Source organism: Vicugna pacos, chromosome 6, assembly GCF_048564905.1.
Source record: "Vicugna pacos chromosome 6, VicPac4, whole genome shotgun sequence".
In the NCBI taxonomy this organism is placed as follows: Eukaryota; Metazoa; Chordata; class Mammalia; order Artiodactyla; family Camelidae; genus Vicugna; species Vicugna pacos.
Window position 1 is genome coordinate 87,801,462 of NC_132992.1, and position 140,749 is coordinate 87,942,210.

Here is a 140,749-nt window from a genome sequence, read left to right on the forward strand (position 1 = left end):
TGAGGATTCAATATATGAATCTCAGGGAGACACAAACATTCCATCTATATCAGTGATGGTGGTGATGATGGTGATGATGATGGTGTTGGTGGTATACAAGTCAGAGAGAGTAACATAGAACTGATTTTAAAGGTCAGAGTGTGGAAAAATGACCTCCAGTTCTAGTTACAACAGAACTGATTCTTGAAAGCCAAGTTTCTCTTGGACCAAGGGCACCCCAGGTAAAAAGAGCAACAATGGGAAAGGCCCAAAAGTGGAATAGGCAGAATCATACAGAAAACAGAGAAACTGAATTCCCAAAGTATTTGGTAAGTGGAGAAAGTAGTGCAAAGTAAGGAAAGTTGGAGCCAAATGTTGGCAAGTGTTGACTGCTGTCTCAGTGAGCCTGGACTCAGCTCAGCTGGCAAGGAGGAGACATTGACAGATTTTGAACTGGATAGTGGCTTGGTCTGAGCTGTGCCCTAGGAACATAATTCTGGCTGGAGTGTAGAGAGTGGATTCAAGTGATGGAAATCAGGCCCAGGGAGGTAAACCAGTTCAGGACTCAGGTTGAGATAAAAGGCTTTAGGGTCATAGACCAGCATCGATGCAATGAGAAGGGCAAACACTAAGACAAGTGTGAGAAACAAGTAGCCTGTTGGCTAGTGCTCTGGTAATCTGCTATGCGTTGTCTGAGCAATGATACGTGTGGAGTCCTACACGTGATGATTGTGATTTTAGGAAAAGCAGCCTAAAGAGGGATTGAGGAATCATCGTTCATTGTTGAACATGTGCCCAACCATTTGCATATATCATCTCACTTAAAACTTACAGTAGCCCAAAGGGTTAGGTATGATTATCCTCATGTTATAGGCAAGGAAACTGAGGGGCATAGAGGGTAAGTCATTTACCAAGTGAGTGACGATGCTGGGACTTGAACCAGGATTGTCTGACACCAAAAGCTTTGGACTTAGGCTTCATGATGCTGAAGAATTCCACTAGTTCCTCCCTGAGTTGAAAATTACAGGTAAACTGGTCTCATGGGACTGGAACCACACACATTCTGGGAACAAACCCAGTATCCCAGTGCACACAGCTCTTGCACATTCCAGCTGATGCTCCCTACTATACCCACAGAACAGACACAGGAATTCTCAGTGAAATTTCTTATAGAATTCCAGTGAGCTCTTCCTCCAATACAGCTCATAGCTTCTTCTGAAACTGTAGGCTACACTAACTCATTTATCCATATGTTCAAAATGTATGGAGCACCTACTATGTTCCAGGCATCGTGCTAGACTAGAGATGGTTGTGTCTTGGTCTCTGGCCATGAGGAGAAGCTAAATCACAGCCCGTGGGTGAGATGGACAGATGGCTATCCCAGGAAGCTCCACTCTGCCTGGGGTGAAGTGGAAAACCATGGAAGGCTTCCTAGAAAAGGTGGTACTTGAAGAATGAGTAAGATTTGGTCATTTGATTAGAGGTGGGGGATTTTTTGAGGCAGAAGAAACACCAAATGCAAAAGTATCAAAGGGAGAGAGAGAATGGGGTCATTTCCAGCCCCTGGGCAGACCTACTGGCACATAAGAAGAGAACATAATCTCATCTCTTTCTGCCACTGTCTAGTAACACTGGATTGTCCCAAAACTTGATGTCTTGTGTTTTTTATTTCAAAATGTTCTCAAAGCATGGGCTTTTAATTTCCAGGATCATATGCTTCTTCCCAGAGAAGATATTTTGCGGTCTGAGGGAGCTTCTTTAAATTGGTTGGATGCCATCAGTGTTCATAAATGTACCATCGTCTCGCTAGCCAGCCTCAACTTTTAAAATGATTATGAAACATGGCATGGGCCCTTTTCCACTCTCTAAAATATTTTACTGCCAAAGGTGAACCAGACTTACAAAGAGTGGGTTGCAGTCCTGGGCTCATATTGGCTCCATTCTGCACCAAGGCACACTTAAAGCCAGCTATTTTGTTAGAGATCAAATATTAATATGAAAGATGAATAATTCATTGGTGAGGCCTAGTGCCTGAGCAGCTCAGTGGAAATCCCCGAGAGGAGCTTTTGGTGTGCCAGTGACTCTGTAAATGCAGCTCTTCCACCAAGTTCAGAGTGACAGGTGCTAGTTCCAAGCATGGGCCCTGGAATCAGGCTGCTCACCAGCTCCATCACTTATTAGCAATGCTTAATGTCTTCCATTTATTTCTCTAAATCACTCTTTACCCTTCTCTGCTCTGCTCTGTGCTCCAAATGACTGAACTCTATGAACTGCAGCAGCAGGCACCCTTGCCTCTGGCTTCCAGTTAAGTTCAGGCAGTGGGGAGGCCCAGTGGGGAATGCAGGATTTGAGAAGAGGCCGATTGAGGAATTTACTCCCCCAGCTCCCTCCCTGATGGCTCATTATGGGCTTCTCCAACAGCTACATCTCCTCTTGGGTGGCCTCTCCATACATCCCTCCCTCTCTCTGGGCTCTGGGAACCACTCCCTCTTCTCACTTCTTCAGACCTAGTGGTGGCCACAGCTCCATGAGTTACCATCTTCAGAGTACAGCACCATCACTTATTGCCAGCCCTAAACTCTGCCTTTACATTTATGTTAGGTTTAACTTTATGAAATTGCCATTTTGAAGATCAATTGAAAGATTATCAAATATTGTGATCTCACATTTCAACCAAATAAATTATTCTTTTATTAAACCTTCCTCAGTTTACCAGTTTGTGTGTGTTGTCTATTTCCTACCATAACCTCAACTGATGCTGAATACGTGTGATATTGTACTAGTTACTTAAATTTTCTATGCTTTAGTTTCTTCATCTGTAAGATAGAGGTAATGCTAACAATAGTACCAACTTCAGAGAGTTGTTCTAAGGATCAAATAAACTAATGTACACAAGGGGATAAACTTGTACTTAGCTAGTAATATGTGCTCAGGAGATATTAGGGAGAGCAATATCCATTCATTTGAGATAGAGGAGTCAGGAAAATGGACTCATGACTTGAAGGTTGACTATCTGAGCAGGAAGGAAATGAGGTCCTCTGCAGTCCTCAGTGGAGAAGAATGAAAATAATGTATGTTTATGTAATTGTCTATTGCTTAGAAAGTTCACTTGTATGTTCTACTTTAGCTATTCAATGAAAAAAAGTCTGTAGCATGCTTACTAGATGACTTCCCAGCGTTATGGAAATACAATAGGGAGCACATCAGAGAGTGTCCCCCTCCCCACCCCCACCTCCTGGGGGAGATACAGAAAAGGAAGCTGAGAATTACACTGCAGAATGCTAAGAAATGCAATGATGAGGGAAGTCAAGGGGAGCACGGAATCCCAGGGAGCACTAACCCCCAGATTCAGGAAGTTAGAGGATGACTTCCCACAGAAGGAATTTGATCTCTGACCTGAAGGGAGGAATAGGAATCATCCCGGCAAAGGGTCCAAGTGATGGAGGGAACAATATTCCCATAGAGGGAATAAGATGTCAGAAAGCTATGAAATGAGAAAATATGGTATATATAGGGGAGTAAAAGAAGTTGAGTGTGGCTGGAACATCTCCTTGGTGCCTAGGTCAGTCCCTGATATACAATAAGAGGTCAATAATTAATGAAGGGGCGAGGTTACATCCATATCTCTAAGACACATGTATAAGAAGGATAATATTCTCTAAGAGGAGTGTTTTGTCTCCTCACAAGTTTATTGGACCCTGTTGTTCATCTCAGTGAAAGACAACTCCTTGTGCCCCTTGGGTAACTCTCTCCCTCCCCATCCATTCACCCAACTTGCTTTTATCAGAATGTGAGAAACAAACAGACAACATCCCTGGAACTCAGAAATCAGAAGGAGGAGGAGGATAGAAAAAGGTTGGAGGTCAAGCCTTTGGGCAAGAATCTTCAAAAGCAATTCACTAGTTCGTCCATTCACTCATTCATTCATTCAACAGACACTTGAGTGTCTGCAATATGCTGGTACCCGGCCAGGGCTACACTAGTAAACTGCATGGATACAAAGTCCATTCCCACAGAGGCTTAATCCTATGAGGCTAATCCCAGGTGAGTGACCATACAGGGATAACAGAAGGAGAATCAGTGCAAATTCCTGTTTGACTTGGACAACCAAGAGTGTTCCCTGGAGGGGTGGCTTTGGTCAAGGGGCAAGGGTGAAACTTACAACAGGCTTCCCAGAGAAAATTGAAGCATAATGATATAGTGTAAAAAGCAGGGAATTTGTATTCAAAGGATCTTCCCTACTTTTTAGCTATGTGACTAAGAATAGGTTCTCTCCTTGCGAGATTCAGTCTTCTCATGTGCAAAATGGGAATAATCACACCCACATTGCTGGGTAGTTGTCCAGAATTAAATAAGATCAGATATGCAAAGTATATGATACATAAAAGTCACTCCATAAGTTGAAGTTTTATCATTATAGAACCAGAGTTTTAATTTCACGTCCACTAACCAAAAGCCCATTTTCCATTTTGGTGACTGTAAAGAGCTCTCCGTGGTGCTGATCTGTCACATGCCAGATAGGGGCCTCTGTCCTCTGTCAGATGATAAGTCTTTGCAGCAACATCCACAGTTGGGTGTAACACACACGTGTCCCCGACAAGATATTCCATCAAGGATTTTTCCCCATTACTCACTTCTCACATGGTGGTAGTATACCCAAGCTGCAGGAAGGAAACTGTGGGAAAATATCAATTACATGAAAACTATTCTCGAAAAACCCATCCTTGATGGGAAGCATCACAGGGAGAGTAATAGTAGAAAAGAATAATAACACGAATGTCACAACAATAGGAGTAATATTAAGCAGCAAGGGGCAGAATAGTATGGTGGTTAAGAGTGCAGTTTCCAAAGGGTTTGACTTCAATTTCTAACTGTGTAGACCTTAGGTGAGTGATTTAAATTCTCTGGGTCTCCTGATTCATAAGATAGAGTCAAAATGGTATCTACCTCATAGTGTCATTGTGGTGATTAAATTAATTGGTGTATGAAAGACCTTTAGGGTTGTGTCTGGATCATAGGAAATGCTCAATAAACATTAGCTCCTAGCACCGTAATAAGTAGCTTTTAGCACAGCTGATAATAAGCACCAAGTGAGACATTTTACATGCGTTATAGCGTAGCATACCAACAACTTGTAGTGACAATTTTTAAAATAAATCGCACTTGCCCTGTGCCAGGCACTAACACATGATCTTTATGTATATCATCTCAACTAATGTTATGTAATAGGCTCTCTTTTATCTTCTTTTCACAGATGAGGCCCAGAGCAGATAAATACCTGGTTTTGAATCCAAACTTGCCTCACTCCTGAGCCTCTTGAATGTTTTGGGTGAAGCTGTTACCATCCAGGAAAGGTCGTGTGCTCGTTGGCCACTTCCTATTCTAGGTTGTTCCAGATAGGTTTGGGAGCCCCAAGCCTTCTGCTTAGTGGACTTGTGACCACCTCTCTCTGCACCTTCTCTCAGCCCCATGACCTAAAAGAAATGGGGGTGCAACCTCAGATGGCGCCATCTTAAAAATTACCAGGCATCCAAAAGAGATATATTAAGAGTCATCTATATACCTCTTCAGTCTCCCCTAGACTCACTCAGCACCTATTTGTCACCTAACATTCCCCATCCAAAGCCTCCCTTCTGCTCCTGGCAGCCACCTGTCTCCCTGGTTCTGCTCCTTAGGCGCTGCTTTCTCTGTGACCTACACCAAATTATTACTCGTCTCTGAGCTTCCTTTCCTCTGTGAATTGAGAACTATGACCACAGCCCTGTGGTAGTGAGAGGCAAAAGAGGCTTTCTATGTGGTTTAGTAAACTGTAAAGTTCTGTGTAGATGAGACATTATTGTCATTGTCTTCCAAACCATACAGGAGAAAAGAACTATCAGAAAGACCATTTCAACATGTGTAGAGATCCCAAAACAAAGGAAGATTTTTTTTTCTTATCCTAGTTGCTATATGCTACAAAACATATGCTCTTCCTGGTTGGTTTGCTCCAATCACAATCCATTGTGGCTCATTTCCTACCAATATGCTGCCACCTGAAGGGTATAGGTGCCTAAGATAAGCCATTGGCAGGTTGGAAGAAAATGTAAATTCTTATCTTTTAAAATTAAATTTTATGTATGCCTTTGGGTACATAAATGTTGCTGCTATGGTAAATGTATACAGTGTATAAATAATTTTTACATGTGTAATACATACAGAGAAGGTGGCACAGCGTGGTTGTTTAGAGCAGGGAGCTCCGGAGCCAGGCTGTCTGAGTTCTAATCCCAACTCTGCCATGTACTTAGCTTCACCAAATTGTTTAAATTCTCTGTGCTTGTTTGTCCGTTTGTTAAATGACAATAATAAATGTCTACCACACAGAGTTGCTGTGAGAATTAAGTAATTTTATGAATTTAAAACACTTAAGGACGGTGTTTGTTACTTTTACTTTTTTTTGTGTTTGCCTAGGGGGGAGGGGGTGACACTGGTTTAGGCTTCTTCTGTGATTTTGTGATTTAGGCTTTCATAGTTATTCCCTCACCCTGAAATAGCCTTCCTCATCCTTCCTTCAATGTTAGGCTTTACCTCTTCCAGGAAGCCCTCCTTTCCTGAACCTGCACCTCCCCAGGTGGGAGAGTTGACCTCTGTAGACACTCACAGCCCACACACACATGGTACTGGGATTACCTGTGTCTAGGTAATCAGCATCTTGTCCCAGCTGACAGTGGAACCCTTGGGGCAGACAGGACCTTCCAGATGTGTTTTGACAGTTCCTGGCACAAAGTGTGGCACACGGTGGATATTTTCAACACATGGGAGTTAAACCGAATTTATCTGAACCAGAAACAAAACTACCTTCAAATCCAAAGCAATTTGCCAGTAGAGCCCATGTGCCTAGGGGGGAATCTTTCGCCAAGCATGTAGAAAGAAAATTAGCAAGATCTACCCCCACTCCCTCCAGAAGAGGAAGCTGAGATTCTCTAAAAAGAAATTAATTCTGCCCAGAAATAAATCCCCAATGAGCCTCCCAGGGAGCCCATTAGTGAACCACGGTTACCCACTGGCAGGAGTTTCTTCCTGTGAAAGTCCTATTGAGTCACTGCTGAATTCTTTTCTCTTGCACAGCAGTTTGCCTGAGCCTGAGGGATGGCCAACAATTACAGGAGAGTAAATATTTCAGCAGCTCAGAGTTAAGCTTCTAAACAGCCAACAGGAAGCTGTTTCTCTTTCCTTTAAACTGCTTATTAAAATACAAGGTTAACTCCAGCAAGGGAATACAATTTCTACCACCTCCTTCAATTAGCCAGCTATTTCAATGCTAAAAATTTTCTTGCTTTTGCAAAACCTCTGCATAACAGCAGGTAGAGTGATTTCTTGCTTTTGCAAAACCTCTGCATAACAGCAGGTAGAGTGCTTTCCCCTCAGGGGAAAACTAGTCCAAACCAGGGACTCAGATTCAAATCCCAGCTCTCTCAGGAACCAACTGTGGACTGTCAGCAAATCACCCTTCAACTTTCCAGGCACGTTGCAGAGAGGCTGATGTGATTTAAAGAATGTGGAAGAGGCCAGCTCAATGGCTGGCGCACTGAAGGCAATCAGCAGATATCTGCAGCCACCCACAAGCCATTCCTCTCTTCTTCTCTGCAACAAAGTTCCCATTTGCTCAGCCTTAGGGGGAAGGTATGGCTTTTCCAGCCCAGGACATGATTCCTAATTGATGCATACCATCATGATAACCCTATCTCCTTCCATGACTGGTTTAAGAAAGAATATAGAACATAATTTATTGGCCAATGAAACATGAGGGAAGTATGCTGGGGTGAGATCTTCTGACAATGATATCCTCACTTCCTGAGGGATACCTCAAGTTGTATCATCAGCAAAGGGGCCAGTCACCAATCTTCCCCTTCAGCAACAATAATATGGCATCCATCCTTGACAAAAGTGCCTCTATGGGAGCTTTTGGATCCAGGGAGGAGATGGTGAAACCTGATAGAGTCCAAGACCGAGGAGGGCCCTGCAAAAGCAAACCTTGCCGAGATGGCAGACTCACTGACCGTGGTCCAGTCTACAGACCTGGAAACAGCCCCATCCTACTTGTGGACTTGGGTACAGCCTCATTTGGCCATGGTCCTGCCACAAACAACATTTAACAAAGGATCCAACAGGATTCACACCCACCTGTGCCCCATGTATCAGGCCCACTGACCTCAGTCCTACCTATGGACTGTGAAGCAGCCCATGACCTGGCTCTGGCTTCCCTTAGCTACTAATCCTGTCCACCCTGTGACCAGGCAGAAGACACAGCCATCCACACCCCTGAGGCAGGTCTACAGACCATAGTCTGACTGCAGATTATGAAACAGCCTATAACCTGGCTCCAGCCCCTCTCAGCTGTGGCCAAGGCACACTGCTGCCTGCCCGGGGGCCCTCCAGGAAACACAAAACCTTTTGTGCCCCCGAAGACAAGCCTGTAGACCTTTGTCCCAGCTTGGCCTTGTGACTTGGTTCAACCCTTCTTGCCCACAGTCCAGGACCAATGCAGCCCACAAAGGGACCTTCCCAGTGACCTGTCAGAAACCCCCACAGGAACCCAGAGGGAGCCATATCTATGTGCACACCTGGTAACATCTTGCCATCTGCTGGTAGGTAAAGTAGACCCTTGTCCCAGCATCAGCTCTGCTGACCAAGGTCCTAGAGACAGTCTTATTCACCCAGGGATCAGACAGACCATAAGGCCACTGAGCCCTGGTAACAGGCCCACTGACGGCAGACCCCACTGCAGAACCAGCAGCAGCCATGTGACCTGGCTCCAATCTCACTGAACTGCAACCCCGGAAACATATCGTCAGCCTGAGTACCTGACAGGAGAGGTCTTTACCAGCCAAAAGCAGTCTATAAAGATTGGAAGAGGTCTTTGCTCCTTTAAATGCATGGATACAAATGTAAAGCCACATGGATCACAAAGAGTGAGGCAAATGTGATGTGGCAAAAAGAAACTAATAAAGCTCTGGTAACTAACCCCAAAGAAATGGAAATCTACATGTGCCTGGCAAAGAATCCAAAATAATCCCTTCAAGTAGTTCAATGACATGCAAGAGAACATAGACAAAGCTAAACAAAACCACAAACAATGTATGAGCAAAATGAGAAGTTTAATAAAGAAATAAAAACCACCAAAAAGAACCAAACAGAAATCCTGGAGCTGAAAAACACAATGTCAGGTCTGAAAAATTCAGTAGAGAGCTTCAACAGCAGACTTGAACATGTAAAGGAAAGAATCAGTGAACCTGAAGACAAGTCATATGAAACTACTCAGTTACAGGGACATATTATGACTTTGTTAAATTAAGATTTGTTAAGTGGAAAACGGAGTGCCAGATAGTGAGCTGCAGTTCATCAAAAGACCACAGAATAAATTGAGATAGGGAAGTTTATTACTCACAGGTCCTGAAGGAAGTACACAGCATGCCTTGAGGGGGTACATGGGGAGTCCAAGGCAGGTACAGGCAGAGGGAGAGCAATAGAACTTGGGACACAAGACTTTATTAGGGTTTGTAGGTGGAGTGCTTTGGGGTTCTCAAACTAAATGCAGATTGATCAATTCAAACCAATAATTTCTGGTTATGTGAAATGATTAATGTCCTTTAGTGTTTGAGCTTCTCCTAATGTAGTCATCTATTAGATGGAGCTGAAATCATCCTAACAACACCACAGACAAAAATTGAAAGATCAGGCTTGTGGCATATTTTATCATGGGAATTTCATCCATTTCTCTACCCAACTAGCCAGCAGCCAGCAAATCATGAGCATACATACCATGCATGCACAGCTTTCTGTCTCAAGGTCTACGATGTCACACAAAGTAAAACAAGCCAGTTTTTTTTTTCTTCAGTCATTTTTAAATCCAAGATGTAAATCACAGCCATGATGATGATGATATTTGTGCCAATTAGAATCTTTAGTTGCAGATGAGTCCCTCTCTATCTAGTTTAAGTAGAAGTGGAATTTATAAAGGTTATTAGCAACTTACAGGATCTCCAAGAGAGCCAAAGTCTGTGCCTGGAGACCAAAGGCCCAGAAACAGCATCCAAATAGCCCCCCTGCACTGCTCCCAGCTTACCCAGATCTCATGGCCTCTGGATTCAGATCCCACAGAAGCTGAGCACAGGACACAACTGCTGCGTCCTTAGGCTTTGCTGGCTCTGAGATCTGGATGCTCCCACTGCCCCCATTCTTGTCATCCTTATGAGGAAAGGATTCTATGTGAGGTCTGCTTCCTATTCTTTCTTCCAGCTTAAGGCTTTGACTGGATGCCTCTGGTGGTCTAAGTCTGGGCAACATTCTTAACTTCAAGAAAGACTAGGAAATTGACTTGTGGCTTCTACTTGGGGAAGAAAGACTCAAAATGTGGCAATTTCCTCAAATACAGATAAAGCACTGAGTGTTACAACAAAAGTCCACTATAACATCCATTCAGATCTTCAGATCTTTGATCAAAACTAACAATTTGGTTAAACCAACAGTTTGTGGGGCTTATGTGCCAACTTAAGGGATAGTAAGTAGTTGGGTTCCTTGACCAGAAATCTGAAGACCTGGGTTCATGTCTCAGCTCCCATGCTAGCCAGCTGGTATCAAGCAGCTTCCTGGACCGTCAATGGTGACCTGGCGAGACTCCCTTGAGACCCTCGAACCCTTGTGCTTCTCATCAAGTTCTCAGAGTCAGGGGAGCTGGGTTTCTTTCAGTCCTGGCTTGGCCACTAACCGGCTGGATGACCTTGGGAATGTCACAGAACCTCCTGGGGCCTCAGTGTCCGCACTCTTTAAAGGGTCAGTTGGGCCAGCTGGTGCTCAGGGGTCCTTCCTCTCAATATATTTCCCCTAGGAAGGTGTTCTCACGTCCAATGTCTCTCCAGAGCAACTCTGGTTTCTGTAGCAATAATTCCCATTTAGTGTTGTTCCCCTTTGCAGGAATCACCAAAAAGCAGCTTCCCCCAGGAAATGTGATGCTGAGGCATTAGTAAACATGCAGCCAATATCACCCAAATTAAAAGCGACCAAGAACACCACCTTCTAATAATAAGAATCAACAACTTCTAGTAATACTATAATCTCTCCCCAAAGTTGTGTCACTGACCTGTGGCAGGCAGCTACCCAGCTGGCTCACTCACTCTGGGAAGATGGATGGCTTGGCCTTGAATGCCCGCCTGTGCCAGGCCCTCTGGCCCCTGCCAGCCCTTGTATGACATTCCACTTTACTCACCCCAGTGAGTCCAGGGAATTCTGTCCATGCTGGCTCCCAGTGCAAAGGAATGATTTCTTTCTTGCTCACCCTGGAAAACCCATGTGTTATAAATACAGCAGTCTGTATTTCTGGAGAACCTGACCCCCAAGCTTTCACTTGTCTATCACAAAGACTCACGCCTCCATTCCCACTTCCAGGATGAGAGTTCAGTCTTCCCAGAACCCAGCATATCCACCCAGGGGCTGGAGCATGGCACGTTAGCACTGATACGCCTGTCTCACCATGAACAAGCTTCTAGCTCTCTTTTGGAGCTTCAGCTTAGCCATCCTGCAAAATGGGGCAAAAACACCCACCACTAAAGATTAGCAAGTGAATGTGTACAGAAGCTCCTAGCTGGTGCTCAAGAGTGTAACTTCCCTTTCTTCTTTCAATGCCTCTTATTACTTGGATACCCCCATATTTGTAGGGGCTCCCAAGTGATCCCCTACCCCTCATATATAGGTCTCCATTCATATCCGTCTCCTGGATCTTTTAGGGTTCTTTCTGTCACCAGTGTTCTATGAATTCTGCTGTTTTCACACCTGTATTTTGTTCTAACTCCCAAGGATATTTGCCCTGCCTGAAACCAGAGCAGTGAACTAAGGATTGTTTAGTGAACTACAAGGAAAGTCTTAGCTGATTACTGAATCATGGCGGCATGAGTGACATGCATAATGAATTACGATGACTTTCACTGACAAAACCTGAACTCAAGGGAGATGGTGCCGTGGGCACCGTAACAGGGCTCCTTGGGCTTATGGTTCCAATTAATCACACTGTTTCTCCAGTTGGGAGCTCCCTGGTGCTGTGGTCTCTGTGTCATTGTTATGTCTGTGACCAGAGACTGGGCTCATTATAGATGAGGGTCCGTGTGCACAGGTGTGTGAGTCGGTAGCCCCGCTGTTGGGTGAGCATCCCACCCACCTGAGGACCAGAAGGCCGACTAGCTGTGCGACTTTGGGGAATCGCCCCTCTGGGCTTCCCTGCTTTCTCCTATAAAATCAGTGTTCAGGAAAATGGCTAATGTCTGTGGAGCATGTGCAGTGGGTCAGATGCTCCAGTGGGCTCCACATGCCTAAGTGCATTCAGTCATGGCTACAGCCCTATGAAAAAGTCCATGACAATCCCCACTGACAGGAGAGGGACTGAGGCACAATCCCAGGTCACACACCTGCTAGGTGGAGGGGCAGACCTGACCGTCAGAGCCTGTGTGGTGCCCACCCCACTGATTTTGCCCCTCCACACCACAGGCGACCACATCAACTTTAAGGGGAGAGAACACTCAATGCCTTCCAGCCACAGGAAGCAGATGTCTTTCCATGGCATGGGTCAAGGGTTCCCACCTTGAAATTTATCTCTTGAGAAGGAAAATGAAGAACAGTCATTGTGACTTCTCACCCACCTACCTTGGGTTACATCACGGCAATTTGGCAGAGGGTGTAAGTCACAGGGTCCAGAGCCAGACTCCATGGCTGTGTTGCCCTTAGGTGCAGGCACTTACCTTCCCTGAGGCTCAGTTTCCCCAACTATAAAACAGGCCTGATCCCCTGTCTCGATGGCAACCACGGTGAGGTTGAAACTAATCATGCACATCGAGGGCTGAGCAAGAAGCCCACCACACAGAAGTTGATGGATTGCCACTGAAATTGTTAAAATTTACTTCTACCCTCAAATTACAAAACAGGCAGTTTGCTTAAAAGGGGATGGATTTTTTTTCATGGTTTCAAAGATGAGTTTTGCACACCCTCCCCCCACCAGAGTCTCCCCTCCATTTGCCCTTCTTCCTACTATCTGCTGCTCCTCTCCCCCTTTGCAGAAACAAAGCTGGTGATTTAAACCAAGAAGGAGAAGGGGAGCCGCTTTCAGCATCCTCTAGCTGCCTTTCCCCCAAGCTGCTGTTGCCACGGTAACCCACAGGCATCAGCCTGCCGCTTTCAGCCACGCCTCCTCTCTCCACGCTGGGTGAGTGGCTGGTCTTTCCCCTGCCCCGGGAGGTCCCAAAAGCCATGTTTAGGGCTCCTCTGTTCATTCTTAAATTTCCCAACCAGCCCTCCATCCTTCCTGCTTTCTCTGTCTCTTATACTTAAGAGGTGGAAAAGACCATTCCTTCCAAACAGCTGTCCCCCAAGGGTGCGATAGCATTCATACATTCACTTTGTAGACGCCTGTGACTGGCCTGCTGTGTGTGGGCACCGTGCCAAATAGAAATTTGCAAGTGCCAGAATATTTGTAGGGGATCTCTCATTTTACCGATGGGGAAACCGAGGCCCAGAAATGGGAGGAGGAGGGGACCGCCCAGGTCCTACAGGGCAGCAGAGCCTGTTTAAGACTGCATTGCTCAGAACCCAGGTGAGCACTGTGCTTTTGCTTTTATGAGCTTTTGCCAACACACCGGCCCACGCTTTCCATCTTCAAAGACAGTGGGACCATCAGCATAAATGATGAGCAGAACTGGACCGTCTCCCCAAGATTCCGCTTTGCTCCAGCTGCAGCCGGTGCGGTTAGAGCTCAGACCTCCTTAGGAATGTCCTTGTGGCCCGACTAAGCGAAGCCTTCCCCACTGCAGCCCCGCCCACTGCAGCGGACTTCCAGGGGCGCGTGGAACCTCTCCTGCTCTCCCGATCCCGTCTGGCTCCTTCCCACAGGCACAGCTAGAGGGGTTGTGGCTGCGGCCAGATCCGCTCCTCTTACCTGCCAGCCCCATCCGTGGGCGGACGTCACCTGAGCCAGTAGCTGTTCCCCTTGGCAATTTTTTGCTTATTATAACACACAGGCCATCCTCCTCTCCTGCACCATTAAGAGGTTTGCTCCGCAGCACAGACTCCACCTGCTCGGGAAAGGGAGGGAAGGAGGAAGGTGTCCACACACTGTAAATGTTAACGTGGAATGAAACATCAGCTCTGGCTCCCCCTAAGGTGGCTGGTTTGAGAGGCAGATGGATGCTAAAAGGCACTGATCCCTTAATAAGAAATCCTTAAAGCGAGCACCCCTTGCTAGCTGCTCGCCCTTCAAGGAGGGAGAGGGACAAACACTAAGTGGAGACCTACTATAGGTCAGGCTCTGGGACGCCGTCATTGTTGTCGCCGCGACCTCCACTTCCTGAGAACTTACCGGGGACGTGACTGAGCTTCCTAATCAATTCTTGTCTTGATTTTTACAGGCTTTCTCCCTTCTCTGTCCTCCTCTCCCTTCCCTCACTGTCCTGGTCCTCGGGGGTTACCACTCTCAATCCTTTTTGCTGATTCTTTCCATACCCACGTCCGTGTCTCTAGGTAATGTTTCTATCACTTGATTTGGGAGCATCATCTCTTCACTTTCCGCGACAGAATCCAGCCCTCTTTTACCACCTCCCACACCCACTACATACACACCTCCTGCCTTCATTCTCCCAACATGGTGATTCTGCCATTTTATTTAGATCAACAGCCACTCTTGCATTATTACAGCGACGTGAGTGCAAAACCAAACCGAGCCATGCAGGGTGTGCTTGTTCTCCTTGGTATAGTGGCCTTGAAAACGCACCACTTAGATCTCTTGCTTCTCAGAGCACCGCTGAATGACAGTCTCAGCTGCAGCCCCTCAGGGTCCATCTCCACATTCTCTCCAAGGCCCCTGTCCTGCACCGCAATGACAGGTCCATTCCTGCAAGACACAAAACTCCTCCTATGGGCATCGTTGGCTGGAGAACTCCCCATTGTTCTAGCTGCTTCTTTCTGAAAATTGCACCACAGTCCAGACTCTTCCTACCCCATCTTCCTCCCTTCTCTCTGTCCTCCATGTGGGTCCACACTGCTTGCATTCTGAGGGCGCCCCTGCCTTCTTCTGTCTCCGCCTCCTTTGCAGTTCAAAGATGTTCCCCACAACTCCGTCACTCTTTTGAACATCTAATTCCATCTGGGTGTCCTTCTCATCAAACCTGAACTGTCATTCATTCTTTCTCCCCCATACTATCTGCTTAGTTTTTTAATGTGCTTATCACTAACTCAACCCTGGACCCTCCTGGTATGTAAGTCTCCTCCTGATGTGTCCAAACACACAGATGATCTATCACTTGCATCATGGAGAAACCTCTCCTGGAGGTTTTGACCTGCCCCAATCTGGACTGACTTCCCTCCGTCTGCCCCACAGCTGACCTCTCAGGATCTTCCTCTACCAGCATTCTGGGGATTTCCCTCACATCTCCCTTCTGCTGCATCCCATCTCCTGGCTTATGTTCCTGCTCTCCCAGGACTCACCCTCTCATTTTGATGCAGCACATCCTCCAGTCGTTTCCCAAGGAGAATGTAAATCCTAAAACTGTCTGCAGTCTATCCTTACACTTTAATAATAGTCTGGCTGGGCATGGAATTGTAGGTGGAAGTCATACTCCTTCAGAATTTGGAAGGCTTCTCTCTTCTATCTCCTCACGTACAGTATCGGTGTTCAGAAGTCACAAGCCATTCTGATTCTCAGTCCTCCCTGAGAAAATTGTTTTGAGGGGATTGCCAAGATGGCAAAGTGGAGGATGCTGGTCTCACCCGCTCCTGCAAATACAACAAAAACTACATCTGCATGTGAAACAGTTCGCACAAAATACCTACTGAACATTGGTAGAATATTTCTTGCTATCAGAACTACAAGGAAAATCCTCACAAAACAGGAAGGTTCTTCCATATAGCACAGGGAACTATATTCAACACCCTGTAGTAACCTATAATGAAAAAGAACATGAAACCTAATATATGTATATACATGCATGACTGAAACATTATGCTGTACACCAGAAACTGATGCAACATTGTAAACTGACTACACTTCAACTTAAAAAAAGAAAGAAAAAGAAAATTGTTCTCGCCCTCTGAATGTGGAATTCCACTTTGCCTCCCGCGTTCTGGAATGGCAGGGCTGTGTGCCTTAGTGTGGGCGGGTCTATCTTCTTCTGTTGTCCTGCGCCTCGGTGGGTGTCCTCAGATGAGAAAATCAGCAAAGAAACTTGAGAACACACTCAAGATGAAAGATACCAAAACAAACAAACAAAAAGCCACTTGAAAGAAATGCAAGCTATGCAAAAACTTGAAATAAATTATCTTTGCTAGTCTTAACAGTTAGCATCATTAGTATCTTTTCTCATGGAGAAGGATGCTTTCAACAGAGGGGCTAAAAAAGGACTATTCCAAGACCAAAAGGAAACCTAAAGTATGACAGCAGAAATGAAAAGTTCAATTAAGGGGTAGTGTGATAAAGTTGGAAAATCTCTTGGAAAGTAGACTGGGTGAGAAAGAGATGAGAAAGTAGGAGTTTAAATGATAAGAAAATGTGAGGACCAGTGCAGAAGGTCCGATGTCTAAATAAAAGTGGTTCCAAAAAGGAAAAGAGAGGAAACAGAGAGAAGGAATTCATCCACTGAAAAATTCAAATTGCTTTCCTAGGATGGAAGGAAGTGATTTTCTCATTTATAGAGACCCACTCCCTTTTTTCAGAAGGGAGCAAAGCTAGACACATGTTCAATCTGCCATTTTTTAACTTGCAGCCTTTACTGGATTTTAAGATGTATCCTTTACTATAAAATTTTCTGTTAAAGGTGAAATTAAAAATGAGGAAACTGAGGCCCAGTCCACACGGCAGGAAGTGGTAAGGCTGGGATTCAAAACCAAGTCAGAGCTCACTACCCTGGGACCACACTGCCTCTCAGATCACACAGCTAGAGATTGAGTCCCGGGGGACTGAGTGGTACCAGGAAGGTTGGGAGAATATAGTTGCCATGGGTGATGAACCCAGACAGGTCAGTTAGGATAAATATGGACAAACTAGGGCTCATAGCCAGCAAGGTCCAGAGTCCAGGAATTCAATGAGGTAAGCCCTGAAGTTCATATTACACTGTGCTCATTCTCTTAGAGCTAAGGTTTTTGGCTTCTGCTAGCCAATCCAGTAGCAGAGGCCTGGGGCCATAATGACTTGGATGGTCAAGGAAGAAACCCACAACTTGATTCCCTGCATTCAGTGCAGACAGTCCTATGAGCCATCCTACCCCAAACATGCAGGGGCCCCTGCACAGCCACAGCTTCCCTCAGCTTGGCCCTCCCCACAGCACCACTGAACATACCAAGATTACCTGCCTCCTGGGCACCAGCTCCTCTACGCTGCTCCTATCCCAACTCACAGACCCCACTTGGCCTATGTTTCAGGGTCCTTCTGGCCCCATTGGGACCGTCTCTTGCACACACACATACATCTACCACTGCTCTATACTTGGTTGTCTTTTTTCGTTTGTTTCTAATTTCTAGTTTCCTTCATTTGCTCAACTAGTACTTACTGGATACCCATTATGCGCTGAGTCCTAGGTGGACACCAGAGATGCAGGGGTCAATAAGACAGCCCTTGCCCCCAGAGGCTCACAGTCCCAGGGAAACAGGCAGATAAGCAGACAGTCTCTCTTCAGTGTGTTCCGAGCTGAGATGGAGGTGAAGGAGGCATGTGGGAGTTCAGGGTGGCCCCCAATACAGCAGAGGGAGTTGCTGAAATCTCAGGAAGTTCCAATGTAAATTGAAGCATGAAGGAGGAATAAGAGTTTGATCCTTACACCTGTTCTGTGGCAAGGACTGAGGCATAAAGTTTTGATTCACTTATTTATCCGTCCATTCAAACTAATATTTAATAGCTCCCACCATGTGCCAAACCCCGTGTGAGTACTGGGTAAGTACCCAGCATATCCCTCCAGCCTGGGGATCTACCTTTGAGCTCTTGGCCCTCTGAGCCTCCCAATCAAGAAGTCATCTGCTTTCTGAGGCCAACCTCAGACCCTGATGGGGCAATTCTACTACCTGGCACCACCTCACCCTGCTTCCAAATGCTAGCGGACTTCCCAGACACATCTGATTCTCCAAGGGGCCATTGTATAACAAAAACACCACAATCTGATCTCTGAAGAATTACTGGAAAGTCTCTCCCTCCTCCTCCAAGAGTGGAAGTTTACACAAGGTCATACAGAAGATGCTCTGATGAAATAGCTAGATTGTGAGGAATTCGTTGCTGATGACAGCCAGGCCCAGAACAGATAATCCTGGAGGAAGCATCAGAACTGACTTGAATCTCTGCCCACAGAGAGGGGATCCAGAATTCAGAGTGTGACCTTGAACAAAACTTCAGTTCGCTCCTGGACTGAGTATCAACTCTGCATAATTAATTGGAAACACTGTCCTTATGACTGACAGGCTGGCAGTGATTAATTATCCTAATATTTGCTCCAGGTTCTGGGGATGTGCAAAGTGATTAAAGAAGGAGTTTTGGAAACAGAAACTTATTTGTTCTCTACCCTTAATTGTTTGCTAAGTGATTCACCATAATTACATGTAACATCTCCATGCTCCCCCAGGCAACATTTGTATAATACAGAAGCAAAACGGAAATTCCTAAAGTACAAACACCATGGGGACTGAGGATGGGCTGAGAAATTCCAGAAGGCATCACATATGTGACCTGCCAAACCAAGGCTCCCATCTCTTATATTGCCCTGATTTGTACACTAACACGAAAAAAAGCAGCCCACATGGAGTTTTAGAGCAGGGTTATTTCACAGTAGGATATCTATGTGTGGTTAAGATGCAAACATGTGACAGTGGGTGAGGCAATGAGTTAACTTCAGTGCCATCAGGAGACCTGGTTTCTATACCTGGTATTGCCACATTATCCTTGAGTGTAGGAAAGGAATCTGGAACACAGAAAGTCCAGCTGATCCATCACAGATCTTCCTGATCCAAGTGCCTTGACTTGGCCTCTCAGCTGCTGACCCCAGGTTCCTTGAAAGAAGGGGAGAACCAAGTCCTCAGATTGCTGTCTTCTTCTAATAGACAAAGGGAGACACGGTCTTGTACTCACCCTACAGCCTCCACTGCTCGCCCCTCCCAGCCACTGCTAGGCTCAGAAGAGGTTAGTTGATTGGGAAGGGAAGTAATGGAGACCTTTTGAAATACATATTGAGACTCTCAAATTTCCAGAAACCCGCATCCTGTCCCGTCTTCTTTACCAGTCAGCACCATGGACAGCGACACCTCTATTTCCAGAAATCAAAGACTAGATCTGTGATGGCCTGAAAGGTCACAAAGTTTTGTCCCTTACACATAAGGACTCTGTGACTCAAGAAGCAAAGGAGATTTTCCAGCATCAAGCTAAATCCAGTTCCTGAAGACAAGCAAGATCTGACTGCTCATGTTTCATGACACACATGGGATACTGCCTGGACCTGGGTTCCAAGAAGGCAGGGGCTGTCCCTAACTCATCTGCATCTCCAGAACCCGGTACAGGCCAGCCACAGAGGAGGGACTCAATGGGTACAGTTTTAGCTTCTCTGTCCATCCAAATCCTCCCAGAAGCATCACTGTAGACCAGGCCATGGAATGCCTCCCTGGGACGATGGCTCAGCCATGATTGAGAAGGTGCCTGCACTTAGAGCTGGCATTACTATTTCACACGACAAACCTTCTCTGTGTTATTGTGGCTTCTTTCCAACTATGTAAATTCTTAGCAATAAGACTAGGAATTATACATTCATATTCTTTAAATCTTAATAATGCCTGGCAGAGATACTTGTAGAATATCCACATGAAAAGCTGCAGAGAGAGAGAGAGAGAAACAGTTGGAGGGACAGAGACTTAGAGAGACAAAGATGCTAAACAGAAAGCAAGAATAACACTATGCATCACTGAGTCACTACGATTATTCAATGGCCCACAAAGGTAAAGAGGACTCCTTTGAACAGGTAAGGTTCGTAGGTCAGAATTAAGACAGTTCTTTATTTAGTCTGATCAAGAGGAGAAAGTAAACATCATGACTCACTGTTGGTTTAAAATCAGCTCCCATCCAAACCCATGCACAGGACAAGCACTGATTCTATTAATCTTCCCTCTAGTGTACGCTCTGGGCAACACCTTTGCATCCACACATTAGTCACTGGCTGTCACTTGCCTGCAGTGAAGGAACATGTTGCTAAGTAAAGCCTTACAGCAGGAAGCTTTACATCAGGTTTGCAGTAGAACCCGTGTGAGTCACATCCTGGGTGCCTGGGACTCTCCTGTAGATAAGCTACTTGGTGGACATATGCAAAAGTTGGCCAACTAAAGGATGATAAAGTCAGGAGAGATGAGTTTTCTCCCACCTTTATAAGACTCCCACCTAAATGATCAAATAAGGGACTTTGGGCTCCAAAAAGGAAGGGTGATTTTGTAAGGATGCTGTTCAGATCGTATTTGGTTACTATTGGAGCCACATGACTCTGCTTGGCTGACCAAATCAAGCCCAGGCTTCTTAACCAGAATAGCTGGGCACCAAGTCTGGATCATCCTGCCACTTAAGACTTGCCTTCTACCCATCCTAACCCATATCCTTTCTCTATACTCACTAAATTTCTCAGTTGGGCATACATAGCATGGCATTCAAACTTCTGTAGCTTTGCCTCTGCTCTTCCCTCCTAGGAATGTCTTTCCACCCTTCCATGACCCCCCCCCCCGGCTCTCCAGTCAGTTGGGGACTCCAAGGTATTTTTCAGGACCCCAGGCTGAGTCATTCATCCTTCCTCTGCACCTCAGAGGTGGGCCTCATGGGTCCCTCCATCAGCTCCTGTATTAGAGGAATTTACTTACTGCCTCCAATAAGTTGTGCATCCTGAGGACAGAGAACTGGTGTAATGGACACTACAGCTGGTTATGCAATAGCTCTACCGTTCCCCTTCCCCCCAAGGTACAGCAGGATGACATTTGAGAAATTAACTCCAGGTCCAGGAATGGGCATATATTAGTCCAAACTACTGTGGTAAATTCATCTTCATTAATGATGATTGACCATGAACCCAGGGCTAAGCTAATCAGCGCATGATATTGCACTATAGATGGTTGTTGTCAGGGCACACTCGAGAGCTGGTCCAAAAAGAAGGTAGACAAGATCTTTGCCTGTAGAGCTGGCAGAAAATCTCTCCTCTCTCCCATTCCCTCTCTATCTCTAGCTCTCCTTCTCTCCTCAACCCAAATTGGCCAAGAATGAGGGAGAACATTGGCCAAATGGCTCCTTGACCATGAGAAAAACCAGCCTTAGTGTATATTCAGTATTGTGGATGCCAGAAGACAGAGATGGGAGAAACTGCATCCTCAATGACACCACAGAATCTCTGGATCCTGCAACTGTGCTCTGGGTTTCTAATTCTGCCAGCAATACCTTTCTTTACTGTGTGAGCCAGTCTGGGTTGGGTTTATCATCACTCAGAGTTGAAACCCCTGAAGTGATCCACTCTAGTCACCTTTGTATCTCTACCATGCAGGAAGCATGGTAGCTGCTCAAAAACAGAAGTGTCAACATTGTGTGTTTAATTTCTGTTGCTGATTAAGGAAAGGAATGAATGAGAGAAAGAGGAAAGAAATCAGCTGAGTGCAGTGAGTCCACCAACCACCAGGTTGAGATGGATCAAGGGCAGATAATAACAACCACCTCACACAGATATGACAGTGGAGCCAGCACTCACCCTGGTCTCCCTGGTTCCAAGTACCTGGCTTAGCTCTACCTTCGATCCTGCCTGGGGGCCCAGAACACAAGGAGGGCATTCTTAGGATGCACTGTGTATTCCATAGTCAAGTTGTTTTATCAGGAAATGCTTTAAAGGTATATTTTAATGCTGGTCCAAAGAATATTGTTTCATATCCTTCTTTGTACATCAGCTTTACAAAAAAATATAAAACTCTGTTATCTTAACAAAACAACCAGTCATATCTCTCCAGGGCCTCTGCTGATCGTTATCAACTGTCAACATTACTTTTATGCCTTTATGTCTTTGTAATCAACATCTCTTCCTGCCTCCTAAGTTTTTTCACTTAACTCTTTCATTCACAGTGAGGTCTTTTCTTGTCTGTATAAGCATTATATTTACCATTTTTAATGTCTGTATGCCATTCCACCCTGGTAACAGCTTGACTCTGCAGCCTCTGTTGTTGGGCATGTGGACTGCCTCTGGTTTCTCAGTGGAATAATCCAGCTACTCAAGATGCTAACCAGCCAGTACTTTTTTTTAGTGACTGCCAGAGGGTGCAATGGGAAATAGGGATCCTGGGTCCCTGCCACCTATCGGTTTCAATCAGTGCATTTGTTTGCAAGGACTGAAACTCATTCAAGTGAGCAGAAGTTAAGAAAAGGGGATGTTACTGTAGGGAGGGAGGAAGCCACTTGGGAACCAAGATGCAGTGGCCTCAGGGGAGCATCTAGGAACCTTCTTTACATTTTTTCTGTTCTTGATCTCTCTCTCTCTCTCTCTCTCTCTCTCTCTCTCTCTCTCTCCTTTCTTTTCCTACATGTCTGTCTCTCTTTATATGCTCCTCTGTCTCTATTCTGTGTCTCTCTGTCTCTTTCTGCATCTCTCACTCCTCCCTTCTCCCTGTATCTGCCTGTCTCTTTGTCAGTCTGTCTGTCTCTATCTCCATCTATCTGTCCCTCTCTCTGTGTCTCCCTCTCTATCTCTTTGTCTCTTTCGTTCTCCTCTCTTTCTCTTTGCCTGTCTTCCTCTTGGTCAGTCTGCCTCTCTGTCCCTATCTGTTTGTCTGTCTCTTCTCTTTTTGTCTCTTGGGCATCTCTGTTACTACCAGGCCCCAAATACATACTATCCTTCTGGTCCAGACCCATCATCAATTGCCCTTGGGCTGAGATTCCCAGGGGGTTGTGTTCCTCTATGGAGAGATGTGTGATGGTGTGGTGTGTTATAAACCTACACACCAAGTTCTGTCTCTTCGACCAGTACTAAAGGCAGGGCAGTTCCCTTCAAAGGCAGGCCCCCTTGGATTTGAACTTGACTCTGCCACCCTCTGCTCTCTGACCTTGGGTACATTGTGCCTCAGCAGTGAGCTTCCTATCACTGGACATATTCAAGCTAAAAAACATCTACTGACCATGCTTAGCTAACGTTAATCAAGCATTTATTTTGCACCAAGCATAGTTTAAGCACTTGCATGAGTTAACTCAGTGAATCTCCACCACCTTCTCAGATGAGGAAACTGAGACACAAAAGATTAAGTAACAAGCTCTGGACCAGGCAACTAGAGTTGAGTATTCAAAGAAATGTAAATCAAAGTGAGGTACCACTTCCACTCCTCAGATTGGCAATACATGAACGTTGGGTGATGTAAGTTCAAGCCTGGGTGTGAGCAGCGCTGGCATGAGTGGAATGTGGAGTAACCCTTCTGCAGAGCAGAAGCCTGGAAGGTTTCATCCTGGGTGAGTTTCTATTCAATGACCTGGCAAGTCCACCCTCATTTTCACATCTCAGAGGAACTCTCCATAGGGACAAAAGGAGACATATTCAAAGATGTTCATTGCAGTGTTGTTTACAAAAGACTGAAACTAGCCCAGACTTCCATCACTGGGGGATGGAAATGAACATGTATTGTACACATCTAGGTAGGAATCAGCTTGATTTCTAAACCAGAATGTAGAGCGAAAAACATGCAGAAAACAGAATCTAACTTATCAACCATTTTATAAAAGACACATTTATGTTCCCAAAACATTGCTATGTCATTTTTCTTGAGTCACACATAAATAAATGTTTGGAAGGACATCCAATGCATGAGAATGGATGTGTATGAAAGGAGACAATGATTAGACAGAGAATAAAGGGGAAAGCAAAGTTGAAATGGAATGAGATAAAATTTTAAAAACCAGGAATCACCCTGAAAACCCAACTAGGATCTTCTGAGGATCAGCCTGGACAGGTGCTGAGAACTGCTGTGGATGCCAGATCCTCCTCTCTGACCTGGAAGATAAGGAGCCATGCAGGGTCCCTGCCCCACCATCCCTCCATCCTCCTCTGGAAGAGGCATCTCGGATCCCTTTGCTATGCTTAAGTGCTGCATCACATTCGTCCTAGACTTCTATCCATGTTTGGAATATATAACAAACACCTAAAAATCTACTTGGTATTTAGGGAAGGATGGAAGCAGCTCATTTTTCACATTTTATTTCTCCCTTAGGTCTGGTAGGAATGAAAGCCGAAGGGGAAAATGAGACGGTTTGAAAAACAATCTTTGGAGAGCTCTGTGCTGCTCACACCCAAGGGATCCCAGCACTACGAGGAACATTGCTTTCAGGATGCACCCTGTTCTCTTTCCTCAGAAGGCAAAGTCTGGCCCTGCCCCTAGATCTGCAGCATCCATCAGCATCAGCACCTGGGCCAGCTCCCAGGACACGGCTGGTGAAAACTGAGGCCCCAAGAGGGGATGGGGGGTTGCAGTGGGTTGAATGTGGTCCCCTCCCTCAAAAGCTATGTCTCCCTGGAAGCTGTGAATGTAGCCTTCTGAAGCCCATTCATGGCATCCAGTTAAGATGGCCTTGGAAAGCAGAGAACTGAACGCTGGTCCCTCCCTCTGTGAGAAAAGCTCTCATCACAAGGCCAGTTGTAAGGACCCTGCTGCCTGTAGACAAAGTCCAACCCTCAGCCTGGTGTGCAAGGCCCTGCTGACCCAGAGACCCCAGGCCAGCACCTGTTTCCCTGCAGCGTCTCCCAAGAGGATCACAGGCCACCCTCTGGCCCCAAAGACACCTCCATTCCCACTGGTCTCTGGTACCTTGTTAAGGGGCATATGCCCCAGAAAGGGAGACTGGACCAAGGCTAATATACGTGGGGAATGTTATCAGGTTTTATGAGCACTAAGCCCTTGAAGCTGGTTAATTACAGAGAGGAAGAAAGGCATCTGCTTAATTCCAGCTCTTTTTGGTCCCTGTGAATGATATTGCCATAAACATCTTTCTCCACATGCGCTCCCATGCTGGCAGCTTCATGGCTATGGAATATATTCTGAGGAATGAGGTTGCGAGGTTAAGGTTCATATGAATTTTTAATTTTAACAGATGTTGGCAGATTGCTTTCCTGGAAGGTTGTAACTACTCGTACGTCCTCCCACAATGTACGAGAGAGCCTTTCTTTCCAAATTCCCTCTGGCAACAATTATGATGCTTTTAAATTTTACAAGGCTTTGGGGGATAAAGTGCTATATCATTGTAAAATTAATTTGCATGTTCTTGACTACTGGTGAATTTCTATGTAATTTTTGGCCATTTGGATTTGCTGTTGTAGACATTGCTTCTTCATTTAGGTGTTTCTTTCTTCTACCATGTAATATGTTCTTATCAAATTTTAAAGCACCATATATATATAGTATATATATTGACTGTCACCTGTACTACACATATTTCTTCCAAATCTACCATTTGTATGTTTACTTTGTTCATGAACGCTTTTTTTTTTGCTATAGATGTATTAAAATTTTATATACCAAATATGTATACATTTTCTTTTATAGCATCCAGGTTTCTAGTCTTTGTTCAGAAATTTTCTCCCATCCCTAGATTACGCTTACAGTTCATCTTGTAGATTTTTAATATATTTTTTTTAAACACAGTCTGTAACCCACCTAAATATTTCATATGACCTAAAATAGCAATTCAGTTTTGTTTCCTTCCAAGTGGATAACCAGTTGTATCAGTACCATTTGTTCAAAAATTCATTCTCCTCCTATAGCAAGTTTTTTGTTATATATTAAAATCTCATGCAAAGTGGGACCTGTTCTTGCAATGCTCAAATCCTTTCCCCTGATCAATTTATCTAGTCCTAATCCTGTATCAAATTGATTTGGTTACAGTGGCTTTGTAAGATATTCTGACGTCAGGTAAGTTGAGTTATTCATTCTTCATCTACACCTTTGATATGTCTGATCAGTCCTCTTTTCCCACCCACACTCATTTGGTAATAGGTAGGGACAATGATCAGGTATTTACTTTTTCATATAAATTTATATATTATTATTCAATAACCTACCCCAGAGGAGGAAGACTTTGAAATTCTAATTGAAATTTTATTTCATTTACATATTTATTTTAGATGAACTGACATTTTTATGATAAAACATATCCTTTTCTAACTCATAATATTCTTTCATTTGATCAGATCTTGGTTTTATATCCCTCAATGAGATATTCTAATATTCTTCCTATAGATCCTGTCTTTTCTTATTATATTTATTTCTAAATATTTTAGAGTTTTTATCACTCTTGCAAAAGAAATCTCTGCATTTCCATTTCTAGATGCTTATTAGTGGAAGAGACAAAGCCTATTGATTCTTGTAACCATTTCATCTTTATTTTAAATATTTATTACTGGCTAGATTTTTTTTTAACCCAGTATGAAAGCCTTTGCCTTTGAGTGGGAAAATCCAACCATTCACACTTATTGTAACTGCTGATTGACTTTATTCTATTCCTTACACTTTAGGTTTATTATTTGTATCACCTTGTTTCATTTATCTGCTTTCTTTTTTTTCTTTTTTTTTTAACATTTTTTATTGATTTATAATCATTTTACAATGTTGTGTCAAATTCCAGTGTTCAGCACAATTTTTCAGTCATTCATGGACATATACACACTCATTGTCACATTTTTTTTCTCTGTGAGTTATCATATCATTTTGTGTATATTTCCCTGTGCTATACAGTGTAATCTTATTTATTTATTCTACAATTTTGAAATCCTAGTCTATCCCTATCATTTTCTTATTTTAAGTCACATGAGCTATTATTTAATTTCTTCCCATTGTTAACTTGGAAGCTCTATTATCCTATCCTTTTCCATTCCATCAGTGCCTACTTTCCCTTTGCTTGCTCTCTTCCTCAAATATATATTTTCAAAAATATTTGGAACTAAGATGGTAACTAGTCTCCTTCCCACCAAAGATGCACAGTGTCCCCATCAAGATGCTCTATGTCATCTGTACTTCCTCTTCACTTAGCAAGCTGGGTGCTGGAAATACTTACAATTTCCTCTTCCACTTTCCTTTCCATGCCACATAAGACTGTGAGGGTTCCTTTACTCTTCTCCCCACACCCCACCACTCCCCACTCCTAGATTCTACTGGGTTGGTTTAATATGCTCTTGGTTATAAGCTGTGTCTTTCCTTTCTCTTTCAAAAGTCTTTATTCAACAAGCATATTACATACCCCAGACAGGCTAACCTTATTGATTTATAGTTAACTACACACACATATGTATATACAATGTATTTTATTACACATCTTGGCTCACCATTGCTGCCCTCCTCTTCATCTATCCCATCCTGAGGTCTCTGAGTTCATTTACTATTTAATGAGAACCATTATGAGGTCATTTTTCAGTTGGATTATGTGGGTATACACTTCTGATGAAGGATGCTTTTGGTGGAACCTGGGATTTGATGTCTTAGTCCTTCACATTCAGCTGTCTGTAGGTGGTATTTTACTGTCTTCAACCTTCTAGCTGATGCAGAGGAGAAGTCTGATGTCAGTGGATTCTTTTTCTCTTGTACATAATTTGTTATTTCTGCCAGGAAGCTTGTAAAAGCTTCTCTCTATCCTCAGAGTTTAGAGAATTTTAACAGAATATGCCTGTGCCTTTTATCGTTAATCCAAGTTGGAACCTGACAAACTCTTTCAATCCACAGACACGGGTTTTTCCTTTGGCTTGTAAACATTGTCTCTTATTATTTGTTCATTGATTATCTTTTCTCTTTTGTTATTTTTCAAAGTTCTTACTTACATGTGTTCTCTGCATCTCTCCTCTTAGCCTCTTATCTTTTCTCTCATGATTTCCATGTCTTTATAGTTTTGTCCTGAGATTTCAAATATTTTGTGTTCTTGCCTACTAACGTGGGTCTTAATCATGACCAACATCCCCTACTTGTTTTTTAATCTCAAGATTACATTTTGCAGTTCCAGAGAGTCTTATTCATACTTATTATCTAAAAATCTTTGTTGTTTTTAGTTTTAAAATTTAAGTCATTGTCTGTCTCTAATTCACTAGGCATCTGCTCCATATATCATGACTTACCTCCCTCTCTGTGGCTCTGGGTCCCCTAGATAGGTCGCTTTTTGTCATCTCTTTAGAACTCCAGTTTAGTCTGATTATTAACGTTTTAATATAAGCAGCAGCATTTTGCAGGTGAGAGGGTAGAGTGGGTGGTAGACCAAGGGGCAGCCCCTGCTAAGTAAGGCTCCTTGGCTAGAGGAGCTTCCCTGACCTCAAGTCTTCATATGCTGACATGGCATCAAAGGCAGGGGGAAGTTAGTCCATTGTTCTGTTCATTCTTGAGCACTTGATGGCCAAGGGGACCAAGTCCATACATGTAGGTGAATGTCGGCCTTTCCCACATCCTCCCAAAGTCCTCAGGTCTCAATGGGCCAAGTTCTTCCCATTAGGCATCTTAAAAAAAAAATGTCCAGTCCTCACCCTGGAGCTCCCAAAAGGTGGCCTTTGGGTCCTTGCTCAGTCCTACATGGGATAAAACTTGTAATTACCACAAAGCACAAAGCCCCACTGGAATTCAGCTGCCCCTGGACCCCACAGGTAAGGCGACTAGAATAGAGAAGGACGAGAATGGCCCTGTCAGGTCACATATTTCCAGATTCTACCTCTTTATCATTATTTGTATTAAATATTAGAAGGGTGGATGGCATAAGGAGATAAGCAGAAGGGAGACACATTCTGCAATTCATCAAGAGCTAAAGGAGTTTGGGGCTAATATTTCTGAGCACCTACTTTGTGCTTATAGGCAGACATTGAAGCTTTTGCACATCATATCATTTCACCCTCCCATCAGACTTAGAATTAAATAATATTTATCCTCAACTGTCCTAGTCAGCTTAAGTTGTTATAATAAAATACCACAGACTGACTGGTTTAAACATCAGACATTTATGTCTCACAGTTCTGGGGGCTGCACAGTCTGAGATCAAGGGGCCAGCTGATTCAGTTCCTGGTGAGAGCTCTCTCCCTGGCTTTCTGATGGTCATCTTCTTGCTGCATCCTCACAGGACAGAAAGAAGTTTTGGTGTTTCTTCCTCTCCTTATAAAGTCACTAATCCCATCATGGGGGCCCCACCTTCACGACCTCATCTAAAATCCAATTATCTTCCCAAAGCCTCACCTTCAAATACCATCATATTTAGAGTTAGGGCTTCATCATATGAATGGTGTCCGGGGAGTGGGGAATGTGTTACAAACATTCATTCTGTAATTCCATTATAGTGAGAAAACTTACAGATGAGAGACTCAAGTAAATTCAATGTTTTGTTCAAAGTCTAGCAGCCAGAAGTGGCAGGGATGAAACTGCAACAATGGTCTCCCTTATTCCAAGGGTCACCATCTTTGTACTATACCATGCAGAGCACAGACATTCTTTTTTAAATTTTAAACAAAACAAAACAAAACGTAAAAAGCCCCACTCTGTCCAGGACTGCAGGTTGTATTGTAAGGCTTTATAGCATTCGCTTCTCCCTGTGGCGACACTACTTGGAATGAACTTGCTGTTCCTGAGCAGAGGCGGAATTCGTTTTCCTCCTCTAGAATCTGCCAGAACTAAGAATAGGCTGAGGACAATCTGTGTGTTTAATAACACTCTGAGCCTGGCGAAGCATCACCTCAGCTAATGGGAAGAGACTGGCAAGGCAGGCAGACAGAGGCTCATGGCCTCTTTGCTGAGGCCAGGCTGGGGATCACCTGGGCTTGCCTCTCAGAAATGCTGGTCAGGTACACACACATACTCACCTGTATACACACAGACGCACATGCATGCACACACATGCATACACACACGTACATGAATTCACACACATATGCACATACCCTCAGGCACACATGCATACACAAATATGCACATATACACACAACACACACACAATACACACACACGATGCAATTTAATGCCTTCTCCAACTGGAATGTATGCTGGACTCTTATGAAACAGATTTAATGTGGAAGTAAAGAATAAGAACTTCTCAGTTAATGCCTTTGTATTAAAAAAAAAACTAGTCTTCTTTTTAACTCTTGATTTTTATATATTGCACAAGCAGCTTTATGTTGGCAATAAAAGAAATGAAAAAGAAGAAAAAAATTCAGCCAGAATCCCTCCAGTCCAGCCTAACACTTTGTCTTAATTCTTCCATGTTTCTCTGCATCCCTCATTCGGATGAAGATGTATCTTTCCAAAGCTCCAATTCTTTCTCACTCCATCTTCTCCTGCATTGCAGGTGACTTTCAGAGTTATTGTTATTAGCCAGCAATTATCCCAGAATTTCCTAATTTTCTTTGTTGTGTAAATATCCCTACTGCTGTATCTTTTTAATTGTTTGCAAATACTTGCCACCATCAACAACAGCAGAGAGTATTTCTGTGAAGAGGGATTCTACTGATTTTGGAGTATGTCTTAAGGATGGATAAATGGGTCGCTGAGTAGGGGGATGGTAGCGGTTGGACTAAAGCTGTGTTTTATAAGCTTCTTCTTTGTGGGCCCTCGGGGAAATCCAGAGGTGGTGCTCGCTGCATACAGGAAAGTGAGAAGCGTAAAATGGGCTGAGCTGGGGGGGTCCGGGTGACCCCAACTTCACTTGAGTCAGAGCCTCCCTTTCTTCTTCCATATGTTGGACTCTTGCAGACAATCTTGGTTCAACAGAGTGGCACTGCTAAATACATTTTTGAACACCCGAGGTCAAAATTATTGAATAAGAATATCCCTGTCCAGCTTTCATTTGTTCATTAATGCAGATTCTCGTTCATGTAATAGCCCATGAATGAGTATTTCCATTTACTTAATCATTCAGCATTTTTTGGAGATCTTTATGTGCCAAGCTAGACGTCAAAGGTAATATATGATTAGCAAGTTCCTGCTTTACAGGGCTTACAGTCTAGTAAGAGAGAGAGAAAGAGAGACTCGGTACTGATCATGATGGGGAAAACTCTGGAGTCAGCAGGTCATTCACTAACTTAATTCTCACCAGAGCCTTATGGGGTATAATAAGTGTGAGGTCCCCATTTCATCGATGAGGAGACAGGCTTAGCAACAAATCAAAGATCACGTGGCTAATAAGTGCCATCAGGGATTCAAACTGAATCTCTCTGCCCAGAGTGGGAGCTCTCTACTGTCACGTAACGCTGCATCTCTCAGAGAGGTGACAGATCAAGCCACGTGACAACTTCTATACAGTGTAAACCATGGGCTATGAGAGCTCCAAGAGGAAGAGGGACCAAGATGGGGAGACCCAGAGAGGGTAAGTGACTCCAGCCAAATTGCACAGCTAAGTTGGGCTGAACCCCAAGGTCCTTGACTCCTAGTCCAGTGCTCCTGTCCTCATCAGCAAACGACAGGCCTCTGGCTTTCTGCCTTCGGGTGGGGTGGGACAGAAGCTGTGGAAATTTCTGAGACGTGATGTGCTGTCCAGGACGAGGATAGCAGAAGCAACAACGAGGGGAAATTTCTCTGACAAGGGACAACAGAAATACGGGATTTTAAGCACAGCAAATCCTCTCGGGCTCTTTGAAAAACTGGGTCAGCTCCCAGTGCTGAATGCCCTCTTCGCCTGGAGTGTTCTACCTGGAACAGCATTTCACGCACCACAGACATCATTACTGCCCCCCAGGGTACAGAATGGTCTGACAATGCTCCCCAAAGTTAATGACCAAAATTATGCAAAACCTCAAGGAAATGAGAATCAGGGAAAATGTCCCTCACTCTCCACCACCTTCCTTCCCTCTGGGGCTGAAGTTCTGAGACATGAAAACCAATCCACTTTAACACAAACCGCATCACTTCTGCACAGGATGAAAGGGTGCTCTTGAAAAGGGATGAAAGACAGCAGTGCATAGCCCTCTGTGGCTAAGCTTTTGCAATGCTACAGGTCTCAGAAAACCTTTCATTTGGGGGACAAAAAAGAGCCCAGAACTGTGGGTCAGGATACCTGAGGTCTAGCTGCCAACTGAAGGTGTGACCTTGGGCATGTCATTTCCCTTCACCGGCTCAATCTCTCCTCACCCGTCAAATGAAGGCATTAGACCAGGTCAGAAACAGAACCAATAGACATCTCTTTATATATGTGAATATGTTTATAAACATATCCTTGAATGTATCTTTATATACCTATCTACATATATGTACATAATATACGTCTATATCTTTATCCATACGTATATCCATATATCTATATCCTTGTATGTATCTTTATTATGTATCTATCTATATCAATGTCAACACTGATATAGAAAGAGACTTATTTTAAGAAATTGGCTCACATGTTTGTGGGAGTTGAAATCTGTAGGGCAGTGCAGCAGCCTAGAAACGAACGCAGGAGTTGATGCTGCAGTCGAGGGCAGAATTTCATCTCCAGGAAACTTTAGTTTTTACTCTTAAGACCTTTGACTGGATGATATAATGAAGATGATGGCATGTGATGGTGATGGGATGATGATGATGATGGTGGTAGGATGATGATGGTGGTGGTGGTGGGGTGATGATGATGATGGTGGTGGGGTGATGATGATGGTGATGAGATAATGATCATGGTGGTGAGATGATGATATTGATAGAATGATGGTGGGTTAATGAAATGTGTACAGACCCATGGATGCTACTCTAATGGTACTCAGTTTGGACAGAGGCAAAGATGTTCAGTGAAAGGATGTAAACTTGATGTGATCATATCTGAATTATCATTACAATTCTATCACATGATAGCAAGTGGTTTAAGTGACCTAAGCCTCATTTATCCAAGGTATTTACACAAGATTTCCCACAAGAACCAAAGAATGGTCCAATTCTGCCTCTGACTGGCTGCCACTCCCCAGAAGGTCTTTGAGGAAAATTTACGCTCAGAGAATAAGCCTTTATGAGCAACTGGGACCCTCATGAAGAAGGCAGTCACAGTCACCTGTACCCACTGAACTTCTATCCTGAGCTAAGCTGACCTGACTGGCCTTGAGTTGGCTCCCACACCTCACAGGCTGACCACTTGTGCCTGAGTTCACCTCCTTGGGCCCCCGACACTCCCTTAGCCCCCCTCCCTCTGAGAGGCCACCCCTCATTCTTTCTCTACTTCTCCCAGCCTCTCAGCTTCCAGAGACAGTGCCCAGGCCCTTAGAGTGGCTCTCCATTTCATCTCACTGTCTGCCTTGTTTCACCTGCATACATATTTTAATTATTGAATTACAGCTTAAGTTTTTGAATTCTGCTTTCCCACTAAATATCATGTCTATTTAAAACTATTATGTGTGTTTAGTTGCTGCCTGTTATTGTTTTTAATATCTTCAAGTGCCCTGGCACAAGGGCTGGTTAGATGGTCCATCCACACTCATTGAATCTCAGAGGTGGGCACCATGCCAGGTCCATCTTGGTACCCAGGGAACTTGTAGCCTGGCTTCATGATTTCATGTCCACACTTACTCAAATATTCCCTGTTATTAGATGTTTGGGTTTACTCAGATTTCCCCTTTCGTAAATGATTCTAGGATTAATATTCTTGGGCATAGAGGATTTCCCATTGTTGGATCATTTATTTCTTGGACCATTTATGGAGCACCTCTGCACTGTCAGTGGTCTATTTCAGCTTGGCAACATCCCTGCCTCCTGGCTTCTCCACTGCTTCCCAGGGGAAAGGCACAAAACAAATTCCCAGAATCTTCTTCCAAGATGGTTCTTCTTTAGTTTGTGCAAAACAGAGACCCTTGCTTGAGAACGGAAGGGAAAAGAGAAGAATCCATTATTATTTGAGGGAAACTAGGTGCAGATAGCTGGGATCAATAGTACCAAATCCTCTTCACTTCAGGTGTCCCCTGGAGTAAGTGTGCTCCAGTGCTGTGGGCAGCTAGGGTCAGTGATGGTGCCTCCCCTGTAACAGCAGGACCTTAGCATTAGATGGACATTACGGTGCACCCCGCAGGTCCACTCTTCAGGGATGATATATGCATCCCTGGATGCTGATGGCTTCCCTCACTGGGAAGTGCCTTCCAAGTGCGGTAAATCCGCACCCAAGTTGATGTCCTCTCCAAGGGGATGGCCAGTAGACAGTGATTGGCTGGTGGCTGGATGCAAAGGCCCAACTCTATTGCTCCAAGAGAGCTGAAGGGCCATCCCAGCTCCAGAGGTCCCCAGAGGACTGGCTGAGGCCTCCAGGTAATCACATCGCAATCAGCTTCTCTCTCTGCCCCATCCTTCTTTCCTCATTTCCTTACAAGTATATCTCCCCAAAACACTCTCCACTGAAGCTCCACATACATCTCCTTCTCAAAGCCTGTTTCCAGGAAACCCAACCTGAGATATTGGTCTTTGTAGCCCAAAAGCTTATAATGGTCATGTAAGCTGAGCAATCTCAGGGTTTGTTTGCTGTGACAACTGGGACTGATTATCCTAACTACACAGCAGTTGGTACAGCAAGTGGACTTCTGCTGGAGCAACAAACCTAAAATGTGTGACACTTCCTTGGTGGTGAGGTGACAGGCATTGAGGAAAATTAGGACTTAAGATGGAGATTTGTCAATTCATGATACTGTAAAATATCACAACATAAGGTCAAACTGTTGCTTGCAGTTACTTGGGAGGCAGACCATGGGGTCACTGAAACAGCACCTCCAGAACGAGGACTGGAAAAATGCCATTAGTGTTGTGTGTTGGTTGCTATTGACTGGATTTGGTAAGGTATTATAAGAAGAGATGAGTTCAGACAAAAAAGGGGAAACTAGAGAGTCCAGAAATTGGGGGCCTTGCAGGGTTGAAAAAGCCAACTCTTTCTAGATCCAAAACAGGATGGGATGGAATCAAAAGAGTCTTTAAGGTACAAAGTCCAGCCAACTTCCCAGGAAAGATCAATAGACAGCGAAGATCAGAGTACAGGTGTGGGTTGACAACCTACTGCTCCTGACAACCTCAGTGGGGCCTCCATTAACTTGGGTGGAGCATGGAGCAACGAAGCAAAAAATAATACAGGTTGAGAATGTGTTTCAAAACAAGCTCTAGATGCAGTTACTGATGCCTGGACCCAGCTGGAAGCAAATACATCAGTAATGTACTATTTTTGAGGATCATATTACCAAAGAGCTCACACAGCCAGGCTGAACAAGCCTTTCACTATTCAAGTCTTAAAACAATCCTCATGCCAAAACTTCCAAAACACCAAGTGAGCCAAAGAGCCAAGCAGTCTACAGAGAAGGCTTGTTTCTCAATGACCAGTTGACCTGATACCAAGAAGGTTCATAAGAAAAGAAGAAACTCTTAGATGGTGAAACAAGGACTACCAGAGAACAACGAACAAGGGAACATCTCTCAGAAAGCAGAGTCACTAGGGTAGACGCTTTGATAGGGTCTGCCCAATGGGGTTTCAGACCCGTGATGGACCGAGACTGCTGTGTACCTTCCATCCTCCCTCTCTTCCAATGGTTGTGCTTATTGAGGTCATATCATCCCAGTTCCATCATTATATCCTGGATGTGGGATTGGCAAGTGACAAGTTTTTTTCAATTCAGAGATCCCTGGACCAAGAGGAGTCATGTAAACCTGATGGGAAGATGGTTGAACATTTTCAGGGATCCTGGGTTTAAAACTGGATGTAACAATTAGAAGAGATTTTGAAGGAGAGGTTAAATGGGTTATATGTAGGGGAGAAGTGATCAAAGGGATATTTGGAGCCCAGACATCATACTTGGTAGAGACAGTGCTCACCAAGTATTTCGTGTGTGTCCCACACTTCCCAGCCTTCCTTACAGTTAGACTGGGGCCATGTAACTAGTTCTGGCCAATGGTCTGCGAGTAAAGTGACATGTTTATTTCTTGTAGAGGGAATATGCTCCAAGTGACGTAGCTACAAGGTGCAGGAGGGGCCCCCAAGCACCTTGAACTTCACATAAGAAAGGAATAAACATTTATTGCACTAAGTCATAGAGATTCCTCGGTTTATTTGTTTCTTCAGCAGAGCCTAGCCTGTCCTGACTAGTATTCCTACTATGTGCTGCTTTTCCTCAAGTCACTGATCAGTAATAACAGCCATTGGATAAAAAAGTAATGCATTTAGACAGTTATGAAGTTTCCAAAATCTTATAAAATCTGATGCTGTTGGTCCCTGGACTTCTGGAACCTCTTCTGAACCAGTCTACAGGATTGGTTAGATTCATTTTTTTTTCTGATGTTTTTTCCTAAGGTTTGAGGGAGGGGCTGGAGGACTCACTGATACCCTCCCTTCTCTTTCTGACTCTAGCCCTCCAGTAAACGGTGTGGCCCAGGTTCCCCTGTGAAGACTTCTCTCCCACTGTTCGTCTCACTAGGAAAGAGTGAGGGGCTCTCAGAAAGTGATCCTCATCTTTTCTGAAGACAGTCAGTCTATGAAACAGCCCACTCCTTGGGTCCCCAGTCCTGCCCAGAACCAGTCTTTTTGGGGGCATTTCTCTCTGCAGTGTGACAGCTTGGTTCCAGCACACTTAAGCCAGGAGTGTCTGAACTTTTCTGGGACATAGAGCTCTTTGAAGAGTGTCTGTTCCCCATTCTAAGGATCTCTTTACCCAAAGTTAGGAATCACAGGATTTAGAGCCTTATGCATGAAAGCCTGAAGGTGTATCTCCTTCCCACCTCTGATATTTAAGAGTATGGAAATCATGGAGAAATGATCCAGGCTCAGCTCCAGAAAGTGCCCAAGTCAGGATCCAGGCTCCTCACCTGCTGTATCTGGGTTGAAAACCCCTATTCATCTTTGTGAAAGGCAGTTTCCCCCTAAAGCCAGCTATCACCTGGCAGGTACGTAAACAAGACTTACTCATTCTCCTTTAAGTAAACTTTGTAGTTTGAAAATGCAAAATGATCTAACTTACCCAGTAGTTCTTAACCTGCCTACCAACCCAAAACTCTGCCCTTAGTTTCAGGATGTCCAAAAGTCCCCTAAAGCCCAAACATGGACCTCTTTGGGATCAGAATGTTTTATCTACAGAGGAAAAAACCTCATTTTTTAGGCTTTTTGGTAAATGTATGGAAGGTCCTCCAAAGACGTTCCTAAAGATGCCTACTTTGGACCGTTTTTATTATTAAGTACCCAGCTTGCAGTCCATTGGACTTGGAATCATAGTGTTTCAGCAGCAGAGATACTCTTAGGGATAAACCATGCATAGGCCGTGGGAATATCCTAAGGTGTTGCGGGGACCTCAACGCCATGATGAGGTACAAGTAGGCTGGAAGTCCCATCTGCTAATTATTTCAAACAACTGATTCATTTTGAGCTCTTTTATATTATGGAGGGCCGCCTAAGGTTCCCTGGAGGCAGAGGTGAAAATAGTTTAGCTGCTAGAACAATTAAATTACTAATCTCGCCCAAATGACTTCCAGCTTATTGGTGGAGAAACTGAGGCCCAGACTAAATTCTAGATTAAAATAAAACTAAAAAAAATTTTGTTTTTGTTTAAGTGCAGTCAGTTACAGTGTGTCAGTTTCTGGTGTACAGCACAATGTCCCATGTATATGAATATACATACATATATTCATTTTCACATTCTTTTTCATTGGAAGTTGTTACAAGATATTGAATATAGCTCCCTGTGCTACACAGAAGAAACTTGTTTTTTTAATCTATTTTCATATATAGTGGCCAACATTCGCAAATCTCAAATTCCCAAGTTTATCCCTTCCCACCCCCTTTCCCCAGTAACCATAAGATTGTTTACTAAGTCTGTAAGTCTGTTTCTGTTTTGTAGATGAATTCATAGTGTCCTTTTATTTATTTATTTATTTTTCAGATTCCACATATGGGTGAGATCATATGGTATTTTTCTTTCTCTTTCTGAAGTAAGCCTTATTTTTTAAGTCTACATTGTTTGTATTTTTGCTTATTATAGATACTATTCATTTATATAAAAATAAATGTATAATTGTGTTTACAAGTTATATTATTTTCAAAGACAAACACAATCTAGTTTTCACCACCCACTCCACTCCTACATTGGGTTACAGTCAGGTTTGAGGTTTCCTGTGAAATGCGGTTGTCTCATTCCTAAACTTTTGCCACAGTACTTCCTCTATTTGGAATGCCTTTCCTGACATGGAATGCTTCCATGCCTTTCCATCACTTAAACTAATCTGATGCACATCTGTTCACTTTTTTCAAATTGGGCTCTCCTTATGCTCCCAGGACAAAGAGACCGTCTCTACCTTGAACCCAGAGAGCCTTCTGAACACCTGCCTCTCATAAGGACCGCTTTCCCTTCTCAGCTGAGAGTTCCCAGAGCCCAAGATCCATGCTTCAAGGTTTTTGTATCCCCTGCATTAGAATATCTCACTGTGAGTTATTCACTAGCCTTGGCTCCTGTGACTTTGGCTTTAAGAAGAGAAGCCCCTATGACCTGAAGGTTCCCGGTACGTTGAGAGACCATGTGAAGCAGGCAGCTGGGGCTACACTGATCCTCAGCTCTGGGCAACCAACCCGTCCTGCACCTCCCTGCTGTCAGGAACAGGGTCTTGTCCTTAAAAGTAAGGAAGCCTAACAGCAGACTTCTAACACGTAGGTCAAAAGATAAATCTCCAGAGAGATTTTAGAATATTTTGAATTAAATGAAAATGAAAACAATTAATCAAATTTAAGGAGTGCAGCAAAAGCAGCATTTAGAAGGAATTTTATAGACTTGATAGAATATTAGAAAAGAATATAGATCTAAAATTGACAATCCCTGTTTCCACTTAAGGAAACTAAAAAAGAAGATCAAATTAAATCCAAAGTAAGCTGAAGAAAAGCAATAATAAGAATTAAGCAGAAATCAGAGAAGTTGAAAACAGGAAATCAGTTGAGAAAATCATGGAAGCCAAAAGCTTTTTCTTTTTCTATTAAAAAGACCAATAAAACTGATAAGCTTCTAACCAGTCTAAGAAACAAGAGATAAGACAAATTACTAGTATCAGAAATGAAAGAGTGGGCATCACTACAGATCCCATGGACATTAAAAGGATGATAAAGGAACACCATGAATAACTCTATGCCCACAAGCTTGAAAACCAAGATGAAATGGACCAATTCCTTCAAATATACAGTCTGATCTCACACAAGAGGAAACAGACTGAACAGGCAGATAAATATTACAGAAATAGAAAACACCAGATCCAGATGGGTCCACTAGGGAATTCTACCAAACATTTAAGTACGAAATTAGACCCATTCACTGCAGTCTCTCTCAGAGGATGGAGGCAGAGAAAATATTTCCTAACTCAGTCTCTGAGACCAACATTACCCTATTACCAAAGCCAAAGACTTTCCAAGGGAAGGAAACTACAGGCTAATATCTCTTACGAATATAGATACAAAATTCCTCAACAAAACACTAGCAAAGTGAACCTAATAGTGTATAAAAAGAATTATACTCCACAAGCAAGTGAGATTTATCTCAGGTATGTGAGGCTGGTTCAACATTCAAAATAAGAGAAGCTAAATTAGGAGTTAGAGATTTGCAGATACTAACAACTATATATAAAATAGATAAACAACATGCTTCTTCCATATAGCACAAGAAACTACATTCAATACCTTGTAGTGACCTATAATGAAAAAGAACATGAAAACGAATATATGTGTGTCTATGTGTGACTGAAACATTACGCTGTACACCAGAAATCAGCACAATATAAATTGACTCTACTTCAATTAAAAAAAAAAGTAAGGGGGCCTAGAAAGAAAATTGGCTAAAGAAACCTAAGAACTGAAAAGAGAGGATACTCTGAGTGAGCTTTCTTTGGAAGTCCTCACAGAATCAAACAGGATCTGGAGGACACTGATTCTGCCAAGATTGGACACCCGAATGTGGTGGGCAGACTAGATTCCTGCTCCACTTGCCCCCTGTTGTTGCCTCTAGATATTCAATGAAATCTTTGAAATTTCTTGTGGTCTCAGCTCAGGGACTAGGGAGCAGGGGTTTGGTCTTATGCAAGTTCCATTATGCAAGGGTGAAGGCATCCACGTGGAACCTTAACCATCACAGAGATGCTACCAGGGACAGAGCAATGGCTGCCAGCGAGGCTGTCATCCTGCACCTGGGAATGTTTCAATAAGGAAATCCTTCCCCTTAATGGCTCTTACTAAAACCAATATGGAAACAGGGCCTGGATGTACACTGAGCTATGGCCACCTTATGTGTGGAGACGCTGACATTTCTCCCTGACATCCACACACAGACAGAGAAGGTTCTTCACAGGAACCTCACACACCAGTAACTACTGTTTACTGTTTACTGACTCTGTGCTGGGCACTTCATAAACATATTCCAATCATCCCAGCAATGGTTGAAGTCCCCTACTCTGTGGAGGAGAAATCTGAAGCTCAGAGAAGTTAAGTGACTGGCCCTAGATGCACAGCAAATAGCAGAGCTGGGATTTGAATCCTGGTTTGTTAGCGTTCAAAGTTTATGTTGGTTCCATTTGCAGTTGAGCTCTGCACCTGCTGCTTTTACCCTTCACTGTTAAAGGCAGCCCTGCGCTACTCTATTTCCCTACTCACTCAGCCGGCTTTACCCCACTGTCTATGTGTTCCAGGCACTGTTTGCCATCAAAAGTCTTGGACAACCAAGGCATGAGTGACAAAGGGCAAGAAGACTAACCTGAATGCTGCACAAATCCAAATCCAAAGCTGATCTCAGTTGAATGTGAGATAAAGGCCCAGGTGGTCAGTGTCCCCTTCCCATTTCAGCTTCCCGCTTCCCCTGTTCCTGACCTGCTCTCTGTCACCAGTATCCTCAAGGGGCTCTGTGGGATTCTCCATCATCCTCCCCATCATCAAAGCTGGCCAGTGTGCTGCCTATTCTCCCAGAATTCAGCTGACTGCACCTTATGTTCTCTCATCTCAGAAACTCTTTAGACAGCTCATTCATTCATTCACCCAGTGAATACTTAAGTAGTCCCTTGTAGATGCCAGGAACCCTTGGGTAGACCCTGGGGTTACGGTGACAAATAAGACAGGGGTGCTGCCTTTGTGGAGTGCCGGCTGGGAGGGGGCAGGTGGACACACAAGGGCACCAAAGTATCACAGGTGAGATGACCATAGTCTGGATGTGGTAAAGGGGGCTAAGGAAAGACAGAGAGGATGTATTCTGAGGACAGATGATTCCAGAGAAGCTTCAGAGAAGTGCCAGCTCAAATTAAAGACAAAGCATGAGCAGCTGATCTTGGGTTCCCAGGAGAAGAGATGGGTTGAGGGGGTGGTGTAGGAAACAACATTCAGGAGAAGGAACCAGTGTGAGCGGTGTGAGCAAAATCATAGTAGTATGAATCATCTCCAATTCCAGGTAGGGGATGGCCAGGTCATAGTACATTGTGTGTATGTGTACTGCTGAGGGGCACACTTGTCAGTGGCCAGGGCTTGCACACCATGCTAGAAAGAGGCTGGACTCCATCCTGTGAGCAGTGGTCTCACATGTCACTGTGCATCAGAATCCCCCAGGGCTCAATTACGTGCACCTTGCTGAGTCCACACCAGCAGCTTTGGCTCAGCAGAGCTAAGCAGGGGCCTGGGAGTCTGCGTGTTTGACAAATTTGTCAAACTTCCTGGTCTTTTGTTCAGATGACCCCCCTGCACGTGGTCCTGGGAGCCTTGCCTACTTTGGGAGAGGTGGAGCCTGTGGACATCACCTCCATCCACCCCCAGCCCAGCTAACAAAGAGCCAACCGCATCACAGAGCTTCAGTGTTCCTGGTGGTGATCACATCATCATCTCATAAACCCAAGGCTCACGGCCTTTAAGAAAATAAGGGCTCCTGTGCTCACTCACAGATGAGCTCAGAGAGGGATGGAGCTTGTCGGCAGTTACAGCCCATGTCTGCTGGTGACAAAGCTGGGATCAGACGCCATTCTCCTTCCTGCCCACATGGCTGTGGCCATGGACACTTATCTACTGAAGTGTGATGGCAGAAAAGTCATTGCTGGCTCTGGGCTGTAGGCTGACCATCAAGGCCCAGGACTTGTCAGCTCATGGTGCCCCTGATCTTTCTGCAGAGCATTTTAACTGAATAAAGCACCCTTGGGAGCCGGTGGAAGAAATCCATGGTGATGTCAACACAGGTGCTATGATGAGAGAGAGGTGGGGGCAGGTAAGGTCCTTCTGCCAAGCCTCGAATCACAGCATAAGAGAGATACTGGGTCATTGCTGAGAAAATTTCATCAAAGAATGTCATTAAGTGTTTTGCATTTTATAAACTCAGTACAGTACAGTAGCCAATATAAAGGCACCCTGGAGTGACATTGATGGTTGGACTTCGGGTCTCTGAAAGACTAATAGAAATGTTTCTGGAGCTTCTGTCTTCTGAGCCCTTCCAACAACAGGACACATTATTCAAGACAGACTATTCACTGGAAAGAGTGGCCATCATCAAAAAGTCTACAAATAATAAATTATGGATAAGGTATGAAGAAAAGGGAACCCTCCTACACTATTGGTGGGAATGTAAACTGGTGCAGCCACTATGGGGGACAGTACGGAAATTCCTTAAAAAACAAAAAATAGAGTTATCATATATACGATCCAAAAATTCCACCCCTGGTCGTATATCTGGAATAGATGAAAACTCTAATTTGAAAAGATACATGAACCCAATGTTCATAGCAGCACTATTTACAATAGACAAGACATGGAAACAACTTAAATGTCTATTGACAGGTGAATGGATAAAGAAGATGTGCTGTATATATATATATATATAGTGAAATATTACTCAGCCATAAAAAGAATGTAATATTATCATTTGCAGCAACATGGATGGACCTAGAGATTATCCTACTAAGTGAAGTCAGACCGAGAAAGACAAGTGTCATGTGATATCACTGCTATGTGAAATCTAAAAAAAAAAAGATATAAATTTATGTTAATTATTTACAAAACAGAATTAGACTAACAGACATAGAAAACAAACTTAACATTACCAAAGGGGGAAGTAGGGGGCAGATAAATAAGAAGTTTGAGATTAACAGATACACATTACTATGCATAAAAGAGATAAACAACAAGGTCCTACTGTACAGCACAGGGAACTATATTCAATATCTTATAATAACTTATAATGGAAAAGAATCTGAAAAAGAATATATATCTATGAAAATCACCAAATCACTTTGCTGTGCATCTGAAACTAATACAACACTGTAAACCAACTGTACTTTAATTAAGAAAAAAGACAGGCTATTCTGTGTGTGGATGCTTAGGAGTGGAGTCCCATCTCCTTTTCCGCCAGACTGCTTAGGCACTGGTCTTTACGCCCTTGACAACAGAACGAGGCCTCTCCCCCTGGGCCCCAGCCAGAAGCTAAGAGAGTCTAGCTCTTTCTACATCAGAGTTCATTTTGTTCAGAGAAAGCAAATTATTTATTGGAGGAATTTAGCCAGTCAGCAGAGTCTCATTTCTTATGCATCAGAGCCCTCTGCTGGCTACATATGAATCTTAATATTTCTGCCTAAATTAGCCTCTAAGTTAGAAAGCTCCCAATTTAAGATGTTTGGACTTTTTAAAGTGAAACGAAGTCATTCAAAATTTAAGGAGAAGAAGGTGGTTTATTTCATAAACAGTGCAGAAGGTCAACCATATTGGAGGAGGATTTAATTAGACTCCACTTCACACATTACACTGGTATGAATTCCAAATGAATTAGAGTGACATATAGAGATGCAGACTACTAAAAGAACTAGGAGAAAATATGCGCATTAATTTGATTCATGGTGGAAAATACTTTATAAATGCAGAACCAAAATAAGACTTCACAAGCAGAAGTATTAATAGATTTGACCAGGGAAACCATGTGCATTTCCTGGTGGCTGTTGTCTTGGACTGAAAGACGTAGGATGGAGATTTGGCTTATTGGGAAGGGCTCTCATCTGTCAGGGAGGGAGGGAGATAAGCAATACTGGCAGAGAGAAGAGTTGGACTGCAGTGAGACTGCAAAAATTCTGACCACACAGGGAATTTTAGAATGGGAGAGTGCCTCCAGCTCTTCTGAATCATGGCAAAGGGCTCAGGCTTGTGTGTTCTCGGTGGGCCAGTCACTGGCTGTGAGATGCCCTAGGAAGTCGGTTCCCAGGGAGGAACTGAGGTGTGAGCCATCCATCAGCAGCAGCACTCCTGGCAGCTGGGGAAACAAGTGTTTCTTTCGGTCCTGCCGTGAAAATCTGGGTGGCACGCTACACCATCCACGACACCAATATTTGACTGTGCCCGTTTCGTGCTGCCCTTGGCAACATTCACAATGGATATGTTTAAATCCTTGCCAGTTTTGTGGGTGAAAAATTGAACAATGTTTTCATTTCTGTCACCTTCTTGTTCTTATATTTACTGATTTTCCCCATCTGATGTGATATGCCTAGTCAAATTCCTTGCTTCTTTTTCTGCTAACTAAATTCAGCTTCTCTCTAAAGTGAGAGTTTGGATTAACAACCAGCCAACAAAGGTAACTTGAGAGCAAATTACGAGTTGAAGGCATGTCTTCTTCCATCATCCTTAATTATAAAGCTTTAAATATATCCTTAAGAACAGAAAAACTTTACATCCTAATTTATTCTTACCATCCATTCCAACCAGCTAGGTTTTGTTTTGATTCCGTTGTCTCCTTTTTCTTAAAACCCCGAAGGCAACAACTTTGATGAATGCTGGCTGTCAGCTGCTCATAGGATAATCAAGTTCTTCTGAGAGAAATTTATCTTCTGGCAAAAAGGCACTTAGCTCCTTTTAGATGTTCCAAAATCTGGATTTGATTTCCAAATCTTTAGTATCCCAAAAAGTGTACACATGTCCCAGCCCTCTTAAAAAACAGAAAGCTATTTTTTTAAGGAGTATCTTCTGAGAAAAAAAATCACATTGTCAAGACATGAGGCTCTTCACTCTGTACTTTCTGCTCAGTTATGCTGTGAACCTAAAATTGCTCTAAAAATAGACTATTAAATAAAGACTTTTTAAAATAATAAAAGAAGACACGAGGCTCTTCTTTATAATGAATATAAATTTCACATGCTGGTATAGTAAAAAGTGTTCAGAGAAATGCTATCATTCAAATGGACTTGGTGAAGCTGGAACTTTAAAAATCCCCTCTCAGTAAAAGACAACAGACAATTCAAGATGGAAACAATGAAGCTTCCGGTTGTTCACAGCCATCTAATTTGATTTCATGGGTGACTGTTGAGTGTCTACCGTCCGGAAGGCACCAGGCTAAGCTTGGGTGCTTAGTGCTCACAATCTCCAGTACAGCATTCAAAGGCCTTCCATGCTCTTGCCCAGCCCACCATTCTAGATGCTTCTCCAGCCACCCCCACCCTGCCCTGCATCTCCAGCCATTCTGGACACTGAGATGGTCCTAGACGTGTCTCTCTGTCTCCCCATCTCTGTATCTGTGGATGTCATTCCCCCTGGGATCGTCTTTTTCCACACAGTGAACTGCTTCCCAGACCTCAGGCTGCAGCTCAGAGCCCCTTCTCGTGGAAACTCTGCCCTCGCCCGCCCTCCCCAGTGAAGTTCCTCTCCCTTATCCAGGTTTCCATGGTACTTTGCACAACGCAGACCATGGTCTTTCTGCAGTTTCTGACAGTTAGTTGTTCTTTCTCACCACCAGTGAGGCCACAAGTTCTTCAAGGGACTGAGTCATACCCTCCAAATTGTGAGGCATGTGGCCGTAGACATCGTTTTTTTTTTTCAATATTTTATTGATTATGGTATTATTTAATTATTTTGGTGTGAGGGAGGTAATTAGGTTTGTTTATTTTTAGAGAAAGGACTGGGGATTGAACCCAGGACCTCGTACATGCTAAGCACACACTACCACTTGAGCTACACCTTCCCACTGCAGACGTTGTTAACACGAGTTTGCAAATGGGCACATGAACAAATCTGGAAAGCGATTAGAGTTTACAAAATGCTTCACAGACTCAAGGTGGTTTAATCATCACAACCACCATGCAAGCTTGATACTATGTTATCCCATCTTTTTTTCGGTTTGGAAATGAAGAAGAGAGAGAGCATTAAAGAAGTTTCTTCCCCCAAGGGGTTTACAAGCTAATGGGGGAAACCAAGATATTGTAAGCACTTAATTGTAATAGAAGCCTAAATAAGACACTGCAAAATCGGTCTTGGACATCAAGAGGTAAAAGAGATGACTTCCAATTTATGGGGAAATAATGTTCACTTTGATTTGCTTCTGAGTCAGAAAACTCCTAGCAATGACTTAAACACACCACACGGGGGCAGAAGAAGCTCATTATGATTAGAGTTTAATCCTCAGTGGGTTTGTACCTGTTCATACTTCGACAGTGGGCGGGGACATGGAAGGAAATTAGGTCCCTCACATTACTGAGTGCCTACTATGTGCCAGGAAGTCTACAGTTAATCATATAGTGCAACCAATCCTATAAAGGATTCTCGTCTTTGCCCCAACCCAACCCCCATCCCTACCCACCCCTCAGCCCCAGGGGTCATGTGACTTGTCCAAGGTCACACATACGGTCAGCAGGGGAGTTGGGACTCAAACCCATGGTGGATCCCAAAGTCTGTTTCTATTCTGTTCATATCCTTTACTTTCTTTCCATTTTCCTTTTTACACTTTTTAGAGGACACAAATAATACAAGAATAATTCTTATTGTTAATAAAAACATTCAAAATGAAACATATGTCACCCTTGACTCCCACCCAATCCGAGCCCTCTCTCAAGGATAAATGCTGATATCAGTTGGATTCTGTCTATGAATTGGAAACATCTGAAACATAGAGACATTTATTTGAACACAAATGAGGTCACATTGAGTCATTATTCCACTGCTGTGATATATTTATTGACTTAAAATATTTTATCTTATATTTTAACTTTAATATATAGACATACTACGTTTGAAATTTGATAGTGATTTACTGCAAAATAACCCACTGGGGGTAGGAAGAAATGAAATGAAACAAGATAGGTCTTGAATTGACAATTGTAGTTGAATTATGGGGTTCATTATACAGAAACTGACCACACTAAAAAAATTCGTGTATGTGTATAGACTTTCAGGCTCCACCTGGGATGTAGGAGAATGAGAAGAGAAATGCTGCCACCTTTACAACAACAACAAAAATGTCAGACAATCTGTAAATTCATAACTTTCCTTGAGCTCTCAGAAAACTGAGGTCAGAGGACGACCAACTGTCGCCCCAGGACAATAAACCCGTCACCCTCAGGGCACTGGTGAAAGCCCGTGATTGCTGCAAGGGGACCAAGAAATGCCCTCTGTTTGGGGGAAGGTGCAAGGTTGCTGCCCCTCGACCAGACCCACAGCTGGAGGTGGGCAGGATCACTGAGAGTCCCCATCTCCAGGACCAAGGGACAGAGCTCCTGCCTAAAACTGAGGCTTAGTCAGAACAAGAGAGAGTGCCCCCCGCCCCCACCGGAGGCAGCGATGGCTTTATGGGCGTGTGACCTGTGTAGTCACATGGAGCCCAGCTCAGAGCATCCTGCACTTTGTCTAACACCCTGCTGTTGATATCTTAAAATTTTTAATAATTTTTGACCAGGGTGTTCCACATTTTTATTTTTCCCTAGGCCCTTCAAGTTGTTTAGTTGATCGTACCACCAGGATAACATGTCAAGTAACAAGTGACTGGCAGAAGGAAATTTGGGAAATTCACATACATGGAAATTAAACAACAAACTCCTAAATAATTAATGGAGTAAAGAATCAACCACAAGGAAAGTTAAGAATTATTTTGAGATGAATGAAAATAGAAACACAATATACCAAGATTTACAGGATGCAAAAAAAGAAATGCCTTAAGATGCACAGCAAACTAAACTCAAAGTGAGCAGAAAAAAAATAAAGTGACAAAAGTTAGAAGGGAAGTTAATGAAATAAGGAGTAGAAAAACAATAGAAAAAAACTACTGAATCCAAATTTTGTTCTCCAAAGAGATTAACAAAGTTGACAAACTTTTAGCTAAATGGATCAAGAAAAAAAGATAGAATTGAATTACTAAAATCAGAAAAGAGAAGTGACATTACTGCTGACCTCTGAGAAATAAAAAGAATTATAAAGGAATACTATGAACAACTGTATGCTGGCAAATTAGTAATCTATATGAAAATGACACAGGTCTAAATCTTTGTGACCTTTGATTAGAAAATAGTTTTTTAGATATGATACCAAAAACATAAGCAACAAAGAAAGAAATTAATTGGACTACATCAAAATTATATACTTTTATGCTACAAATGATACCACCAAGAAAGTGAAAAGACCCATAGAATAGGAGAAAATGTTCACAAATCATAGCTCTGATAAGGAACGTGTATCTAGAATAAAGAGCTCTTACCATTCAACAATAAAATGACAACCCAATTTTAAAATGGGCAAAAGATTTGAAAGGCCATTTCTCCAACGAAGATACACAAATGGTCAAGAAGTACATGAAAAATGGTTAACACCCTTAGCCATTAAATGCAAATTTCAATGAGATCTCATTTCACACCCAGTAGGATGACCAGAATTAACAAACAGAAAATAACAAGTGTTGGTGAGGATGTAGAAAAAACGGAACCCTCATATATCACTGGTGAAAATACAAAATGGTACAGTCACTCTGGAAAACAATCTGGCAGTTGAAAAAGTTAAACATACAATTACCATAAAAGCCAGCAATCCTACTCCAATAAAACTGAAAACATATTATCTAGCCAACAATTTGTACATGGATGTTCAAAGCAGAATTATTTATAATAGACAAAAGTGACAGAACTAAATCTCCATCAAGTGATGGGTGGATAAACACACTGTGCTCTATACAAAAAGCAGAATATTTTTACCCTTGAAAAGGAATAAAGTGGTGATACATATTACAATGCTAATGGATCTTGAAAAAAATTAAACTAAATAAAAGAAACCAGACACAAAAGGCCACATATTGTGTGATGCCATTAATATGAAATCTCCTGAATGAGCAAATCCATAGAAAGGGAAAATGGGTGAGTGGTTGACACATGCTGGGAGGCAGAGGAAATTGAGAGCAGGTGCTAACAGACACGAGATTTCTCATAGGTGTGACCAAAATGATCTCGAATCAGGTAACAGTAATGATTCCACAATTCTGCGAATACACTAAAAAACACTGAATTGTATACTTTAAAATAGTAAATTTTAAGATACGTGAGTTACGGCCCAATTTTAAAACCTGTACATGGATGTTTATGGTGACTTATCTGTAATTGTCCCAAAAAAAGTAAAAAAAGAAAGAAAGGAAAAGAAACTACCTCAAGTCGGGGATGGGTAAGCAAACTGGTCCATACACGCAGTGGAATAACTCCTCAGCAGCAAAACCAAAATGAACTGTTGAGACACATGGAGATGTGGTTTTATCTCAAATGCATTGAAGGCACCAGACCCAAAGGCCTACGTACTGTGCAATTCCATCTCTATGGCATTATAAGGGTAGATAACAGGTCAGCGGTTGCTTGTGACTGGAGGTGGGAGAGGTGCTGACGACAAAGTAACACGGCAGGGGTTCTTTGGGGAGTGATGGGACTCTTCTATGTCTTGAGAGTGATGGTGGTTACACAACTGCCTACATTTGCCAAAACCCATAGAATTTTACACTAAGAAGGAGAAATTGGACCTCAAGTGCCTTCTACGTAACAAAAAATGTGGATACTTTTTCTTGTAATGTCTTAGGAATCATACATGTCAGTACCTGGGACACCATCTGACTTTTACATTGCTGTGCGGCATTCCGCACTATGGATTTATCCTAGCTGATTTACCCAATTCTTGATTGATGCTCACTGAGGTTGTGTCTTTCCTTTTCTTGCTATTATAGCATCATTTCCATAAATATTCTGTACTTACTTCCTTACCCTGTATGTTTTTATTTCTGTTATTTCATTTACATCTACAAATGAAGTTCCTCTATCAAGTCTTACCCTTAGTGTTCCGTTGAACATAGATAACCTTCATGGATTCTTTTGCCAAGACAGCCTTTCCTCCACAGCCCAATGTGGGGCTGAATATTGAGCACTGCTGCTCAGAGTTTCATTGTCTAACAGCTGGTTACTTTTTAATTCAAAGACTGGTCTCCAGCATCTTTGCCCTGTTTGGCGGATTGAATTGGCTGATCTATATCCCTTCTGTGGCTCATTTATCTTGCTTTCCAACAATCTGTTTTTCAGGAGGTGGCTGATGGCTTTGATTCTAAAGCTAACAAGATTTTCTGGACACAATATTGATGTCCTTTAAGCGATGCTGAACAGCCTCAGTTACCACATGGCTTTCTTTACTATGCACGGATGATTCATGCAGGTTTTTTGTGCCTGATTGGAAATCCTTGGGAAACGTTGGTTTCCCAAGATGATGTAAATACCATATGTTTTGGGTTTTTTTTTTTTTACATATAGTTAGTCAGGGAGTCTTGAAACTACAAGAGAAGAAACCGTGGATGAAGTAATTCATTACAGAGTACCCGGTGCCCAGCACAGTGCCTGGCACGTGGCAGGTGTGAGGTAGATGCTGAACATAGAATCCCTCCAGGTCACTCAGTGGAATCCCGTCAGTCTATCTGAGTATGTGCACACCCAGGCCCTGGAATCAGACAGCTGTCTGCTCCAGCCCTACAACTCCAACGTCATTCTCCATCCCAGGATTCTTTTCTGAGCTCTAGAACTACGCGACTCTCTGCCTACCCGACATCTCCACTGGGATGGCCAATCATGACGCCTCAACTGCAACACGCTGAGAAATAGACGCTAAGCGTCCTCCTTTCTGCACCTCTTCCAGGGTCCTCGTGTCGGGAAATGGCAAAAACACCCACTTGGTTGGCCAAACCAGAACTCTGGACATAACCTTTCCAGGTCACTCTCACAGACCGAATCAATTTCCAGACCTGTTCATTCCACCCCCTAACTGTCTCTTACAAATGCTTTTGGAACCTGCTGATTTTATCCACCCCAGCATCACGGCCATGTCTGGCCTATGTACTGAAATAAGTATAACCTGTTCCCAACTTATCTCTTAACTCCACTGCCTCCTTCACACCATTCTCCAACTGGCAGTGTTATCTTTTGAACGATGCCTGATTAACACCCTTCAACACCATCTTTAGAACGAAGCCCCTACTCTTTCACGTGGCTTCCAAGTGGCCTTGATCTGTCCCTTGGCTGCCTCTCTAGCCTCCCGTCTCATCCTTCTGTCCTCCCTCCTTCCCTCTCTGCCTTCATCTTACAAATTCCTTGTCCTCTTCCAGGTCTCAGCAGATACTTCTTTCTCTCAGAGACCTTTGCTATCTCCCCAATTTCGGGTTATTTGCCTGTCCTCTGTGTTCCTGTAACAGCTGGCACGTTCTAGCTCTGTTCACAACATTACAACTGCTTGTTTTATAAAATGGCTTTTCCACTTGACTATGAACTTGAGGAAGGCAGAGGGCACAGCTCTGTTCTTAATCAGTTTGTTTCCAGAAGTTAGTACAATTCCTGTCAGGCAAGTAATAATAACATAATAATTGGAAGAGAAAGGTAAGGAGAAGGAAAAGAAAAAAGAAGAAGGAGAAGGAGGGGGAGAAGAAGGAAGGAAGGACAAGGAGGAGGAGACATGGGAAAGAGGAAGGAGAGGGACGAAGTACTCAAATGTTTATTGGATGGATGACAAATCTGGGTTTTGAGTCTCTACTTGGACACTTAAGAATCATTGGAAAGTGATGGTCACTGCTGCTACTCATGCATACCCTGTTCACTCCTCCCTCTGGGTATCTGATAGACCACACTTCCCCGAATCCCTTGTGGTTGGATGGCCAGATGGAGCTACTTCTTGTCAATGATCTGTGAGCAGTGTCCCGGGGCAGTGTGAGACCCTCCAGTGTTCCTTTTCCTCTGGCATGACAACCATCAGCACTTAAAATGGTAGCTACTGCATCAGCCTGCGTCTCTGAATGTCTGTGATGAGCACGGCTCCCCGTCCAACTTGCTGTGAAGACATCACATGAATGAGAAGCAACACTAGTTGTTTTAAGCCACTGAGACTTTGCAGTTGTTACTTCAGCACAACTTAGCCTCTCCTGGTTGATTACACAGAACCTAGTGGAGTAGTTAACATTTATGAGGCTCAGCTTCCTTTTTCTGTAAAATGATAACGATAATACAGCCTTAAAGGTTGAATAAGGCAATTCTATACGGTACATGACCCAGTTCCACTGCTGCTCTGCCCCTCCAGGACCTTCTCTCCAAGACTTGCCCATTCCCTGGGCTACCTCTTGGGAAGCCAGTCTAAGTTCCGTCCTGGGAGCCTCCAGAACTACCTGAGGTTTTGATGTTCCATTCCCCCAGCTTCAGTCACCACCTGGTTATGATGTCCTTGATTATCTTCTCTTTCCCCAGCCAGTTGATTTTATCGGCTTTTGTCCAAAAACTGGCTCTTAAATCACTCTGCATTCTTCCCAACTCTGTTGCTTATGAGTAACTCTTTTCGTATAAGGTCCTTTGGGGTTTGGCTCTTAAGGTTCAAAGACAAACTTTTGAAACCTAAACAAGATACTTGAGTTTACAGTTGAAACCTTGGCTTTCATGACTGTTGTCTTGGCTATGGGTGATAAAAATAATGTACTTAAAAACTCGGTTGATAACTTTGTTCTCTCAGAGATTGGTCATCCCCCAGAGGCCATAAGCCTCAGCCCACCTGGTTTACTCTAAGTAGTGGAAAGATTGTAGGGTAAAAAGGAATTACCTACAATGAAAAATATATATATATAATATCAATATTTCAAAATGTTATCCTGCTCTACTATATGGCAGTATAAGTCAGTTTCCACATCCTTGCAATGGACAGGGTGAGGCTGATTTTGAGCTAAGATGCTCAATTCTGATGAGATTCTTAACAATAGCATGCACATTTCTGATCATGCTTTCAATTATGGGAGGAAAACTTAAAGGTAATAAAATTTGATCCATTGGTTTATTTTTTCCCCCTAAGAATTAGGGTGTATTAGAGACACGCTGACCACAAGGAATAGAGATCTACTCAGATGAACTCAAGTACAAACGGGCTGACTGAAACATCAAGGAGAAGCTCGTGGCTGTCAAGTGCAGGGAGTACCTGGAAAGTGGAAATGTGCCAGCCTCCTCCTTGCAACTGGCTCATATGCAGACATGGTGGGGAAGGGGGCTTCTTGGACCATAGGGTCAAGGGCAACACCAATAGACGGTATAGTAAGAAGGTAGAAGGAGCCTGGCCCCAAGTAACTTTGCAGCGTAAAGGCCAGTAAACCAACTTGGACTGTTTTGTTAGAGGCTATACATCAGTCTTGTTTAAGCTACGTTTATTTTGGTTTTCTGCCATAGCAGCTGAACTTATATCCTAAATATTACTCCCCACCCCTTCTACCTTTACCTGAACTCTGCGTTTCTCTCTCCAGGCTGTGTGGTTTCCCATATCTTGCTCCCCAATTGCCTTCTATGTTCTCTCTCAGTGCAGATTCAGCCCAGCTTCCCATGACAGATGACCTAGCCTTCACATCTCAGTGCTGAATTCCTAAAACAGGAGGTGGGTACCTATTTCCACCCAGACATCCAGTAAACTACTGGCAGTATTGCAAGGGCTCCTGGTGCCAGAGCTGCCCCTTTTTAGAGCTGAGGATGAAGTGGAAAAGAAGGACATGGTTAGCAACTCCAGAAAAGCAGAAGAACACAGTCCCCTGACTTTTTCCATGGAGCAATGTAGACTGTGTGTGGAGCCCATGTTAACAGCATAAGAAATAAAGTAGATAGAGCACCTGAGAACTAAGTATGCGCATTCCCTAATGCATCATCTCATTTAGTCCTCACAATACCAGTAACACAGGTATGTGATCATCCCCATTTATAGGAGGGAAAAGTACAACTCAGGGAGGTAAGAGGTAAAACCAAGGGCCAACAGCAGGCATTCTTAACTACAGCCCTACATTGCCTCTGAAAAGCTTGAAGATCTCTCATCCAGCCCAACTAGAGGGGGGAATTCTGGGGTCCCTCAACCACCTGCTGTATGGCAGGGGGAGACCCTACCACACTCGGTTCCCCTGAGGGTGTCTGGAAGATACATCTGGAAAGGTGTTTTAACTTCTGCTGCCTTTTGTGCCCCACACACTGGCTCTGAGCCTTCAGTCACCACTGTGGTGACTAAAAAACACTCTTCAGTTGAGTTCTAGTGGTGTGATGTGGATAAGAGCCCTCAGCATCGCTATCTTTAGCCTCATTACCTCAAAAACATCCCCTAGGGCCTCGTCTTCCAAGTCCTCCCCAATGTGGAATGGACAGGTGCGCTGCCCCGTTGGCAGGCCCAGGAAGGCACCCATGACGATAATGCAGGCTCACGTGATCTGAATGCATCAGTACATCCCCAAAGTGATGATTTTCAGCTTGGGAAAGAATTGCTTGATTAGTATAATATCCATTACTGGAAATCAAGGTCATTGTCCCGGGATTCTCTTCTCCTGCTGCCAGATCTCCTGGGGGGTTGGGGGAGGGTCATTGCAGAGATAAGGCAGCATGCTCACAATATCCAGCTGTGCCCCGTCAGGTGGCTGGAACTCTTCCCAAAATAAGGCAAGGTGGAGAATTTCCGGCAAGGCCAGTGGCTCAGACATACATGCCCAAGCCCACCCCTCTCAGCCGGTGGGTGTCAAGGTTGGTTGACATGTTTGGAGTATGAGACAAGGGTCAATGTGGAGGATCTGAAGGTGCAGTGAATTATGGGGGCCTGGGCCAGCACTGACTTGGGACATTTGTCCATGGGGCATTCCAAGGAAAAGACCAGGAAGTGAGTCAGGCAGGCCAATGCTTAGGGACACACTGAAGAGAACAAGGAACCGAGGCCCCATGAATGAATCAAAAAATAAGTCAATGAACCAGTAAACTAAGAATGATAGCCTATTCTATTGCGTTGCTTCCTGAGGGTAGGTTCTGGGCTGAGGACTTTTCATAAATCATCACATTTAACTTTTGTTTCAACCCAGTGACATACTATCATTGTTTCTACTTTACAAATGAGAAAACTCTCTGGATTCCAGCTGCTGAGATGTTTCCAACACCCAGGGCTGAACGTGGTGATGCTACATGTCAAATCTCAGCACAGAGTGTTTGTAGTATATAGAAAAATCCAACTGCTTTTGAGCAAAAAATCAAATGAGATCCATCTCTGAGTTCTTCTTAAAATTTCCAATAAGTCCAGTATCTAACACTGAGGATTCCCTCCCATACCCTTCAGTTATGCCAGAAACCCTAAGGTTTACTCAGACCATAAACATGGGGGAGAGACCTGGCTCTGTTTCTCAGCCCCTGTGTTCACATCCCCATCCATGATGGTCATTTGTGGGAACAGAGTTCAGGCATTTCAACTCCGGGAACATGCAAAATCATGTCCTTTCCACGCATAGGACCACTCCACATTCCTCTTCAAAGCTCAGAAATAAACTACCCTCCTTTTATGATAAGAATGAGCTGAGTAATGAAACACAAAAGTGAATCAATCTTTTTTGAGGCAAGAGAGCACCCATCTTGGAACTCAAAGCCTGGAGGCTCATCCTATCAGAACAGGAGAGGGGACAAATCCCTCTTCACACTTACTGAAGTGTCTTCAGCAGCCAGAGAAGCCAGACACCAATTAATGTCTCAAACACTTTGTTTACATATGTTCTAACCATTTGATTTTTTGAGCAGCACATCATAGCTAAAAATAAAATGGTTGAAACAACTGAAAATTGTCTTCATTTTACAGATGAGAGATCAAAGATTTCCCCAAGATCTCTGAGCTTTCAGAGAGGCTTATCAGAGTTTTATTTTGAACCTTGTCCCACTCTGCGTTCAGAAGCCCAGTGACAGCTAGATCTTGATTTTTAAACACCAGCCCCACTGAAGGAAACCGAGGCTCCTTTGAAATATGTCTGGTCCCCAGGCTGAGACAGGAGAAGTAAGAGATTGGTCTATAACATTACATTGCATCTCAAAAGTAGTGCTAAAAAAGAAAGAAAAGTAAAGAAAAGAGAGAAGAAAAGAAAAGAAAAGACAAAACATAGAGCATGTAGAAAGGACCAAAAAACCAACTTGAGCCAACTCAAAGGGGCTCCCAAAGGCCAGACCTTATCAAAACAATGCAGTTGCTTTGAATTGAGTTGTGGCCCTCCAAATTCATATGTTGAAGCCATAAACCCCAATGTAATGTTGCTTGGAGGTGGAGCCTTTGGGAAGTAATTAGGGTCAGATGAGTTCACGAGGGTGAGGCCATAAGAACAGACACCGGAAAGCGCTTGCTCACTCTTTCACAGCAAGAAAGAGGCTGTCTATGAGCCAGACAGCGGACCCTCACCAGACACAGAATCTGTTGGCACCTTAAACTTGGACTTTCCAGCCTCCAGAACCATGAGAAAAAAATTTCTGTTGTTTGTAAGTCCCTGGTCCGTGGCATTTTGTTATAGCAGCCCAAAAGAACTGAGGCACCAAATAAGGAATATTCTCAAAAAAAAAAATGCCAGTGTCAAGGAAAACAAAGATAAACGAGTAAGCCTTTCCAAACTAAAGGAGACTAAAAAGCAACAAAAATTAAGTGCAATGGTTAAACCCAAAATGAATCCTGGATTAGAATGAAAATGACCATAAAGAGCATTATAGGACAATTGATGAAATTTGAAAAAGTCCTGTAGATTAAATAATAGTTATTATATTCATGTTAAATTGTCTGATTCTGATCATAGTAAGATGAATATTCTTTGTTTTTAAAAATACACAATAACAATTTATGGGTAAAGATGCATATGATCTGCAATGTTATCCTCAAATGGTTCAGAAAAAAATGAATGATCTGCATATTTATATACAGAAAGAGAATGATAAAGTAAATACAACAAATACTAATCATTGTGGAACTGGGTGAAGTCTATATGGGGAGTTTTTTGTACTATTCTCACAGCTTTTTTGGTGCTTGTATATTAAAGAGCTACCCAGTAAAGTCCAAAGATAACTGTTTTCATCCATAGACACCTAGTATGTAAGGGGAAAAAAGCTAAATTCAGTCAAACTGTAAAGATTTCCACACCACAGTAGCTAACTAGGTCCACATTTCTGTTGGAAACACTGCAGCTGGTGATGGGGAGTTCCCAAGCCATTTACTCGTACTTGGAGGATGATGCTGAAGATCAAGCCCGTGTAAAAATTCATGGTGCCAACCACCCTCACTCCAAGAATCAACTTGAGTTCTTAAGTGTCAAGATTCTTTCAGCTGCAGGTGGCAGAAGCTCAATTCAAATCGGCTTAGCAAGAGAGATCGATCAGCTCACTTAGCTGCCAGCTCTAGGGTTCCAGAGTTCCAGGGGCCCAGAGGGTCTTGTTGTAAGTCTGTCTCATTCAGTTTTTCAATTCTGATGCTTCTGCTTCTAGGCAGGCTCTCCCTTCACAGGCTCAAGATGCTGCCAGCAAATCCAGCCTGGTCTTCTGCCATCTTCACAGCCTCAAGGGGCAGGGACTCTCCTTTTCCCCTAGTAGTTCCAGAGAATTTATTTGCTTGACTCTTAATGGAAGGATGTAACCACTAACCGTCCAGGTTTGGGTCATGGAGTAACTCCTAAAACTGAGAAATTGAAAGGTAGAGGAGGTGTCAATGTGGTCTAATTATTCTGTGCAATAGTTGAGAAGGTCTGTTTCCCAAGGTAGAAACAGGGCATTGATGGCAGAAAAGAAAAAGTTGGAGGTTGGACAAATAAGAACAATAGATGTCGACTGCATCCTGCACTTTCACTACCCAGTTCCACATACCACAGTCTCCGCATCCCTTCAAAAATGCCTCCACCTGACAGAATGCAACAAAATCACATGCAATCAAACACTGTGCCAAAACAAAGACAACTTAAAGGCATGTCTGTATCCAGATCTGAGCCCACCGTCCCCAGGTGAATTTCATTCATCTTGATTGGATCTGAGTATGGTTTCCAGAGCTGCAGCAACATACGGCTGAACGACAAATTAACTCCCTCTCTTAACACAGCTCTTGTACAACAGTGGAGAGAGAGAAAGAAAAATAACAGCGAAAACTTCCTTGAGAAAAGAAGATAAGGGGAAACAATATAAGACTGCCATTCTCATGAGACAGCTTATATATAACAGCAAGGACTCTCCTGGTGATGGACGAGTTCCTTGGTCAGCACTTTTGGCTGCCCCTGCTTCTGCTCTCTGAGAAGGTGCCCCTCATCAGCTTGCCTTCCCTGCTGAATCATGAAGGAGGCCCCTTAGGAAGCTATATCTTTGGCAATCCAATTTCTGTTGGTGTAGGTAAGGTATGAGGCTTCAAGATTCCCTTGAGGGTTGAGCAACTCAGGCTTTTAGGTTTGCAGGATTGGAGTTTCTCTAGAAATTCAATGACATTACAATCTCATTAAAATTCTAGTCAGCTCAATAGAAAAAGAAACCCAAAAAACAAAACACACACACAAAAACAAACAATTTGATTAAAAAATGGGCAGAGAATCTGAGTAGACTTTTTCTGAAGAAAACATACAGTTGGCCAACAGGTATACAAAAAGGTGCTCACTAATCATTAGAGAAATGCAATGAGAACCACAGTGAGCTACCACCTCACTCTTGTTAGGATGGCTGTTATCAAAAATACAAGGAATAAAAAGTATTGGAGAGGATGCAGCGAAAAGGGAACCCTTGTTCATTGTTGGTAGGAATGTAAATTGGTGAAGCCACTATGGAAAGCAATATGGAAGTTCCTCAAAAAATTAAAAATAGAACTACTATGTGATCCTGCAATTCCACTTTGGATATTTATCCAAAGAAAACAAAACTTCAAAAAAATATGTATCCCTATGCTCATTGCAGCATTATTTACAATAGCCAAGGCACAGAAGCAAATAAATGTCCATCGACAGATAAATGGATAAGGAAAATGCAGTACTCTTGAAAATGAAATACTCTTCAGCCATAAAAAAGAAGGAAATTCTGCCATTCGCAATAGCATTAATGGAATTTGAGGTCATTATGCTAAGGGAAATAAGTCAGACAGAGATACAAATACCATATGATCTCATTTATATGTGGAATCTTAAAAAAATGACTCATAAAAATGGAGAACAGAGAAGTGGTTGCCAGAGATGGGGGTAGGGGGAGCAGGTGTAGGTGGGTCAAAAGGTACAAACTTCCAGTTATAAAATAAATAAGTCATGAGACTGTAATATATGGCATAGCAACTATGATTAATACTGTATTTTATATTTGAAAGCTGTTAAGAGACTAGATCTTAAATGTTCTCATCACAAGAAAAAAATTCTGTAACTATGTGTGGTGATGGATGTTAACAAGACTCATTGTGTTTAGCCAAGACATGGAAACAACCTGAACATCCGTTGACAGATGACTGGATAAAGAAGTTGTGATTTTATGTACATAGTGGAATACTACTCAGCCATAAAAAAGAATAAAATAATTCCATTTGCAGCAACATGGATGGACCTGGAGATCATCATTCTAAGTGAAGTAAGCCAGAAAGAGAAAAAAATATACTATATGATATAGCTTATATGTGGAATCTAAAAAAAAAATTTAAAAAGGCACAAATGAACTTATTTACAAGACAGATTCACAGTCACAGAAAGCAAACTTATGGTTACCAAGGGGTGGGAATGGATAAATTGGGAGTTCAAGATTTGCAGATACTAACTACTATATATAAAATAGATAAACAACAAGTTTCTACTGCATAGCACAGGGAACTATATTCAATATCTTATAGTAACCTATAATGAAAAAGAATATGAAAAGGAATATATGTATGTATATGTATGACAGAAATTGACACAACATTGTAAACTAACTAAACTTCAATAAAAAGTCATTATACAAAGATAGATAAAAGGAAAGAAAGACATTGTGTTGATCATTTTGCAATATATACAAATATTGAATCATTATACTGTACACCTGAAACTGATATAGTGTTATGTATCAATTATATTTCAAAAAAATTTTTTTAAAGATCCTAGTCTACTTGTTTCAGGACAACTTTCTGAACCAGCATCCAAAGCCAGAACTTGTGTTTGAGGTGGGCTCCTTGCATCCAGGCCATGGCTTGGAAAATTCTATGGATTGGAAACAAGCCTCCCTCTGGCTCTGTCTACCGCATTTTGGCCAGGTAACCTTGCCAATGATGCCTAGGCAGGTAAGTGTGCTCATCTGCTCTGTACCCGGGCTGAACACTAGGGATACCTCTTTATCCCGAGGCAAGGCTCACCCTTGTCAGTGGAGCATAGGGGACACAAAGGTGGTACTTGGGAGGGATTAGGGAAGGAGGGTGATGTCACCTTTTTTTTTAAGATCCCTGCATGGCTTGCTCTGTTTCTTTCCCCAAAATTAACATGCTTCGGAGGCAGAGCTGGCCTTCCTGATCCTCTAATGGGGAAGCTTATCTAACTTGGATTATAAACCACAGGAAGAATAAACCTCTTTTAGGGAAGTCAGATTTTATTCTTACTCATCACTTGAATGAGCCAATTTTCATCAAAGTTCATCTCTTTCTTGTAAGAACTTACTGAAATCCACAGGAAGAAACCAACATGTTCTAACATCCTTTTTCCCGCCATGTCTCTTAAAATCCAGTACCAGTAGGCACATGGCCTCAGTCCCAAGACAAGCAGGTGACTCTCAGTAGTTGGTTTGCTATGGCGTATTAGGGCTGCCAGCTTCCCTCATCGCTCCACGCCATTCACCACTCAGCTGACCCCTCATTTTAGGTTCCATCACTTGCAACACCCCACTTGTGCTACCAGTTTCAATATTGAGTCAGATCTGTTGGATTCAAGAGATAAAAACTCCCATTTGTTTTCTCCAGTGACTGAGAAGTCCAGGGGTAAACGTGCCTTCAGGCACCATAGGATCCAGCTGCTCAGTGACAGTACTGGGAACTTTGTCTCCTTGTCTCTCACTCTGCTTCCCCGTGGGTAAGCTTCAGTAGGAAGATGGCTACTAGCAACTCCAAATTCACATTCTACCGGTTTAGCAACCTCGCCGAGAGACAGCTCCTCTTTCCAGTTAAAATTCCAGGGCTAACTCTCCCTGGACCAACTTGGGATTACGCGTCCTCCCCTGAATCAATTCCTTGGGAGTGGGAGGTAGGATCAGCCCCAGCTGAGCCACATGGGCAGAGAGCTGAGGATGGGGGCTGTCCCAGGAAATCTGGGGGGCTGTCATCAGAAGAAGGGAAGCTGGCAAGACACAAAGAACACACATGCCCTGTAAGTTTCCAGACTTAAATGGCAGCTCTTCCTGGAGAGGACAAAGGCAATGAACAATTCTAGAACACCTACTATGTGCCTGTCATCTGCTTATTTTTTCAACTTAAACTTTGAGGACCTATTAGAAATAGTAACAGCTAATTCTCAAATAGAATTTATTGTTTACTAGGGTTCACACTGTTTATTCATTTAAACCTCACTATTCTGCAAAGTAAGTGCTGTAATTATATCCCCGTTTTACAAGAAACTGAAGCAGAGGGCAAATGATTTAGTTAGTTGTTGAGCTGGACACCTGTATTAGTTTCTGAGGGTGGCTTAAAACAACAGAAATTCACTCTGTTAGTTCTGGAAGTGAGAAGTCTGAAATTGAGGTTTCAGGAGGGCCCTGTTCCCTTGTGACTCCAGAGAGAATCCTCCCTTCTAGTCTGGACTGGAAAACGAGTCCCTTCTTGGGTTTCGGTAGTGGAGGCAGACGGTCCTCCACTTTCCTTGGCCCACAGCGGCATCACTCCAGCCTCTGCCGCCATCATCACGTGGCCGTCCTCTCGCCGTGTGCTTTCCTGTGTCTCTTCTCTTCTTACAAGAGCACCAGTCACACTGAATTAGGGCCCATTGAACTTGTTTAAATTTAATTACAGCTGCAAGACTCTACTTTCAAGTAAGGTCACATCACAGGTACGTGGGTTTAGGACTTCGACATATCTTTGGAAGGGTCACAATTCAACCCACAACAAATCAAAGTCAAGCCTGGGTCCAGAGTCCCTGCTCGCCTCTAGCCTCAGGTCTAGGACCCAGCTCCTGGGGTCACAGCGGTGGAGAAGCCGGTGTGTACCTCCCAGGGACTTTCACTGGGCAGGGAGATCAGGTCAGTGTGGTGAGCAGTGAAGGCACCCATGGGGTGGTCACCGCAGCTGGGCGCCTCCCACCTCCAACACAGGCAGGTTCCCAGAGGACCGGATGACTGTGTGGGGCCGTGAGAGATGAGGAGGATGCAAGCAGGAGGGGCAGGGATGGGAAGGGAGGAGTGTGCTCCAGGCAGAAGGAAACTGTGGGCAGAGGCTGGGGAGAGAGGGAACACAGCTGGTTTGGATTCATCAAAAGAGCTCAGCATGCCCAGAGCAGAGAAGTCAAGAAGGGAAATTGGAAGAGGAAGCTGAAGAGGCTGGCAGGGCAGAACCAGGAGGGTGGGGGAGCCTCAGTGAGAAGCTCCCACTCTATCCTGGGCATCAGTGACAGAGAGGTGGGCACGAGAGGACTGGGGGCATCCAGGTGCAGGAATTAAGCGCAGCCTGGGGACCACAAGATTACTATCATCATCACTGCTGTTGTTGCTGGGAGATAAGTGGATGTGGCCGCCCTGGGCAGGCAGAGCTGGAGGAAGAAACATCTTCCTGCGTCACAGCCCTGCCGCCTTCCCCAGCAGACCCGCACTTCCCCCACTGCTTCCTCCCAATGCAATCAACCCTTTAATTAAAATGAGTTCATCAGAGTCTGGAGGCGCAGCCAACAAAGGAAGCAAAAATAACAGTTACCTTCCAGGGATGGTGCCTGGAGCTTTGGAAGCTTCCTGTGAAGAGAAGGGAGTGTGGGTGGCATGGAAGGGTTTAGCTGGGGGCTTGGGGGAGAGGGGCACTGTCCTCTCTGTGTGTGGGAGACACGGGCAAGGCATGGATTTCTGAGGGGGTCACAGGGTTTCTGAGGCTAAGTGATCCACCTGCTCTGGCCCTGGGATGCCAGGGGGCAGTGGGTTGTTACCTTTCCCATATGGTGAAATGCCTCTCTCTCAAGAAACGGGGGAATTATTTTAAGTTGCCCCCTGGTTGGAGCACTTTTTCTGTCCCCGTCTCTGCTCACCTGCCCCAAATCAGCCCATCCTTGAAGGCCACAAAGCTGGTCCAGACCCCTCCAGCGCTTTTTGCTCTGAACTGTCTCTGCCAGTGTTCTTCAATAGACGTAGAAACCACATACAACTTAAATTTTAGGAAGCCATGATGCAGGCAACTTAAGTTCTTCTAGTAGTGCATTTAAAACATCCAAAAGAAACAGGTGAGATTGATCTTAATAATGTATTTTGTTTAGCCTCATATATCTAAAATATTGTCCTTTCAACATGTAATCAATATAAAAAAATCATTACTTTTTTTATACTAAGTCTCCAAAATCCTGTATTTTTCACTTATGTCTCAACTCAGACCAGTCATATTTCAGGTGCTCAACAGCCCTGTGTGGCCAGTGGCTACTGTGTTGGACAATGCAGGTCTGTACTGCGTTGACATTGGGTGATGACCTTGTCCCCACTTGTCTACCTGGTACATTTCCCTCCTGAGGAACTATGGCCCAGCGAGGCTGTATTCACCCCTCCAGGGAGCCCTGCACAGGCCTGGCTCTTGCTCGGAACTCAGTAAAGGTTTTGAAGTGACCGATTGTGTGAGGGTCTCTCTGCTTTTGTATTAAGAAGTGATGCTGGGAGCTGTGGGTCTCTAACTCTCTGGGCCTGCAAGTTCCTTTTCCCTCCGGTGCTGCGGAAACCCCGCATCCACGAGGAAACAGTGGGTCCAGCAGGTGAGCTTCCAGCATCCGCATTCAGGCATTTTGAATATCAGCCCTGGCATGTGTGCATGGAGGAAAGGAAAGCATCAAAGTGAAGCCGTCGAAGGGAACAGAGGGAGCCGTTTTACTTCCTGCGCCCTCCTACTTAATTTCATCCATTCATTTATTCAGCCATCATTGCTTATTAGCTCATTAGTTTGTTCATTCAGGAAACATTCCCAGAGCCCTTTATGTAAGCCAGGCATTGGCCAGGTGTTGCTGCGTTTCACGGACAAGGAAGATTCCATCCTGCCTCCCGCTCCGTAGCCCCCTGGAGTACTTGTTCTAGCAGAACATGTGTCTGAACTAGGATAACCATAAGCAAATGAGCAATCTCTGGATAAAACTAACAACCCTCCCTCTCCCCATGGACTTTACCAACATTCCTTCTCTCCTTCCATTGACAGCGCACCTACTATGTGCTGGGTTCAGTGCTGGTCACTCTTCCCATCATCTCATTCAACCCTCCACTTTCAGGGATGGAAAGATCCCTGGCTCAGAACGGTTAAGTAGCTTGCCTGATGTCATCCAGCTAGCAAGTGGCAGAACCAACATGCAAACCTGAGTCTTCAGCCTCCCCAGATGGGGAGCTTTGGACCACACTGCAGCACCTTGTCATTGCTATCAAAGCTCTACCTGAGTCTCTCCACCCCCTTCCAGACACACAGCGCCCAGCACCCAGGAGGGGCTGAATGTATGAAGGAATATTTGTTGAATTAAAGAATGAATGGATGGATGAACTCTTCCTGACTTTATATTGATTTGGTTTTGCCTTGGTCTAACATATAGGTTCCTTATGGGCAGGAACCATGGTGTAGAAGACATGTGGATTCTTGAGTCAGATGGATCTGGGTTCAAATCCTGGCTCAGCCCATGTTTGCTGTATGGTCAGAAGCTTCTTGCTTTGAGAGTTGACGGAGGAAGAAGTGTTGGGGCCAGGCTTCCAAGGACAACAGGATTTCCTGTGCATTTTGCTGCCCCCGCTGCTGCCTTCCATTTGCTCTGTGAGCTTAAAAACGGAATGGGTCCTGGGCCATCTCTGCCCCTGTGATGTGCCCTGAATAATTGATTAAGTGGCTTGGTGAGAAGCTCATGAATCCTTAAACCCTTCTTAAAGGCCTCCCAGGAAGAGAGGGCATCTTGTCCAGGGTCTCTGTGGCCCCCTGCCCTCTCCATCTGGGTCCCAGTTGAGGCGAAATGATAGGGTCACATCCCCCTGCTGTGGCCTTCAGTCCAAGAGCCTTTTAAGGAACGGAATGTTCCTCCCCGCAGGATCCCCAGTTCTCTGCACACATGAATTATGCATGCAGTACTTGGCAGAACAGCAGTCTTGAGGCTGTTCCTGGAGCCCAGATCCTCTAAGTGTGCCATGCAAAAACCCATCCCCTTCCTCTGTCCCCATGCTGAGCTGCCAGGACCAAGAGCACACAGGTGGCCTGAGGCCCAAGACGCTCAGATGGCCTCTCCCAACAAGTAAATGCATTCAAAGGGAGAAATGCTGTGGAAAAATAAAACAAGGTGTTTTTATTTTAAGGACGGATGATTTAAACTGCCTCCTGGAGGAGGTAGTTTCGGAAATGAAACCTGTACCATCAAAAGAAAGATCTGGAGAAAAAGAGTTCCAAGCAGAAGCAATAGCAAAGACTATGTCCCTACGGGGACGCGCGCTTGGTGTGTTGCGGAGACAGAAATGAGGCCCGTGTGGCCAGAGCACGGTGAACGAAAGGGTTGGTGGGCTGAGAGTGAATAATTATAGTTCTCGCCCTTGTTGTTGTGGGTTGAATTGTGTCTCTTCCCAAGGGAGAGAATAATACTGAAGGATGATTCCTGGGTCTACTGTGAGATGCAAAGGCATCTCTTACTCTAGACAGACACAACCCTTAACCCACACACAGGATTCCATGAGAGGAGCATGGCTGGATTTTAACCCCATCTGCCTCTCTGCCAGACACCCTTGTGCAGTGTGCAACCTGCAGAACTGTACATGGAGGACCTGGGTAGAGCCATTATCTGCTCGTGATGGAGCTGAGTGGATGGGAGAAATCACAGCTCAGTGCTGGCCAGGATAAATTTGAGAAGCCATTAGCCACCAGAAGTTGCTGAATAGGCAGATGGATATGCCAATATAGAGCTCAAGACAGAGGTCTGGGTGTCCTCACTGGACCATTACATGCCTGGATGAGGTTGACCAGGAAGGACTATAGAGTGATATTTCTAACAGATCCACCTGAGAGGTGCCTACTAGTCAGTGGGTGGCACCAGCAAGGAGACTAGGAGTCAGAATTTAAGGAGACACTCTCAAGGTTGCACAAGTGCAAAGCTGGCACCTGAGAGTACGTGCCACCTTAAATTTTGTGTCTTCTTAAATCTAGTCTTGCTCTGGGCTAATTCAATGGAGAAAGGATAGTTATGACAAGTAATGATGCTGGCACAATGAGACATTCATTTGGGGAAAAAAAGAACCTGAATCTTTATTTCACACTATATATAAAAAACAAAAATAGATCACAGACTTAAAACATAAAAGCTATAACTGTAAAACTTCATGAAAAAAAAAAAAACAGAGAAAATCTTCATGACCTTGAGCTAGGCAAAGATTTTTTAACTAGGACACAAACAGCATGAACCATAAAAGAAAAAAAAATAATAAAGTGGATTTTATCCAAACTAAGAACTTTCCTTTGAAAAATATCATTAAGAAAACGTAAAAAACCACAGACTGAGAAAATATGTGCACTACATATATCTGACATAAGACTTGTGTCCAAAACACATAAGGAACTCTAACAACTCAGTAATAAAAAGACAACTGATCCAATTTTTTTAAATGGGCGAAAGATTGGAACAGACTGTTCACGGGAGAAAATATACAAATGGCCAAAATGAGCAAGTGCAAGAGATGTTCCACGTCATGCAGTCATCAGGCAAATGCAAGTTCAAACCATAATAAAGTACCACTGTATATCCACATGAACAACTTAAATGAAAAACAATGAAGATACCAAATGTTGGTGAGAATATGAAGCAATTGGAATTCTCATCCACTGTTGGTGGGAATGTAAAATGTACAAACACTTTGTATAACAGTTTGGCAGTTTATTATAAACATACAACTAAGCAATTCCATTCGCAGGGTTTTAACATAAGAAAATGAAAACCAAATGTCTATACAGAGGCTTGAACACAAACGTTTACAGGCATTTTATTCACAAAAGCAAAAAACTTAGAAACAGCCAAGTGTCCACCAACAAGAGCATGGATGATCAAACTGTGGTACATTCATACATCAGAACGCTTTCCAGCAATCAAAATAGAACTACTCATATAAGCAACAATCTGGATGATCCTCAAAAACATCCTGCTGAAAGAATGAACAAAGAAAAGACTGCAATCTGTATGATTCCATCTATAGAAAAATCTAGAAAACACAAATCTAATCTGCAGTCATGGAAACCTGATCAGTGCTTTCCTGGGGCTGGAGGGCTGAGGGTTGTCTGCAAACAGACAGAGGGAACTTTTAGGGATGAGTGCAATGTTCTATGTCTTGGTTATAGTTTTGTTTACGCGGGTGTATATACGTATCAAGACTCATCAACTGTGTGTGTAAAACGGAGACATTTATGTAAATGATACATCGACAGAGTGATTTAAAAATACCTCAGCTTAGGCTTTGGCTGACAAGCTTTTATTTATTTTTCTTTTTAAAATTTCTTTTTGGGGGAAGGTATAGCTTAGTGGTAGAGTGCATGCTTAGCATGCACAAGGTCCTGGGTTCAATCCCCGGTACCTCCACTAAAAAGATAAAATTAAATTAAAAATTAATTTAAAAATACATAAAGAAACCTAATTACCTCCCCTCAAAAAACCCAAAAACCTTTTAAATAATGTTTTTCTTTTTTATTTATTTTATTTTTTATTGAATAAAAGACTCTTTAAATTCTATGGTGCTTTATAATTTTCAAGTTTCATGTACATGGTTTCATATAATCCCAAAATAACCCTTTTTTAAGTCCCCGACCCCTATATTGCCCTTCCCCCTTCCCTCTCCCCACTGATAACCACTAGTTTGTTCTCTATATCTGTGAGTCTGCTTCTTTTTTGTTTTATTCACTAGTTTGCTGTATTTTTTAAATTCCACATATAAGTGCTATCCTACAGTATCTGTCTTTATCTGACTCATTTTACTTAGTATAATGCCCTCTAAATACATCCATGTCATTGCAAATGGCAAAATTTCATTATATATATTAAAAAAACCAGAAACATTAATTTGAAAAGATACATGCACAATGTTCATAGCAGCATTATTTACAATTGCCAAAGTATGGAAGCAACTTAAGTGTCCATCAATAGATGAATGGATAAGAAAGATGTGGTGTAGATATACAGTGGAATACTACTCAGCCATAAAAAGGAGTGAAGCTCTGTTGACAGCCTTTTAAATCCTCTGGTCCTCCTTGTCAAGAGTGAGAGTATTTTCCTTCTCCAAGAACACTGAGATTACATAGTTCTGTTCACCTCCAGGACACAGTGGGCATTAAAAATAAGCTCGATTGGCAGGTCCATGGCTGCCCCTTCATTGAGAGACGAGGGAACTGGGATCCAGAGAGGAGAGATTGGTTCAAGGGCACAAAGCTTGATGTAGATAACTGACTACAAGTTGTTGCTCAAGGAAGTTTGGTTTTAAAACATAAAAACAAGCAAATAGACAGTTCACCTTGGGCCTGTCTCTCTTTTTCTTTAGAGCTGAGTCCCAGGAGAGGGCTAGGTTCCCCTGATTAAGGCTAGGCCTGCATGCCAGTAATTGCACAAAACTTTTATCTGCAAAGTACCTTCTAAGTGAGCCACCTGCTCTGCAGAACACAGTCATTACGAAGCAGCGAGGGTGCAGGAGCGTGAGCCTCACTCTTCAGCTGACATCACCTCGTGCTGATCTCCCTGCCTTCCTCATTGCCCTGCCTACCTCCCTGAGTCTCATGAGGACATGAAAACATGAATGTCTGCTCCCACCACCCTTACTGAATGTAGATGTTCTACTCAGTGCAATAAGGCCAGGCAATGACATAAAGAACAAACAGATCAGAAGGGAATAAATAAAACGGTCCCTGTTTACAGATGACATGATTGTCCACATAGAAAACTCCCAAAGAAGCTACAAAAAAGTTCTAAGAACTAATAAGTTCTAGGTCACAGGATGTAAGACAAACATACAAAATCAATGATATCTTTATATATTAGCAGTGAACACATGGACACCAAAATTAAAAGTACAATATCAAAAACTTACAATCACTAGAAAAGAAAAGAAAAGAAAGAAATATTTAGGTGTGTATTTAACAAACATATCTAGCCTTACTGTATAGCAGAGGGAAATATATTCAAGATCTTGTAGTAGCTCATGGTGAAAAAGAATAAGAAAATTAATATATGTATATTCATGTGTGACTAAAAAATTGTGCCGTACACCAGAAGTTGACACAACGTTGTAAACTGACTATAAGACAACAAAAAAATTTTTAAAAAAACATAAGCCTTATATGCTGTAAACTACACAACACTGACGACAAGAAAAAAAGCAAAGGTCTAAATAAATGAAGAGACATACTGTGTTCGTGGACTGTAAGACTCAACACGGTAAATACATAATTTCTTCCCAGTGTGATACATATTAATATTTAACCAGCTCTCTGGGCATCCTGTGGCCCAGCCAAGCTGACAGATAAAAACCACCATGGTAGCTAAGTCAGATTGGTATTACTATTCAGAAGGATGAACAGTCAGTGGACTAGAACAGACCACCCAGAAACAGACCCACACTTAGATAAAAACTTGACAAATTTGGTGTTGCTAGTCAGCATCAAACAGAAAGGGCTGGACTGGTCAATAAAAAGGGTGGACAATGGATTATTAATATGGGAAAGAGGAAACTGCTTCCTTAACCTACACCAAAAAAAAAACAGTAAGAAAATGGCTTAAATACAAAAAAATAAAATAAAAATTTAAAACTACAGTAGAGTATCTTTATGGTCTCAAGCTGGGAAAAGATTTCTTAAATAAGGGCTAACTGTAAAGCCAAATATTTATAAACTTTAATTAAATTAAAATGAAGAGCTTCTGTTTGGTGTCTCTTCTTAGTAATCTCATCATGAGCGCTCCACCCTTGTGACCTAGTGACCTAATTACTTCTCGAAGTCCCCACCTGCAAATGCTGTCACATTGGGGGTTAGGGTTTCAACATACGGATTTTGAAGGACACATTGTCAGTAAGGCAGTCATCTCATTCCCACAGCCCCTGCTGGGCTCCCAGCTGCTTTGTGACTTTGAATAAACTCCTCCATCTCTCTGTGCCTCTGCTCACTCACCCTTGATAAAGCCAGAGGGTGGGGGCTGCCTCTCTCACAGGCGGTCCAGAGGCTCATGACCACCATGGGTGAGAAGGCCCTGGGAGGGACACCACCAGGAGGGTCCAAGTAACACTCACTGAGACCTGTCTTCCCACAATCCATTCCTTACCCCGGTCTGGGACGTCTCTCTGTTTCTCTCTCTGTCATACACACGAGCGCGCGCGCACACACACACACACACACACACACAGACACACAGACACACACACACACACACACACACACACACACACACACACGGGAATAGGCCTCTCCCTGCATCTTGGTCTCTGTTATCAGCCATGTTAGAGCTCACATTTATGGAAGACACTATGTACCAGATGCATAATCTCATTTAATTCTCTGGTTCTGTTTTCTGCATTTTACAGACGATAAAACTCAGGCTCAGAGAGACACTACCTTGCCAAGCCGCAAGAGCTGAGCTAGGATTTAAACCTCCCTCTGCCCAGTTCCAGAGCCCCGAGGGCACCGGACTCTGGGCGCCGTCTTGGCGCAAAAAGCCTGTAGACCCTGACCCCGTTGGGCCAGCGCAGGACTCGGGTTCCACGCTGGCTCGTGCACAGACCCTCTGGCTGACCTCGGACCTCAGTTTCTCCCTCCGGAACACGCAGGCAGGCGATTGTGAGCGCTCAGGGGCTCCGCCGAGCCCCGCCCTCGGGGGTGGGACTGGGAGTGGTCACGTGGAGGGGCGCCGGGTCCCCCGAACCCCGCCCCATCCCGCCCCGCCCCCAGGCTCCAGGCCCTCCGCCCGGCCGCCGTCCGGAGGCGAGAGTGCAGGGCCAGCCCCAGGCGCGTCGCGGGCTCGGGACCTGCCGCCACCCCCGGGCTGCTGAGGGCGGCGCCGCCACCGCGGGGTTTCGGGGACGCCGGCTCGCTGCGCGGCCTTCCCTCAGGCAGCGGTGCAGGCGCTGGACCAGCAGCAGCAGCAGCGAGGACTCGAGCGCGGGCGGCAGCAGCGACACCATGGATCTGTCCTTTATGGCCGCACAGGTAACAGGGCACCTTCCACCCGCGCCCCGGGCCGCCAAGTTTGGGCAGGTTCGGGGCCACGGTCTCGCCCTCCCCGCCTGGGCTGGACGCACCGGGAGGATTCAGGCCGGGCGGTGGCGCCCGCCGGGGATGCAAGTCCCGGTCCTTTGTGCGGGCTGGCATCCCCACCTGGTGAGCACATCGGTGGGGCGGCGAGCGTGGCTCCCCGTGGTGGGGCGGGCCGTGCATCCTGAGCTCCACGGGTCGACCTGTGCTAGGGGCCTGGGCAGTGGGCCCCTCTCTGCCCATCCCCCTCGCTGTGACCCCCCGCTCCGGTGCCCTGGAGCCCTCCTCGGCGGGGCTGCCCGGATCCGTGCGAATCCTGGCGGGCGGGCAACCTCGCTCTTCCCCATTCTGTATCTTCTCGAGGCGCCAGGTAATCTGTCACTTGCCACTGACCTCGGGCGCCTCCCACCTCACTTTTCACTCCCCGCATGGAGACCATGAGCGTCTGCAGCCCGAGGAAGGCGGAGAGACCCGCTGTGTGATCAGCCAAGCGCCAGAGCAAAGCGCTCGTTTTCAGCCTTTTTTGCTTTGTGCTGAGTCTGTAGCCATCAGTGCCCGGCGCGACCATAACTTCCCTCGACACAAAACAGGTTCCCAGTGGCAGAGAAAACAGGTGACTTCTCATCGCTTGGTCTTTGCTGCAGGAGAATCCCCAAGAGTTCTAAGAGTGGGGTGATCTTTATGTTTCACGCCTGAACTATCCAGCCAGAACAAAGGCATCGCTGGCTTTCCCGAGCAGGCTGTGGCCTCTTGGAGTTACAATCTGGCTCAAGGGAAGAGCCACCACATTTGGGCTGAGAGAGTAAGTCCTCATGTACCAAATTCAGACCTTGCACCTTCTATAGGGTTGGTTATTTTGAGAGCCTAGTGGTAAGAAGGACCCCCAAGATTCCTTTCATCCTCTGGGTATGTGGCAGGAGCCCCACTGGCTGCTGTTTACTTTTCCAGGGAGTGGAGTTTCAGGAGACACTTTTCCCTCAGACTGCACCATGGTGGAAGCCTGTTTAAAAATAACAGTAAAATCCAGGCTCCAGGGCCAATGAGTCCCCAGTGGAGGTGTGAATGGGTGCAGAATCCCCAAGCTGGCTCAGAGGAACCTGGATTCCAGCTCTGTGCAGCCTCAGCCTCTTAACAAGTTCGCAATATTGCTGATTGTTCCCATGATTGATGCTGGTCCTTTTTTGCCTAATTTTCTGTCTCCTGTTCCTAAAGCCATGTTTATAAATATTGTCATATGAATATCATTTTAGATAGTGGTGACCGTAGCTGCATGATGACTGAGGAGGTGTCACCGGATTTATTTCTAGAGGAGAGAGAAGCTCACACACCCTTTATCTCTACCTTCCCCCTCTAGATCCCACCAAACAACTGATGTTTCTATGGTTACAAGATAAATTGATGACTGCTAACCCTGGGGCTGGCTGGAACATCAGGAGTTGCTATGGTAACTTGACAAAATAAACACAGGGCTTTTCAGCACCTAGAGGCAGAGACTGCACAGAGATTGGGTTCTTTTTTTCTTTTTTCTTTTTGTTTACAACTCAAGTTTGATGTGGTCAGTTTATTCCCGTCGGCAGATATGTGGGCATTGATTACGTGCTCAGTCCTGGGCTGGCCACAAGGAGCAGAAACACCAAGCCATCACAAGGGGAGAGATGCCGATGCTCGCTGAGCACCTGCTGTGTGCCAGCCATGGGACTCACGCTCTGTTACAGTACATCCTTACACGTCTGTGATGTCGGCACTGTTATCCCCATTTTACAGATCAGGATACCAAACTTCAGCGAAATAAAATAATTTGTCCAGGATACACCATTAACAAGAAGAATTTGGTTTCAAATCCAGGTCTGAGTATCTGCAAAGCTGCTAGGTTTCCCACCTTGCTGCTTCATCCTGAAAAAGACACAGCATAAGGGACAGGGTGGACATACTTAACGATGACTCATCCCTTCTCCTCCCCCCAGAAGTGGTCTTATCATGGTGCGTTGTGATCCAGTGGACATTCTGATGATCCTCTGTCCCTCTTACCCGCACAAGGGCAGGAACTTTTACTTCTTTTTCAGGAGCACTTAGCAGGGCTTGGCTGCAATGAGTGTTCAGCACATGCTGTGAGTGTGCAGTGACCATCAGGTGCGGGTGACCGAGCAGTGTCCCTACACATCAGCAGAGGGCAGTTTGATAGAGAAATGTGAATATCTCCAGCCACCTGTTCAGCAAATGTTGAGAGCCTGCCTTGTGCCAAGCTCCGTGCTGGGCGCTGGGATGGAGCTGCTGGGGGTCAGTTGAATGGGAGATAGATTTTCTTTCTGGGTGCTTGCAGAGTATTGGAGAAATGATGGACCAGGCCTTTCCAAGAAAGGGCAACCAAAACTCCTGGCACGTAGTAAGCCCTCTGCAAGTATCTGTTAGATGATTGGTTGAGGGTGAGATGTGTGTGCGTGAAAAGACATTAACAGGAAAAGACGGTGAGTTTGAGGTGTCAGATGCCCTCCCCGTCAAACACCTGTTCATCGGTACTTGAGGGTGGGGCTTCTGATGGATGAGAACTTTTCCCTTGGTGGGCTTGGGAATAAGGACATTCTAAGCAAAGAGGCACGGAGATAGGAAAGCCCAGAATATATTCACAGGATCCTTCAGGAAGCTGGAGGGTAGGGAACACAGTAGATCTGGGAGGGAGAAGCCAGGGCCAGGTTCTAGAAGGTACTAACTGTTGGGGATGAAAGGTCCATATTTAATCAGTAGACAGTAGGAGCCATTGCAGATTGAGCAGGGAACGGCTTATAAATGAAGCAGTGCCTTGGGAAGACCCCGGCCCCAGTAGAGGCCAGAAGCTGGAGGGATAGGGGGAGTCAGGGGGGCACACCTGCTTGATTCATTGATTGAGTGAAAGAAACCAGATCCTTGTGACTCCCAAACTCAACTCTCTTCCTCTTCATCATGTTGTGAAATATGATTCCTGCTCGTGGCTTTCAAAGGCCCAGAGGATATATGCCATTTGAGACAGATTTCCCTCTCAGAAGCTCAGCATCGAAAAGACACTCTTCTTGGATGTCCAGAGTGGACATCAGTTATCCTGCAAATCCTCTTGTGCAGATATGCCCTTCCTGGTGTGAGGACGTGGGGCCGTGCGTTTGGGCTTAGAAGAAGCTGTAAGCATTGAAAATATAAAGGCACAGCTCGCTCCTGAGCCCTGGAAGGACTCAGTCATTCTCCCTACCCCCAATCCCCTGAAAACACCCCAGCATCACTCCACACAGTCCCTGGGTCCTTAGACACTCTGGAGTGTTGAAGAGTGAACAGGAGCTTCTGTTTCTGTAGGGCCAGAGGTGATCAGGAGGGCAGGGCTACCCAGACCCTCCAGGAGCTGGGGAGGAGGGGAGAATCACCGTTGATGGGGTAGCCTGTCTTCATCAGGGGCCCCATCCTTTCCTCGCCTTCCTCCCAGGCGTGCGTACTGGCCCCTACATCAGCGGGTTGGGGGATCTGATTACTCTCCCCCTAAATTTGAGCTGGCCTTAGTGACCTTCCCGACCAGGACAATGAGGGGATATGGCATTGAGAGATTAGCTTGTAAGAATCCTGGGACTCTTGGCATGCTTGCTCTGGAAGCTGTCTGCCATCTTGCACGAGACTCTCCTCCTGCAGGAAGGGAATAAACATTTAAGGAACCTACTGTGTGCTGGGCCAGCACATCGAATGGATTAGGGGGACCAGAAGCTCTGTTCACACACTTCTAGGTTGTAGCCCCCTGTGGAACAAGCATACCTATGGCGTAAGAGCCCAGCCTCATTTTTGTCCTTACGGGGACCCGAGGTACACAAAATATTGTGTTTATGTGTAATTTTAAGCAAGGCCTTAAAGAAGTCTGTGTTTGTTTCCTAAGGCTGCAAATTACTCCAATCTGAGTGACTTAAAACAGAAATTTAATCCCTTCTGGTTCTGGAGACTCAAGGTCCAAAGTCAAAGTGTGGACGGGGCTGGGGTCTCTCCAAAGGCCCCGGGGAGGATAATTCCACACCCCTCTTGGAGCTGCATGGTGTTGTCTGCAATCTGTGACGTTCCGTGGCTCATACACGCTGTCGTGCCTCTGCCCCGTTGTCACCTGGTGCTCTCCTGGTGTCTGTGTCCCTTCTTGTCTTATCAGGACACCAGTCATAATGGATCAGGGCCCACTCTAATGACCTCATCAAAATCTGATTATGTATGCAGAGATCCTGTTTCCAAATCAGGTCACACTTACAGGTACTGGGAGTTAGGACTTCAGTATCTTTTTTTTGTTTGAATTTTTTATCGAAGTGTAGTTGATTTATAATGTTAGTTTAAGGTGTACAGCAAAGTAACTCAGTTATACATACACATACATATGTATTTTTTCCCTTCAGATTCTTTCCCCTTATAGGTTAGTACTAGAAATTGAATATAGTGCCCTGTGCTGTACAGGAGGTCCTTGTTGTTTTTGTATCATAAATATAGTAACGTGTGCCTGTTAATGCCCAACCCCTAATTTATCCCTCTCTGCCCTTTCCCCGTTAGTAACCATAGTTTGTTTTCTATGTCTGTGAGTCTGTTTTTGGCTTATAAATAGGATATATATGTGTGTATATACATATATTTTAGATTCCACATGCAGGTGATATCAAATGATATTTGTCTTTCTCTGTCTGGCTTACTTCACTCAATATGATAATCTCTAGGTCCATCCATGTTGCTGCAAATAGCATTATTTCATTCCTTTTTATGGCTGAGTATATTCTATTGCATATATATACACATCTTCTTTATCTAGTCATCTGTTGATGGACATTTAGGTTGTTTCCGTGTCTTGGCTACTGTAAATAGTGCTACTGTGAACACTGGGGTGCATCTGTCTTTTCAAATTAGAGTCTTCTCTGGATCTTTTTGGAAGACACAACTCAATCTATAATAGGGTCTGAAGATCCCTAAAGAATAAGGATCTTAGTTTTCCTGTTAGTGGCCATGGGTCTTAGAGAAGCAGTGGACAGATCACTTCTCTAAACCTCAGTTTCATCATCTGTGAAATGGGGACAAAATGGACTTCCTCGTGGAACTGTTCCTCTAGTCATTCAGCAAGTGTTCCCTGTGCGCCAGGCCCTCCCTACATGGGGGCAGAGGGTCACAGGCCCTGCCCTGTGATACCCGAAAGGGTGGAGGTAAATGTAGGTGCCCTGGGAGCCCAGAGGAGGCACCTAACCCGGCTTCGGGCGTCAGGGAAGACTTCTGGAGGTTTGAGTTGAGCTGAATTTGAAGGATGCATAACTGTTATGTAGATGAAGGAGTGAGGACATGGCTGGCGAGGGAATGGCATGGGGCTTGAAATAGTGTCTCCTGTTGGGAATGAGAATTGCAAGCAGCCCTTTGGTTGGGCTGAGGGGTAGGTGGCAGGGGAGTGGGGGATGAGGCCCAGGAGATGGGGGCTGGGCCAGCGGCCTCAGGGAGTGGAGCAGGGTGGGTTGGGGACTTCAGTGACCCAGAGAGCAGGCGCCTGGCCTGGGGTGGGGGGGCACAGACAGTGGCCCAGAGCACCAGCAACTCGCTTGTGCTGTGCAAGCACACAGGTGCAGAGCCACGGATGCTTCTGGGTTTTCAAGAAAATGGAAAACTCTGATGCTTACAAGCAGTCTGGATTTTCACATGTTGGCAACTAATTAAAAATTTTCAACCAACCAACCAACCGTGATGTGAGCTGTTTTGATTACTTATTGCTTCTCGTTTCAGTTACTCTGTGGCTTAAAGCAGTCATTGATTTTGCGGGCACTTGGGAAGAAGTGGGCTAGGCAGTTTGTTTCTGCTCCGATGGCATCAGCGGGGGCCCGGGGCTGGAGTCTAGATATCTGTCACAGCTGCACACACCTGTCTGACACCTCTGTGCAACCTGACCCTTCTCTGCACTTGGCATTTCATCCTGCAGATGTTTCTTTAGGCAAGCGGGCCTTCCTTCCAGCATGCTGGTCTCCGGGTCGTTGAACTCCACGTGTGGCACTACTTCCCCGCCTAACCGGCATTCCCAGTTGGAAACTGCGAAGTCTTTTATGAACCAACTGGGAAGTCCCAGAATGTCACTAACTCCACATTCATTTGGTCAAGAAAATCCTAAGGCCAGCCCAGATTTAAGGGGAGGGGATTAGATTTCACCTCCTGATGCAGAGAGCAGCACGCACGTCCGAGGGGCGGGAAGGATGGATGGCAGCCATCTGTGGAGACAGGCTGCATGTGGACCAAACAGAACAGGTGTGTGGGCTGGATTCATCCCGGGGCTGCCAGTGTAATGAATATCTCTAGATGGGACAGGTGTGTGTAGAGCTTGCCAAAACCTTGTAAACTTCCAAGCCCAGGAGAGAAGTAAATTATTACTAAGGAGGTGGACCATGACTTTATTAGACTGAACCATATGAAGTTGCTGATAAGTGACTATTTTGATCTATAAAATGACAATTTCATATAGTTCAGCCTACCAGGTGCTAACTGGGAGTAAGTTCCTTGACTTCTGGAGGGAGGAAGTGTTGTCAGATGTAAGGTGGAATGAGGAGACAGGGGGAGGGGTGGTCGCTACCCAATGGGGAGATCTGAGGTGGCTTCCTGTGTTTGAAGAGCTGGGACCACCTCCCACACACACTTCTCCACACAGCCTGGCTCTTAGAACCTTGGCCATGCTGGTGAGAGAACACAGTCATACCTGGAGCATTATGTCCCACTGGGTGGGTCTTTCTGGAAGACGAGATGCATGGTCTAATCACAGCTGACATGCTGATACATCCACTGTCGGTCCCTCTCCTCCTGCCTTCCCTCCCCCAGACCTTGGGAGGCTCACAATTAATTTTCATTTTAATTATTTTTCGTGGAGAGGGAAAAAAAAAAAACCCGCAAGTCTTTGGTCATGTTGAAGAGGCGGTTCGGTTATCTCTTGAAATGATAATAGCTATTCTCAAGGGCCTGTGAGAGTGTTCCCAAAGATTTGCAAGAAACCAGTAGAAGTCTTCCCTCCCCGGAGGAACACAGCTCTGCCCAGAAAAATAGAATTCTAGACAGTCTGGCAATTTGCTATTTAGATAATATTTTCCCCAGCCAGCGACTGCTCCTTTTTCTTAAAGCAAGAATTCTCATTAAATTATCTGTTATCTGTTTATCGTCTGTTATCTCAGATGTTTTTAACCCAAGGGCTGTCTTGTTGTATTTCAGATTCCCATTTAAAGATTTAAATATTTCATCATTCTAATTAGACCTGCCTCGGGAGAGAATATAGTGCTACGTTTTTGCAGGGATGTGATGAGAAGTTAAGGAAGAAGTAAAAATCTGTTGTATGTTTTGTAGACCAAATTTCTAGATAGTGTTCTTTTTTTTTTAACCGAAGTATAGTCAGTTTACAATGTTGTGTCAACTTCTAGTGTACAGTGTAATGTTTCAGTCATACATATACATGCGTATATTCATTTTCATATTCTTTTCCATTATAGGTTACTGCGAGATATTGAATATAGTTCCCTGTGCTGTACAGAAGAAACTTGATGTGTATTTATTTTTATATGTAGCAGTTAATATCTGCAAATCTAGATAGAGTTTTAAGAGCCAAGGCATTCCATTTGACTTGAAACAGTTGTATCTCACAGAGCTAAGGGAATCAGGACATCTGGAGGTGGATTGCAAATGGAATGCCTTGACTATTATTTATCTTAGACCTGGAGTTTGTACTTCTTGAGCACCTTTACCCAATTCCCCAACCCCCTGTCTCTGGAAAACACCAGTCTGCTCTGTTTCTATGAGGTTTGTTTTTTTGTTTTTTGCTTTTAGATTCCACATATATGTGAGGTAATACAGTATTTCTGTCTATGTCTGAATTATTTCACTTAGCATGATGCCCTCAGGTCCATCCCTGGTGTTTCAAATGGCAAGGTTTCTTTCTTTTTTTATGGCTTAATAATACACACATACACGTTTTTTATCTACTCATCTGTCAATAGACGCTTAGGTTGTTTCAATGTCCTGGCTATTGTAAATAATGCTGCAGTGAACATGCAGGAGCAGGTGTCTCTTCAGGCTATCCTGATTTCATTCCCTTCAGATATATACCTAGAAATGGAATTGCTGAATCATATAGTAGCTCTATTTTTAATTTTTTAATTTAGTTTTTGAACCTCCATACTGTTTTCCACAGTGGCTGCACCAATGTACATTCCTATTAACAACGAACAGGGGTCCCTTTTCTCCACATCCTCTCCAACACTTGTTATCTCTGTCTGTTTGATGCTAGCCATTCTGATAGGTGTGGGGTGACATCTCCTTGTGGTTCTGATTTGCATTTCCCTGATGGCTTGTGATGTTGAACACCTTTTCACGTCCCTGTTGGCCATTTGAACATCTTCTTTGGAAAAATGCTTATTCACGTCCTCTGCCCATTTTTAATTTGATTGAGTGGTTTTTTTTTAACTGCTGAGTTTTATAAGTTTTCCATTATTTCTTTACAGATTTTTCACCTCGCCTTTGGAGATTCCATTTACACATATATTAGGCTGCCTGACGTCTCACAGCTCCGTCAGGCTGGTTCACTTTTTTTGAGCCTTTTTTTTTTTTCTGTTTGTGTTCCCTTTTGGATAGTTATCATGGACCAGTCTTCAAGTTCACTAATATTTCTTTCGGATACCTAATCTCTGCTAATCCAATCCAGTATATTGTTGATCTCAGACACTGTGGTTTTCATGTCTAGAAGCTTAATTTGGGTCTTTTTAAAAATATTTTCAGCCTTCTTTTTAACATGTTCAGTATTTCCTCTAACAACTGTTTTAACGTCCTCATACACTAATCCTAAACCTGCATCAGCTCTGGGCTGGTTTTGATCAATTGCCTTTTCTCCTCATCATGGATCATATTTTCCACTGTTTTGCATGCCTGATAGTTTTGGATTGGATGCCAAACATTGTGAACTTTACCTTGTTGGATTCTAGATATTTTTTTATTCCTATAAATATTCTCAAGCTTTGTTCTGGGATGCAACTTCGTAACTTGGAAACAGTCTGATTCTTTGGGTCCTGCTTTTAAGGCTGAAGGCAGGACCAGAGCCAGCTCTAGTCTAAGGTCAATTATTTCTCACTCCTGCGTGAAGGCTGCCTTGCGTATTCTATCCAATTCCCTGTGAATTACGAGATTTTCAAAATGGCTGGTGGAAACAAGGCGCCCTTCCTGGCCTGCATGGGCACCGGGCACTATTCCCTGCCAGCCTTTCCAGTGATTCTTTCCCGCCTTCTTTCACGCATGCGCTCACCGGTCCTCTGCTAAATATCTGCGTGGCCCTGCATCCTCCATCCTCTGCCTCGTGGTCTCCAGATGCCTTGGTCTCCCCAGACTCTCAGTCCCATCCCTTCAGTCAGGGAGTCCGCTGGGCTCCATCTGGGTTCCCCTTTCCTGCTCCAAGCCTGGGAACGCTGCCCAGGCCACGAACTGAGTCAATTACAGGGCTTATTTCACTTGTTTCCCGTCTCTCCGAGGTCACTAACCTTCACTGCCTGATATCCACTGTCTTGAAAGCAATTGTCCTAGGTTTTGTCCTTTTTTTAAAAAACTTTTCTTATTGATTTATAATCATTTTGCAATAGGTTTTGTCCTTTTGTTTATTGTTTCTCTTGGGAGGGTGAGTCCAGTTCCTATTACTCCACCTTGGCCGGAGGCAGAATTTTCTTAACCCTGTGTTTTGAACAAGTATGTTTCCGCCCCTCATCCTTTCCTCCCCTTGTGGGGAATGGAATATAACATCAAGCCTGAATCTGGCCCACTGCCTCCACCTCCCAGCTGTGGCACCTTGTTCTGGCATTTGTCTGTCTCTTCCGAATGCCGTAAAGTATGGTTAATGTATGTGCTTAACCTCACAGGTGAGTCTTGGATACCAGAGTTAGAAACATCCTTGTGATGGATGCTCCCTGCAATATCAAGAGCCAGGCAGTGATCCAGGTGGCAGGTCTTCATGCCAGCAGCCAGAAGTTGGGCAGCCTAGTGAGCAGGGCTGGTTCCTTCCGGCCCGCATCCCAGGCACCTGAACCCCAGGGAACCTCATTCCCCGGGAGGGTGAAAGTGAGGGATGGGGAACAGGTTGCTCCAGCCTCAGGCCTGCCCAGGGTGTCAGTCAACATCTGGTCCCCTTTGGTCCTCTCCGGACCCCATGACGGCCCCTCATCCATCTCAGCACGGAGCTCTGGGAGCTGAGTAGAAAAGCGTTAAGACTTGGCTTCCCGCGGCTTTGAGGGAGACGTGTGGGAGGTGACTGCACTCCCTGGGCCCCCTGCGCCCCCACCTCTCTTTGCTGAGCTGTGACGGTGCCACCTGCATCTTTTACCTCCTCTCTGACATCCTGCCAACACTTCTTCCCTCCCACTGGAGGTTCTGCCTGGGCCCCGCAGCGGATCCCAATAACCAGGTCATTCAGGCATAGAATGCCATGCAGGCAGCACGCCATGGGGACACCCTCCGTGCTGTGTTGGGAGATGTCGAGGAGCTAAAATGAAGCCATCACCAGCCTTGGCCATCTTTTCCACCCTCACCAACATCATGTGAGCATGAATTATATACAGATTATTGTTCTCAAGCGCACAGGTGAGGTGAGGCAGGAGCCACCCTGTGGTGGGAGAAGAAGGGGTGGACAGTGCGGATGAACTTGAACACATGCTGAGGGCCAGGCTCTGTGCTGCACGCACCCCTCCACTGGAGGACAGTGCTTTCACACACCCATTTCAGAGAAGAGGATGCTGAGGCTCAGAGCCTGAGGGTATGGCCCAAAGTCACCCAGGCAGGAAAGGGAAGAAGGCTAGGTCTGAGCCCAGGACCCAGGCACCAATGCTGAGTGGCAGCCGACAGTTTGCAGAGTGTTGACGTGGGAGTGGAGGGGGACCTGAGCCCGAGGCGGGTGTGTTTCAATCACAAGCCTCCACGGACCAGCCCTCTGGAAGCCTACACCTTCCTCCCTCCAGCCTGTGTGGGCAGAGAACATTGTGACTGAAGCGAGCTGTTCCAAAGCTCAGGCAGGCTGGCATCAGTGGCGGAGGCGGAGCCCACAGGAGGCTCAGAGAACCAGGGAGGGGTCTGGAGTGGGGGAAGCGATCAGCCCTCCCTCCTCCTCTGAACCCGAGGCTCAGTCCAGCTCTCCCTCTGGTCATCCCTGTGTCTGAGGGTCCCTGAAGGCAAAGGTTCCTGTCTCATTTACGCCAGGATTGGTGCTGCTCAGCCCAGGGCCAGAGCTGGTAAATGTTTCATAAATAAATCAAGAGAGCAGAGGATCAATAAAAGCATGAGAAAAGCTGGGTGGAAAACCTTGCGCTGCATCAGCTCGCCAGGCACTTCTTCCTGCCTGGGCGACTTTGGGCCTGAGCCTCAGTATCCTTCTCTCTGCAATGGGCGTGTGATAACACTGCCCTCACAGGAGAGCCGTGCAGCACAGAGCCTGGCCTTCAGCAGGTGCTCAAGTTCATGTACACCATCCATCCCTTCTTCCTCCACTCAGGCGCAGCGCCTGCCTCACCTGTGGGCATGAGTTCTGACATGTGTGTTTGCATTGCCCTAGAACCTGGCCAGATCACCTCAGCAGATCTACCATAAATGCCAGCATCCCTCCCCGGGATTCCTGTGAAGGTGGGATCGCCCTCTGTGTATCTTCACTGATGGGGATCTCACCACCTCGCAAGGCAGTGACTTCCACTGGAGGCGGGTAGCCTTGGACTCAGACATGGCCCTGCCACGATGCGTCTGGGGAAATCACAAATCACTCCATCTCGCCAGGCCTCAGCATTCTTAACTGTGCAGTGGGCTGATGGGAGTTGTGATGAGTTATGATAAACCTCAGGATTTTGAGGCTGAAACATGGTAACGTGGCACCTGGTAAGTGGTTAGTAAATGGGAATTACTTCCCACTTATGAGCTTCCTCTCTTGAGTCAAAAATCATCTTCGCTTTAACTCTGCCTGTTGATCTAGGAGGCGAGTCTAATCCTACTTGCATGTGGCAGCCTGTTCTGTGACTGCCTGGGGACGCAGAGAGCACCTGAGATGGGGAAACAGGAGGCCTGAGTTCCAGGGCTGGCTCTGCCACTCATGACTTGGAGCAAGATGCTTAATTTCTTAGAGCCTCAGTTCTTCCGTCTCTTAAATGGAAACAGTACCACCTAGTTCACAGCGTGGGCAAGAGGATGAAGTGAGAGGTTGGATGTGAAAGTATGCACTGCACAAATGCCAGTTTATCACGTTTGAACCATCATTCAGCACCCTCCCTCTGCATCATCCCTTTTTTGGACTAAATGTGGCCATTTCCTTCAGCTGTTTTCCCAAATGATTCTTCCATTTGGAATTTTCACCAGGTCAGGCTCTGGTCTATCAGCCTTCTTATAAATCAATTTTCTCAGAACAAAACATGATGCTCCAGAAGAATCTATCACCTCCTTGGATCTAACCCTGATACACCCATTAATGTGGCCGCTGAGAGCTGAATCCTGCCCTGTGTCGTGCTGTGCTTTTGCCTCATACTGATGAGAGGTGTCTCTTTCCCGAGTGCTGCTGTTTGGCCAGTTCACCCTTCTAGAATTTGTGCAACTGATTTCCTTGAACCTTAGCACAGATATGTCAAGAGCTATGAAGGGTCTGAAATTTTACCCTGCTTGCAAGGTAGGCTGCCACAATTTGAAAGATGCTGACCAAAGCTGTGAGACTCACAGACAGAGGGCTTTATTGCGCACAGCACAGTCAGCAGCCTCAGCTTCACGTCAGTGCCCCTGACTCCACACGTCCCAGGGGACCAGGCAGGGCAGCCCGGGTGGATTCTGTGTGCGCAGTTGGTTTGTGCAACAGTGAGGAACCCCTGCTTAGGAAACCCCACTCCTTTCAAGGGAACTGCTAGCCAACCTGCCCAGCCTTTGTCTCAGACGGAGACAGTCAGCCTGGTCAGGAAGTAAACGTGCCCTCTGCCCCAGAGGGGACACTGTCTCTTTCTTTAAAGAGACAGCTTGCTGTACAAACATCATTGAAAAGAAAGTCTGGCACAGGAGCTGTCGTATCTTTGCTAGGAAGGCATGTGGAACACAAAGACCCATGGAGAGTTGTCTCCCACCAGTATGTTTATATTTACCCATCAGAACTGCAGAGACTGATCTGGGCTTGAATCTCACTTGGCCCCTCCAGAGCTGTGCCACCTTGGGCAAACCCCTAGCTTCTCTGACCCTCAGTTTCTACAGCCTGAGAAAGGTTTTAGTCCTACCTTCCGGGAGTGCTGTAAAGGAGTCTTTGAAGTAGTGTCCTTGAAGCATCCTGACTGTGCCTGCTATTGAGCAGACCACGGAGAGAAGGCAGCAGAACCCGAAGTCACCATGACTTGGGGCTCCTGTTCCTTCTCTCCTGTCTCATCCTGGCCCCGAGCCCACCAGCCAGTGGTGAGGACCCGGGAAGCTGGTGTCCGGAGCTTGGAGCAGAGAGAGCAGAGCCTGGTTCAGATCTGGGCTCCAGGATCCAGATGAGTTCATTTCAAAGCCTCTGCTTCCTCATCCGTTATGTGGCACCCGCCTTGTGGGATTTCAGGAAGAACGCAAGGAGATGATAAATGTGGACTGTTTGGAACGTGTCCACAGGTGACAGGTGCTCAGCAGAGCCATTACGCTGCCCTCTCGTTTCTGAAGTCTGAGACTCCTGGAACGCAGCGTGGGGCTGAAGACATGAGCCTGCTGCCTGGTGAGGAAAGCGGCCATCCGAGTGCTCCCTGGAGAGAGCTGATTATGAGAAGCCAAACAAAGAAGACTGTGGGGTATAAACTCATTTTGTAAACTTCTTGCAGATGGCTCAGTATGCTGGCAGCATTCAGGAGCAGTTCGTGGGCATTCACGTGGCCGGACCCTGTGTGCTCTGCATCCCGGGGGGGAATACAGAAGTAACCGCCCAAGGCATCCTTCCATGGGGTACAGGGATGATAAGCTTGGAACGCTGGAGACCTGGCCTTGGCAGTGGCTGTTCACTTACTGTGTAACCTTGGGGCGGGGTGGCTAACATCTCGTCTCTGGGCTCCTTTTAGGAACTCGGTGATGGTTAAGATGAGATGTAGACTCAGACAGACTTGGGTTTGAATCTTGAATTCGAAACCAGCTGGGAGAGTCAAGTACAGCCACCTAAGCCCGTTTCCTCCCCCGTAAACTGATGCCCTTCCTTGCCTCGCGGAGTTGCTGGGAGAAGCAGAAGGCTGTGTGGGTGCAGAGCCTGCCCAAGAGATGGCACCTACTCCGATGCCATATTATTTCCTGTTTCTTGGTCCACAAAAGGGGGTGGGAGTCGGAGACCATAAGATCTCTTGGTGTGAAGAGACAGAAGACTCCTGGAATCAAGGTGAAAAACTCCTGGTCCAGATTCCCTTTAGCCCCTTGCTGGTTGCCTGTGACCTGGACAAATCTCTTTACTTCTCTGCTCCACATCATCAGTTTCGCCAGCTAATCACACCTCCTTCCACCACAGATGGCGGAAACACTGGTCACCGGGCGCGGCCTGGGACCGCAGTCAGTGCTCAGGGCCCCTCTCGGCTCTGAGTTTATCGGCAGGGCTGCCGGCTTCAGAGAGCGCCCTGCGCGTTCAGGGCGTAGCGAGTAGGAAGGTGGTGGGCCAGAGGCGCGCTCGGGGTTCTTCAGGTGGCCTACAGCAGGTCCCCACGGCTGGAGCTGCCCGTTGCTCTGTCCCAACCCAGGGGTCAGTCCTTGGGATGTTTTGGAACCACTGGAGTGGCCTCAGCTGATGGACCCTGCTGCTCTTGGCACCCCAGCGGCAAGCGGGGTGGACGGTGCTGTGGGCGGACAGAGGAACAGCGTCTTCCTCAGACGGAGGATCTGCTCAGCCTCCTCCCAACAAATGATGTCTCCTGGGCCTTCTGGGGGCTGAAGTCCATTTTTTAAACTTCTGGTCAGGAAAATAAACAGTGCTAGTGGGTATTCTGGGGAGAGGAGCATGCAGCCATGTCCCGGATCCCTGGATCCAGAGGGCGCCAAGCTCTCCTCTAAGTGCTCTACTGGATCCATGCAGCCAGCCTCACCATCACACTTTGAAGTGGAAATTACAATTATGCCCACTTTTCCGAGGAAGCAACTGAGGCTCGGAGCGGTGGCGTAAGCAGCAGAGCTGGGATCTGAACTGGCCGCCCGGCAGCCGGGCTCCTTCTCACGGCTTACTCCCTGGGCTCAGCGGCTCGCCAGGTGGGCCTGGTTCGTTTTTAGATCTGAGCTCAGCCCGAGTAGGGAACCGGAGTGGCAGTAATTGGCATCCCTCACATTTGCACCATGACTGACAACACAGATCTTGAGTCTGGCAAGTCGGAAAGGGTGGCGGGGGTTACCATTTGGTTTTCAAAGCATCTCAAATATGATGATTCCATTCCCGTTTTGGGGCTCCTTCAGCAGGTCAAGGGTGAGATTCGGCATTGCATTTGAAAGCTCATCTGCCAGCCACGCTGTTTTACTCGCAAGATAATTGGGTGCCAGGAAGCACAAGCCGTTAGCCATGTTCCTGATTTTAAGACCATCAGCGCCAGCGCCATTGAGCTGAGTCACGCCCGTTTAGGGGACTGACCGTCGGTGGGCCACTTGCAGCCCGGCTGGGTGGGGAGAATCCTTCTGAAGCAGAGTCCGTAGCCATGGCTGAACAAAGAGTTTTCTACAGCAAACATTCTCACAAATGATAACAATTGTTCATAGACCCAGGGTTGTTAAGTCAGCAGCCCTTGGACCTGTTAAAACAAAATTGTCATGGTAGCAGCAGAGCTGGTGGCTCTTGGTAAAGAAAAAGAAGCCTTACCTTTTGAGGACAAGATGAAGAATCAGCATAGCTTTAACTGAAATCTTATGGTAACTGTTATGTAAATATTCAATAATCTTTCCTCTTATCTGTTTAAATGAAGATAAAAAACTGGAGTGTCAATAGCTTCATAGTCTCTCAAATTCCCCGCAAACAGAGCTGTAGATTCTATTTTATTGTTTGTTTCTGGGTTTATTTTTTTAATCGAAGGGTAACTTACAGGCAACACAGAGCACACACTCTTAAGCGTGTAGCCCAACAGATCTACATATTTTTTGTGTGCAGATAATTAAATAACAAGCCTGGCTGCTACCCTGCGAAAGCTCTGCTTACAAAGCTGGCCCTTGACCGGGGTCCGCTCTGCCCTAACTGGTAAGGATGGCTCTCTGCACTGTTCGTGCCGACATTATGGTGCGTATCGGTTATGTGGATATACCTGCCCTCCTTTTGGGAGGCTGGGATCGGGCACATGCGGGGCAGAGGGCGCCTCGCGACCAGCCCCCAGGAAGAACCCTGGCTCTGAGTATCCTGAGTTGGCTACATCTTAGCCATCTCATGGCCACCCGTTGCTGGGGCACCAGGTGCGCCCCGTGTGACCCCGCCCGCCGGGAGGGTGCTTGTGCCAGTTTCCCGTGGCTTCTTCACCCCGCTGCCTTCTCCCTTTGCTGGCTCTGCTTTGTGTTCTGTGCCGAAGTAAATGGGAGCCGTGAGTCCTCCCAGAGAATCACTGAACCTGGGGTGGTTTGGGGGACCCTGGCAAATATACGTAGACACCCCCATAACTGCCACCCAGATCACGAAGTGGAACGTTTCCTTATGCCCTTTCCCGCCAGTGCCCCCGCAAAGACTTGGTCATTGTCCCCACCTGCTCTCACTGTCCCCCCATCCCTGCCAGTAGTCCTTGGGGTACCCCCTTCTCACTCAGCCCCTCCTCTGCATCTGTTTCACACAGAAGAATTGCTTCCCTTTTTTACACTGTTTACTCACATCTTTTGTCTCCTGGAAATAACTGTCCCCTGTCTCAGGGGTGCTTTACCCACTGGAAGAATGTGGCTTAATGACACCCTTTCTGCTGCCCCTCTTCCCTGACCCCCAGCACTTAACCTCCCGCCTTCTGACTTTTAAAAATCATGTAAAATATTGGCTTATTTAAAATTATGCACTTTGTTTTAATGCTGCGAGGGATTGTAATAGTCTGTCTTCCTGCTGGAGACTTTTTAAAAGGCTCCAATCCTTCACCTTCTCTGAGAACATTTTGAAGCAGAGCAGGATTTATCAGAACAGTTTTTAATTGAAGTTAACTTGGTGGCTTTTCCCACACAGCCAGCCACTCAAGCGCGCTGCAGAGATTTACACGGGGCACTGGGAGATGTTACAATGAGCCTGTTCTCTCAAGCAGAGAGCTTTGTAAGGTGAGGCTCAACAACAGCCTGGCTCATCTGGACACACAATTGATCAGACAGGATGGACGTGAAATGGAGCTGGAAGGATCAGCCTTCCTAGAGTGCCGGGGTCTGGCCCAGCTCCCCCTCCCCCCAGATGCCTCTGGGATGCAGCCGAAGGGCCCCTGGAGGCAGGACCAAGGGCAGCTGGTGGGTTATTAATCTTCCATGTAGAGTAGCCACGGGTAACCCAAGGGGCTCCAAGCCCTGAGTCTCAGCTCAGCCATGACCCTCCGGTATCTGAGTGAGTTGAGTCTGTCTGTCTGTCTGTCTGTCTGTCTGAAAATGGGCTCAGGGGTACCTGCCATCCCAGTTTGCTCTGAACACTGATGGGCTAAGGTGTGCAAACAGCTTTTCAAATATAATAGCGGTGGTAAGGATGCAGCCTGGGGTTTACTGAGCCCTTAGCATGTGCCCGGGACTACTCTCGGCACTTATACACGTCCATCTTCACAGCCTGGAGCCGGAAGTGCTCCTACCATCATGCCCATTCTGCAGATGAAGAAAGTGTGGCCCAAAGGTTACGTCACTTGCCCAAGTCATACAACAGATGAGCGGCGTCGGGGGAGGGGATTTGAAGGTCTGCGGTTGGATGTCCTGGTTCTCAGCCACTGTGCCAACTCACCTGTCAGCTGCAGCATCACTTGTAGGATGCTGCTCACCTGGGGGCAGTCTCCGCCGAGGGGGCCCCAGGAAGAGGTCCCAGCATGTTTCTTGACATGGGAACATTCATCCCGAGTTCCCGTGCTGCCGCGGCAGCCCTTGGCCCGCCCTCCTCTCTTCCCTGGACCATTGCAGGCGCTTCTCTCCAGGTGGTTGTGTCTGGTTCCTTCCTGATCCATTTTGTTTTCCTCACCCCTGTCCCAGGAGCTTTCTCCTGCTGAGGCCCCTCAGTGCCCCCCACTTCCGCCCGTGGGATAACGTCGCAGTCCTTGGACTGACCCTCCATCCCCTGGATCAGGCATCTTCTCAAGGCTCAGGCCCCATACGCACCTTCCTGGTCCCAGCCTTGGCCAGGTGCCACGCGAACACTCCATGCTTTGCCTGGGTTTTCCCCTCCCCTCCTTCTAGGCCAGGTACAGAACCATCTCCCCCAGAAAGCCAGGTACCTGGGTCCCCACTCCAAGGCAGAGCTCTTCGTCTGTTCCATCCTCTCAGCATTGCTCCTTCCCATCCACTGGGCTGGCATTTGTGCAGACAGACGTGAGGCGCAGCCCCCGTGGCCCAGACTGCACTGTTCTCCCTTGCCTCCCCCTAGTGGGAGACGTGGGGCTGGCCTGAGGGCAGGGGACGTGGTGGCCGGCCCAGGTCTGAGCTGGCTCCCCAGGCTCGCTGCAAGACCTTAGGCAGGTCCTCACCGCCCCCGCCCCCAAGCAACAGTCCAGGTGGAGAGCAGCCCCGTTTACATAGCGAGCCCCGAGTGAGCAGAGCCGGTGGAGACGTGCTTTGTGGGGTGTAGGAGTTTCCCGTGCCATGCATGTTTGTCGGATAAACAGTAGGTTGAGTTGATTCCAGCAGATGGTTTGCATCCCCCGCACTCTCTTTCTCTTGCCATGAGCTGGGAATTCAGGGCTCGGCTTACCCCAGGGCAGTGTCCTCTCCCTCTGTCTTTCTCACCCCTTCCTGCCTCACCCACTCACTTGCTTTCCTTTTCAGCCGGGCGCCTCTCCCCTCCCGCTCATGGGCAGCCCCAGAGAATCCACCCACCACCAGCCAAGCAACAAATGCATCTGTCCAAAGAGGGGTAAGCCCTAAATCCAGTCCACACAGCAAACATCAGAGGGTCCAGGATGCCGTCTGGAAGGGTTCCCTGATCTCCCAGCCTCTACCCCAGCCCCTTCCCCCAGCGCATGGCTCCAGACTCTTGGGTTGGAAGAAAACAGATTCTTTTCAGAAGATGCAACATTTTGAAGCACTAAAAGCAAAGTGGAAAGAACTACCAACGACTGTGGCGAATAGCAATACAAGTAACACTAGCTGCTAGAAATATGGCTGCTTATTAAATTATTATCCACCTGGTGTCAGGCCTCCCCTGTGCTTAACACCGCGTGCCAAACGCTGAGCTCAGGTCTTTACATCCATGGGCTCATGAAGTCCTCACAGCACCCCAAGGAGGGAGGTAGTCTCATTGGCCCCGTTTTACAGATGAGAAAAGTGAGGCTCAGAGAGGGTGAGGGGCTAACCCGTGGTCACACAGCTCCCTGGTAGCCAAAGCAGATGTCGGAATACAGATGGCCCGACTTCCTGTACTTTCTGTCAGAGTAGCTGGGGTTTGGTGCGACTGGTTGCCATTGGGCCTGTGTGTTGTCACCCCAGATTTTAGTCCATAAGTTCACCCAGAGAAGTTCCTGTTCTCATTCAAGTGTTTGACAGATAGCAAACGGGGCCACCAGGAGAGCCCAGAGTAATTGCTGGGACCAGGCGTGATGAACATCAGGCTACAGCAGCAAATACGGTGTTAGTGTGTGTGTGTGTGTGGAATTTACTGTGTTTCCTTTTAAGTAGAACTTGTCAGCCATGGTATAACCAGTGTATACCAGGTAATGCCTGCGGGGCAAGATTTAAAGACATAAACGCCCCCGCCTAATTCCGCACTTCCTCATTAATCCTCGGCGAGATGGTGCCTCTCATACTTCATCTTCTATCTCGGTAACCACATCCTCGTTAATGAGGCTTTAACCAAAATTCCTCAAGATAAACCCTCTCTCCAACTGGCCTAGCCCTGCAGCAGGTTTTGAAGTCAGAAGCCCTGACAGGAGGCTTCCTCATCCGCTCCCTGCCTTTCCCAGCAAGTCACTTCACTTATCGAGTGCCGGCTGTGTACGCATCATCTCTGAACCACCCCTCGGTCTGGCAGTCGGAGTGTTGCCCCACAGGTCGGGGGAGAACGTGGGCTTGGGGTGAGGTAGCATGCCTGCGGCTGCACCGTCCGTGAGAGGCAGAGCCTGAATCGGCACCTCGCCCTGCACCCCAGCCCGCCCCACCTCTCCACTTACGCCGTGAGCATCACGGCCTCTGATCAAGCCCAGTTAATCAGGACAGAAGGCCAGAAGGACCGATGGCTCTTCGTGCTATCCTCCTTTATCTGCTCTGCTGTGTTGCCTGCGTGTTGCAGAAGCTGACATGGAGATTACAGCCACCCCCGTGTGTCTTTCCACTAATCATCTGAAACAACAGGACTGTCTTTTTCGATTGGAAAGGAGGCATTTTCTGCCGCTTCTCTGAGAAAATTCCTCCTGCCCTGTTCCCGGCAGCTGCTGGGGACAGTCAGGTCCCCTCGGTGCCAATCCTCTGAGCGGCATCCTCGTCAGAGCCCTGGGGAATAGGCCCGGACTCCTTTTCCAGGCTTTTTCATCTGAAACTGGACCAGGGTTTCTCCACTGAGGTTGAATTGCTGTCTTTGCTCCTCGGCCGTCAAACACGCCCTTTTTGGGGTGCCCTGGGCCTCATTAGCCCTCGAGTGTCCTTAAATACTCTTGGAAGGACCACAACCTTGTTTCTAAGATGATTTCTTTCCAACAGGCAGGTTTCCTGTGGCGAATAATGCAGTTGATTTTGCCCAAACATTCCAGTGAGCATTTATCAAGTACCTGCTATGTGTGCAACACTCAGGATCAAAGATAGCACAGGCCCCAGGAGTCAGGTGGGGAGGAGGTCAGTCCACAGTAAAACCATTGTTTACGGCATAAAAAGAAAATCTTTTATCTGATGCGCAAAAAAACTCCGGTAGGTCACTGAGGCAGGAATCATCAGGTTTGTTTGAAAGTTTGGTGAACTGAACCCAGAGAGGATTTAAAGTAGCTGCTGCTGTGGGCGAGGTCTCAGCCCTCCTTGCCCCTGTGAGCCCCCCAGTGGTGGGTGGCTACCCCCGGAGACAGAGGGTTAAGAGGAGTAGCTCTCGCTGGCCAGGCCGGCTGAAAAGGAATGAAGGTTCCTTGTACGCAGTTACTCCTTAAAAAGTCCTCTTGGCCCAAGGAGCAGGACTGTGGGGTCTTTGGAGGGAAATAAAAAGTCACAGCCCAGTCTGTATTTGCTTTCCTGGCTCGCTGGGCTGTGCTGAGGCCCATCCTGGAACCGCCGTGCTCTCTGGCGGAGGTTATACATGTGGCACCGGCCACCTTTGTCTCTTCTGCCCTGCTTCTTCACAGCACACCGGGCTCTCTTTTCCTCCTGTGCTCAGACAGGGGGCTTTGCCGTGGCTTCTCAGTGAGGGGAGGAGAGTCTTTCTTTGGCTTCTGACCAGAAACACCTGCCAGTGTGGCTGCACCTGTCCTGAGTGGGTGTGTGCGAGCCGCAGCCAGCTTTCCGTGACCGGTAGCCAACGAAGGATGGGGTGAGAACGCTACTAACCAGGTCCCAACTCAGAGCATCGGAAGGAGTTGGACAGACTAACTCCCTTCCTCCGCCTGACAGACTCCTTCCCGTCCATCTCGCAGGACCCTTCTCAAGGGACACCGCCTCGTGGAAACCTTCTGGAAGCTTCCTAGGACATGAGTTGGTGCCCTGCCTTGTGCGTGTCTGTCCTTTCTTCTTCCTGCACACACAGGTGTCCCTGGGGAGGAGGGTGTGGGCCCCACCGTGACTTTTATTGGCTGGAGAAGACTCTGGTGTTTTAAAAATGTTCCGTGGAGATCCTGGTGTCCCCTCCAGTGTTACTGTTACTTGTTTTATATTATGGTTACTACTGAAAAGGATTCTGTCTTATAGAGGAGGGCAGATTTAAAAATGACCCAGAAGGATCCACTCAGGGAGGAAAAGGTGCTAGGTGCACCGTAGCCCCAGCCTGCCTTCTGTCCAGGATGCTCGTGCTCGCCGACGCGAACACAGTCTATTCTACTTCATCTGTTAGTTGTGTCTCCTCCCTTCTCCCTCCCTGTCTCTCTCCCTCTTTCTCTCTCTTCCCCTTTCTCCCTCCCTCTTCCTCCAAAACAGAGATCACATAGTTTTTCTCTTTGCACCTCTGGCTTCCATCACTCTCCCACCCCCACAGATGTAGATGTTTGTTCAGCCAGTGAATGAATGAAGAGTTGAACAAATGTCCTACCACCACCCTAAGGCCCTGAGATTTTGTTCTTTTTGGTGAAAGGGAGTTTAAGGTGATCAGAGAGGGTGGGCCCACAGTGGGGACACTCATTTGGTTGCATTGATGCTGTTGAATGACTCCAAAGATGCTCCTGAATTCACTGGGGGCAGCAGAATAGATGGGAATTTAGGACCACCTTTGCCAGCTGTTCCCTAAGGGAGAACTTTAAAACTCCCCATTGTTTCCGTGTTTACTCACTTGCAAACAGTCAGTGAAGGTGGCGGGAGCTTCTCAAAGCTGAAGGACAGAGGTGTGGCAACCCCACCCACGGGGAGCCCTGGCCTGTCAGAGAAGATGGGAAGTTGTCAGGTGCATTGCTCCAAACTGGTCTTGGCTGTTTCTCCTCAAGTTCTGAGCCAGCCTCCCCTAAAAACCAGTGATGGCGCCTGACTTCTCACCGTGGACCATGGACGGCCTGTGGGGGACAGGGTCCGGGGACCCAGGACTGCCACACCACTGTCTGGCCTTTCTGTCTCCAAGGCAAATGTTCCCTTTATTACTGGTAATCAAAGATGATGTGTTCTGACGAGACAGCATTTTCTCCTGCTGTGTTGTGCTGAGTTTCTATGGCAACGGTTTCAAAAATGGTGAATTTGATTTTTTCCTCTTTAATTCTGTAATGCTCTCAGGCATTCCAGAAATATCTCTATTTTCCTGGGCCTTCTGTGAGTCTAGAAATACTTGGCCACAGCAAGTAGATCACCTCACCCCCCCACGTAGATATTGTATCACATTGTACAAGGCACAGCAAGCAATCGAGAAATCTTTCTTTTGTAATGAAGAATCTTTTTAGCATCTACTTTCTGTGAGTTGATGTGCTAGGCACTAGGGATTCAAAGAAAAGTTAAACTCAGCTCCTATCCTTAAAAAGCTCACATTCCCTAAGAAAGATTAACAAGTACACAGCTAAAAATAGTACAATGTAATATAATGTAACAGCATAACATACAGCGATGTAATGTTAGTAGGTAGCTAACTCTGATATAATGTCATATAACATAATGTAATGCAACATCATATGATACAGTAATATAATTACCATAATAAACATTCCAGCTGTAGGAATAAATTAGTGGCGTAGGGAGGAGGGCAGTGGAGAAAGCCATTCAGCCTAGAGTGACAGCAAGGGTCAGGAGCTGGCAGACGTGGATGTTGTTTTCTGATCAGTTACGTACAGCTGCGCAAGCTCAGGAAAATGACTACGCCTCTCTGAGCCCCCAGTCACCCACTGTCCTCAGCTGGTGTGAGGGTGAAACAGCACCCACCCAGCCAAGAGCAGCTCTTCCTTGGGACTTCCTGCTCATCCCTGCTCGGCCCCTGGGTGCTCAGGAGACGTCAGGAGAGGACGTGAGCATAGGCAGGGGAGGGGCAGGTGAACCTGCTTCAGGGGCAGCAGCCTGAGCAGTGAGGTGGCGTCACGAAGATGCCCGGCATGTAGGGTTCAGGGGAAGGTGAGGAGGGCAGTGTGGCCCATGCAGGTGAAGGGATCTGACCCTTCACCATCCCTCGTCAGGAACCTTTTTGTGTGTCACCGCTGAACAAGACTGCTGTCACAATGGTTCCGTGCTACCAAGGAACCAAAATAAACACAGAGGTGGCTCTAAAAATTCTCAGTGTGTGCTCAGCACTGGTCCCGATGCCACTGTGCCTGGGGCTGCTGCAGGCGTGACTTCTGCCTCCTCTCTTTGAAGGAATGAAGCGTCTCTCCTCTTTGTCCTGCAAAGTGTTGGTACACGGAGGTGTCTGCATATTGCGGCTGTGGAGCGATGCCTCCCCACTCCCCCCGCTCAGCATGAGCCTCAGTTTCCTCTCTTCCCCTAGCAAACAAACATGACGATGGTACCCACCCCATGGCGTTGTTTGTGACGAAATGCGATCACGCCTGTAAAATACATCTGGCATAGAGCAGGCTCTCAATAAATATTAGCTTTTCTTTTTATTTCATATGCTTTGTTTTTAATTAAAAACTCTTCAGCGTGTAAACATTAGTCAACGAATGACGAATACTGACATCAGGCAGCAAATACTGCCATTAACTGCAGCCTACGTGGGAGAAAACACAGGGAAGTGGGTAGCTGGCTGTGTATTGTGAAGTTTGATTAAAGGGCAGAACTACTTTTTCCCTTGTGCTCTTTCAGCAAAACAGCCAAGGTGGGGGGCCAGTTTTCTGCCAAGGTAGCATCCCCAGGTATCACGTGAGGGCCTTGGAGATCTGGAGGTCCAGAGGCCCGGATGCCATTCCCAGATGTGTGATGCTCATTTGAGTGATTTTAGGCAAGATGCCTAAAGCCTGGGGCTGGAGGGGAGCAGTCACTAGAGACTGCTGACCTTTATTTTCGTGGAAGTTTATAGGGGCCCTTGGAGAAGTCTTCACACCTGTGCTCGTTAGCACTCCTTCGCCCTTTCCCCAGGTCCCCGGGGAGGAAGTTAACAGCGCCAGATTTCATTCTGCTTCCATTTAGTACATCACGTCCGAGAGCCCTGCTCGCAGAATGGAAGGTGCCCTTTGCACTAAGCCAGGCGGATTTGCCCAGATGCCACCCTGACCTCCAGCCCCGCGGCCGGAGCTGAGCCAGGGGCCCGAGAGGCGTGGCATGTTTCTGCCAAAGGAGGGTTTTCCCCCCTGGAGGGCGCTCAGGTGGCCTCCCCAGGACTGCCTGTTTCCCATGGTGATTGACTCCAGATTCTGCCCAGAATCTTACAAGCTTGACCTGTTTGCTTGCTTTTTAAATAAGTGATTTCCCCCTTTAGCGTCCCGCAGAGCACGGTGCCTTGGGACTTGGGTCCCTGGAGCTGGACTCGGCCCCTCTTCCTTCTCTGAAGCCGGTACCTGTCTTGTCCTCACCCTCCTCTCTGGGCCTCTCTGGGGCCGCCCTCAGTGGATAAAATGCAAACTCTATTTGTAGATATGCAAGGCTTCAGGGAAGAGGATACACCTAAGGCGTGTCACCCAGAGACCAAGATTCTGAGTTTGAACTGGTGTGTGAATCGCAAAGTTCCATCCACCTGTGCACCTGGATTCTCTCATCCGTGTCTCTCTCTGTCTCTCCCTCTGTTTCTCAGTCTCTGTGTCTCTGTGTGTGTGTGTGTGTGTGTCTCCCTCACACATACACACACACACATATACACACACTCACTCACATACCTTCTGATTTCTGCCCCTTGGGCAGAGGGACTGACCCTGGGCAGTTAAACCTCCTCAAACCTTTCCAGAGCCAGCCTCCGCACCCCCTCCACTGAGGGCATTAATAAGAGCGGCCCTCTCTGTGCCGTTAGCCGTTCTGCACATCCAGACTGAAGGTGTGTCGGGAGGTGCCTGTACACCCCACATCACGCTCTCGCCTCTGCCCCCAGGATGCCCCTGCCTCATCTCTGTCTCCCCATCCTTGGGGCCTGCCAGTCCCTGGAAGGCAGTTAAACGTGTGTGGTAATGACCACCACACTGCTTTGCTCTTTGCCTGCGGTTTGCAGGGACAGGCGAGCTCTTTCTGAGCATCCCCTGAGGTATTGAGAAGGGAAAGCAACATCTCATGATGGTGTGAATTGTCTGAAGGGAGGTTCCATCTCAAAACTCATTTGAATCAAACTCAGGATTCCTGTACAAGCCTCATTGTTCCCTCTGCCTTCTTAAGCGGCCACTCTGGGAGTATGATAAACACGAAGAAAAGTGCACAGCGTGATGCATTTGCTTCAAGTGAGCAGACCCGTGTGACCAGCACCCAGATCAGAACATAGCCAACCTCCAGCTCGAACCCCCTCATCCTCTTCTCAGACTCTGCCTCCCACTCCCAGGGCAACTCTGACACCGGATATTAGTTTTCCCTTTTTTTTAAAAAAAGACTTTTATCAGAATCACCATGTCCCAACCTGCATACTATTGACATTGGGGCTGGATGATTCTATGTTGTCAGGGGCTGTCCTGGGAGCAGCATCCTGGGCCTTGACCCACCAGATGCCAGTAGCAACTCCCTCCCTACCTGTTGTGACCATCAAAAATGTCTCCAGACATCACCAAATGTCCCCTAGGGGGCAGAATTGCTCCCACATGAGACCCAGTGATAGAAATGGAGTCACACTGTTTTTGTTTGTGTCTAGGTATTTTGTTTTGTTATTGTCATCATTGTGTTTGTGAGAGTCACCATGCTGCTGTGTAGAATTGTGGTTCCTAACTCTCACTGCTGTGTAGAATTCCATCGTGTGAACAAGCCACAATGTATGTATCCTCTTATTGTTGTGGGTCAATTGGATTATTTCCAGTTTGGAGCAATTCTGGATGGTTCTGCTGTGGACATTTGTGTACAGGTGTTTTGTTGAGAACATTGTTGGGCATACAGTCTGTTCTGTGACATTTTTTTTGCTGCTTCTCCCCCCAGTGCCATGTGACCTCCATGCCTCCATCGTAAGGGAATCAATTCCTCATATGGGGAAATGCTCGGGCCAGACCCCTCCCCCAGCCTTGCCCTGGCCCTGGTGACATCAACTCCAGTGTTCTGATGGGCACATCGCTGTTGCGGTCACTCCAATTAAGACACTGATGCTCCCCACACAGCCCAGCGGGGACTCCGGCCTCTGGCCAACTCATCACCACCTGAAGCCCTCTCTCCTGATGGGGTCTGCAGGAAGCCTGTTGACCAGACCTGTAGCCCCCGGGATGGGACCACTCAGCCTTGGGAAGCTGAACTCCAAGCCTGTGCTGCATGAGGAGCCCTGGGGGGTGACAGGCAGGAGACCCCACCCTGATAACCTTTCACATGACGATCACTTTCCTTGATCAGAACATTCTGACCCATGTTATGTGCTGACCAAGGTGGCAGGATTTGGGTGTTAAACTTGCCAGCCCTTGAATCAGAGTCTACTTTTCCTTCCTCCCTTCCTCCCTTCCTCCCTCTCTCCCTTCCATCCTTCCTTTGTGTATGGTATGAGTTCAGTACACAGTGCTCTCATGTTGAGGGGGTGGGGAGGAGAACCACAAGTGAAATGCTTTGGGCACCAGAGGAAGATGGAACCTTAAGAGAAGTTTCCGGAAGTAGTACCCAGACCTGAAATTTTGGTACACGTAGATCTTGGACCAGCTTCCCAGGGAGGCAAGGGAGTGAGTGGCTATAGGGAGGCAAAGCAGGCAGGGTGCTTGGCCCTTCCTGAGGTCAGCATCCTAAGCCCGCAGCAGAACTGTCAGAATGTCACAGTGACCTCTGATGTGGGCCCCAGTTTCCCTAAGCACCATTGCCAGAGATGCAGCAAAATCTGGGCCACATAGAAAGAGCCTGGGCTTCGGAGCCTGTCGTAGGTGGGGTCTGGCTCTGCACTGGGGCCTCAGCCCAGACTGCGAAACGGGAACATTACCACCACTTCCTGGGGGCATGAAGAGGACCACATGCTACGGCCAGGGCTCAGAGCCTGGATCAGAGAGGGGGCTGCATGGACGACAGTGCCCTTCCACTGGTGTGCTGTGATGTACCTTCTAATACATATCCCATACAATTTACTATTTGGGGGCGATCCAGTCCTATACGTTTTAACAAATGCATGGAGGCCTATGGCGATGGCCACGATGAAGATTTAGAACTTTGCATCACACCCAGAACATTGCCTCCTGCTGTCCTTTGTTGTCACACCCATACCTTTCTCCCAGTGTCTGCCCTACAGTTCTGCCTCTTCCAGAATATCTCATGAATTGAATCATCCAGGATGCAGCCTTTCCAGCCCTGCTTCACTCAATAGGGTCTAACGCATTTGCCATCCGCTGTGCTGCTGTGTACATTGACAGGTCGTCACTTTGATTGTTGAGCCGTGTTTGATTGTGAGAATGTGCCACCATTTGTCCATTTACCGGTTAAGAGATGTTTGCACTGTTTCCAGTTTGCAGCACTTATGAATAAAGCCATTAGGAACATTTGCACATAGATTTTTGTGTGGACATAAATTCTCATTTCTCTCGGCTGAATGCATGGGACAGCGTCCCAGGGTCATTCGGTAAGTGTACGTTTACCTTGGTAAGAAACTGCCCAACGATCTTCTCAAATGTCTCTGCCATTCTTCTTCCTCACCAGCTTTGTGCTGGAGTTCCGTTTGCTCCGTCCACTTTCTTAGAACTAAATAGTGACGGGTTTTTGTGTTTTTAACTTAGCCGTTTTAATAGGCGTGTAGTGGTCGCTCATGATGGTTCTAATTTGCATTTTCCTAATGATTAATGACGTTGAACATCTTTTTGGGCATTTGTCTGCCTTCTATGTATCTCCCGTTCAGTGGCTGTTCAAATCTTTTGCTCATTTTCCAAAGTGTGATTTCTTTCCCTATTGTTGAGTTTTCAGAGAATTTTATATATTCTAGTTACACACTCTTTGTCAGATATGTGACTTGTAAATATTTTCTTCCAGTTTATGGCTTGTCTTTTCATTCTCTTCGCAGTGACTTTCACAAAGGAAAAGTGTCTAATATTGGTGAAATCCAGTTTACCAGTGTTTTCTTTGTATGGATTGTGCTTTTGGTGTTGAATCTAAAAGAACTCTTTGTTGAACCCAAGGTCACAGACTTTCTCCTTTGTATTTTTTAAAGGCATTACACTTTTATATTTGCATTTAGGTCTGTGATCCATTTTGAGTTAATTTTTGTGTAAGTCATGAGAATTGTTTAGTAATTCTTATATAAGAGGTTGGGTTCCAGGTAACTTTTTTTTTTGCATATTGATGTCCAGTTGTTTCAGCATCATTTGTTGAAAAGACTACCCTCCTCTCATTTAATTGTCTTAGCAATGTTTTCAAAAATCAACTGACCATGTTTATGTGAATCTATTTCTAGACCCCCCTGTTCTATTGATCTATGTATCTATTCTTTTGCCAAAACTATAGTTTTGGTAACTATAGATTTATAGTAGGTTTTTATTTATAACTTTATATTTTATTTATAGCAAGTTTTTTGGGGGTTTTTTTTGGGGTTTTTTTTGTTTTTTTTTTTTTTGCTAAAGTACTGTGAGTGCACCAGCTTAGTTCTTTTTCAAAATTGTTTTGGCTATATTCAGTCTTTTGTGTGTGTGTGTGTGTGTGTGTGCATGTGTGTGTGTGTGTGTTTGGAATCAGCTTGTCTACATCTACAAAAATTCCTGCTAGGATTTTGATTGTTACAGCATTGAACCTATACATCACTGTAGGGAGAATTCACATCTTAACAATCTTGATTCTTTTGGGTCATAATATTTCTCTCCACTTACTCAGATTTTTTTTTGATTTATTTCATTAGCATTCAGATCATGCACGTATTTTGTTAGATTTATAGTAGTGTTTTATTTTTGGTACTTTTGTAAATAAGACTTTTCTTTTTTGAATTCCAATTGTTCATTGCTTAAATGTATAAATACAATTGGGGTTTTTTACATTTTTTTTTAACGGAGACAGTGGAGATTGAACCCAGGACCTCATGCATGCTAAGGGCCCACTCTACCACTGAACTATATCCACCCTCCTGGTTTTTAATATTCACCTTGTATTCTATGACCTTGTTAAACTCACTTAAGAGTGAGGTGATCTTTTTGTAAATTCCTTGGGATTTTCTATGCAGACAATCATATCTTCTGCAATTAGAGGTAGTTTTATTTCTTCCTTTCCCATATACATGCCTTTTATTTCTTTCTTCTACCTTATTGCATTGGCTAGAACTTCCAGTATGACATTCTTGCCTATTCCCCAGATCTTAGAGGGAAATCATTCAGTCTTTCACCATTAAGTATGATGTTAGCTCTAGGTTGTTTGTTGTTTTTTGTTTTTGTAGATGTTCTTTATCAGATTTAGGGAGTTTTCTTCTGTTTCCAGTTTGCTAAGAGTTTTTACCATTAATAGATACTTAGTTTTGTCAAATGTCTCTTTTGCGTCTATTGATGTGATCATGTTTTGTTTCTTCTTATTTCTGTTACTATAGTGAATCACATTAGTTGACTTTGAATGTTGACCCAGTCTTTCATTATCCCTTTTTATGCATTGCTGGATTTAATTTGCTAATATTTGTTGTCTACTTTTTGTCTGTGTTCAGTTAGGAAACTGATCTTCCGTTTTCTTGTCCTGTCTTTGATTTTGGTAGCAAGATAATGCTGGCATCATAAACATGACTTAGGAGATGTCCCATAAAATAAACTGGAAAGTGTCTCCTCTTCTGTTTTCTGGGAGAGATTGTGTAGAACTCGTATGATTCTTCCTTACATTTGGTATAATTTTTCAGTGAAACCATTTAGCAGTTTCTTTTTTGGGGACGTTTTTGCCTTATTTTCTGTAAGCAGTGGTCCTGATGTCAGTTCTGGCTGTGACATCTTTGCAGCTCTGTGAGGGCTGTTCTGCACAGGCACCTCTCAGGGCTGAGTCTGGGCTCTCAGGGGGCTTCATTCTGTTCTCAAAGCCTCTATTGTGATTCCTTGCTTCATTTCTGAGCATGTGCAGCTGGGAGTGAGCCCAGAACATGTGAGGTTCACACACAGAATTAGGGGACCCCTTCTCCAGCTCTCTCCCCCAGAGATTTACCCCCAGGGTACTCTGGCTCCCAGGAGCCTTCTTTCCCAATCATCTGGCTGGAAAGTCGGTATTTCTGTCAGCTCCATCCTCCTGTGCTGTCATCCAGCTCCATACTGCCAAGATGCCCACACGGCAAAGCAGGAAAAAAAGGTAAGGGGGACTCCCGCATCCTTCAGACCCCGAGGGGCCCTTTTCTCCATCCTATTAGCTGGAGAGAAGGGATTTCTCCTGCATTTTAGGCCCCATGTCACAGCCGCCACCATCACGGCCATCAAAGCACGGTCCAGTGATTGAGACTGACCCTGGGACAAGGCCGGGAGAGAGAAAAGAGAAAAAAGAAAGAACTTGGAGACTCCCCCAAGCTCTCCAGCTGCTAGAAGTCCCTCTTCTCAGTTCTCTGTCGGGAAGGAGGGTTTCTCCCAGGGCTTCTCTGGGGAAGTGGGGAGGGAAGGAGGCGGAGCCCCAGAAAGCTCCCCGCTCCCGCCCTGCCTGCTGCTCCCTCATCAGCCCCCAGGTCGAGAGTTCCTAGTTGTGCTGTGTCTCTCCAGCACCACAAGCCTTTCACCTTAATCTGACTTTTTCATAAAGGTTCCCGGGTCTGGGGCTGGAGGCCTCACCGTTTAGACAGGAGACGGACCCAGCAGTCGATGAGGGCCAGGCCAGCAGGCACAGCTGGGCCTGGAGCCAGGACGGCGTGGACTCCTGGGGCATCTCCGGGCATCCCTGACCATGCACAGCCTGCTTCCTCCCTTCCCCGGGCCAGGAGGCCGCGGCATCACCGGCCAGCTCAGTGTGCCCGTCACCCAGGCCTCCAGGGAGTCGTGACGCTTAGCAAGATCCACAGGCGGGAGGTGGAAGTCGGAGCCTTGCTCTCTCCCCTGACACTCCCGCCTGGCAGGGCTTCAGCCCTTGCCTTTGGAGCACACTGCAAGGGCATCACTGTTCATTCTGCGGTGGGCCCTGGACTCCTCTTCCCCTGCTCCTGGTGGGATTCACTTGAAATTAACCAGACCCCAAAGTGGAAGAGGGAGAAAATCGAGAGCTTCACTCTGGTGAGGACTTGAGAGGGCAGCAGCCGCGGGTGCCTGGACAGCCTCCCCACCCCCTCAGGACAATACTAACAATTACGGCTCACAAACCCCGGGTACTTACAGCCAGGACGCTGCATATGTCAGACACGAGACCCTAGGGAGTGGCTCCCACTATTACCCTCATTTTACAGATAAAGAAACTGATGCCCAGAAAATGTCAGTCACTTGCACCTGTCACACAGCCAGAAAGGGACAGAGCTGGGGCTCAGCCTCATGCCTGGTTCTCCAGCCCACGGAATTGACCCCAACTTGCCCTGCCTCACACCGTGGGAGCCCACTGCCTTGTTCTCATCTCTGTTAAAGGGCGGGTAATGCCATGTTACGACAGTGTGCTTGAGTCTCTATTCCTTTTAAATGTGAGCCCTTCAAGGGCAGAGGTCATGGGTTACTCCTTGACCTCCCGAGTGTCTGTCCAACACCTCCTGGTGCAGAGTGGGTCTTCAGCGTTTGCTGAATGAATAATGAATGGGTGAATGACACTCTAAATCTATCCAGCCTTTATATTTGGAGCAAAAGACCCTTTGAGAATTTAGTGATGAGAGAAATTATCTTTATAATGTTTGTAGTCTGGCTGGAGGCGTCCCTGGAATTTTCCAATGAACTAGGTCACCAGAGAGCCTGGGCCACAGATGGCAGGCTCTGCAGAGACAAACTGAGGGCACGGCCCCTTGTACAAATTCTGAAATTGCAGCTCTTTCTCGCCTTGGCCATGCGTGGAGGTGCCAGATTTGCAAATAAAAACACAGGACACCCGGTTGAATTCGAATGTCAGATAATTTTTTAGTATGTCTCTTTGCTATAAGTATGTCCAACGCAATACTTAAGATATACTTGTACTAAAAAATTGTTTCGTGGTTGTTTATCTGAAATTCAGATTTAACTAGGTCTCCTGCATTTTCTTGGAAGATTTTGTCAGTTTATCTGACGACCCTCACCACACAAGCTCTCACTTTGGGACCGTTTGTAACTGCGTCTGACCTCCTTAGTACCTGGCAAGGACGCCGGGGCCCCGGGCTTGACCTTGGCGATCGCTCTCCTGATCTGCTACTTGTAAGCGAGGCTCAGCGAGGAAGGCAGGGAGACCCCAAGGCTCCTGGGCCCAGGAGGATGGGAGGGGACACTTACAGAAATGCTTTTCTCCTGCACAAATTTATCTTCAAATCCACAGCCCAGGAACATTGAATCTAGTTGTGGCAGGGCCGGGATGCCGCAGTGCCAGGGCCCTGAGGACGGCCTGGGGGAGCCCGGGGTACGGCCAGCAAGTTCCCCTTCACAGAGCCTCCACCAACAAACGCCCATTCTCTCTCATTTCCTCTGAAAGGCAGTCATTATTCAGAAAACTGTGCAGCTGGGCCACCTCTGGTTCCTGCGCTTTGAAGACTTCCTTTTGAAAGCATCTTCTGTTCCTCTCTCTGAGGGGCCCACTTAGGGGACATTTACATAACCTCTGTCTCAGCAGGGACAGATGGGGACCCCGACGCCACGCCCACTCCGAGCAGCTCTGTTCCCCCTGGCCCACGGCAGCCATGCCCTCCTGGAGCCCCTGCACTCCTCGCTTGGCCACACATGCCACACGGTGACCCCGTCACATGAGGGACGGGGACCCCGAGGGCTGGGGCACCCTCCTGGCTTCAGAGGGCAGCTGGTCCTAACTGTCTCGTGTGTGACGTGCTGCAGTGTTCAAAGCATCACTCTTAATGTTGCTAAAGTTTAAAACACCAAAAAGTGGCACACGCCCGTGTGCCCACTGACCAGAATAGACCATGTTTTCATATTTCGCCATGTTTGCTCATCTTTTCTTATTATAAAATATTAAACAAAATCAGCCTGTCTCCTCCCACCGCCCCTTTCCTCGGAGGCAGCCGCTGTTGTAGACCTGACTCTATATTCACAGTCCATGTTTGAGCGGTTCCCTGCAAGTGGAGACGTGCATGAGAGACAGTATTTTCTTTAGGCGTGTTTTTAATTTCAGGGATGGTAACTGAGTTTCTTTTGTGACTTGCCTTTTCCCCCCACAGAAATCTTTTTTTCACGTGCTGTCAGAGCCTCCCAGCCCCCCTTCTGCTGTGAGGCCGTCTGCATTCTTTTCCCCGTTTTTAAATGAGAAGCCTGAGCCTCAGGTTAAGAAATGGGCCCCGAGCGAGGACATGTTGGCTCAGGGGCTGAATCGCAGCGTGCCCCCAGGATTTTTGGCTGATTCTAGAGTTCATTTACTCAAGAACTGTGTTTTGAGCATCAGCTCTGTCTGGGGCCCTGGGATACTGGGAAACAGGGAAGCTTCCTGCCGTCCTGGAAGTTCTGCTCAGGAAGCTTGTAGAGATACCACTGAGCTTGAACACTGGCCATTGGGCCACTCTGTCCTGGGGAGCCCTCTTCAACAACCAGCGAGAGTTTTCCCGATCTTGACACGATCATCTCTGATGAACAAACAAGCCCCCACCCTCACTCCAACCTTGTGTCCTTCTGACTGCTGGTGTCCAGTTCAGCAGCAGGAGGCTCCTTCCCTCGTTCCGCCTCCTCGGGCCGCACCATGTTCTGCATGATGGACCCTCTGGTGTTTGAAGTTATGTATCATCACTGCAGATCTGCTCTGAGCTAAACCCTCATCCAAGCCACTCAGCCCCATGCTCAGGGCTCCAGTGACTTCGCCTGCCCATGGGGGTGAGAAGGCCCAGTTGCTTGTCCCAGTAATGACACGCCACCAACACTCTTTCATTCTTACCAAGAGTCAGTTTCTGATCAAATCTTCCCAACTTCCAAATGACGGAACCGAGGCCGATCTCCTTTGATTTTCTATTCATGGGATTTTGCTGTTTAAAGTCATTTTACTGCTTACCCCATTACTTTGAAGTAGAATCTATTTTTACAAAGGAAAAAAAAACATCAAAACTAACAAACCTGAGGAGACAGACCGAGCGACAGTGCTGGCCTGGAGCAGCTCTCGGTGGCAGAACTTGGGGAAGCAGGGGAGCCTGCACTGCTGCAGGTGAGCCTGTGGTGAGTTGATCCCACACAGGCTCGGGACCAGAAATGCCAGGGCCCCAGTTCCCTCATTTCAGCTTAAGCAGTTGGATAAGAAATGCATGTGATACTCTTGATTGTGAATTACTACGTGAACAAGAGAAGGAAAGACTATTAGGAGTTATCAAGCGACTGTCTTGTGCCACATTTGACTTATCATATAGGATCTTATTTACTCCTTGCGAGAATCCTGCTGGTTCCACTGTATTATCTTCATTACTTACAGTGAAGGAAACCGAGGCAAGTTGATTAGATGATTCACTCGGCTGTACTAACTGTAAGGAGGCAGCATCCTCCCGGTTCCCCGTTCCCCAAGCTCTGAGGCAGGAGAATCAGACACTGGCTGTGACCTCTGGCAGTGCTGAGCCGTCCGTCTCCGCAGGTGCAAGGCAGAGAGGGGCTCACTGTGGATAATGAGCTGTCCCCACTCGGGGGCCCTCTGGGGTCAGGGGTATGATGTGCAGCCTGCTAGGATCCCTTCTGCTGGTTTCAAGTTCATTAATTCCACATGGTTGTATGTGTCTCCTTTTCTGCATTATGAGTGGGGCTGAGGGAGCACGAGATGAGGGGGCCTTGTCTTCAGAAGAATTCCATGTGGAGTGGGAGGCTGACCTCCAGGTAGAGCTGCCCGTGAATGTGTCCCCTTACGTAGCCAGAGACTTCGCAGAGGTGATGAAGGTGCAGGATCTTGAGTTGGGAGGTGATCCTGGAGGCTTCATGTGAGCCCAGAATGATGAACACAGCGAGACTCAGACTTCTGACTCCAGAACTGTCAGATAATAGATGTGTGTTCTTTTAAACCACTAAGCTTATGGTAATTTACTAGCTATAGGAAGCTAACACAGGACATCAGATACCCACAGGGATGAGGACGGGGTGAGACCCGTGGGGCAGGGGCAGCAGCCCCCGTGCAGGCTGGTGGCAGGGCTGTGTCAGCCGGGGGCTCCTCTCTCCTCCCCCGACCAAAGGCTTTGCCCAGTCCCCTCTCTTTTTCCCCCAGTGATTTAGATGGAAATGTTCACTGAACGCACAGATGCCCTGAAGAGAAGAGAGGGAGTTCAGGACTTGCCCAGAGAGCCCAACAGGGTGGAGGAGTGGAGTCCAAGCAGGACGTCTGTCTAGAAACCTGGGATCCTGGGGGAGAGAGGAGAGACTGAGCCCGCCAGGGGGCAGAGGACACCGGGCGTGTGGTTACTAACATGGGGGGAGTGCGGCAGGGACGCCAGGGGATGTGGCTGCGGAACCAGCTGCGAGGTCTAGGCATGCTTGGGAGGGAGAAAGTCAGCTTCCTGTTTAGCCCTGCTTTCTAAGAGTGCTGAGTGCGAAGCACCCTGGCTCTGCAGTCGGACACACCTGGTTCTCGTCCCTGATCACAGCTCAGATGAGTGCAGTGGCCATGACCCATGCTTACCCATCTGTGAAATGGGGTTCCAGTGGTACCCTCCAGCAGGACAGCTGAGGGATTTGATGAGAGTATGTAAAAATCCCTAGCACTTTCCCTGACCATAGCCGGGCCTCCATGTTGGTAAGAGAAATAGTGCTCAATAAATTGAAGGAAAGATGAACTGTTCAGTGTTCATTCATTCCTGTACCATTAAAAAAAAAAGTTTACTATGGATCGAACAGTTGCCAGAGCCAACCTTGAGGCTTAGGGCATTTCAGCCTCTGGAAGGGTCTGGAAAGGCCTGAATGGCGTGGACATTGGTCTCCTGGGCTGGAGCCGGGAAGGGGTTCTCTCCATGGCTGTATCCAGGCCAAGCTTGCCCTTTGAGCAGCCCACCTCTCCCACCTCCATCCTGAGTCTCAGGAGCAAAAGCCTTTATAACTGGAAAGAGGAAGCTCTGATCCCCGGAGCACAAACATACCAGCATCTTCAGGTGCCAAAAAGCAAGGCTTGGAGATTAGAATCACTCTCCCGGGGGGAGTTTGTCCCTGCGCACCAGAAGCTCTGAAATGTTTACAAGTCATTGACTGGGAAGTTCTATATCTGGGTCTGCTCACTAAATAAAAGCATGTGTGCAAGCGCGTGTGTGCACCCAAATGCACACACAAGGATGCTTATCAGTGTGCTATCTATAAGAGAACGTCAAAATTCCTAGCTCTCCAGTTCTAGGGGAATGGTTAAGTCATGGCTTGTATTTATGATACGATGTTATACAACAGTAAAAATGTATTTTGATAGACTTATTAATATATACAGTCACAGGTTTAAAGATATTCTCTCTCTCTCACACATACACACCCACAGAAAAACAGATTGCAAAGGAAGATACCAAACTGTTAAGACAGATTAAGTGGGGAGGGTGTAGCTCAGTGGCAGAAAGTGTGCTCAGCATGCACGAGGTCTCGGGTTCAATCCCCGGTGTCTCCATTAAAAATCGATCAATAAAAAGACAAATCTAATTACTCTCCTAAATAAATAAATGAATAAATGACTGCCAATTGAACAAAGAATATGAACATTCTAAGGTGCAGAACGTTAACAGTAATTATTCCAAATTGGTGAGATGACACTTTTTTCTCCCCTTTTGTATTGTCTTAATCTTCCGTCCTGAGCCTATATTGTTATTAAAATTAGAAGAGGAGCAAAGACATTTAGGACGCATGCAATCCTGGAGGGGGGTCTGTAGGGGAGCTGCCCTGAACCCTGAGGTTTTGCCTGCAACAAGGGCCTGAGCATTTGCCTCACAAGGTTGCAGGGATACTGATGTTTCTGGATTAAAGCACGTGCCATCAATTATTTTAAAACGCCAAACGCAAAGCTGTATCTTCAGAGAGGGCTGTTCGGCCAGGCAGATGCCCCGCCAGCCCCCCACCGCGGGCCGTCCTCCAGCCCCCAGGCGCCCTGTTCATTCTCTCTCTCCTTCTTCTCAGCTGCCCATGATGGGGGGCGCCTTCATGGATTCGCCCAACGAGGACTTCAGCACCGAGTACTCCCTCTTTAACTCCTCCACCAACGTCCACGCGGCCTCCAACGGCCACGGCCAGCCGGAGGAGCCGCCCCGGTCCTCCAACGACGCCGTCTTGCTGTGGATCGCCATCGTGGCCACGCTGGGGAACATCGTGGTGGTCGGCGTGGTGTACGCCTTCACCTTCTGAGCGACTCCAGACGGCCCAGCCAGTGAGGCGCTGCGGCTGTCGGCTGCGGGCCGCACCCACGTTCTAGAACCAGGAGTTCTGACCAGGCACACAGCCTCTCCAAGCAGAGCCGCCATGCAACCGGAATCCCCCTAAGCAGCCCTGATTTCAAATACTCCACGCTGTGGTCCAGCTGATCCAGTAAACGCGAAGGCATGACTTCCAGCCCCCAGAGGCACGACGGGGCCAAGCCTCCGAGGAGCAGGTTGGGAAATTCTGGAAACTGCATCTCGAGAACATGAGACCAGAGGGAATGGCCAGTTAGGTTTAAAATACAGACATGGTTGGATGATCGTTTGCTGACAGTAAATAATCATTTATGTGTCTTGTTTTTATGCAAACTTATCACACGGGGTGTGTGGAGCACTGGGGCAGGAGCAGCCCTCAGAAGTTGAGTGTTCCCACACCAATCTTGGTTTCCCACTCAGCCCCTCAGAATACTGGTGGCAGCCCCTTGAAGGGCCTTTGAATGTTCCTTGTTTGACTTAGAAATGGCATCTTTGTCACCAGACACCTGGCCCCTTACGAAACCCGAAAGCATCAGAAAACCCAGGAGTGGGGGGGTTACTGGTGAGACGTGAGGTTTCCGGGGCAGTCGTGGTGGTTTTTATCTGCTGGATAGTCTATCTCTTCTTTTTAAAAAGAGGAGAAGGCATCTTTAAAAATTAGATTTGCCCGGCAGTTAACTCTTCAGGACCCCTACTGAAGATGTCCTTCCTCCTCTGAGAAATCACGGAATTTGGGATGAATAAGGCTCCACTCCACCTCCTCCTTTGGCAGATGGGCAGGAGAGGGGCGTGGCTTGCCTTTGATCACAGGGAATTGAGCCCAGGGTGGACACGGTGTTGAGCCATCCACATTTTAAATGTGGTTTGGCTACTAGGTGCTCTTGCAGGCATGAATGGGTTCTGCCTGAGTCAATGTCCTTACGTGCTTACAAGCCAGTGGCTGGGGGGACTGGCAAACCAGGGAGCCCCCCTGTTAAGGCCAGAGCAGGATGGATGTGCTGGAGGAAGCAGTAGAGGAAAGGGCTCAGTTTTCTTTCGTCCTTAGGGAAGGTCATTGCGCAGTGCCCCCACTTCCAGAGACAGCCTTCCCCCGACCCCCATCCCTGCCCCCGAGAGTGGGAGGAGCTCAGAGGTGGGCTCACTCGCCTGCAGGCAGGGAGTGGCTTTCTCCTTGCCTCCCCACTGCACTGTGAAAACAAAATGAAGGGCATGACCTCCCACTTTGTGGTAGAAAAACTTACAGGACCAATAAGAAGCCTTCATGTGTATTTGGGGACAATTGCAAAGAGGCTGAATTTGTCACTGTGGTCCCAGGAGAAGTGAGTGCTCCTGATGCCAGGCAAAGGGGCATCTTAATTGTCCAGGGGCAGCCACTCATCTCTGGGAGGTTGGCACCCAGCTGCTCTGGTAACAGGATTACACCCGACCTGCAGACAGTGCCGGCAGACAGCCGCCAGCTCTTATTGGCTGCATCCGTCACTGCCACCCGGCGTCCATCCACAGATGCTTCAGCTCGAGTGGAGATCAGGAGCACAGAGAGCCAGTGTGACCTCTGCAAAGTGGGAGAAGGGATGTGGCACCTTCTGCCGGGACCTCTTTTGGAATCACTGACGGGGCCCTGCTGTGTGCAGGCAGGACCAGCCTGGAGGCAGGGCTGGGTGGTTGCCATGGGAAACACTCCATCCCAGCTGCTTCTGCAGCAAACTCCTTTCCCTGAAGCTCTGGCATCCGCCGCATGAGCGAGGTCTTTATTAGACACATGCCTTTATGAGAAGGAGCCAAGGAGGGAGGTCCAGAGCCAGGGTGGGGAGACAATGTGTCTTCATCGGGGGGTCACTCAAGCCCAAATTCTCTGACTCTTTGCCTCCTAACCTGACGTCCCCAGGGAAGCCCGCAGCCCTGTAAGAGGCAGGAGGCAGCTCCCTATTCTCAAAAGGCCTGTGGAAACAAAATTCTATGTTTGTCATGATGGTGAGAGGAGAGAAAAGGTTGACTTCTAGCTGTAAGGAGGGCTCCAGCCTCCAGGCCAGCCCTGGTAGGCCCCTGCTCACTGGGTACGTCTGGACACAGGGGTTTCCCCTATGAAAGCTTTTTCCTCCAACATGAGTGTCAGTTAAATTCAACTTTCAAATCTTTCTCCCTTTTCTGTCAGGGCCGTAGATGGTCAGGAGCTTTAGGGGCCTTCTATCTGAATTTTGCATCATACAGATTACAGTGACTTGTCCAAGTTCACTCCATCTCCATCTCCTTAGGTTCCTTTGTCTCCACCTTTACTCAGATAATGGTGAGGATCAATGTGCACATTAGATTTCCAGCCAGAGTGGCTGCCCTCTCCCTCCTGCCTCAGTTGGGGTTCTGTCTTGGGTGTTAAGAAAGGCCAGCAGATCTGACATCACGGCTTGTGTCCTGTGTCCGGGCACTGTGCCTGATTCGCATGCACAGATTTAATCCTTACAATTACCCTGGTGCATCATTGCTCCAATACACAGATAAGGAACCAGGAACTCAGAGGAGTGGACTAACTTGCCCGAGGCCACACAGCATGAAAGTGATGAGCAGGCTGAACTTGAACCATTTAGAACCATTGGGTTCTAAAGCCGTCTCTGGAACACGGTGTCGCCTGCCCTGTTCCTTAAAGTTGAATACAAGTCTCTTGCCTGGCTAGAGAAGCTCCCAGAAACCAGCTTTCTCGGGATGCGTGCAGAAGGTCCCTGGCCCAGACCCAGAACCCACAGAGGGGCCCTCGGGAGGAGGAGGCCCACGCAGCCAGAATTGATGAGGACATCCTCAATGTGGGATGGTCCATACTGCAGGCTGGGCCCCAGCCAGCCCAGCCTCAGGCCTCCCACTGAGCCCCAGGGCTCTTCCAAGCACAGGGATGGGTGGGGGCGGGGGTGGGGTGCTCCTCCCTCAGACCCCAGCCAGCCTGGGGCTCCCGTTCTGGCTTCTCCCAGGTGAGGAGCCCACCCTGGCTTGACGGCCCATGCTGAGGAAGGAGACACTTGCCTCTTTAGTCGCTGTTCCTCAGGGAAGGGGTCCTCTGTTTGCTGGAAATGCACCCTGTACTTGCCCCTCAGCGAGCCCCTCCCTTTCCCCTCTGCAAGCCGTAGGTGTTCCACACCCATGTGTGCCCTTCGCTGAACAGACCTCGCTTGCTTTATGAGGTCATGAGTTGCTGTCCTTGGAATTTTGGAGGAGAGGCCGGAGAATGTCCCAAGGGGATTCTGCCTCCCGTGGGGCCCAGGTGAGAGATCGCTCTGCTGGTTCCTGCTCTGCCATTGCTGCCCTCCCCTTTTCCATGGGATCAAGGTCAAGAGGCAAATGAGATTCCCTTGACACCATCTATCTGCCAGAGAAAGAAGCTTATATCTCCTTTCAGGCGTCTCGTAGGATCCGAGGGAGAGAGGCGGGGGGACAGGCTGGCATCACTTGGCTGGAGAGACAACAGGCCATTTTCCAGTCTGTTCTAAATGGAGGGCCTGGCTGCCCGCCAGCCCACAAGCATCTGTCCGAATCCCTCCCTGGGGACTGGAGAGGCTCGGCCGCCATCTACACTGCTGCCAATCCCTTCCAGACAAGCACTCCCCTCTCTCAGGACCATGACCCTCCCTCATAATTTGCGGTGACGTGGTTAACAATGATTATTCCTCCTGCTGTCATGACTACACGCCTTCCTGTGCTGTGTGCTGTATATAGTTCACGTACTTCTCAAATCACCCCTTGGGGGCTGGCGTGAGGTCATGTTTTTCTGTGGAGAAAGCTGAGGCCAGGCTGTGCACCTGAGAACCCAGAGTGAAGGGGCTGGGGTTCAGAGCCAGCACTGCAGGCCCTGCAGGCTGGGTGGTCACCCTGCGTCCACTCCCTCTGTGATGAGCCCTTTGGAATGGACCTTCCCAGGACGGGCTTCTGAGGCTGGGCTGTTCTGGTCCCGAAGAGCTGATTTTGACTGTGAGTCCTAGGAAGGGGTGGGCAACAGTGCCCAGGTATTTGTCAGTCTCACAGCCTCACAGTGACATCAGGACCTTTGCCTTTCAGGAAGGCAGCTGGGGCCACGCGGTAAATTGGTGGAGAGCGGACAGGTTTCGGGATGCCCGGCCCAGGGCACCATCCCTCAGCGTGCTGTGCGTTTGCTGGGAAGACAGGGGTGGCCCCACCCGGATGCCCAGCCCAGAGGCTGTGCATTCGCCAGGAAACTCAGGGGGGACCCTGGATTGCCAGTCCCAGCCCTGGGACAGGCATCGTGTTCTTTGCCAGCTGTCACCCAGCCCCCTTCTCCAAGTTGTGGCAAATGCCTTTTGACTGTCCCCAGGTCCCTGGTGGGCTGGGGAGGCCTGAGGAGCTGTTCTCCTGGCCAGAGGGAGCAGTTGGAGGCTGAATGTTCTGTCTTTGCCTGGCCCACCTCTCCTGCCCCACCTGCTCTCCGAGAGGTTTGAGATAGTTGCCAGGTCAGACCGATCAGCAGGGGAGCAGAGCCTTGAGCCCAGAGCATCTATGATGTTTCTCAGCCACTGGGACTGTGGTTCTCACCTGGGGGCACTTTTACCCTCCAAGGGACCTTTGGCAATGTCTGAAGACAGTTTTGTTTTTCATGATGTGGGGGGATGTGTTCTACTGGCGTCTAGTGGATAGAAGCCAGGGATGCTTTTGAACAGCCCCCACGACAAAGAATTATCCATCCCCAAACACCAGGAGTGCCAAGGGTGGGACACCCAGCGCTAGACCGTGCTATCTCTGACTCCAGAGCTGTGGGTGGCTTCCAAAGCTCCACCTTTCCCCATTTGTGAGTCACTGAATAATTCAAAGCTCTTCTGAGCTGCAGAAGTGATCATGGTTGCTGCCTCAAGTTCAAATAATAATTCCAGCCAAGGGCAGTGGTCCGGCACCCAGCAAGCCGTTTGGAAATCCACGCCCTCTCCCTTGCCACTGTCTTGGGCTTCCGTGCAGAGCCAGCCTGGATGGAAAAAAACCCTACAAATTCAATGGGAGGGTGGGGCTGAACTTGTCCCCTGTTCCCCCCAACTCCCAGTAACTGTGTGTCTCTGGGACCTTGAGGGACCTGGCCCCTCGCCAATATATCTGCGAAAATCTTAGAAGGGGTGGGGGTGGGAGGCCTGGCTAACAGCCTTTGGGCAAACCCACATCTTCTCTTGTTTCTGACCTTTTCCTACCCTTTTCCCCCAGTTGAAAATATCCTAACAGCCTTTCTACTATCTAACGTTTCTACTGTTCAAAGTTGTAAACCTTATTCTTGTAACTAACCACTGTCCAGATACCCAATCTTCATGCCAAGAGAATCAGAAACGTTCCTGTGTCTTATGAATGTTTTCATAATCAACTTGTAAATGTAAGTAGTTTACTGAACAAAAAGGTATTTTCACTATTCTTGTAGTCCTTTGCTACTCAAGCCCCCAGGTTTCGAGATGGGATCACTAACTTTTACTACAGTGAAAAGGCTATTTCTTAACGTAGGGCTTCAACGTGCTCTTTTGATGAAAAATCTCTAACCTTAATGGATGTAAAACTGTAGCCGTGGAATCGTGCTCCTTTGACTGTTGGCACTGCTGCTTTGTTGTCATTTTCTATTATGAGAATTAAAAAAAAGAAAAGAAAACATCAACTCTTACGTGTCTGAATCCAGCCTGTGCTTTCTCTAAAGGATGCTGTTGACTCACCTTCGCGATGCTCTGCTCTGGCGTGGCCTCCATTTGGTGCTACTGCCGTCCCCTCCCGCAGGCAGCACGGGGCCCCTCCCCAGCCTCCCCGTCTCCCCACCACCTGCAGCAAATCGCTTTCATTCATTAACATTCATTTGCATTAACATTCACTTACCCACCAGTTTTCCCCACCCTCTGAGTCATCTGAGAGCAAAGTTAATCGTCCTCAACTTTTTCTGCCCCCGCAGCCTAGCACAGTGCCTGGCTCGTGGTTAACACACAACTGACATTCAGGGAATGAATGAGTGGTAGCGCAAGGACCGGCCCAGTGAATTTCAACACTACCCAGGGCAGCGAGTACACAGTTAAAGCTTGGTTCACTCACTCACTGATCACAGCAAGCACACAGCACTGGCTAGGTGTTCTGTGCAGTTCTGAGCTCTTACACGTATATTAACTCACTTGGTCTACACAATGGCTGTATTAAGTCGGTACTTTAGTTACCCTCCTTCTTGGTTTTACAAATGAGGGATCTGAGGCGAGGACCGGTTTCACACATGGCCTGTGAGGGCAGACTCAGGACTGGAACCCAGGACTGGCTCACAGTCCGTATTCTAATGGCTGTAAAATGCCCCTCAGTGTCTGAAGACCACTGACTAGAGGCCCCGCACCGGGCAGGGGTGCTGTCCGGGACACATTTTTGAGGGGGAAGAGGCACAAACACCGTCACTGTCGGGTGTTACGTGCTGAAATGATAAGGGGCCAGGTGTTGCACTCTGCACTCGGATCCCTTCTGAAGGGTCTGGACGGGCCCAGAGGAGGCCCACCGTGGTGGCCAGGACCCTAGGGAAGCAGGAATGGTGTAAGGGATTGATTGGATCAGTGGCTTAGGCAATAGTTAACAGCTGATGGGAGATTGGACCCAGAGCTCTGGGTCCCAGCTTAGAACTTAGTCATCCTAAAAGGTAGGAGGGGGGCAGGTGCAGGAGGGGGGCAGGTGCAGGAGGGGGCAGGCCAGTCAAAAGACTCATGGGTCAAGTGTCAGGGTCTTATGACCAGGAAGCCTTGGGCTGCAGAGGCATCCTGCCCCCCCCCAGCCTTGGCCTGGTCCCAGCTCTCCCCGTCCCTGTCAGGCAGGGAGATCCGGTGCCCACGGCTCCCAGTATTGCAGGAAAATGGGGGGCGAGAGAGGATGGTGGTGTCCCAGGTCCCAGGTCCCTGATACGCACCCTGCCAAGTGAGGGTCCTTGGCTTCGTGCAGGAAAGAATTCAAGAGCGAGCCACAGTAAAGTGAAAGTAGGTTTATTCAGGGAGGTACACACTCCATAGGCAGAGTGTGGGCTGTCTCGGAAGGCGAGAGGGGCTCCAGGGTAAAGGGGTGCTGGGTTGTGTGGGGTAATTTCATAGGCTAACAAATGGGAGGATTATTCCAACTACTTGAGGAAGGAGCAGGGAATTCCAGGAGTTTGGCCACCACCCACTTTTTGGCCTTTCATGGTGAGCCTCAGAACTGTCACGAGCCTGTCGGTGCGTCATGTAGCGTGCTGCTGCGCTGCGGTGAGCACGCGCTGAGGCTCAAGTTCCCCCGGCAAGTGAGTCTTCCGCCATCTTGGGTTTAGTCGGTTCTAGCCAGTTTTGGTCGTGTCCTCAACGGCTGTGTCATTCTTTTAATGGTTGCGCCCCGCCCTTCCCCCCTGTCTCGTCGGAGCAGGGTCAGTCCAGACTGGGAAGATAACCCACCCCTGCCCCTCTCAGGTCCAGCGACCTAATTTGCAGGACCCACTGTAACATGAAAACGCAGGGCTCTTGTTCAGAGGTATGAAGATGTCACGATGGAGCCCAGGGCAGCTGCAGAGGTCACGTGCCCACAAAGCCCACCCTGGCCACGCTGCGCTGAGCTACGCAGCCCGGGGAAGAAAGGGGCCGAGGACAACACCCCACACCGCGCTGTCTCCTCCCGCAGGCTGCTCGTCGGGGGAGTTCATGCTGACCGCTTGCGGGAGAAGCGGGAAAGGCCAGAAAATGTCCCCATTCCTACATGCAAGCGCCTTGTGCAATGTGACTTTGCAGCTGCCCCATCCAAAGGTGGAGCCTGTCTTCCCAATCTCTGACTCTCTGGACTGGCTTTGGAGGACTGCATCCTCCAAGAGGGACATGGGGCCAGTCCTGGGTGTAGGTGGTCCTCAGGAAGGTTTTCAGCTTCTTCTCCTAATGACTTTGGAAACCTGCGAAGCCAAGGCTAGCCTGCTGGATGAGGAGAACCCAGGGCCCGGCTGCCCCACTGTCCTAAACGACAGCCTGTCAACTCCCTCACAGGTGAGTGAGCCGAGGAAGGGGAAAGATTCAAGGAAAAGGAGGTGTTCCACAATGGAAGTGCCGCATAATGTTTCTGAGATGGTAAGTAAAGCCAAATAAATCACTGAAGGCTTCCTGGAGGAGGCAAAATTCAACCTTGCATAAGATCTGGAGAAGCAGGTGCACAGCAGAGGGGTGCATGGGCACTAGAGGATGGGAGATCAGGCTGGAGCCTGGAGGTCAAGGCTGTGATGGAAATAAGGCTGCTAAGCAGATCTAGGGAGGCAGCAAGGAGGCTGGGAAGGAACTCCTGATTTTGCCTCTCAAACCTGCCCCTCCAGCCACCCTCCCAGCACCTCCCCTGCCCCCAGCTCGGGCCAGTGGCCTTGGGTCTTCCTCCCCATGGTGTAACATGGGAAGATGGCAGAGAAATCCACAAGCCTTGACAGACTATGTCCTCAAGACTGAAGAACATCATTTTGAAATAACCAAGAAAGCACGTGGCAAGATTTTTCAAGAGAAGGGAGCAGCCAATGTGAAAACTGCTGTATTTATATTTTAAGAAGCCACAGCCAGTCCAGCCCATACCACAAATGCCTCCACCATCCACTGCCACCTTCCCTGCTAGCATTTGCACCCAATTTTTGATTTTACAAATTTGGTTTGTTGGATCCTATGGTAAGTCTATTTTTCTTTTTTTTTTTTTTTAAGGAATCTCTGTACTGTTTTCCATAGTGGCTGCACTTCAATTTTTTTAAAAATTAAATTTAGAAAACTTGATTTGTAAATACATACGTTCACATTCTATTTGCCTGCTACCAATCAACCTTGATATCTGAACGGCCCGGAACGGGCTTCCTGGAGCAGAACGCTACGCGGCGAGGGGCCTGTGAGGAAGTCAACTCTCAGACAACCACCCATCTTCGCTTTTGTCCAGGAGCCCCTGCACTGTGATTTGGGGGGTGGGCGGGCTCCCATCTCCGGGACTAGCCTGCCTCCCTGACTAGCTGTCCACTCCTGGAGGACAAAGCCCTTTGGCCCCCACCTGTGTCCCCCACCGTGCCCGGCCAGGCCACGCTTCCTCACAAGTGGGTGAATACTAAACAGGGGAGCTGGGATGAAAAGTGCAGGGGCACCCTGATGCCTGGGGGACGGCCACTCCCTGCATCACCTCGGGAGCTGTCTGAGCCTGGGGGGAGGGGAAAGAGGAGGGGGAGGGGACAGACTCAGTGATTCTGGGAGCACCCCCTGTAACAGAGCCCCTCCCCAGGCATGTTCCCCTTTGACTGAGCCAGGCTCGGGATGGTTCGGACTCCTGTAGGGTGCTGGCTTGACCAGAGCAGCAGAAAGGGCCCCATGATGACGTTTGTATGAGCCAGGCTGCTGGGGCCTTTTCTGCAAACTAAACAAATAACATTAACTACCAGGGCAACCAGCTCCCTGCAGAGGCGCTGCCCTAAGGGGTTACAAAGCACTTTCCAATCCAGCTCTGATCCTCTGGACGGGACCCTCCCCTCCAACACCGACCTGGCCCCACCACACCACCTATCCCAGCTGGGCCCTGAGATGTGCAGGGGAACAAGGCAGGGTTCCCTATGCTTTGTCTCTGGGGAGACAGGCTTACAAATGATCAGCTGAAGACAATAGTGTGTTGGTGTGGACAGTGAGAAGCCTGGAGGAGGGGACAGCCAGAGGAGGGCCTCCTGGCCAGGCTGGCAGCCCAGGCCAGAGGCTGAGACTCTTGTTTTTAGGGAAAAAAAATGAATTTCACTTACTTGTTTATATAATAATTAATGATTGAGCACCTACTATGTGCCAGGCACTATTCTAGACAGCGGGGCTGCATAAGTGGACCTTCTGACAATGCATGTAGTTAAATGGTGTCTGTGACATAGTCAGAAGCACATCCTAGTGTCTATTGCTGACAGTCCCATAGCACACACCTGAAATTCGCTGAGAGAGTAGATGGAGCATTAAGTGTGCTGACGCTGACAGCAGTAACAGCGACAGCAGCAGCAATAATAATAAAGGGTCTGGAGGAGCCTTTGGGAGGCGTGGACTTGTCTGTGGCCTTGATGGTGGTGACAGTTTCCCGGCTGCACACTTACCTCCAAACTCATCGAGTTGTGGACATCGAAGATGTACAGCTTTTGACATATCAATCATACTTTATTAAAGTGGTTTTTTCAAAAAGGACATACATATTTGGTCCCTGCCCCTGGTGCCTGACACAGGACTCCGAAGAACCTTGTCATTCCCTGAGTCATGAGAGCCGCACACAGAGCTCCTAAACCCTTTGGCTTCCCGGGTGACAGGAGCATCTTTTGTTCTAACGAGATGACTGTTGCTGGGGTCCTCGATGGGGCTGGTCACCAGAAAGACCAAGCCATGGTTAGAAGCCTGGGACTGTCGGCCCCACCTCCCATCCTATGGGGAAAAGGTGAGGGTCTGCCGATGAGATGAAGCTTCCACAAAAATCTCCAAACTGTGGGGTTGGGAGGACGTCCCGGGTGATGAACACATCCACGTGCCAGGAGCGGGGTGCACCCTGAACTGCAGGGGGACAGAGGTTTCCGCACGGGGGACCCTTCCAGACCTCGCTCTGTGTTCCTGCTCACCTGTATCCTTTATAATATTCTTTACGATAAACTGGTAAACGTTAAGTCAAGTGTTTCTCTGAGTTCTTTGAGCTGTTCTAGCAAATTCTTAAGTACAAGGAAGGTATGATGAGAACCTCAACAATTTATAGTCAACCAGACAGAAGTGTGGGACCCGGGGGCCCCACAACTTGTGACTGGTGTCTGCAGAGGGGGCATCTTTGGGACCGAGTCACTCAACCTGGGGTCTGACACTAACTCCAGGTAGTCAGTGCCAGAACGGAATTAAACAACAGGGTGGGACACCCACTTGGCGTCGGAGTCTTGGAGAATTGTTTGGTGAGGGACAAATAACCCCACACCTGTGGTGTCAGAAGTGTTGTAAATAGAGGAACCATTCTCCTGTAATATCAAGTGGCACTCAGTGTTAAGAGGAAAAAATGAAGCTAGTCATGGGCTAGGAAGCAGAGGCATGCTGTTTGCCGGGAAACAGAAAGATTTGGCACGAGTTAAAGCGATGAGAACGGAGCTTATCCTGTAAGGACCGACGGACAGCAGGAGAGGTGCTGGCTCCAATCCGCTTCGTGCGGAGGTGGGAGGTGCCAGCAAGGGACCATCAGGGAGGCTGGAGGGGTGAGGGGTGAGGTGCAGGGAGCTCAGGGAAGCGAAAAATTACAAAGGATGGGTCAGTGTAAGTGCGCTGAGGCCAGCTGTGTCTGCCAGCTGGCAATTCTATCAATACAGTCTACGCCCCGCCTGCCCCCTGGAGCCTGGGGGACAGGGGTCCAGCCTTCCCAAGGCTCATGTTTCAAAGGAATGGCTTTCAGGTCCCTGAGAAAGACTGTCCTGAGTTGTAGGAAATCCACAGACGTCTCAAAGGGACAGAGGGAGAACTCGCCATTGTAAAGCACTTTCTGGTAAATACTCTGAGGAAAGGCAGTCAGGGGCCTGTGTCAGGCATTGGCTGGAAACACAGTAAATTCTTCTGACCGTCCAGAGCTTCTCCAGACAGGAACTCGAAGGGGGCTGGGTCAGCCCAGGGACACAACCTCAGGATGCCAGAAGCCTGCTAAGGTTGGTCCCTTGGTGCTGAGGTTTGGACGGGGTCATCGTGCGCAAAGCCCTTTGCGGCTCTCAAAACTTCTACCCCTGGCGGAGGAGTGGTGCTGGCCCAGCCTAGGACAACAGTTCAAAGAGGTGACTGAGGTGCCCAGCCACCCTGAGGAGCCAGGCAGAGAGGAGAGATTGGTACCCAGTTCTTACCAAGTGTTGTTCCAGAACTGCCTTTGGAAAAAGCATCCTTCCTTAACCCACAAGCGTTCACTGAGCTTCCACTTTGATCTGGACAGACAAGAATAGAGCCTGGTTCCTGCCCTCAGGGTCCCACTGTCTAGTCTTGAACTCCCACTCAGAGGCGATTGCGTGACATGACCCAGCTCTCCCTTGAGATGAAGCCTCTGAAGGCCTCTTATTCCCAGCAGGGGTCCCCATGTGGGTGAGGCACTGGCAGGGCATCGCTGTGCTTGGGGCATACCCACGTGGTGCTTTTTTACCTTATCGGGCCCTTCTTCTACGTGGAAAGGGCTCCCGGTGTGCTCTCTCCTGTCACACCATGCTGTGTGCTGCCTGGGGTCTGACCTACAGCCTCACGTTCAAGGTCAGAGCCCTAGGGAGCTCTCTGCAGCCCAGACTCTTCATTGAACACTGCCATCAGCAGCCACAGCCCCGAGTCTCATCCCCCTCTCACCTTAACCACATCCATCCTTTTTCCTGTTTTGTGAGTCAATCGTGTGGATCCTGGGATGGGAGCCATCACCCGTCCATCCCTAATAGCCCAGAAGACGATCAATGCGGAGCAGTTCCCACAAGATCCAAACACAGTCGTGACTGCTTCCTAGTTAAAAAGAAGTTTGTTACAAATGTCAGTCAGTATTGAAATCTAATCTTCAGCCGCCCTCTTGCAGACACGAACAAAAAGTTCACCAAGCGCGTATTTTGTTGCTGCGACCGAAAACCCCAGGAGTCAGTGTATGTTAGGTGTGTGTGCTATTTCCAAAACCCACAAACTAAGAGTGATAAATTTTCAGTACAGCTTAGAATTTGCTCATTTTATTACCCTCTTTTTTGTTACGTTTAGAAAGGAAGTCAAAGGGATTATAATTTAACTTGAGTAAAAATTTAAAACCATGTATTTTACGACAAAGGGCCTTTAACTTAAAATGGCCAAAGCATCGATAATACGTATTTGCTATAAAGAGAATTTATTGTGAGTTTAAATTTTCTGATACTAAATGTTACTTAATAAAGACTTGTTTTCGTTAACAGGGTGGGAGGGGGCGATACTTGGCAAAAAGCCACTTACAAAGATTCCCTTGTATCCACTCAAGGCTCCCTTCCTTGCGGGGTGCTTAGGGTTATTTTGTTATGGGGCGTAGGGGGAGGGTAAAGGAAAGGAGAATAGAATTACTTGGCAAAAATGAGAATGAAAATGCAGCGGGACTGAGGATAGATCAGCTGTGGGCACGCGCATGAATACGTAATGACCCTTGTTAATTCATCGGGACATCAGACACTGCTGGAAGACCACCGGGGGTCACTTGGCTCGAAGGTAGTGACAGCAGAGGGAGGAATGCCTCCGCTTGGAGGCGCAAGAGGAGTCCTGCCGAACTGGGGCTGCCGTCAGGGGAGCATTTGGCAAAGCCACGACTACCTTCTCCCCCATCCTCACTTGTGGTCCCCCTCCTACGGGAAAGGAGTAAGTGTGTGTGTCTGAACCTGTGTGGACACTCACTTTTCAATGCCCCACCGCACCCCAAAACCCATTCAAAATCCCACCTTGCCCAGAAAACTTCGGTGATTTTAATGCATTCCCAAAATTTGCCCCCAGAGGGCGCCATGCCCGAGGAGCCCAGAAAAAGATGGACAAACACAGTAGGCCAGGACCAGCAGGGGGCAGTGTGCCTCCAGGAATGTGAGCAGGTGGCGGTGGACAGCTAGGGCAGGTGGGTTCCAGGCCCATTTCTGCCACTTAGTGGGTAAGAACTGTGTGAGACACGCGCCCACAGGAAGCACAGGCAGAAGCTCTGAGACGGTACTTTTCAGCGGACTGTTCCCCCAGGGGGTAGCCCTAAATGACGAAGAAACTGATCAAAACCTCCTTGCAGGTCCCAGACCCTGGCCCATGAAACGAATGCCAAACAGACAATAAAGCCGGGGTCCAAAGTGGTGGGCCCTGGGCCGAGCCCAGCCCTCAGGCCTCCTCTGACAGGCCTGGACGTGGCTCGGTTTTAATGAATCTTGGTGTTGAAGTCCGACATGCAGGCAGAAAAGGCATGTCATACGCTCACAGTTCTTGTCACACTCATAAACCAAGGACTCAGGCCCACAAGCCAGACGCTCTCAGCCCGTCCAGAAACCCCTTCAGCCAGCCCAGTGCTGCAAAGTTCATTTTAAATAGTTGTCAACAACAACAGCAAAAGAGAAATCTGGATTTCTTGACAAAATGGGAAGATCCGCAGGGTGCTCCCGCCCACGGGCTGAGGTTGGCTGCGGGCTTTAAAAGAGGAGGCCGCTTACCAGCTCATGGCGGTCCCCTCCCTCAGCCAGGAAGACGGGCCCGGGCCCTGGGCCTACGTTTAAAAAAAATTTGTTTTATTTTATTTTTTTGAAGCATAGTTGATTTACAGTGTTTCAGGTATACAGCAAAGTGATTCAGTTATACATTTATATGTATACATATTCTTTTTCAGATTGTTTTCCATTATAGATCATTACAAGACAGTGAATAGATTTCCCAGTGCTATACAGTAGGTCCTTTTTGTTTATCTATTTGATACATAATAGTGTGAATCTCATAATCCCCAATTCCTAATTTATCCCTCCCTCCCTTTCCCCTTCAGTAACCGTAAGTTTGTTTTCTATGTCTGTGAGTCTGCCTCTGATTTGTAAATAAGTTCATTTGTATCATCTTTTTAGATTCCACATATAAGTGATGTCATATGATATTTGTCTTTCTCTGTCTGACTTACTTCACTTAGAATGATCATCTCCAGGTCCATCCATGTTGCTGCAAATGGCATTATTTCATTCTTTTTTATGGCTGAGTGATAGTCCATTGTGTATATGTACTTTATCTTCTTTATCCAGTCATTTGTTGATGGACATTTAGGTTGCTTCCATGTCTTGGCGATTGTAAATGGTGCTGCTATGAACATTGGGTGCATATATCTTTTTTAATTAGAGTTTTCATCTTTTCTGGATATTTTCCTGGGCCCATATTGTCAAGGGCCCTTCCCTGTCCTCCTCTACATGCCCTTTCCTGTCAGACAAAGGGTCCAAGAGCCTAGAAGATGTGTCCATCTGGATCCCCCGTTCTCCCTTCTAGACCACACTTTGGGCTTAGGTCCCCAGGTTTCTGAGTTCACCACCAGTCCTGGGTGCTGCGCACTGCTGAGAGCTGACTCCACAGGTGTCTGCACCCTTAGACCCCAGGCAGGTGCCCAGTGCCCCTCCTCCTGGCCCCAGGGAGGGCTGCCATCCCAGGAGGCTCCTGGAAAGATAAGGGGTGACCTCTGACTGTGTGAGCCAGGGCAGGAGGCCAAAAACAGCCAGATGGTGCAGATGACAGGAATTACAGCCCTCTGCCCTCTCCAGAGGTGCCGAGCCACGGGAGGCCGGCCGGGACGGCAGCGAAGTCGTCCTTTACACACTTCCGCCTGCGCGATAAGCTCCCGAGTGCGGGAAGCCGGAGGAAAGCAAGTTATTTTCAGGTTGATCACAGGCGGCTGGCAGGCCGGCCGCTCCCTGCAAAAACAAACCGCTCAGGGAGAGGCACCCCCACCGCACGCTGCCGCACCGGCCCCGCCCGCTTCCCCAGGGGCTTTGCACATACCCCGCCCCAGGTGGCGCCCCCTCCTGGGTTTAGTGCTGGAGGCCCCACGTGCAGGGAAGCCATCAGCATCAAGACAGCCCACCCCACTGCGGCTCCCGCGGCGCCTGCCCCCCACGCCCCCTCCCACAAGATGTCTTTATTTGGAGGGGGGTGTCCTGTGAATGCAGAAGGCTCTGCCCGGCCTCGGGCCCTCCCTAAGCTGCCCTTCTGCCCAGAAGCTTTTTCCTTCCGGTTTATCCAGACTCTTCCTTTTGGTACATTGCGGTCGGCCCTGGGCGGGGGCCCTGACCGCCCCGGCCACCACAGGCTCCCGGGCTGTTTCTGTCGCAGGCCTCAGCCCACAGCTCTACAGGATGCTTGTCTCCACTAGCTTCCTGCTTTATTCACCTGAATCCGCAGTGCCCACCAGCGGGCCTGACATATAGTTGGCTGTCAGTAAATATTTTTTGAAGGCTGGAGGGGAGCAGGGGAGGGAAGAGGGGAGGGGGGAAAGGGAAGGGGAGGAGGAAGCACCCTCAAGATGTCCGTGTCCTTCAGAGTCACAGCCCTCAAGGTGACTGATGTCACAGAAGCATACTCCAGGCAGAAGACAGGCTGCGTGGCGTCTAACTGGTGTGGATGGAGACCAGTCGGGTTTGCTGTGTGCGTCTAATCGCTGAAGAACTCGGTTGAAGTGTGACTCATCACGTGCTCGAAGGAGCTCAGGCAGCACAGGCTCCTGATTTTCAGGTCACTTAGATATAAATCCGTCCTCAAAACTGTGTGCGGCCCCATCTGTGTGTGGACCTAAACCAGAGCCGCTGAGACGACCCCAGCCCGGACCTAGACGAGGCTCTGGAGTGCGGTGGGAAGGCCAGAGCACCGAACGCACCGCATCCTCCGAAGGCCAGCTCCCCGCCGACCCAGACGCCCCTCCCCCAGGGCTGAAGCTGCCCTTCCCCTCCCCCAGCTTTGCAAGCACATGACTCCTAGCATCCTTGGCAATGACCGTGGGCTTCAAATCCCTCTTCCCATTCCCCCATGGCAGGCCGGTGCAGCTCAGGTTGTGTTGCCTTTAAAAACCTTTCCCTTTCTTTAGCCCTTTGGAGCTCCTCCCGACTTGCAAGATGAGATGCCACCTGACTCATGAATCATTTAGTAAAGAAAAGTAGATCTTTAAAATGTACTCAGTTGAATTTTGTTTTTTAACAGATGAGTGGCAAGCTGGCAGCATTCGGGGACTTTGAGAAACAGACGTGGTGCCCACGAACCCCTTTTTGAGTTCACTGTCTCTCTTACCACTTCTGAGGGCCGTGGGTAAACTCCTCCTGGTTCTGAGCTCTGCTCTCTTTGCATTGATCCCTGATATAATGGACTTTCCAGCCAGTTCCCTACTGGTCTAGACTCACTAGTTCCACGCTGGGAGCTGCTGGCAGTTCCGACCACATTTGACTGGAAAAGCCAGCCTTTGGTTCTGTTCCCAGATTCCATGTTGGGAATCTGCTGGTGGTTTCTCACTCAAGGTCCACTGGTTTGGTCCTTTCCCCCGTCCCAGGTTCCACTGGGAACTAGGGAATTGGTGGTGGTGCTCACGGGGCCTTTGTCTTGGCCAGGCTGCAAAAACTGGTCACTGCCAGAGGCTTAATGTGAACGTGTTTGTTTGTCTTGTTTTGTGCAGTTAAAGTCTGGCTAAGAGAAATGAGATATTTAATTTATTTCTAAAGAGTTAAATGCACCACCTTCTGGTGCATCTGCTTATTTTATGTCTGAGATCTATAATCCTGGAAGCTGTAAACATCTACAAAAATGGCCAAGTCTTACTAAACACAACCCAGAATTCCAATGGCCATGAGAAGGAATGTTCCAGCTAGATAGGACCAGATAAGAAGTGTGTTTAAAGGTGTGAATTCCCAAAGTAAACAGAATGGGATACCTATTGTATTGGTGTACAGAAGCTTCCAAAAGGCTTCAAAATTCCCAGATAGCTTCATTTAAAAAATTTGTTGCAAACAGTTAAAGAAAATTTAGAGACTACAAGATTGTAAACAAAAGCTCACCAAGTTAATGGCCTTACGGACACCCCCTTGTCTACCTTCAAAAGAAGGCCCCCATTTGGGCCCCTCCCAGAGTTGACAGGAATTTTCTAGAAAACTGCTACATTATTTCCTTAAACAGCCAGGAGGAGACTAAAATTATTATTTTTTTAAAAATCTTACCAAATTCTGGTAAATATCAAAACTGTGTTCTTCGCTTTAAGCCCCACTCAGAGCCTGCAGGTGGGATCCTGGGAGAGCCGGCAGAAACTGCCTAAGGATGAGAATTCTAACCAGAGTCAACTTTCCCAAATCTCTGTCTATATTGCCCTTTCGGGAAAGGAAGTAAAATTTCACGCTGTCCCTTCCTTTCCAAATCCAGATCTACTGGGTATTGATCCCTCCTGTCTCAGGGAGAGCTATCCCTTCTTGCTCATCTCACTTTGTGTCCTAAGAGCTGAGCTGGGCTGTCCACCAGGACATGCAGGCTGGCAGTTCTTTCTTTTGACTACCGTTGAGAGTGACTCTGGATCTTGGGAAGCTAATAACTTTTATATCCTCTTTGAGGATGCCTCTTTGGTCCACGGACTTGTTTAATACTGCCTGAAATATTTACTATTTGCTCCAATTGAAAACTGGCAAGATATGTATTTAAAAGAATTTTTTAAAGTAGCTCTGTAAATCAAAAGTTGACCAGATTAGAAGCTGATATTCAGAGACTGCTAGGAAAAAAATTTGAGCTTTCTCCCCCAAGTTGAAATAAAACTATATATCCAGAGAGAGAGAAACAATTTGGGGATAATATAGTTGGGTGGAAAGATCAAATTATAATGTTATTTAAGCAGCAACCCTTGAGGAATTGAAAGCAACTGTCTTTGGGGTGGGTATAGCTCAGTGTGAGAGCGCATGCTTAGCGTGCACAAGGTCCTGGGTTCGATCCCCAGTACCTCCATTAAAACAAAAAAATGCTGAAAGCAACTGTCTTTATCTCAAAAAATTTTGCAAAACCAGAAATACACCCCTAGAAAACATCGCCATTCCTAAAATCTCCTCTATTTATCTCAAAATGCTTGCAGATGTTCTAAGAGATTGGGACATTGGAGACAGAATTGTCCTGTACTTAAGAAAAGAAGGAAATTTAAATAATAATTACTCTACACCTGTGATAATAGGGAAATACACCCCCAAACTTCTTGGAGAAAATGTGGAGACTTTCTCCATGCCTTCGCAATAACAGATTTTCTACCCTGTCCTCTCTCGGACCCTATAGCCAGCTCTTTGAAATGCAAACTTCGGGGAGAAATTTCTTTTCAAAAGGAGAACAAAAAGGGAGAAAGAGTATTGGAAACTTGGGCAAATAAAAAAGAATCTTTTAAGCGCTTCTTTACAAATATCAGTGAAGGGCTTTAGTCACCTGATCGGGTGACCTTAACTTATTCCATCTACCAGAAAACAACTTAGATCCAGCTTCTTTAATGGCTAGTGGGTTTACATTGTTGCACCCGTCTCACAACTAGAATTTTAAAATAACACTATAAGGTCCCTATTGGCATCCTCCTGTGTGTCCGTGTGTGTGGGTGTGTCCTATTTCTCTCCCTCTGGATGGCATGGCTAACATTAACTTGCAAAGGAGCTCTATTTAATTGGCTTAAAAATAAATAATTGCTTCTGTGAATTAAAAGGTAATAGAACCTAACTCGAATGCTTTTCAATCTCAAATGATCTAGGAGTAATCTTTAGTAAATAAAAACTAGCTTAAGGTTGTTGGTTTAATTAAAACCAGTATTCTTTAGAGTTATCAACAGTGAGTATGATGCAGACATGCAGCTTTCATCCAGCCTGGGTTTATTAGTCAAATAAGTTCATGTTATTTCTGTTACAAAATTTGTCAGCAAGAAAAAAACTGGTTATGATAACATTTCATACATAATCTAAACGTAATTGTTGAAAACAAGTAAATTAAATGAATGTAAGTGAGATAAAAGCTTCTGGGCTAACTTCTTAAATTGTTTTCCCAAATCTTTTTGGTAACATGAAACTTTAAATGTTTTGCTTGGTTAAATTAAATGATGGATACTGATTGAATATCCAGATCATTCCCAAAAAGGATAAAATACTCTAACATTAAGTAATTAACATAGATTTATCTACCTTTGGCTTCCTCTTACAGAGAAACTAAAGATTGAGTCTCTTAGTAAATATGATTGGTGTCGTGCTGAGAAATTTTCTGAGAAAACACATCTCCATAAATTATTAAAAAAGTGTATTTTTGCCAGTCTGCAGACTGCTAATATAAAAGATGGCTCAAAATTGCTTACTTTTTTATTTTTGCTGGAAATTAAAGGTTTATAAGGGTTAAAAAATTCTAATAGATGTGATTGCAGATACTAGAAGGATCTAAGGGAAACAGCTTCCTACACAAAGAAAGTAAGATGTGTATCCTGAGTTAAAGAAGATTCATGAAGAATGAATCTCTGGAAGAAATTTTATGTGTGGTCAGAAATGGCTAGGACTGAAATGAATTTAATTAAGTAAATGTGTTTTAACATCAAAAGTAAGCTGGTGCAAAACTAGAATTTGTTTTTCTCTCTATTGAATGAACAAAGTTTTCTTAGATGGTCAGTCTGCTCTTGATAAGAAATTGTAAAAGACTTTTTTTTCACCTTTTAAAATAATCTGCCTAGAAAACAAGGATTCTGTGTTTTGTCAAAATAATTTCTTGTGCTTAAAAAGATGAATTTTCTCTATTAAAAGAGCTAAAGCTTTTTTTTTTTTTAACAACTATTTAGCTTTCTGTATTTGCCTTTAGTATCTTCTGCTGCCACGGATTAAATGGATAACTAAACACTATTTCACAGTGATTCGTGATCCTATTTGACCAAGTGTCTTAAAATTTGTTGATATTTTTGACAAACTTTCCAACATCAAATTCTAAATGAAAGTCTTTTTTGACCTCAGACTAACCTTGAAATTTTCTGGAGGATCCCTGAAACATTCCCTCCCCCCCAAAAATAAAATTGTTCTCTCTCATAAAAAGGGAGATGTTAAACTTATTAAACTTATTTTATATGTTAAATTACATGAGAAGGATTGTCAAGTAAAAATTAACACTAAGCCTTCTTTATGTTGTGTCTGCACAGGTGTATGTTGTAAGTGTTCCACAAGTTGTGTGGAATTCCTGGAAATCTGATACGTCCTGATACCATGTTATCAGTCATAATCCCAGTTATTGTCTTAAAAGGTTTTATGTTGAAGTGATAACCACATTTCCTTCTAAATTCCATTCAGATATTTATTAATGGGCATTTTAAAATCTTTTGTTATTTACCGAGAGTTATTGCTTTATTCTGACACTTTTACAAAAGCATTCCTGCGAAAGTGCTTTATCTTCAAGGAGAATTCATGGAAAAGAACTTTGACAAGTACAGTTTGCTGATAACTTTAAGATCATAAAACTGAACTGGCTTTTGTTATATATTTGTAAACTGGACTGGGTCCTGAATTCTCCTAGTTTTCTCAAATATCTGGCTATGCACCTCCAAACTAAGGTTTTGATCACTAAGAACAAAGACTGCCCTTGAATCTCCTTGGAGGGGACTATACTAGGACCAAAACTGACTGGCACAGGCATAATAAATATGTCCTGGCTGAATCTCAGCCTTGCCCTGTTCATGCAAGGGTGGGCAGTGTTGTCTAGACAAGCCCTGTATCCTGACCACTAATTTCGCCAAGGGAAGTCCAATTCCAACCTATCTAACCTCCTACTACCCAGATGTCAGCCAAACTTAAGGGATTTGAACCTTGGGGACACATCTTACAGCTGAAAAGGGCTCCACCTGACATCTGGTCCTATACAAATGCTGGAGATACCCAGATCAGATTGTCTAGAAAGGGAAGTAGCTGACATCAAAGTAGACTGGATCAAACCTTCATAACTAACCCTTTCTCCTTTTTCTCTTTCCATTACTCTTGCATTGGTCTGGAAAGCTAATGCCATCATCTGTACCTCCCAGGCCATTGCTAAAGGGGATAATCTTTCAGACTGCTGGATTTGTCACCAAAAACTCCAATCTGCCCATGATGCTAAAAAAAAAAATCCTGATCTGTTTCCCTATCTCTGGGGAACCTGGGGAACTTTGCATCCAAGTTTCTGCAAAGAAAGGGACACAGGGCAAGAGCAACCAGAGTAAACCTGCTTGAATTTCCCCTCTGCTACCTACCCCCTCACATGAACGGGAGCCAGTTATCTAACCCCTGAGGGTTAGGTTCTGTCTGTAAGGTGGGGATAACTTCTACTCTCCAGGATTGTTGTGTGTGAAGGGGAGCAAAATGCACCACCCCAAAATATATTTCTTTGACATACTGATTATTTTAAGCTATTTTTTCTTTACCATATGACCCAGGAATCCCACTCCTGGGCTTACATTAAGAAGGAAATCTACTTCAGGATGACACCTGCACCCAATGTTCATAGCAGCACTATTTACAATAGCCAAAACATGAGAACAGCCTAAATGTCCATCAACAGGTGACTGGATAAAGAAGATGTGGTATATTTATACAATGGAATACTACTCAGCCATAAAAACCGACAACATAATGCCATTTGCAGCAACATGGATGCTCCTGGAGAATGTCATTCTAAGTGAAGTAAGCCAGAAAGAGAAAGAAAAATACCATATGAGATCGCTCATATGTGGAATCTAAAAAACAAAAACAAACAAACAAACAAAAACAAAGCATAAATACAGGACAGAAATAGACTCACAGACAGAGAATACAGACTTGTGGTTACCAGGAGGGTGGAGGGTGGGAAGGGGTAGACTGGGATTTCAAAATTGTAGACTAGATAAACAAGATTACACTGTATAGCACAGGGAAATATACACAAAATGTTATGATAACTCACAGAGAAAAAAATGTGACAATGAGTGTGTATATGTCCATGAATGACTGAAAAATTGTGCTGAACACTGGAATTTGACACAACATTGTAAAATGATTATAAATCAATAAAAAATGTTTAAAAAAAATCTTTGTTTTTTAAATAGCAGATATGTGAGGGGTTCTGAAGGAGTTACACTTTGGTAAGAAATACTGATGTTTAAAAGAAATCTCCATTTGTAATGGAGTCCCCTTCTCTGCACCAGGAAGAGAAGGACAACTTTTCATCTCTAGAAACTCTTATCAATAGAGAAGGCCACGATCTAAATCTCATAACAACCTTACTCTTGTTTACGGTGCTTCTCTGGTCACCTTTCATAACTGACTCCCCACCCCCAACAACTTCTTTTCTCTTCAGCTGAAGATGGTATGTAAGGTGATGATTTGGGCCACTTTGGAGAGTTACTCAGTTTTCCTGGGTATATCCTGTGCACACAGGAGGTATACATGTCATGTTTTTTTAACTCCTTTTGATCTGTCTTACATCAATTTAATTATTAGACCAGTCAAGGAACGTAGAAGGGTGGGAGGGAAAATTTTTCCACCTTTATACATGGATTAAGTTAGATACTACAGGTAACAATCTTTATGGAGCAAAAGCTCAGCAGAATCTAGTGTTCTTCTCCCCTGACAGGTGCAGAATGTAGTTACCAAACTGAACTTGGGTCCACTTGCCCACCACACAGCAAAGCCAATCTACTGACACCGAGTTGTGGTAAAGGGAAGTACAGTGTTTATTTCAGCACCCAGCAAGGAGAATGGGTGGTACAAGCTCCAAAGACCCAAACTCCCCAATGGCTTTCAGGGATCAACTTCTAAAGGCAACATTTGGGGTTAGGGCTGCAGGGGGCAATCCTTCTGATTGCTGGGTGGCAACACAACAGGGTGGTGATATTTCAGCAATCTTGATCATCAACATTTTGGTTCCAACCAGTCTGGGGTCTCCATGCTTGTGGTCAGAATGGAGTCACCATCCTTCACCTGTTTGGGGATTTTAACTCCTGCAGAACAACTCACAGTTATTTGTATTGTTAGGTATATCCCTTGAGGAGGAGCTAGGAGACTGTTTTATTGCTGAACTATTGTTTCTTTACTCCTTTCCTCTGCATTCCACCCCTTTTCCTTAATGGTAACTGCTTGAGTCTACTCTTGGAACTCAGGGAAGGCCTAAGAGACCAGAGCCTTTTTCTACAAACAAAAGATGGGGGACATAGCGGGGCTTTTGTAGTTGGGGAGACCCCACAGGGCCCTGCTTGGTTTCAGTGGGAGAAGAGGCCCAAAGTCATGGGGTCTCCAGCTGCTCCAGACCAAAAGTTTCACAGCTCCTGGGTTCTCTTTCAGGGGCCTGAGCGCTGACTGCAGATTCCTCCAGGGATTTGTTGGTAAACATCTTAATCTGCTCTGAGAGGCACTGGGTCAAAGGGGGGAAATTAACATCTTGGAAGCTAGTTCATCAGCAGTGGGTCTGATGGAAGATATTTGAAAGCCTTTTTATCAGCCCAGCTCTGTATTTTTCCAAGTCAAATGCTTCTCACTTTCCAGTGTTCTGGAAAAATCATTGTTTCAGTCTTTCATGGAACAAGCCCTTTCTGAGCACCTGCTGTGCACCAAACCCTGCACTAACCACTAAAGAGATGAGAGTGCCCTCTATCCATCGCTTGTTCCAGGGACATTTCCTGAGGCCCTACTATGCACTGAGCAGTGTGTAGAGGAGGACAAATGAAATGTCCTTCTACACTTCTGAGATCTTGGCTGAGACCTCCTGTAATAGAGACAGATTAATAAAAGAAAAATAAATAGAAGCTTATTAATATGTATACTTCATCTATGCATAGGAGATACCCAGGGAAAAATGAGTTAAAAATGAGTAACTCTCCCAGGTGGGCTCAACCACCAGCTTAAATACCAGCATCTTCGGTGAAAGACAAATAAAGGTGTGGGACAGGAGCAGTCATGGGAGGTGACCAGGAAGAGCACAAGAGTGAGGTTGCAAGACTGCAGATTGAAGTCAAGCCTTCTCCAGTGATAAAAGTTTCTGGAGATTTAAAGCCATCCTTTTTCTTCCTGGTACAGAGAGGGAGATGCACTTACAAATAGACACTTCCTTTATAGCTGTGAAGGTCTCTTACAAAAAGGTAACCATTGCTCTGTTTTCAGAAATTCTCCTGTATCTGCTGTTTCTCAAAGCAACCTTTATGCCAAAGAAGCATGTTTTAGAGTGACATATTCTGCTACCTTTCAAGCACAAGACCCAGGAGACACAAGATACAGTTCCTCTTCCCTGACGCCAGAGGACTCCATAGTCTCAAATGCAGACAGCAAGAAACACAACAAGCACAGAAAAAATCACTCCTGCCACCTGTCCTGCAGAGCCTCCCTTCACACCGTGCATTAGTGACATAAGAAAAGAAGTGATGTTTTAAGCTACAAGCGATCAGGGAGAAATTCCAGGCTTCCCAGTAAGGGTAATGGAAAATTTGGGAGAGGGGAGTAGACCTTCCACAAAATCTTTGAAAACTGGACCACAAAGGTGAAACCCAAATGCCAATTCATCCCTCCGTTTGACAGACATTTACTGAGTCCTTACTGCTGTGCTCTAGGCACGGTATGTAACACGCAAGTCTTGCTTCTGTTTTCCCTTCACCTCAGACAGAGCAGAGGCCACCGTACTGGAAATCTATGGGCACATCCCAGCTTTGTGAACTTCTGCTCCTTCCGTGGGTGCCCAAGAAATACCTTGGAGGTCCTTTTAAGAAAACAACCGCCTTCCTCTCAGGAGAACCATTGCCATTATTAATTCAAGAACATCTTAGAGAAACACTCCTTGTCAAGGATGTCAGTGTAAGGGTGGAAAATTTTCCCTTCTTCCTTTCTAGATTCTTTGGCTGGTCTAATAATTAAATTGACATAAAACAGATGAACAGGAGAAAAGCAAATTTAATTTTTTACATATAGAAGCCCCATAAAAATAGGAAACTCAAAGAAATGACCAAAGCAGGAAGCTTTTACTCCTTTTAGACAAAGAAACACTAAATTTGTAAAGAATTGATGAGACAAAGGGGTCTGGGCTTGGGGTAGTCAGTGTCAGTTGGTGAATATACAGGTTTTGTTTATACAGCCTTCTGCCCCTAAGTTCCCTGTTTCTGGTGATACCCTCTGTCTCCTACCCTCCTGGTAGGGGGAGGTACCTTTCACATGGAAGATTTACCTCCTGCTTTTGGGAGACAAAGGAGAGTCAAAATGTCCTTCTGGCTGTTTCTCAAGTACCTTTAACTCAAAATAATCAATTTGCCAAAATGGCATATTTGGGGGTGGCATACTCTGCTTCCCTTCCTCAGTTTGGGGAGAAAATCACTCCTGCTCCCATCAAAAGCCAGAGCCTGCTGCGTGGTCATCTCCTGCTTGTCTTTACAGCTTTTGGATAAATAAATCCCAAATTTTACACCGTTGAGGAGTGCCAACTAAAGGATGCCACTGAAGCCAAGCAGGACCCTGCAGGGCTCTCTCAGGTACAAAGGCCTTTCCGTGCCCCCTCATCTCTTATTTGTAGAAAAAGGCTTTAGTCTTCTAGGCCTTCCCTGAGTTCTACAGAGTGGACTCAAGCAGTTACTAATAAGGGAAGGAAGGGATTGCAGAAACAAAGGAAAAGTAGTCAAGAAGCAATAGTGCAGACGAGATTGGGCGTGTTCAGGGTGGTATTTCTTCAGGGATGGATAATACACTCTTGAGGGGAGAGCGGGCAGGCTCAGGTAAGCAGCTTCCCTGAGGTTTTTTTTTGCAAGTTGGCTACATAGAGTATGAAAATGAATGGGCAGAACATTCACTGGGAAAGGAAGGGCTTGGGGTCATATCCCCTGGTGTTTATTCCAACTCCACCTTCCCAAAGGAAGGAGGGATTTGTGTCCTTATTTAGTCTGGCTCTGAAATGTCATGGCATCAGTGCATGATGGATACTTCTAATCTGCAAGGCTAATTTTATTGAAATGAGGGCATAATGAGCAAAAGGTTACATTCAGACACTGGAGATTCCTGCCTTTTCTCACCTTTCTTTGTTAGCCTCCAGGCTGCTCATCACCCCCAAAGTTGTGACCACTTATCAGCCCAAAGGTTTCTGTTTTTCTTTTTTTGCCCAGGGACCCCTGGTGCTTAACCTCTGAGTCTTGTCTTTGACTTTGGGAGGCACTGGTGCATATGAGAGGGCATGGAAGCTCTACGCCCACACCCACGCCTGGCTCTCTGCATCTCTTCCATCTGGCTGTTTCTGAGTTACATCATCTTAAATAAACCAATGATCTAGTAGTAAAATGTTTCTGGGTTCTGTGAAGCTCTCTAGAAAATTAATCAAACCCAAGGAAGGGGTGGTTATGAAACCCAGAAGGACACCGTGGGACTCGCCTGGCTACAAAAGTCCCTCCATATCCCTTATTTCTTATTTAGGCTTCAAAATTCAAATACTAAATTTCTCCTTGAATTTAATTCCTGCCAGATTTCATTATTTCCTCTCTTAGAAAGTGCAATGCATTCTTTTAACTCTTTGAGCATCCTAAACATATTTATTTTATAGTCTTATCATATCTTATCATATATAGAGTTTCATAAAACTTTTTTCACCTTGAATGAAAGTTCCTTTACTCAGTGTATTGACTCTCTTGCACAGCATTAATTTTTTCATGTGTTTCTGACATTCAGTTTATAACCTCAAAGTCAATATGAGAGGTTTTTTGGTCTTGCATCTACTTTTATTTCTCACTTTCCCTAAGATGTGCATTTTGTCTGTTGTTTCCACCAGGTCAATGGACTGTCAGAGTAGAACCTGGACCTATGTTGGGTTTTGGAGCTCTTGCCTCTTGTTAACACTAAGGAGACCACAATCCGGTTACAAGATTAGTAGGGGTGGGAGACTATGGGGCCAGCCACTGAGACTTTGTCCTGCCTACCACCCTATCTCCTTAGTCCCAAAGGTTCCTAACGCTATAGTCATAGATAATAGACCATTTTTTCTCAGCCCTTGTCTGAATTGAGTCCTCCCCACCGGCCCCCTAATCCCCCCACCCCCAACCCCATGCCCTGACATTATGAGTCCGGCTGCAACCATCCTACTTGTTACACTGAATTTCACTCAGTGCTTTGCATTTCTGTTCTTTTTCTGGTTCACAGAGATGCTTATCTTGCTTTTGAGTTCCAGTATGTCTGTTTTGGGTATTTCCTTCTTATATTTTTTTCTCTCATTGCTACCCATTTGGGAGTGATGTCAAAGCGTGAATTCCTCCATCCCCACTGACAGCTCGGTGCCTAACCTGACACAGGAAGGACTCATTCTTCCCCTGGGTTTGTCTGCTACATCCTCGCCCTGACTTGGGCCTGAGCCCAGGACTTTCCCCCGGGGCAGTTAGCGCACAAAAAAGTGTTTGTTCACACAACTTGGCAAAATACTCATTCGGGCCTGTGCTGTCCTTTTGTTTGGATGTGAGACAGTTTGAATCAATTGAAATCAACAAATGTTTATTGCAGGCGGCTATGTTTGGTTGGTGGGATTAAGGATTAAAACACAACAACAAAACATTCTTTTAAAGCATGTCAACAGCTCCTAATAAGGGAAGGTAACAGTTACATGATGCATCTTCCCCAAATGACACTTTGTTTGAAAATCTTTGGTGGCCTCCAAAAAACCTACTGCTTCTCAGCACTTTACAGTCTCACTGCAACCTCCTTGTCCAGACTTCTTTTTCTTTTCTCTCTAATGTAACTACACCTGTATCCTCCCACCACAGTCAACTCCTGCCTCTGCAACTTAGCTCAAACGTGCAAGATTTTTGCTTTGTAATGCAGGCTGTTGGGTACTCTGGTCTGGGGTTTAGGCCAGTAGTGTAAACTCATGATGTGAATTTCAGGCCTTAAGTAGAGAGATGTGCGTAAGTTTGTTACGGCTGTCATAACGAAATACTACAGACAGACTGGGTAACTAAAACAATAGAAATTAATTTGCTCATGGTTTTGTCGACTGAAAAAAATACTTTAAAGTTGAGGGTTAGTTTTATTCAGTGAACATTTCTGAAGACTTTCGCCCAGGACACAGCCTCTCGGGTCTCTCTGAGAGACTGCTCCAAAGAGGTAGGGGAGAAGCTAGGATATATAGGAACTTCTACAACAAAGACCAGGTAGTCAGAACATTGAAAGATCGCTGTTAATGAAAGAAGACCAGACATCTCATGTTAAGGAATTTAGTGCTTTTCTACAGATGGGAAGTTGCAAAAGTCTGGGCTCACTGAAATCATTTCTTTGGTACACACCTGGCTATCTCGGGCCAGTATCCTGTTCTTCCCCATCCTGAGCCCCTCAGGGGCCCCCTTGAGGACTTGCCAGCCAGCAGCCTGCTTGTCTCCATCCTGAGTTCCCTCAGGCTCACCGTCGGGACAGCTGTAGTGGCTGAAGGCTGCAGCATCCTTTGCTTATTGATGTGGCCGGCAGTACTTTTCATCCTCAGATTCTGAAGATTGGAAGTCTAAGGTCAAGCTGCCAGCAGGGCTGGTTTCCTCTCAGGCCCCCTCTCCTTGGCATGCAGATGGCATACCTCTTGAGCTTCTTCACGTCGTCACCTCTCTGTGAACATACACCCTTGACATCTCTGTGTCCTAATCTCCTCTTCTTATAAGGTCATCCGTCATATTGAATTAGGGCCCAGGCATATTACCTCATTACAATCTAATCACCTCTTTAATGGTCCTATCACAAAATACAGTCAAATTCTGTACTAGGGGTTAGGGTTCCAAGGTGAATTTTGGAGAACAGAGTTCAGTCCATAACACGATTGTAGCTGAAGTCATGGGACTGGATGATCTTACTGAGAGGATCGAGCAGGGGGTGCAAACTCTATGGCCTAGAGACTAATGAGCAAGTGCGGCTGGTAGTAAACCAGTAGCATCTCAAGTCATACTCTTTTAACACAGACAATTTACTTGATTCTTCTCATTTTTAAAAAAGTCATTTTCACCAAAAAAAAAAAACTGCTGATTTTCTTGAAAATACATTCCCATTTGGAATATCTTTTGGTTTACAACTTTTGATGGAGACTTTAGCACAGAGAACAATTTCTCTAATGTAAGGAAAACAGCACAGTAATTCAATGCAGCTGAGGCTCAGTCTCAGCTTTGGGATACAGGAGGGTGGGGCAGGGACACAGAGAACCAGGAGCATGCACTGTGTCTAGAGTGTCCGCCATTAGTCAGATCCTGTAGACTGCCACCCTGTGGGAGGGCTGACCCGGCACTAGGGGATCCTGCTTTTTCAAAAGAATCTGGAAATATGCATTTTTACAATGTACGATACCCCCACATTAAAATATTGGCTCAACTGTTTAAGAAACACTCTGAAGTTTCAACAGAATATATCTTCGAGCTGTATTCTGAAGGTGAACCACCAATGTCTAAACTTAGACAAAAAGTGAGGCACTGGGACTGAGCTCAGAGCAGTCAGCTAGAATCTTGCAACCTCTCCTGACCTCATTAATAACCCCAGTTAGACTCTAAAACCATTAGGTAAAAGATTAATGAGAATTTTATATGGGGAGACACAGCCACACTCACTGTGGGACAACAGATGGACGTTGTGTGTTCCCGGTGTGTGATGCACTAGGAAACACCCAGAACCACCTATCACTGCCTTCTGCCAAAATCACTCAGCCTGAATCTAATCAAGCTTCTAGACTGAATTTCTGGCTTATGGGACATCCAAAGGTTAGAGGAGCATATCAAAGGACATTACAAGGATGCAGGAAATTCTACTGGACAAACAGTCTGATTTCTCCAGAGGGTAAAAGGGAGGTTTAAGAGACATTCCAACCAAATGCAATGCATGGGCCGTTTGGGGACGCTGATTAGAATAAAAGTGAGACAGTTGGAGAATTGTGGGCCTTGGCTATGTATTAAAGAACACTAAGGAATTACTTTTAATTGTATTGCACATGATGATGATTTTGTGATTATATATTTTTAAAGACTTTATCTGTTTGAGATACAAACTGAAGTATTTATGATTGAAATGATAAGATATCTTGGATTTGCTTTAAAATATTCTGGGAAAACAAAAGAGGGGGAATGGATGAAATTAGGTGAGCAAAATGTGGATAATTAGTGGAGCTGGTGGTGGATACCTGAGGAAGGTTATTATATGATTCTCCCTACTTTTGTTTTATTTTTAAAATTCAGTGGAAAAAAAAATCCCAGCACAAAGCCCAGATAAGCAGGGAGCCCTTGTGGACGGATGGGAGGAGCCCCGGACAGGCTGCCTGCTCTGTCTTCTTCCTTCCCTGGCATCTGTCCATCTCTGAGCTTTGATACTAAGCCTTGACATACAGCTGTGAGCTGCTTTATTCTATCTTTTCAGTCTTTCTTTCAACACTCATTAAAACTTACTATGTGGTAGGGCTGGGCAATAACTGAGTCAAAAAAAAAAAAGATGTCATTTTAGGATTCTGCACCCAACTCCAGCATGTGGGATTTCCCCCCAACACACACCACCAACTAAGTGTCCAACACCAGCTAGGTGTCCAGCAATTCAGCTCAGTCCTGACACTGGAGAAAGCATCAGATCCCAAAGGATGAGGGCTCAGTTCTACAAAGCTACACACCTCCCCACCACTTTATACACCATTTGCAAGTTCAGGTTATCATCTGTGCTTGTGGCCCACTGGCTATAGACCAGAGGTTCTAATTGTTACCAAATCAGACGTAGGTCCTCTCACCCACCATACCGACACTGGGTCATGGCGAAGGAAAGCATAGTGCTTATTGCAGCACTCAGCAAGGAGCACAGGTGGCTCATGCCCCAAAGATCCGAACTCCCCGATGGCTTTCAGGGCCGGGCAGGGAGGGTCCTTGCTCTGACTTGCCCAAGGCAGGGTTGCCACAAAGCTTCAGTTAAAAAAAAAAAAAAGCAGTATATGTGAAGGACATTTGCCTGCATATGAAGTTAA

General features: G+C 46.3%; 1 protein-coding gene across 1 annotated transcript; it reads left to right on the forward strand.

The window, feature by feature from the left end:
- The first annotated feature begins 70,289 nt into the window (after positions 1-70,289).
- On the forward strand, positions 70,290-109,669 carry C6H14orf132 (chromosome 6 C14orf132 homolog). The gene is made up of 4 exons (XM_072963903.1): positions 70,290-70,301; positions 70,717-70,878; positions 71,000-71,257; positions 109,114-109,669. The coding sequence occupies exons 1-4, from the start codon at positions 70,290-70,292 to the stop codon at positions 109,336-109,338; spliced, it is 657 nt and encodes a 218-aa protein (XP_072820004.1). The 3' UTR covers positions 109,339-109,669.
- Positions 109,670-140,749: the final 31,080 nt, after the last annotated feature.

Excerpts from the sequence above, each read along its gene's own strand:
- C6H14orf132 (XM_072963903.1), top strand. Across the intron at positions 70,879-70,999 it reads TCTCCCTCCGGAACACGCAG|GCTCCAGGCCCTCCGCCCGG; the intron begins GCAGGCGATTGT and ends CCCCGCCCCCAG. Across the intron at positions 71,258-109,113 it reads TGTCCTTTATGGCCGCACAG|CTGCCCATGATGGGGGGCGC; the intron begins GTAACAGGGCAC and ends CCTTCTTCTCAG.